Raw genomic sequence first — 133,993 nt, 5'->3', positions numbered from 1 at the left:
GAGTGACTGGGGGCCGGAGCCGAGGGCGGACGGAGCCTTTGACCATTTCATACCTTCTCAGTTTTGTGAGTGTGCGTGCGTCTGTCGAAATGGAACACGACCACTCTGTCAGCGTGGTGCTGTCTCGTTTCAGCCCCAAGGCTTCCCTGACCGCTGCCTCCTCTCTCCAGCCCCTGAGTGACCCCGCTGCTGGGACGTTGAGAGGTGCCTGCTCTGTAGGGGCCGAGGCGGGCTCCCGCTGACCCATCTCAGCCCTGGGTCCTGGCTCCCCTCCGTCAACCCCAGGTGGTCTCCCCGCCAGATCCCCAGGCCTGCCAGGGCCTCCTGTCCCCGCTCCAGCCTCTCCACCCTGCCCCTCGGGGCCTGGAGTCTGAAGTCCCTGGTCAGACCTGGGATCAGTTCCCTGACGGCACCTCCTTTGCCTGGTGTCCGACCATACCTGACCCTGCCTCGCAGCACGTGGCCCAGACTCCCTCCCCGCCGGTGGCCGGCCTGCAAGTTCATCCTGGCCTGGGCCTGGGCCCCCGCCGCCTCCACGGCCTCCTCAGGGAGGGGCCCCTCTCCACCTGCCGTCCCCCCGCGCCCCTCGGGCTGGCCGCTCCTCTGTCAGACGCCCCGTTTCAGTCCCCGACCGCGATTTCACCCCCAGCAGTGCCCTGTCTTCTGTCTGTCCTCCAGCTTTAGCTCCATGCTCTGGGGGTTTTGCCGCTTCACTTCACTGTGGAGTCGGCCTCGTGACCGGTTCCTGGTGTTGAGTAGCTGCAGGGGATGTTTACCGTTGTTTCACGTTTGTCCTCTCCCGCTGAGCGCCAGGAATCACACAGGCGGACGCAGCAGAAAGCCCGCTGGCCCAGTGCCCGGGGGCGCACGTGCGGCTCCTGGGGCATGTGAGATGGAGGTTTCCAGAACGGTCCCAAGCTTGGTCAGGAGCTGTGGGCGCCTTTGTGGGATGGCTCGGGGTAGGAGCCAGCCTTGGCCCCCTCCGGTGGCCCCGTGGGCGTCACCAGCTGTGCCCTATCTTCCCTGTGCAGGGGCATGTTCGCTGGGGGGCTGAAGGAGATGGAGCAGGAGGAGGTCCTGATCCATGGCGTGTCCTACAATGCCATGTGCCAGATCCTGCACTTCATCTACACGTCTGAGCTGGAGCTCAGCCTGAGCAACGTCCAGGAGACGCTGGTCGCCGCCTGCCAGCTTCAGGTGAGGCTCCGACCTAAGAGGAGGGAGCCCTCCCTTCCCCCGCCGCCTGGCTCTGTTTTAGGTGTAACGTGCTGGGCTTCTCTGCAACGTTGATTCTAAAGCGAGTCTTACTGGGTGTGATGCTGCCAAGTGCGCGGTCTGCCGGGTCCCGTTTGTTGGTGTTGCCAGTGACTGTCGGTGGCTTGTCCCCCATGTGCTGGCCCTCCGAGGTGCCCCAGGGATGGGGGTCCCAGGCCCGGACACCTGGCCTGGGCTTGATGGCCCGCTCTGTCCACAGATCCCAGAGATCATCCACTTCTGCTGTGACTTCCTCACGCCCTGGGTGGACGAGGACAACATCCTCGACGTCTACCGGCTGGCCGAGCTCTTCGATCTGAGCCGCCTGACTGAGCAGCTGGACGCCTACATCCTCAAGAACTTCGTGGCCTTCTCGCGGACTGACAAGTACCGTCAGCTGCCCCTGGAGAAGGTCTACGCCCTCCTGAGCAGCAACCGCCTGGAGGTATCCTGCGAGACGGAGGTGTACGAGGGCGCCTTGCTCTACCACTATCCGCCGGAGCAGGTGCAGGCCAACCGGCTCCCGCTGCACGAGCCGCCCAAGCTGCTGGAGACCGTGCGCTTCCCCCTCATGGAGGCCGAGGTCCTGCAGCAGCTGCACGACAAGCTGGAGCCCAGCCCGCTGAGGGACACCGTGGCCGAAGCCCTCATGTACCACCGGAATGAGAGCCTACAGCCCAGCCTGCAGGGCCCACAGACCGAGCTGCGCTCAGACTTCCAGTGCGTCGTGGGCTTCGGGGGCATCCACTCCACGCCGTCCACCGTCCTCAGCGACCAGGCCAAGTACCTGAACCCGCTGCTGGGGGAGTGGAAGCACTTCACCGCATCCCTGGCGCCCCGCATGTCCAACCAGGGCATCGCGGTGCTCAACAACTTCGTGTACCTGATCGGAGGGGACAACAATGTGCAGGGCTTCCGCGCCGAGTCCCGCTGCTGGAGGTAGGGCCCCAGGTGGGGCTGCCCGCGGCATGGGCGCCTCCTACTTCTGTTTCCTCTCCCGGGAAACCCACGCCCCCTGAGGCACCCCCGCCATCTGGCAGGCACGGGGCTGCAGGGAGCACCGTGGCAGGAAGGGGGGTCCGGGCCTGGGAGCATGGCCACCCTGGCACCCTCTGCCCTTGCAGCCTGGCCCAGCTTCCCTCTGCTATGCACTTAGCTCCGCTCTCCTAGCAGCACAACCTCCTTGGAAGGTGGCTGCCTGTCACCCCGCTCCCCCAGCACACAGTCCTCAGCCCGGGGGTAGGGCAGGCCTACAGGCCCCGCCGCGCCTCTGACCAAATCCCTGCACCCCCAGCTCTGCTGTCAGCCGTGTGACAGGTGCGAGGTCCTGGAGCAGGCCGTGCTTTCTGCCTGTGAGGCTGGAATCTTCTGGGCCTGTTCCTTTGGGCCAGAGCAGGGGAAGTGGGGCAGGCCCCCCGGCCTCCGCTCCTGGAGGCCTCCAGGCTGGTTTCCACCTCTGGGGCCTCTGGGAAGCTTCCGCCTCCACCAGGCGGACAGTCGGCACGGCAGACGCAGGTTGCTGGCTGCCTCGCGCAGCTGTGAGCTGGTGCCGACCTTGCTCAGGGGCGGGTCTGGCTGGCCACACCCCGCGCACGGACCTGCCCCAGGACGCAGCGGAGACCCAGAGCATGGCACGCTTTGTGGTCAGATGGGAAGTGGGTGCTCAGTTCAAAAGGGAGGAAACCATGCCTTCATGCCCTCGCCCCCGGCCACCCGTCCCGGCTGGGCCTCCATTTGCAGAGCCAGTTCCCCGTGGCAGCCACCAGGGGCCCTCCGCGGCCCCGCCCTCCTCCTCCCGGCCCCGCCCCGCCCTGTAACCCCGCCCTCCTCCCGGCCCCGCCCCGCCCTCCTCCTCCCCGGCCCCGCCCTTCTCCCAGGACGGACTGCTCGGTTCCCTTTGGCCTGTCTCCTGACTTGCAGTGGAAGGGGCCCTGGGTGCCAGCACCAAGGGCCGTGATGTCCCCCAGTGAGTGACTGGCCCCGCCACTGACAGCCTCGCTCGGCCTCATCTTTCCTGAGCGGACCGAGCGTGATCTGCGCCCAGCCAGGCGCCCTGGGGCACAGGAGCACAGAGGTGGGCCACGGTGCTTTAAGGGCCTCGTCACACGTGTCGGCCCTGGGGTCCCTCGTGGTAGCTTCCCTCGGCAGGCAGCGTCGTCCCATCAGGAGCGGAGCCGAGCGAACAAAGCTGACGCCCAGATTCTCTCACACCCGGCTCTATATGGTCTGCCTGGCTGGCAGGGAGGGGCCGCGGCTAGAAGAAGCGGCTGCCGAGTGCATTTCACTTGTGTCTGGGGCAAAGACTAACAAAAGGGTGTCTAATGGAGGCCTGGAGGCCGTTGTGCCCAGGTGTCCAGGCGAGAGACCATAATTGGGGGCCTCCCTGAGTGAGCACAGAGCCGCGGGGACCTTGGAGTGAGACGGTGAGATGGAGGTGCTGTCGGAGCCTTCGGGCAGCTTGCGGTGGACAGCCGAGGTTCTGGGAGCCGCCGGGAGTCACACCTGGAGGGCCTGGTGCCTCCTCCCACCTGGAGGCTCCCGGCCCCGCCCTCCAGGCTGTGGGGGCGTGCTGGGGGGGCCTGCTAACACGCTGCCTCCTGTTCCACGAGGTACGACCCGAGGCACAACCGCTGGTTCCAGATCCAGCCGCTGCAGCAGGAGCACGCAGACCTGTGCGTGTGCGTCGTGGGCGGCTACATCTACGCGGTGGCGGGCCGCGACTACCACAACGACCTGACCGCCGTGGAGCGCTACGACCCTGCCACCAACTCCTGGGCTTACGTGGCCCCACTGAAGAGGGAGGTAAGGCAGCCCCAGAGGAGTCCCGCCCAGGCTCACAGAGGGGGCGGGGGCCGCCCAGGGGCCAGGACCAGGACCAGAGCCCTCTTGCCTCCACGAGCTGTGCCCTGAGTTTGGGCGGGGACCCCCTGAGGCTGCGCCAGCGCCTCGGCAGAGACCCTTTCCCGAGTCCCAGCCCCTTCTGGGCCTCTTCGCCTCGGCCCCGGCAGCTGCTGTAACCCTGCAGTACAGGGTGGATGGAAGCCTTCCCCTGGCCTGTCCCTTGGCTCCGCTGAGGTGACCCGGGCCATGTCCAGAGGGGCAGGGGAGGGACGGGAGAGGCAGGACCCCACAGCCTCAGACCCCGAGAGGGCAGGCCCTTCACGAAGCCAGAAACATTTCAGAAGTGCTGTTTTTCCTGTTTGTGTAAGTCGTGTGTCCTGCACAGTACCTTGTTTTGTTCCAGCTTGAGGATGTTAACCTGTTCATCTTACAGAGGTGCTTTAAGGGGGTGGCTCTCTGAGCTTATGGACTTGGGGTGCTGAGACTCTGGCCCCCAATCCAGACACAAGACCTCAGGGCAAGAGGGGCCCTTGCTGGTCTGTGCTGCACGCTGGGGCACAGCATCTGTGAGCGCCTCTGGGCGCCGCGCAGAGCAGAGGAAGGATGGCTGTGTCCCGCCCGAGGCCTTGGCCAGATGGGCACTCTGCCTCCCTGACGCTTCCCGCTCCCCTCCTCTCCCCTCCCTGACCCTGTCCTTCCCCTCGCCTCCTCTCCCTGACCCTTCCCCTCTCCTCCCCCCAACCTTTACCGCTCCCCCTTCCCCAGCCCCCCGCTCCTCTCCACAGCCTGTGTGGCCCCACGGAAGGCCAGGACTTCCCACCAGGGCACCTCCCAGGCCAGGGAAGCCTGCGGCGCGGCCCCCCGCCCCCGGCCACTTTTGAGAGGAAGCCCTTCTGGAGAGCGTTCTCTGCTCGTTCAGGAGGCGGCATATTGTGCTGGGGAGAGACCGGCCCCTGAGCGCAGGCCCCTGAGCGCGGGCGGGCAGACGGACGGAGGGGAGAGGGGGAGGGGCTCCAGGGGCTTTGTCTGGACGGGAGGCTGCGCTTCTCAGCCTGGCCACGGAGGGGCAGCCTGGGCCTTCAGCCGGCGCTTCTGCCCGGCAGCCTGGCTCCTCACTTTTGGTCTGTTTGTTCAGCAGCCCTTGATTGAGCACCTTCTGGATACCAAGCCCTGGGGATCCAGTGGTGGCAGTGACTGAGCCTAGCGGGAGAGAGCGCTCTCGGTCACTGCACAGATCCGGAAGGGGACTCGGGTCCGAGCCCAGCGGTGCTCGAGGAGGGGCTCCCGGGCCGGCCTCACTGGACTGTTTGTGGGGGTGGGGAGGTGTCAGTGAGACCACATCCAGGAAAGATGGCAGCCGTTGAGAGAAGCAGAAAGAAGCTTCCAGGCTGGGAGGAGGAGGCGAAGCAAGGGGAGTGCGTGTGGAGAGACTGGGGTTGAGGGAATGGGCCCGGCCCGTGGGTGGTTCAGGCGTGGGCTGGGGGTGGGGGGGTGGACATGACAAACCTGAGCTGCTCGGCACAGCCGGTTGGCAGCCAGGCTTTGGGAGGCCACACAGGAGATGGAGACGTGTGAGTGCAGGGCCGTGCGTAGTTCTGATCAGCTTGGGGGCAGTGCCAGGCCAGGGGGCCTGCGGGTCTGCAGACATGGGCGTACAGCCCCTACAGGGGCCTTCAGGATTTCTGCAGGGCCCGTGGCAGGGCGGGCCCACACTGCCACCTGTCTCAGGGTCCTTCCCACTTCCTCCTGCTCAGTACTACCTGGAACTCGGGATGTGTGTGTAAACTCGGAAAACTCAAAAGGTTGAGATGACAACGCAGCAAGGGATCTGGGGACCTTGATCCGAGTGAAGATGAAAAGACAACGTGTCGTTTTGTGGCATGCCAACTGAAGCTGTGCTGAGAGGGAAATTTGTAGCACTGAAAGCATTCTTAGGGAAGAAAAAAAAAATCTCAAATGAGTAAACTCATCCCTCAAGAGTCTAGAAAAGTAAGAGCAGAGTGAATCCAAAGCAAGCAGAAGAAGAGAAAGAATAAACATCAGAGCAGAAATCAACAAAGTTGAAGGAAAAACAGCAGAGAAAAATCAGTGAAACAACCAGGTCTTCACAAGATCAATGAAATTCACAAACCTCTAGGAAGCCTGAGGAAGAAAGCGAAAACAATTGAGTTATCAAGATCGGTCGGGGGAAGGGGGGTGCATTACTAAAACCCTATCAGAAGGAGGTGAAACACACCAGTTCCTCAAAGTGCTGGAACACCCACAAAACTAAGCAGATCATTTGCATGTACCTGTTAAGAAAATGACGTCCAGGCCCAGATAGTTTAACTGGAGAATTTTACCGGACTTTTAAAGAAAATACCGATTCTTTTTTTCCAGAAAATGGAAGAGGGAGAATAATTCTCAGTTCACCTTAGGAAATTATTAAATTGATAACAAAACCATACAAGACAGCAGCCTCTCCCCCCAAAAGAAGAGCAAGTGTGTCATACATACATATGAATATTAATAACTAAATATTAGCTAATTCCCCTCTCCCTCCAAAAGAAATTCAGGACCAAATAGAGTCAATTACAAAGACTGGTTCCATACTCGAAATTTAACCAGTGTGATTGACCGTATTTAAAATCGCAGGATCATATTGGAGCAGAAAAGGAGCTGATAACAGGCCTGGAGAGTTGGCGGGCGTGGGGGTCGGGAGGCCGCGGGACAGAGGCCTCTGTAAAGACGCGCTGTGATGGTCTCTTCTGGGTCCCCCGCAGATGTCTGCCCGGGGGGAGGGGGCGGAAAGAGGGGTTGTGTCTCCCCTCGGGAAAGCGTAGCATCGTCTCGGGGCCCTGGAATCATCTTCCGTGGGGACGGTGGGGGACGGGACGCGGCGTCCAGGGGGGATCCGGGCAGACGGCGCGGAGGAGGAGTCGGGGTCCCCTGGCGCACGCGCACACGCGGGTGTCTCCGGCCGCAGGTGTACGCCCACGCGGGCGCCGCGCTGGACGGGAAGATGTACGTCACCTGCGGCCGCCGCGGGGAGGACTACCTGAAGGAGACCCACTGCTACGAGCCGGGCAGCGACACCTGGCACACGCTGGCGGACGGCCCGGTGCGGCGGGCCTGGCACGGCATGGCCACCCTCCTGGACAAGCTGTACGTGATCGGGGGCAGCAACAACGACGCGGGCTACCGGAGGGACGTGCACCAGGTCAGCGGGGCCGCCTCCCTCGGGTGTCAGCGAGGAGCCGGCCGCGGCGGGGTGCGGGGGAGACACGGGACACCTTCCCGTTTGCTAGACTGCATTTCCTAGAGCGGCTTCAGCTTCACCGCCAAGCCGGACAGAGTACAGCGAGGTTTCCCGTGGGCCCCGCGCCCACTGCCTCCCCGCACTCGGCGCCACGGGGTGGCGTCCTTACAGCTGATAACTCGGCTGGCCTGGGGTCACTCCTGGGGGTACACACGGGGTTGAGACAAATGGCACGTGTCCACCACCAGGGTATCACAGATAAGAGTATCACCTGTCTTCACTATTATTAAAAGCTTTAATTATAAAGTTAGTATAACCACATTGCAGAATTCTGGGAAAATGGAGAAGGGGGACAAGAATTCCTGAAACTTGGCCCCCGGCCCTGAGTGTTAGCCCTCCTGCCTGTGTGAGGGCTCCACCTGCTTCAGGTCGGAGAGCTTCCACCCACCTGTCCTGGCTTCTGGCGCTGTGGGCGTGTTGTCTCATTTGAGGGCCACCCAGCCCCACCCAGTAGCTGTGCAGAGTTCCATCAGACTGGTGATGTTGGGGTTGGTCAGGTTGTGGCCGTTTCAAGTAATATTTGAAGCAACGTGTGCTCCATGGAGCTCTTTGGGTATCGGATGGTCTGCTGAGGTGAGAGCCGTGGTCCCCTAACTGCAGCTCCCGGGACAGCAGCACCATCAGGAGAGAACTCCAGGAATGCAGATTTCCTGGCCCTCAGCCCCACCTACCTGGATGTTCCCGGCTGGGACCCTCCAGCGCTGAGAACCACCGGGCTCCAGCGTCTCACTTCCTGTCGCAGCTGGGACAGACCACCACAAGCGTGGCAACAGAAAGCCACATGAGCATGTGGTGACAGTCTGTGACTCTCGCTTGAGGACGGTCCAGGGGTGTTCCCTCGGCAGAGCCCAGGGAGGGTCGGCGTCCGTCACCCAGGGCGTCAGCAGAGCTCAGCCCCTGCAGTAGGGCCAGGTCCTGCTCCTCAGCGCTGTGGGCTGAAGCCTTCCTTCGCTTCTGGAAGCCTCCGGGCTGGCCACTCAGGCCCCTTCCTCTTCCAAGCCGGCGGCTCCCCTCCCATCTCAGGCCTTCACACGTCCCCTGCTGCTTCCAAGGGCTGTGCGATCAGGGGGTCCCCCGAAGATCCAGGGTAGCCCGTGTCCACGTTTCTGCGCTCACCCACCTGCAGAGGCCGGCTCGGGCCCCTGGCGGCCAGGCCTCCTCCCAGCTGGAGGAGCAGAGCCAGTGTCCACGTGGCTCTGCAGAGTTGTACCTGTCGCCGCCCTGACTAACCCTAACCCAGCCCGGCTTCCCCAGCTTCAGCCAGTGCCTTTTCGTCCCCATTGCCCGCTTGTTAACAGCTGATGATTTGTCTCTGAGGTTCTGTTTTGCAATTCTTGCATTACTAGTAGGTTGAACATTTCCTCCAGTTTCCACATTCACTATTTAGGGTAACTTTGAAGACAAGATGATTTTTTTCCCTCTTTTTTGGCCGCACCACGTGTCTTGTGGGCTCTTAGTTCCTGACCAGGGACTGAACCTGGGCCCCTAGCAGGGAAAGCGCGAGTCTTCACCACTGGACTGCCTGGGCCTTCCTGAGAGCATGGTGATGGTCATCACGACTCGGCAAGCCCATCTCCTCATTTTATCTGCGTCTTCCCCAGTGCTGTGTGCGCTTGGCTTCTGAGTTTCAGCTTTAGCGGTGAAGGGGAGTGAGCCAGCACCCCCAGCCCAAAGGGGAGACACCCGCGGGCCTGGGGCCACTGGCCGACTGAGGGGCCGGGGAGGGGCACAGAGTGGCAGCTGGTCCGAGCTCTTCCTCTGGGGTCCCCCAGTCCCCTAAGAGCCCGCCTTACCTTGCAGGTGGCCTGCTACAGCTGCAGATCCGGGCAGTGGTCCTCCGTCTGCCCGCTCCCGGCCGGGCACGGGGAGCCAGGCATCGCAGTGCTAGACAGCAGGATCTACGTGCTGGGTGGCCGCTCACACAACCAAGGCAGCCGCACGGGCTACGTGCACATCTACGACGCGGGGAAGGACAGCTGGGAGGAGGGTCCGCAGCTGGACAACTCCATCTCGGGCCTGGCGGCCTGCGTGCTCACCCTGCCGCGGTCCCTGCTGCTCGAGCCCCCCCGGGGGACCCCTGACCGCAGCCAGGCCGACCCGGACTTCGCCTCTGAGGTGATGAGTGTGTCTGACTGGGAGGAGTTCGACAACTCCAGCGAGGACTAGGGTCCTGGGGGTGGGGCGGCGGGAGATCCCGGGTGTCCCCCACCCCACCCATCAGCAGGTAGGCAAGTGTTTTGGGGGCTTGCAGACCTGTGGCAGCAACCCTTTGGGAAGGGCTTGCTCCCCTGAAGGTCCCCAGGCCCCCCTCCTCGGCAGGCATGGCCGGGGACTGGTGCACCACCCCGCCCGTCCCCGCTGGGCTGAGAGGGCGCCTTCTCCCAGGGACCTGGGGCCGGGCCCCCTTGCGGGGGCCAGGGCACATCCCCCCCCCTCCGTGGGCAGGAATGGTGCAGGCTGGGCCCATCGCCAGCCAGGGGCCCAGGGTCTTGCAGCTGGGCCTTCCCGCCCCCGTGTTGTCGATAAATGAAATAAAGCACCTTCCACGAGGCGCGTTGCTCTCTGGCTCTCAGCTCCAGGGGTGTGGCTTCTGGGTGGATCCCACCCCCGCCTGGTCGGTGTCACCAGTTCTGCTGACCCTGGCTGGAGCGTCTCTCCCGCTGAGGACCTCTCCTGTGAACCAAGGTTCCGGTGGCCGTCTTGGCGCTAAGGAAAGCCCAGCACTTGGGGAGGGAGGGCGGGAGAGCCTCGGGGGGGGGGGGGGTGCCTGTCTCCTGCATCTGAGCCCGTCTTGCGGAGGGGCCTCTGCATTTCCTCCAGGTAAGCCTCAAGGACCCTCCTGAGTGGGTGGGACCTGCAGGCGGGGGTTCCAAGGTCATTTTCCGCACTGCCCAGCCTCTGCCAGGATGCCGTCCGCTCCTCCGGGGTCCTCTTACCCACCCCTGCAGACCCCCACTGCTCTGGGTCTTGGTCTTTGTCCCCACGCCTTGCCCAGGGCCCACGTGCCGGCCCTGTCATGGAGGGTGGCAGAGGGGTGGTGTGCCCTCCTTGGGTGGAGGGCATGGGGGTGCAGGGAGTTGGGCGCTGAACTTCTTTGGGGGTGCCCTAAGGACAGGTGTGAGCATGAGGCAGTTGCTGTGTGTGACTGCTGTCCTGGGGCCCAGGTACCCTTGAGGAAACGGGCCGGTTCCCTCACCCCACTTGACGTCATGCGCTCCACACTTCAGGTAGCGAGCCGGGCGCGGACCCTAGTGGTCCCTTCCCGTGGGACAGGACAGCCACTCCTCAGAGGCACCCTCCAGCTCCCAAGGGTGAGGTGCGGGACTGTGAGCCTGGAGTGGGGACCCCGTTTCTGTCTCTGCCACCACCCTGCAGGCCAGGGTCGCAGCCTCAGCAGACCTCGGAGGTTCCCACAAAGCAGAAGGGCTGAGACGTCCGCCCCGCCCCAGAGTGTGCGGGCTGGCGCAGCTGTCTCCCCAGCCAGGCACCAAGGCCTGGCTTTGCGAGAGGTCTCTGGTCCACGGGGGACGGAGGGGAGTCTGTGAGGCTCCCAGGGCGTGGGGCGGGGTATACATGAGCCCCCAAAGGGTTCCTACGACCTGGGCCACAGCCTGGCCCTGCTGCGGGCCAGCGCAGCGTTGGCCCACAGCCAGCAGCCTGCTCCCTCCTCCCTGAGCCCAGGCAGCCCGCTTGCCAGCTTGGCAGGCTCTCCGGCCTGCACTCGAGCCTTCATGCCACCCTCTCCCTTCAAAGTCGGCCTCCGGGAGCCGCGCCACCAGGCCCAGGCTCGGGGCCTCCACCATTGGCCTATGTGCTGGTCAGTCGTATGGGCACGCCCTTGTTCTGGTATTCACCTGCCAGAGGGCAGGCAGACGGACGGTGCCCCACCCCGCCGACGGGGGCGTGGGTGGGGGCCGGGAAACTGCCCATCAGGCGCGAGGTGGGCCTGAGGCAGGGCTGGGGACGGTCCTGTCCTGCGGGCAGCAGACAGTGGTGTACAGCCGGGGCGGGCGGCATGTTGGGGCATTCAGACAGACCTGGGGTGCCCGTCAGAGCTGTAGCCCAAAGGAGCTCTGGGGCTGGAGGGGGTGGGGAGGTGATGGAGTCTGAGGTTCCCGTCCATGAACCCAGTCCAGCTGGGCGACACCTCTAAAGCCAGGAGCAGGGTGGACAGCGGCCGCACAGACGTCTGCTGGTCGCCCTTAAGGGGCAGCCAACAGGGGTCCCGTGAGAGGGGCGAGGGCCCGGGAGATCAGGGCGTGGCCTGCAGGGCTGCCCGGAAGTGGTTGGCCTGTTGACTTGCCCCAGAGAAGTGTTTGCGTTTGTGACCACATGAGTGCGACTTCCCCACCACCCTGCCCGTGGCCACCCCCATCCTGCACCAGCGGGGCTGACAGAGGGGGCCCCAAACCCCCAGGGCTCCCGCCCACCCCGCCTGCCACCAGCGTGGCGGTACCCACAGCCTCGGGCCTGTCAGGGCCTTTGACCAGGCCCCCTCCTCCCTGGTGGGGCCCCACATGACTGAGGCAGGAGCCCCCCTCGGGGAGCCCGCGCACAGCCCGCCCCCCTCCCTGGCCCTGCCTCCGGCTCTGAGGTCCCCAGAAGCCCAGCTCTGGGGGAACTGGTCATCCCCCTGCCGTCCCCTCCCCAAGCCTGCCGCACTCCCCGCTTCTCGGGCCTGGAGCAGGGTCTGACCTCTCTGCTCCCCCTCCTCCAGGTCCCCAGGTCCCACGAAGCCCCTTTCTCTGTGGCCTCTGCTGTGCTCTGTCCTCACCCCACTGCTCTGGATTTAGGAGTCTTGGGCCTCCAGGCCTGGCTCCACCTGGAGGATTTTTTCCTCGGGGACCAAAATCCCTGAGAATTTCCTTGGGGATTCTCTCAAGCAGAATCCCCCCCTCCCAGGCCCCTGGTGCTCCTTCTCCCCTTGACAAGGGCTTGCTGGCCGGGGCTCCGTCCCTGGCCGGCCCCACCGCAGCCCGCGCAGCCTCTGCCACCTGCCTTACCTCCAGGATCTCTTGGAGCCGGTGCCGGCCGTGCTACTGCAGGCAGCGCTCCCGTCTGTCCCTACGGGGCCCCCTTCGCCCAGGCCTCTGGTCCAGACCCAGCCTACCCAAGGCCTCAAGACTCGGGAGCCGCCGTCGCCGCAGGCTTTGACTGCGCCCGGCTCGGAAGACGCTGACCGCACTGCCGGGCGCGGGAGGGAGTCCCCGCGGGAGCAGAGGCCGGACTGAGGCCTTGACCTGCGGTTCCGAGGCACCGCTGGCCAGGGGGCTTTGGTGCGCCGCGCCTGGCACCCACCCGCCTCCCGCCGCCCCGGGGCCTGGCCTCGTCGGGGGCGCGCAGGGCCCGCTTCTCCGGTGGGTGTCTGGGGAGGGAGGGAAAAACGCGGCGGCCGGGGATTCCTCCGGCGGGCCCCTTCCAAGTTTGCCCCAAGTTTGCGCGCGGCCGCCTGGGGGCGGGGGCCGTGCGGAGGGGCGGCGGCGCGGCCGGAGGGTGGGGTCTGGCGCGCGGGGCGGGCGCTGCCGCCTGGCCGGCCGCGGCTGGCCCGGGATCAGGGAGCCGATGTGGAATTTCCTGCCCGGCCCGGCGCCCCTCCTGCCGCCCCCCGCCCGGCCGTGCACTCCGCTTCCGGCCGCTCTCGCAGCGGCCGCACCCGCGCCCGCGCCCGCCCCGCGCCTGCCCCGCGCCGCATGGAGGGCGCAGGGCCCCGGGGGGCCGGGCCGGCGCGGCGCCGGGGAGCCGGGGGGCCGTCGCTGCTGCTGCTGCTGCTCTGGCTGCTGCCCGGCCCCGCGGCGCCCCAGGAGCTGAGCCCGCGCGGCCGCAACGTGTGCCGCGCACCCGGGTAGGAGCCGGCCGGGCTGGGGGAGGGGGCCGGAGGGGACGCCCGGGGCCGGGACAGGGGAGGGGGCGCTGGGGACCACCCTGCGCCGCACGCGCGGGCCCCTCGGGCCGCCCTCCCCGACGCCGGCTCCGCTCCAGGCCGAGCCCGGGCGCCGGGCCACGACGGTGCGTCCGAGGATACCCCGGGCTGGAGAGGAGCAGAGGGCAGCGGGCGCCGGGAGGGCAGACACACGGGGTCCGAGATTTCAGACCCTTGGGCCGGGTTGGGAGGGCCGTAAGAAGACGGGAAGCGCCTTACAAGTCCGTGGCAGGGCATGTGCCAGGGCCCGGGCAGACGAGTGTGGCCGAAGCCGGCAGGGAGGAAGGCTGAGAGGCCAGCGGCGGCCTCCTTCCTGCGACGGGGGAGCCGGGGAGGTCTCGAGGCGAGTGGGAAGCACAGATTGGCGTCTTAGGAAGAGCCGACGTGGGTGGGAAGAGGGTGGTTGCTGAGCGGGGCGTCGAGGAGCCTGCGCTCCGAGTGGGCCAGGAGCGGGAACAGGACAAGGGCGGGCGCCGGCCTCTGGAGGATGCGGACCCTCCCGGGTGGGATGTGGGTGCCCCGAGGAGCCGGCTGGGGAAGCCAATGTGGGTCGGGGTTGGGGGAGGGGGGGTACAGGCCTTGCGCGGGAGGCGGGGAACCGGGGCCCAGGACCGTGCACGGAGGACCGAGAGCGCGGGCCAGAAGCCGGAGGTGGCGCCGGGGTCGGAGGGCCCGGCCGGCCTGTCAGGGGCCACTGCGAGGTCAAGGGCATCTCCGCGCGGGGGCGGGGATCCGGCGTGTGCGGGTGCTCTGGCGCGGGCGGGAGGCGCCAGGCAGGCGGGCGGGCGGGCAGCTGGAGGGGCTGCCACCGGCCACCGGCAGGCAGTCGGGGCGCCCGGGGCCGCAGGGCCCAGGGGGGCCGCGTCCGGGGGCAGGGCGGTCGCCGCAGACAAGGGGCTGTGAGGGGCCGCGCGGGGTTTCCGAGCTCCCATCCCGAGGCGCGCAGACCCCTCCCCGCTGCCAGCCCCGCCTCCTGGGCGGGGGCCGGCCTGGCCCGCCATCTGCTTCACATCGACGCCGCCGCCGCCTCCCGGGCCTCCCGGGCCTCCCCGGCCCCAGGAATGCGGCGGCGGCGGCGGGCGGGGCTGCCTGGAAGGGGGAGGGCGCAATCGTGGCCGGCCTGTGCCTCGCCTCAGCCCTCCTTCCCTATGGGGGTCCCTGCCGGGGACCCGATGGCCGGCTGGCCATGCTCCTCCGCCGCGGACCTCCCCATCGGACGCCTGTTCCAGTAGCTGGGAGCCTGGGCTGGGTTTCAGATCCTGGGGCCTCCGCATCCGAGTGGCCTCGGGCACATCACTTAAGCTCTCCGGGCTGGGCCCTGCTCCTGACAAATGGTGTTGGGGGTGGCACCCACCTCGTGGAGGGGAGGGAGGGGGCATGATCCTGGTTCTGTATGGAGCTGGTTAACAGGAACCACTGCCACTGGGGGCCCCGCCTCCCTCCCCAGGGTCTGGACCATCTCTTCTGTGCGTGACCTTCCCAAGGCAGGGCCTTTCGAAGCTCCGCTAGCTGTTCCCTCTGCCTGGAGGCAGGAGGACCACGGAGGGTAGCAGCTCTGTCAGTAAAACCCCAGAGGCTTTCTGTGTGCGGGCCTGGCAGTGCCGGGTACAGCTGTCGTGTGTGTGTGTGTGTGTGTGTGTGTGTGTGTGTGTGTAGGGGGGAGACTTTCCACAACTCATCTGACATCTGGTAAGGGCTAGGGAGGAGGTATTCAGCGTGGAGACCCAACTGGAGGTGATGAGTGAGAGAGGCTGGGGAGAGAGTCCGGAGCAGAGCCTGGCGGTGTTGGGGGCAGACCCTGCGTGTTGAGGGCCTGTTGGAAGCGCGGAAGGGGCCCAGGTGGCTGGGACGGGGCTGGTGGAGGAGAGACCACCCGAGCTCTGCCCGCTCCCGAGAAGATTGAGGCCCCAGAAACCCCGGGGCAGGAGGGCAGAAGGTGCGAGAGAAGCAGGCAGGATGAGGTGGCCGGAGTGGGGGGGGCAGGGGGCACGTGGCCTGTCCATCCTGGGTCCACTTGGGAAGGTTGAGCTGGGTGTTTCTCTGTGCATCATCTCTGGGAGGGCGTGGAGTCCCAGCCTCTCAGCCTGGAAAGACAGGCCTTACCCTGAGATAGAGTCCACTTGCGATGGGGGCTCGCGGGGAGGAGGCCCCCAAAGCATTGCCATTGTCTCGCCGGGACTCGGGAAGCCTCATGAGGGAGCCAGAGTCGACAGAGCAGGGGGCGCAGTGGGGGGAGTACCCATGGGGGGGGTGGGAGGAGAGCCCGGCTGCCATGGAGTCCCGGGGTGTGGGGGCAGAGGAGAGGGCAGTGCACTTGGGCTGGTTCAAGATCAGGGTCCAGTTGCAGTGACCGTGCTCCGTGGGGGGGCACCGCTTGCTTGCTGGGGGGCCTGGACTGACACGCAGGGTCCTGCCTGAGTGTCGGAGCTGCCCCGTCCCCGGCCCTCTTTCTCCAACTCTCACTTTCATTAGATCTGGGACGACCGGGCTGCCAGCCCATCCCAGCCTTTCCTGCCGCTTATCTCAGGGGGAGAGGCCCCACAGGCTCATCCTCTACATGGGCTCTGTCCCGCCAGCGGGCGGGGTTTTTAGCTCTGCTGGGTGGGGCCTGGGTGCCAGCCGTGCTGGGGGAGCTTCCGGGGGCCTGTTCAACATGGGCTGAAGCGCACACAGCAGCCTTGGGTGAGTTCTTGAGCTGTGCTTAGTCATTCAGTCGTGTCTCCGACTCTTTGCGAGCCCACGGGCTGCAGCCCGCCAGGCTCCTCTGTCCATGGGATTCTCTGGGCAAGAATACTAGAGTGGGTTGCTATGCCCTCCTTCAGGGGATCTTCCGGACTCAGGAATTGAGCTGGTGTCTCCTGCATGGCAGGCAAATTCTTTACCGGCTGAGCTACCAGGAAATTTCCTGGGTGACTTCTTTTTTTTTGGGGGGGGGTGGTAACTATTTTTTTAGTGCCAAAAGCTAGACACATCTCACTCTCTTAATCCTCCTGTCAAGCCTGTGCGGACTCCTTGAACAGACACAGCGGCTGGCGGTCAGATTAAGTTCTGTGCCCAAGGTCACACAGTAGGTGGCAGACCCAGACGTCCAGCGCACCTTCCTGTGCCCCTAAGGCGAGGCTCCCAAGCTGGTCACAGAGCCAGGCAGCCAGGCCATCTGGGACAGAAGGCAGGCAGTATTCCCAGGCCATCCCAGCAGGCCATTCTGGTGGGGTCGCCTGCAGAAGGACCGGCTCCAGAGGCTCTCCATTCAGAGTCCTGGGCTCAGGCTGGCAGAAGAGGCAGGGGGTGACCCAGGGGTTAGTGATCCTTGCAAGCTGGGGACACGGAGGGCATCTTCTGAGGGGCCTGCTAAGGGGGGCTAAGCCTTTCCTTTCCCTGACACCCTACCCACCAGGGCCATCAGGCCCCTCCCACATCCTCCACCAACACATGCCAGTTCTCGGTTCCCATCCTCCCTCCTGTGCTCTGAGGTTGGATGGAGGCCGTGTGCCTTTAGGATCTGAAACTGCAAAGACCTGTAGTCTGAGTGTCTGTTCCTTCTCGACCTCCTTTGCCTGCAGCATGGGCACACCCTCCCTCAACCCTCATGACCCCCGCCAGGGGCCATGGCTTCACTTGGGCAGGGCCGCGGAACCTCTGTGTCTGCCCACCCCATCAGCCCAGGGCTCGGGAGGCTGCACCACCTCAACATGGACACTTAGGAAGTTCTTACCTCCTACTGTACCTTGGAAAAGCCAAATAAAATTGAGGTTTCATCAAACTGCACAGAGAGGACATTCCAGCGTGGCCTTCCTGAAGCCCGAATCTCGCCCTGGTGCTCTGCAGCCCTCTCTTGCACTTTCCTCACCTGGACAGACTCCCTGGGTGTCCCCTGCCCGTCCCCGAGCAAACCCCTTGCCAAGGCCACCTTGCTCAGAGGCTGCCTGTTTTAGCCCCAACAGGGCATCCTGATGTGCTGCCCAGCCGAGCCAGTCCTGGCACTGTCTGGGTCTGAACCCTTGACACCCATCGACTCTGCCCCATCCTGGGGTGCCCTAGCCTGCCTCACTGGAGCTGGTCCTGGAGGCTCAGAGACCTTTGCTCCACCCTTACCTCACCACTGCCCCTCCTCCGATGCTTGGGGTCTCTTCTCAGGCCTAGGGGATGGGGGAAGAGGGCACAGATCAGGAGAGGCAAGACCCCCAGGTAGAGAGAACTGTGAATTTCTTGGAAGTGGTCTGTGCTCTGCCACCTGCCAGGGTTTGCTCTGGATGGCTGAAACTTGTGACTTACTCGAGTCCCCCGAACCTGTAGCAGCGCCTCCGATAACCACCTCCCGAGGGCAGGGTGGGGATTGCTGGTGGGGGGTGGGCCGTTCCCTGCGCGAGGGGCTCAGACTCAGGCGCCAGTCTCTCTGCCTGCAGCTCCCAGGAGCTCACGTGCTGCGCCGGCTGGAGACAGCAGGGGGACGAGTGTGGGATCGGTGAGTGGGTCATCTGGGATCGCGCGCGGGGTGGGGGTGGGCACGGAGAGCAGGAGACAAGTGCGGCGGCTGGACTCGGGACACCCCGGCCCGTCTCGTCCGCAGCTGTGTGCGAAGGCAACTCCACGTGCTCGGAGAACGAGGTGTGCGTGCGACCCGGCGAGTGCCGCTGCCGCCACGGCTACTTCGGGGCCAACTGCGACACCAGTGAGCGCGGATCCCAGCGGGCGCGGGGCGGTGGGGGCAGGGCCCCAGAGGGGGCGGGGGCGGGGCGGGAGGCGGGGCTGCGAGTGGGCGGGGCCAGGTTCGGGGGCGGGGCGCCGAGTGGGAAGCTAGCAGGCTCTCTCGCCAGCGCCTGGGCAGCGCCCCGTCTCCACTCCTCCTGCAGAGTGCCCGCGCCAGTTCTGGGGTCCCGACTGCAAGGAGCTGTGCGTCTGCCACCCGCACGGGCAGTGCGAGGACGTGACGGGCCAGTGTACTTGTCACGCGCGGCGCTGGGGCGCACGCTGCGAGCATGCGTGCCAGTGCCAGCACGGCGCGTGCCACCCGCGGAGCGGCGTGTGTCGCTGCGAGCCCGGCTGGTGGGGCCCGCAGTGCGCCAGCGCGTGCTACTGCAGCGCCACGTCGCGCTGCGACCCGCAGACGGGCGCGTGCCTGTGCCACGCGGGCTGGTGGGGCCGCAGCTGCAACAACCAGTGCGCCTGCAACACGTCGCCGTGCGAGCAGCAGAGCGGCCGCTGCCAGTGCCGGGAGCGCACGTTCGGCGCGCGCTGCGAGCGCTATTGCCAGTGCTTCCGCGGCCGCTGCCACCCGGTGGACGGCACGTGCGCGTGCGAGCCCGGCTACAGGGGCAAGTACTGCCGGGAGCCGTGCCCCGCCGGCTTCTACGGCCTGGGCTGCCGCCGCCGGTAAGCGCGGGCCCCGCCCGGGGAGGGGAGGGAGGGACAGGCCGCCGAGGGGGCGGGGGTGAGGGGCCCGGGCCCCGCCTAGCCTCCCGCCCCTTCCCCAGATGCGGCCAGTGCAAGGGCCAGCAGCCGTGCACCGTGGCCGAGGGCCGCTGCCTGACGTGCGAGCCCGGCTGGAACGGCACCAAGTGTGACCAGCCATGCGCCGCCGGCTTCTACGGCGAGGGCTGCGGCCGCCGGTGCCCGCCGTGTCGCGACGGGCACGCCTGCAACCACGTGACCGGCAAGTGCACGCGCTGCAACGCGGGCTGGATTGGCGACCGGTGAGCGACGCGCGTGCGCCCCAGACACGCAGCCCCCCGCCGCCCTCCGCACTGGCCTCTGTGGGCTTCTGTGTGCCGTTGGCCCAGACACCCCCTCCCCCCTGTTCCGAGGTGTGAGACCAGGTGCAGCAACGGCACGTACGGCGAGGACTGCGCGTTCGTGTGCGCCGACTGCGGGAGCGGCCACTGCGACTTCCAGTCCGGACGATGCCTCTGCAGCCCGGGCGTCCACGGGCCCCAGTGAGTGCTCGGGGGCGAGAGGTCTGGGTCAGCATCCGGCACAGGGCTCCAGCCAGACCCCAGAGGCTGCTCTATTGGTGACCAGGCGGGACCCAGGCTTGGCCCTCAGCCAGCTAGGGAGCGACCAGGGGCTCTTGGGGGGCAGTTTCCTGCCCTGGCGTGGAGCTGGCGTTCGAGCCGCATCTGGCGGCCAGGTCAGCCTGTGGTCAGTGGGCTCCCCTGAGCTGATGATATGAAGCGCGCAGGGACCTCCACGTAGACCCACGGGTCTGGTCCGGCAGCCTATTCCCTGCACATCAAGAGTCAGCCCCGAAGTGGGCACCGAGGCCAGTGATGTTGGCCGGCCCCCCAGACTCCCCGGAGCTGGAGTGCACCCATTCGTTTCCAAAACACTGATCGCCCAGGACGTGCTGGAGGTGGGGGTGGCCGCAGTCCCTAGAGAGTGGAGCCAGGGAGCGCGGGGCCGGCCGGCCGCGGGGTCGAGCGCGGGAGACGTCTCGGAGGGCAGCTCGGCGGCGCCCCCAGACCCCGCCCGCCTCCTTGACCTCGCGCCCCCTCAGCTGTAACCTGACGTGCCCGCCCGGGCTCCACGGCGTGGACTGTGCCCAGGCCTGCAGCTGCCACGAGGACTCGTGCGACCCGGTCACCGGTGCCTGCCGCCTGGGTGAGTGGGTAGGGGCCGCCGGGTGCGGGCGCGGGGGTCGCTGGCCCCCGCTCTGATCGGGCGCTCCCCACAGAGACCAACCAGCGCAAGGGCGTGATGGGCGCGGGGGCGCTGCTCGCCCTGCTCCTCGGCCTGCTACTCTCGCTGCTCGGCTGCTGCTGCGCCTGCCGCGGCAAGGACCCAGCGCGCGGGTGAGGCTTCGCCGCCCGGCCCCAGCCCGGCGCACGGCGCGCGGTCGTCCTTCCCGGTCCCGCCCCGCCCCCGGGTGGCACCGCCCCCGTTAGTTCAGGCCCCGCCCCGAGGGGCCCAGTACACTGTAGGCCCCGGCCCCTGTTAGCTCAGGCCTCGCTCGCCGCCCCGCCCCGCCCCGCCCGGTGGCCCCGCCCCTTTGCTCAGGCCCCGCCCCGAGGGGCCCAGTACACTGTAGGCCCCGGCCACTGTTAGCTCAGGCCCCGCTCGCCATCCCGCCCCGCCCGGTGGCCCCGCCCCGCCCGGTGGCCCCGCCCCTTTGCTCAGGCCCCGCCCCGAGGGGCCCCGTACACGGTAGGCCCCGGCCACTGTTAGCTCAGGCCCCGCTCGCCATCCCGCCCCGCCCGGTGGCCCCGCCCCTTTGCTCAGGCCCCGCCCCGAGGGGCCGCGTCCCCTGTAGGCACCGCCCGGCCGCCCGTGGGTGCGCGCCGGCTGACTCGCCCCGCCCCTCCGGCCAAGGCAAGGCCCAGTCCCCTTCGCTCAGGCCCCGACCCCGCAGGGAGCTCTCACTGGGGAGGAAGAAGGCGCCACAGCGCTTGTGCGGACGCTTCAGTCGTATCAGCATGAAGCTTCCCCGGATCCCGCTCCGCAGGCAGAAGCTGCCCAAGGTCGTAGGTAAGGATGACCGGGGAACACCTCGGACGCAGGCGGCTGCCGGGAAGTGGCCGTGACCGGGTCAGTATAGGGTCGGCGGGGCCTTGATTGTCCATGGGAGGGTCGAGGAGGGGTGCGCCCAGGGCGAGGAAAGAGGGCTCGCGGATACGGGGAGCCCGGGAGGAAGGCGGGGGGGTGGCCTGGACGTCCCGTCGCCCCGCAGTCTGCAGGAGTGAACGCACCGTCTGTCCTGGTGCGGAGCCGCAGGGGGACGCGGGACCTGTGCGTGGGAATGCGCTGCCGCAAGAAGCCCCCGGCCCCGGCCCAGATGTGTGGCAGTACCCAGGGTCTTCCCTGGAAAGGGGGCAGGCTGACCCCTGGGCCCCACCGCGATGTCAGGACGGGTCAGCTGCGGGTTGCAGGGCGTGCCGTTTTCTCTCCTCTCTCTGCACTGGTTCACGCCGGGGTGCACACTGTGTCTTTCCCGCTCGTTTCCAAAGATGAAGGGCACCAGGTGATGAAGTCTCCTGGGAGGTAAAGGTGGAGACAGCTGAGAAAAGCCGCGCTGGGCCCACTCAGCTTGGTGGGGTCTGTGGACGCGGGTGTAGGGGCTGGAGCTCGCCTCCTGTTTGTGCGAGGGGGACAGGCGGGCAGGCTCTTCGATTCCCTGTTGGCAGGGCCTACATCTGTCGAGGCTGAGGCCGTGCCTGGGGATGGCAGCCTGCTGAAGTGGGCTGAGCCAAAAGGTGGCCTCCCCACTGCGCGTTTGCTCTCAGAAACTGCTCGGGGCAGGGTCTGAAGCATGGCCTGGAGGGCCTGATGCCGTCTCCCAGCTAGATGCTCCCTGTTTTCACAACTTTCGGCCTGACCTCGGTCAGCTCCCTGGCTGCTGGGAGAGGCCTGTCCTACTCAGAGTCTTGGGGTACAGCTCGTTGGGTCCCTACCTCACTGTGGCAGGAGGGCTGGTGAGGGTCCTGGCTGGGCAAGGCAGGGCCCCTGGCAGCTGTGCCCCCTCCTCCCCAGTGGCCCATCACGACCTGGATAACACACTCAACTGCAGTTTCCTGGAGCCGCCCTCGGGGCTCGAGCAGCCCTCACCATCGTGGTCCTCCCGGGCCTCCTTCTCCTCCTTCGATACCACGGATGAAGGGCCCGTGTACTGCGTACCCCACGAGGGTGAGTTGGCCTCCGCTTGGGGCGAGGACCCCTCTCGCTCTGACCCAGTGAAGGATTCTCGCTAAAAAGACCTCTGTGCTCAGAGGGACAGGCAGGAAGGGCTGGTGATGCTGTCAGCTGGCGGGGTGGGCACACAGCTGAGGTTGCAGGTCAGGCTTCTGTGCTGCCCAGCACCAGACTGGGCTGGGGGTCGGGGGAGGTAGCCACAGCCAGGTTCACATCTGGGGAGACCAGGCAGACAGAAGTTTCTGGGCTGGGGGAGGGGCTGGCAAGAGGAGACAGGAAAGGGAGTCTTTGAGGTCTGGAGGCACACTTTCGCGGGAAGCCTTGGCTCACAAACGTCAGGAAGCAACCTCACTCGCTGGACTTCTGGCCCCTCTCCTCCTGCTACCATCCCCGTGAATGATCCTGGGCAGGTGACCAGGTGACCCTGAGCCCTGGAAGGCCTTGCTCTTAAAGAAGGATAAGGAATCGAGGGTCAGATATGGCGATGGTGGCGGTGGGGGAGGGGTGTGGGGGGCCGAGGTGGGGCTGTGGCCCAGGAAGGAGCCCCTCGTCCTGCCTGGGGGCTCCAAGTCAGCGGTCAGCGCGGGGAGCGAGCCAGGCCCGTTTGGATGCCAGGACACTTGAGCACCAGTCAGGGTGGGAAGAGGACAGGAAGGGGTGCCAGCAGGGCTTGTGCCTGTAGGCTGGAGGGCCGAGCTCTTCCCGCGGGCGGTGACCGTCCCGCTCTTCCCTGGTCAGAGGCGGCCGCCGAGAGCCGGGATTCGGAGGTCCCCGCCGCAGCGCCAGTGACCACGCCCGCGGAGGAGGCGGCACCCCTCCCCGCGTCCTCCGACAGCGAGCGGTCGGCATGCAGCGGTGACGGGCCCGGAGGGGCGCTGTATGCGCTCGTGGCCCGGCGCGAGGCCCGGCCGGCCCGGGTCCAAGACGAGGCCCGAGGTCTGTCGCTTTCGCCATCGCCCGAGCGCAGGAAGCCGCCACCACCCGACCCCGCCACCAAACCCAAGGTGTCCTGGATCCATGGCAAGCACGGTGCCGGGGCCGCCGCGGCAGCCCGTGCGCCCTCGCCTCCACCCGCGGGCCCCGGGGCCGCTCCCAGCCCCAGCAAGAGGAAACGGACGCCCAGCGACTCGTCGGCGCGGCCCCCCGGGCTGGCGGAGGAGGGGCCGGCCGTCGCGGCACCCTCCCCGCCTCGGGCTCGGGCTCGGGGCCGCGGCCCGGGCCTCCCAGAGCCTACAGACGCTGGCGGGCCCCCGCGCAGCGCTCCCGAGGCCGCCTCCATGCTGGCCGCCGAGCTGCGCGACAAGACTCGCAGCCTGGGCCGTGCCGAGGGGCCCCCGGGCATGCAGAGCCCCCGAGAGAAGCCGGCGCCTCCGCAGAAGGCCAAGCGCTCCATGCCTCCCTCCTCGCCAGCCCGTTCGCCCCCCGCGCCCGAGGCCCCGGGGCCCGAAAAGGCGGCAGCCGGCACGCCCGGATCCGACACCCCTCGAAAGAAAACCCCCATTCAGAAGCCGCCCCGCAAGAAGAGCCGGGAGCTGGCGGGCGAGCCGGGCCGGGCAGGCGCGCCCACGCTGTAGTAAGGGCGGCCCGCGGGCCTGCAACTTCCCCGCTTAGCAGCACTGCTTGGCGCCCCGCGCCCTGCGCACCCTCCTCTGCCACAGGAGCTGCCGGGCAGGACGCTGCGTCTCGCTGGTTCGGGCCCCGCGGCCCTCCTGGACGGGCCATGCTTGCTGCGGCAGGAAGCCCCATACCGGTGGCTGAGGCCTGACAGGCGCTTCGCTGACCCCTCCCTTCCCACAGCCTCCCTGGGGAGGGCTCCCGTCTGCCTGCTGGGCTCTCCAAGGCCAGGGGCAGGAGGGCTCTGTCTAGAGAACACCTCCCACTGGCCCAGAGTGCCTCGTCTGGGCCACCTTCTCACTGGCTGGGGCCAGAAGCACTTCCACCGGGATGCCTCTCCGGTCAGGGCCTGGCGCCTCTGGCTGGAGGCTCCCTCCACGCGACCCTGGCCAGAGGCTCTTTCCACTGGCCGAGCCCCAGGGCCTCTGGTTGACAGGAGCCTGGGGAGGAGGGCTGGTCTCTGCTCCTCAGGGGGCTTGGCTGTCCCCCAACCAGTCCTCCCCAGCCTCCCCAGCCCCCTCTGCTGTCGAGCTGGTTTTGATGGCCTCCCAGCACCCCACATGCCTGGGAATCCGAGGGGCAACTCCAGTGGCCTGAGGAGATGTATTTATAGGCCCCCGGCAGGGCTGCTCCCACCCCCCCACCCCTGGGGGGCCCCAGGATGGGCTCCTCTCGGCAGGGGCTTGGCCAAAGCTTTCTGAATAAAGTGCCTCCCCCCCCACCACCATGGTCTGCCCGCTTCCTCTCTGCTGGGCCTCTGACAAGGACGTCACCCCAAGAAACCTGGCACCCCTTGACCCAAGTGGCGTCTGGGAGCCCAGGTGTGGTCCCCCAAGACCACGTGGGAAGTGGGTCCTGTCTGTCTGCCCAGCCTTCAGCTTTTTATCCAATGTGTTGGGCATCCATTCAATCCACCCCCCCCCCCCTCCACTGGCAGCTGGTGACGCTGGGCGGGCGGGCAGGAACAGATAGGGTGGTTACGAGGAAGGAGCCCATGCGCGGCGACTCCTGCCCTGCGCCTTCCCCACCGGCCACCGCTGTGACACTCGGGGCCCCAAGCTCTTTGGTGTGTCTGGGGAGGGCCAGAGGCTGGGGTCAGGGGGCAGCAGGCCAGGGGCACAGCCTCTAGCTGGGCCACGTCTGGCACAAACAAGACCGTCTGGCCGTTCACAGAGCCCTGCTGTCCGTCTCAATGGGCTCCCTGTCCTCAGCCGGAAACGCTCAGCCACCCACCCTGCTGGCTGGGGAGCTGGGGGAGGGGGGAGCATGCCTGGCCCCGAGCCCCTGCTGGCCCCTCTCTGGCCTGGCCTTCTTTCTGCATCCCTTATTCTGTGTCTTCAGGGCTTGTGGCCCTCAGGAGGGCCTCACAAGTGACCTTCCCGAGCTCCATAACCTCACCTCTCTATGGTGTGCACTGTCCCCGCCCACGTGGGCTCCTCCATCGCCCGCCTCTGCCTGGCGGGCCTCTTCCTCACCCCCCCAAAGCCCGCTGCCAGCTCTTTCCATCAGGAGATTCAGCCAAGATGCTCCCATCACCTCCCCACGCCCTCCCTGTGGACCCTGGAACGACTGGAGTGTGACCAGTGCTGGCGGCTCAGGGGTCTCACCTCGTGAGTTTCCGGTCCCCTGGCCAGATGCCACCTGGAGGTCCATGTCGGTGACCCATGTAGGGGCCGAGCCAGCTGAGCGGAGACGCCTCATGGCACGGGTGGACATCTGGCGTGGCTCCCGTGGCCGTGGTCCCGGCCTCTGGCCTGGTCGGGCTGCACGTGGAAGGCGGGCTCCCGCTCCCTGGGCACGCGGCTTCCCTAGAGCCAGCCGGGCACCCTCCCAGCCGTGGCCCTGCGCCTGGCCACAGCCTCATCCCTTCCTTCCAGCCAGGCCGTGCTGGCTGCTGGGCGGAGAACACAGCCTTAACGTCGGCCAGGAGGGGCAGAGGCCTGGCGAGGGCAGGGCACGGACCGAGGGCGTGGAGGGCGGGCAGTGGCTGGGCACCCCCACTCGCCGTGCCCACGCTGTTGCTCCCCGACCCCCCACCCCTGCTCCAGTGGGCAAACCACTCCCCGGCCTGGATCAGCACGGTTTGGGGCAACCGGAGGGCTCGGGCCCCATATCTCACGTCCAGCAGGCCTCCCCCGGGGCCCCTCCGTCCCCTGCCCTGGAGCCTCCGCACATCGGAGACCCTGAACTTCAGGAGCCCCTCTGTGTCAGCGCCCCACGGAGCAGGGGCCCCTCTGGCACTTCCTGCAGCAGCCCTGCCACCGGCACCCTGGAGGCCAGACGCTGTGGCCTGGGGCACCCAGCCCAGGAAGCCCCCCCCGCCGGACGGTCTAGGTAGCAGCCTGGTGAGGGAGCTGCCGAACCCCACCCCGGCCCGACACCCATCCCCCCCCACGGCCCTGCAGCAGCGCCAGCTCCCAGGGCAGGCGCCACAAAAGGGAACCGCGGCTGCTGGAACCTCCGTTGCCATGGGGACGGGGACCACAGGACTCACATCTGGTAGCGATTGAGGAGGAAAAATTATGAGTCGTGGAAAATGCAAATATTTTTTGTAGCACAGAGCACAAAGGAGCGGGAGGAATGTGGGACTGGCGGAGGCCTGAGCCGGAGCACACGCCACACAGAGGCCGAGCTGCATGCACAGACGCTGCACACACACGTGCACAGAGACACGCGCTGAAACGACCTGAAACTACAGCCGGGCCAGCCGAGCGACCGGGAGATGCCACCGGTGCCCCCACCCCCGCCCCGGGGCGGGGACAGGCAGCCCTGCCAACACAGACACAGAGACTGAGGCCGAAGCCCTGTCACACCGCACACGCACACCAGGAGAACCGGGGGAAACACGGGGGAGACGCACACACTGAAGCGAACACGCGTGTACGAGGAAGCACGCGCTCTCAGCAAAACTCACCTGGAACAGAGAAGGCTCAGCAACACACACGGTACCAGCAGTGGGACACGGAGACGGTACGGACGTGCGGCCCAGCACAGCCCCCAGCTCAGAGACCTGGGAGAGACACAGACCCTGCAACACGCGCGTGCACACACACACACACACACACCCTGCAGGCTCCCAGGATGACCCACAGCGCTCAGGCCACTACACACCAGGAGGCGGACACCGGACGCTGCTGCTGACTTTATCTGTGCTGGAGGTCACACCCCACTGTGAGCCCAGAGCCCGATCCTGAAAGGCCAATTTGTCCTGGCCCGTGCCAGACTCCCTCATCCGTTCTCACAACTCCCTCGATCACCCGGCTCTAGAAGACCCTAGCTGCTACCTTTCCTGGTCAACATCTCTTGTTAGCAAATGTTGCTGCTGCCGCCATCGCAGGAATAAAACCATCCGCTGACTGTCTGGTACATCTCTCCGTGCGGTCCTGCAGCCCCGACTCTTGTCTTTGGGTCCTGGTCACCCCTCCAGGTAGCGCCCGGGAGCTAACCCTAGCCCCAGGGAGCCCCCGGGGCCTGCGCGCCAGGGCCTCGTCTGTTGGGAGCACAGGAAGAATTTGCTCTTTTTTGAGGACTCGATTTCCGGTGTCTGCTTCTTTTGGTTTCAGGGTCTGACGATTTTGTCTATTTGTCTGTGTGTCTGTTTTGAGCTTAAATCAATCAAGTTAGTAGCTGCTGGGAAAATGGTTTGCGGTGGCCACAGATGGAAAGAGCCATGTGGAGGCCAAGGTTTCCGTAAGGTTGCAGAGAGGCTGTGACAAGGCCAGGGGCACCCTCGGCACACCCAGCAGTCAGTCCCTTTGGGGAGGCTCACGGTATGCAGGGCCCCCCAAGAGGGCAGTGAAGCTGGGGGTGGCGTTAGGAGAGCGGAGGTCTGAGAGCAAACAGCCAGAGTCCAGAGACAGACGAGGGTGTCTGCAGAGGTTGGGGCCCCCTCGGAGGACAAGCAGGAGGGCGCGTGGGTGCGTGAAAGGGAGTCTGGGTGGAGAAGCCATCGATGGGTCCAGTGGGGCCAGTACCCTGGGTGCTCATGGGGACAGTCGTGGTGAGTGAGGGCATCATCGAGTGAGTCCAGCTACAGGGCCGAGTCACCTGGGTTAGTCAAGAGGTTAGTTAGTTTCACATTAGCGAAGATGGGGAAATGACCCAAGTGTCTGTCGACAGATGAATGGATAGCAAAGGGAGGTCCATTCATGCAATGGGATATTACTCAGCCTTAAAAAGGGAAGAAATTCTGACACATGATACAAGGGTGAACTCTGAGGGCATCACGCTAAATGCAATGGAATCAGCTTATCACAAAAGAACACATACTATGTACTTCCGCTTACGTGAGGTATTTACAATAGATTCCCAGGGAGACAGAAAGTGGGGGGCCAGGGGCTGGGGTGGGGGGTGGGCAGTTAGCGTTTCGCGGGGACAGAGTTTCAGTTTTACAAGATGCAAAGGGTTATCAGGATGGCTGGTGGTGACGGCTACACAACAGTGTCAGTGTACTTATTACTGAGCTATGCACTTAAAAAAGGTTAAGATGGTAAAGCTAATGCTGTGTGTCTTTTACCACACCAAAAAAAAGAAAAGAAAAAGTCAGGAGGTCAGCGCCTCACGGGTGAGCTGTGACATTGGGCTGAATGCCGGACCTGAGGCAGCTGGTGGTCTGGGAGCCTTGGACACACATGACTATGGTTGGGTAATGACTTTGGGGGTGCAATGGGCAACAGAGTGGCCCCCACTGGGTTAAACCCCAGAGTCCTGTTGCATGTGTTGCAAAGTCAAAGCTACTTGGTAGAAGCTGGTTTAACAGAAGGACAAAGCTTGGCCTTCACCCTACAGTTCTCATTAAGCCAGAACCCACTTTATATTCCCTTGACCCGTTTTTTACAGTTTTTTTCCCTCCTCACCTTGAATTACTTTTCTAAAAAAAAAAAATAGTTTTTATTTTTTTAGAGCAGTTTCAGGTTCACAGCAAAATTAAGCAGAAGGGACAGAGAGTTCCCATATACCTCCTCTCCCTTGACCCTCCTATCAAAATCTTCCTCCCAAGCGGGATATTTGTTCCAATCTGTGGGCCTGCAGTGACAGGCCTGCATCCCGCAGAGCCCTGGTTCCCATCGGGGTCACTGATGTTCGCGCTACCGGCAAACGCGCGACGACCCGTCTCCACCGCTGTGGCAGGGCCCAGAGCAGTTTCTCGGTCCTAAAACCCTTCCTTCTCCCGCTCTATAGCCCTCCCTGTCTCCCCAGGAGACCTCCGCTCATTTTCCGCCCCCACAGTCGCGCCGCTTCCGGAAGGTCGCCGAGCTAGACCGGCTCCGGGCCCCCGGCGCTCGCTGCGCCCCTGCCCGCGCGTTCGTGCCGGGCGCGCGCTGTGGGTGCTTGCGTGTCCCTCGCGCACCTCCCGGAGGAGGGCGCGGCGTCTCCTCGTCCGACGCGCCTTCCCGGGGGCGGGGTGCTGGGGGCAGGGGCCGGGTAAGGGACTCTCCGAGGAGGCGTCCTGCTGCCGGCGGAGCGGTGGGCCCGCGCGCTAGTGCGGGGTCCGCGCCGGAACGCGCGCCGCGAGGCCGTGGCTCCATCTAGCGGGGGCCCTCGGCAGCACCCGGGGCGGGGCCTGAGGCAGGGGCGGAGCCCGAGGCGGGAGCTGGGGCGGGGCCTGAGGGCGGGGCCCGAGGTCGGGACGAGTGGGCGGGGCCTGAGGTCGGGGCGAGGGGGCGGAGCCCGAGGTCGGGGCCGGGGGGCGGGGCCGGAGGTCGGGACCGGGGGGGCGGGGCCCGAGGTCGGGCCGGGGGAGCTTGCTCAAACCTCATGTCCATCCAGTCGGTGATGCTATCCAACCATCTCATCCTCTGTCGTCCTCTTCTCCTCCTGCCCTCAATCTTTCCCAGCCTCAGGGTCTTTTCCAATGAGCTGGCTCTTTGCATCAGATGGTCAAAATATTGGATCTTCAGCTTTAGCATTAGTCCTTCCAATTAATGTTCAGGTTTGATTTTCTTTAGGATGGACTGGTTTGATCTCCTTGCTGTCCAAGGGACTCTCAAGAGTCTTCTCCAATGCCACAGTTCAAAAGCATCAATTCTTCAGTGCTCAGCCTTCTTTGTGGCCCAACTCTCAGAGCTGTCCATGACTACTAGGAAAACCATAACTTTGACTATACAGAACTTTGTCGCCAAAGTGATGTTTCAGCTTTTTGTATTTTATAATTACTGTATGAAACAAATATGAATGTGAGTGGAGGATGGCAGCTGGAGGCCTCTGTGGAATATGAGTGCAATAGCAACAACAGAATTCTGGCCAGTGGATCACTACCTGCTGGACACTGGTTCAGGTCACAGCAGTTCATAGCAAGGTGCCATTCATCCTTCCTTGGTTGAAAACTAGGCCACATTGGACTGTTCACTAGAGAAAGAAGGGGGATCATCACCCCACCTCTTCACATCTGGTGTAATGGATCTCTGCCTTCAAGTCCCTGTTTGCGTGAATTTGGTGCCATAGTAACAATTTGCATGACTCAGGCAACTCTGCAGGGTCTTAGGCCAGAACTAAGGAGCAAAGCTTTATTTTGTTCCAATCAGAGCGCCCGTCTTGATAGTGGGTAATCTCAGAGGAGAGGGAGCCAGACCCTGGAAGAGTCTTTTTCCTTCCAAGGTCTGAGCACTGGGGAAGCCCAGGTCTCAGTGTGCCCACACCAGGTGGGGGCAGCCAGGGACATTCTGACCTGGTGGCTTTCCTTGGTGGGAGGCTTTGGTGCTCTGGGCCGAGGGAACCAGGTCGTAGGTGTTCCCCAGTAATTCCCGGTCGCCTAAGGCCTCCATGTCTGCAAGAGCCATGGGCCCGGTCCCCATCCTATTCACCCGCCACACTTTTCCTTCTCTACGATCCACAGGAGGGATTGGCCAGCTGCAGCCGTTTTCGCAAACAAAGGCTGACCAGCCCACCCCTGCCGCCCGCTGCCAGGTGTTCTTGCACGGTGCAGAGCCCTTGGACCCTGCCAGCTGTTCCGTAATCCGTACCATCCCCGAAGCCGCCGCTGAGGGCAGGCCACTTTCCACGCCACGGTGCCGGAGCGAGGGGACACACCTGGTGCCCGCTGCCCACTCCTCGACGCCAGCGCCCCGGCCCCAGCGCCCCACTGCCAGCCTGAGCTCAGGCTTCGCGTCGCCTTGCTCCGACCCTGACTAGCACCCAGATGCCACGACTCATCTCAGGCTCAAGGAGGGCCCTCCACTCCCCAGGACAGGCCCGCTGCCTGCCTGTCGCCTTCCGGCTCTGCCTGTGGCTCCCGCCACCAAACCGTCAAGGAGCGAGTGGAGGTGGCCTGGCTGCTGCCCTCCCCCGCCCCCACTGTCCGCCACTGGCAAGCAGCGCCATGGGAAAACCTGTGGCCCCTACACTTTATCATTCAAGGCGGAAATTGCTTTTTGTGCCGATTACAGAAGTAACGTGTCTTTACATGTTATTTTAATAATTCATTTTAATGAATTATTAATTCATTAAATTAACTTTAATAATTCAGAACGGGACTCATCGCCTAGAAACCCAGTGCATATATTAGGGGTCCTCATGAGTCCTGTCCTGGCCCCCACCCCACTTCATTCCTCATTTCTTGTTCTGTTTCCGAGTGAGCAGACCGGCCCCCCAGGCGGAGCTGAGCTCAGGTCCCTTCCCACTCTGGAGCAGGACCAAGGCCCCATCTCAGTGGTTGTTTCCTGGCAACACCAGAGTGACGTCTGGGGCTCACCGCGGGGCAGCCTGGCTGGCGGCACCCCCAGTTCGCACACCCCGAACGTTAGCGCACCGCTGCCGAATGGGGCTTATCCCAGAAACACAAAGACGGTTGGGTGACTGGAAACCTATTCACAGTCCAGCTGCATCTCCGCCCGGAAGCAAGCCCGCAGCCATTTCTGGGGCTGCAGAGCGGTTTGCCCCGTTCAGCATCCAGCAGCGATTTTCCAGTGAGTTAGCAGACTGGGCTCATAGAGGTAGTTTATTGACCTATTTAACTTTTAAATTTTATTCAGGCAGTTGTAGGTTCTCCTGCGTTTTTAGAAACGTTTTTCCTTGTTTGTGGCAGTGGCGGGCTGCCTCTCAGGCTTTGCTCTCGCTGCCTCATCCCTGCAGCGGCGTCTGGCTGAGAAGCGCAGGCTCAGTACTTCCATGGCACGTGGGATCTTCCTGGATCAGGGATCGAACCTGTGATCCCTGCATTGGCGTCTCTGCATTGGCAGGTGGATTCTTTACCGACAAACCCCCAGGGAAGCCCAAAGATGGTTTATTAACAGGGTAAAAGTCAGTCTTGGCCAGTGGTCGGCATTTCACCTGATACTGAAATACCAGCTCTGTCAGCCTTAAGTCGGGATGGAGACCTGAGCCCATGGGTAATCAGCCAAGTTCGTTCCACCGGCCAATGCAGAGCCACGTGGGCTTAAGACGGGCGAGTCCTCCAGGTGGCATGGAGCCTGAATAAGGAGTTTGCCTGAGTTGTTTTCTAGGCGTCTGGAGTCAGCTGCATCTAGTTTGAGCTGAGCTGGTTAGGCCCGGCTGGGACCCCGAACCCCGCGCTCCGGCTGCGCCTGCCCGTCCCCCACGGCCTGCCCCACGTGCCCCACGCCAAGGCCGTGCTGCTCCTTCATCCCGCGGGCACCCTGGCCCCGGCCTTCAGGGAGGCAGCTCTGTGGCTGCTTCTCCTCGCTGCGGCAAAACTCGGCAGCTCAGCTTCCAGGGAACTAACAGCGGCCAGCGGAGAGGTGAGTCCAGATGGACCTTCTGCTGAGGCTCGTTTGAGGCCGGTACTGAGAGGCCGTGGCTGAGTCTGGGCACCGGCCAGGCCCCTTTGCTCCAGGACCACCCCCGGACTTTCTCAGCGGTGCTGAGACCTTGCTTGCTTAGTTTTGTTTTGTAGCAAAGAGATGGTTTGGTTTGGGGGGATTTGGGTTTGGAAGACGCTTTTGGGTGAATATGGGCTTCCCTAGTGGCTCAGCGGTAAAGAATGTGCCTCAGTGCCGGAGACACAGGTTTGATCCCTGGGTCGGGACGATCCCCTGGAGGAGGACACGGCAACCACTCCAGTATTCTTGCTTGGGAAATCCCGTGGACAGAGGAGCCTGGTGGGCCGCCATCCATGGGGTTGCAAAGAGTCAGACACGACTTAGTGACTGAAACAGCAAGAACGAACAATCCCTGAGTCGGGCGCTCTACTTGCTACTGTATTGGATCTGAAGGAGGTCTTTTTTTTTTTTGCATAACATGAGTGTTGAATCCCAAGTGTTGTCTGCTTTCAAGTGGGGAGATCCAGATACAAGAGTTAAGCCACGCAAGGTGGACTTCCCTGGTGGTGCAGCGGTAAAGAATGCGCCTGCCAACGCAGGGGACACGGTGGGAAGATTCCACAAGCTTCGGGACAGCTAAGTCCGGCCGCCACAGCCACCGGGCCTGCACACTCTAAAACCCACGCTCCACAGCAAGAGAAGCCAACTGCCCCAAGGAGCCCACGCACAGCCACTGGAGAGCAGCCCCTCTCTCAAGCGGAGAAAGCCCGAGACCCGGCGCAGGCAGAAAAGAGTTAAGCTGCACAAGGACTGCTGGGCTGCACTTCCTGGGGATTTAGCAAGTCCTGCCCCGCCCCGGGATTGGGAGCAATCCTGGCAGCACATTTGGCAGCCCCTGTTACACATGTGGGCCTTGAACACACAGGACAGAGCTGCTCCGGGGGCAGGGACGCCCTCGCCAGGGTGGCCGTTCCCACCCGGACACGACCTGGGGGTGACCGTGTCCCGCTGCACGCGATTCCCAACTTCCCATTGTGGCCAAAGCCCTTTAGGGAGATTGGTTCCTTTATGTCATATTTTAGATTTCCCATATAAATGGCATCATATGCTATTTGTCTTTCTTTCCTTTTGATTAATGAGTGTTTACTTTTGGCTGCTCTGGGTCTTCGTCGCTGCGCGACTGCTCACTGCCGTGACTTCTCTTGCTGTGGGGCAGAGGCTCCAGGCGCCTGGGCTTCAGTGGCTCTGACTCGTGGGCTCTGGACCACTGGCTCAGTGGTTGTGGCAGACAGGCTGAGTTGCTCCATGCACAGGGGATCGTCCTGGACCAGGGATCGAACCTGCGTCTCCTGCATTGGCAGGCAGATTCTCACCCAGACATTTGTTTTTTTCTTTCTGACTCACTTCACTTAGTGTGATAATCTCTAGTTGCACATATGTTGCTGCACATACCATTCTTTCTTTCTTTTTTTCCTTTGGCTGTGCCACACAGCATGCAGGGCCTTGGTTCCCCGACCAAGGATCAAACCCGTGCCCCGTGCCGTGGAACCGTCAAGTCCTAACCACTGGACAGCTGGAGAATTCCTATCATTTCATTCTTTCTCATGGGCTTTCCTTGTGGCTCAGCTGGTAAAGAATCCGCCTGCAATGCGGGAGACCTGGTTTTGGGAAGATCCCCTGGAGAAGGGAAAGGCTACCCACTCCAGTATTCTGGCCTGGAGAATCCCACGGACGCTACAGTCCATGCGGTCACAAAGAGCTGGACACGACCGAGCAGCTCTCAGTTTCACAGGCTCAGGATATTCCGCCGTAGGTCTGTGCCGCATCCTCTTTCCCCTCCCTCTGCTGCTCAGCGCTGCGGTTGTTCCCGTGTCTTCGCTGTTGTAGTGGCGCTGCCGTGTACCCTGGGCTGCAGGTGTATTTTTGAGTTATGCTTTTGTCTGGGTATATGCCGGGAATGGGATTGCTAGATCATATGGCAACTTTTTTTTTTTTCTTTTGAGAAACCTCCATACTCTTTTCCATGGTGGCTGCGCCGATGTCCTTCCCGCCAACTGTGTGGGAGGATTCCCTTTTCTCTACACCCTCCCCAGCATCTGTTCTTTGTAGACTATTTAACGATGGCCATTCTGACTGGTGGGAGGTGATGCTTCATTGTAGTTTTGATTTTGCATTTCTCTGATAGTTCATCTGCCTGTTGGCCATCTGTAGCTCTTCTCTGTCTATTTAGGTCTTCTGCCCGTTTCCCATTGGGTCGTCTGGTTTTTGTTGCTGCCGAGTTGTATGAGTCGCTTATGTAGTTTGGAGGTTAAGCCCTTCTCAGTGACATCTCGCAGTTCGCATGCTGTCTTTTCACCTTGTTTATGATTTCCTTTGCTGTGCAAAAGCTTGTGTGTTTGATTAGGTCCCATTTATTTATTTTTACTTTTGTTATTATCTCTGTTGCCTTGGGAGACCCCGACCTAGGAAAACATTGGTGTGATTCGTGTCCGAGAATGTTTTGCCCGTGCTCCATTCTCGGAGTTTAATAGCGTCATATCTTACGGTTGAGTCTTTAAGTTATCTGAGTTCATTTTTGTGCTTGGTGTAAGGGTGTGTTTGATTTCCATGCAGCTGCCAATTTTCCCAGCATCACTTGCTGAACGGACAGTCATTTTCCCATTTTATATTCTGGCGTCCTTTGTTGAAAATTAATTGATCATAGATGTGTGGGTTTATTTTTGTACTCTCTGTTCTGTTGATATGTATGTCTGTTTTTATACCAGCACCACACCATTTTGATTAGTTTTGGACTATTATCTGAGGTTTTGGAGGCTTATGACTCCTGCTTTATTTTTTTTCCCCCTGAGGCTTGCTTAGGCAATCCTTGGTCTTTGATGGTTTCATATACAGTTTTGGTTATTCTTGTTCCATGAAATTTTTATGGGAAATTTGATAGGGATCAAACTAAATCTGTAGATTTCCTCGGGTTGTTCAGTCGTTAAGTCGTGTCTGACTCTTTGTGACCCCATGGACCGCAGCACTCCAGGCTTCCCTGTCCTTCACTATCTCCCTGAGTTTTCCCAAACTCATGTCTATTGACTCAGTGATGCCATCCAATCATCTCATCCTCTGTCACCCTCTTCTCCTCCTGCCTTCAGCCTTTCCCAGCATCAGGGTCTTTTCCAATGAGTCAGTTCTTTGCATCAGGTGACCAAAGTATTGGAGTTTCAGCTTCAGCATCAGTCCTTTCAATGAATACTCAACAGTGATTTCCTTTAAGATGGACTGGTTTGATCTCCTTGCAGTCCATGGGACTCTCAAGAATCTTCTCCAATACCACAGTTAAAAGCATCAGTTCTTTGACACAGAGCCTTCTTAATGATCCAGCTCTCACATCCATACATGACTAATGGAAAAACCATAGCTTTGACTAAACAGACCTTTGTTGACAAGTTGATGTCTCTACTTTTTCATATTCTGTCAAGTTTCTCATAACCTTTCTTCCAAGGAGCAAGCTTCTTTAATTTCACGGTTGCAGTCACTGTCCACATTGATTTTGGAGCCCATAAAAATAAAATCAGTCATTGTTCCCACTTTTTCCCCATATATTTGCCATGATGTGATGGGACCAGATACCATGATATTCATTTTTTGAATATTGAGTTTTAAGCCAGTTTTTTCACTCTCCTCTTTCACCTTCATCAAGAGGCTCTTTAGTTCCTCTTGGCTTTCTTCCAATAGAGTATTATCATCTGCAAAACACATCATCAACCTCTGTCATCTGAGGTTATCGATATTTTTCCTGGCAATTTTAATTCCACCTTGGGCTTCACCTGCACACTTTTCGCATGATGTACTCTGCATATAAGTTAAATTAACAGGGTCACGGTATACAGCCTTGTCATACTGTTTTCCCAATTTTGAAAAAGTCTGTTGTTCCAGGTCCAGTTCCAACTTTTGCTTCTTGTCTTGCATACAGATTTCTCAGGAGGAAGGTCAGGTGGTCTGGTATTCCCATCTCTTTAAGAGTATTCCAAAGTTTGTTGTGATGCACACAGTCAAAGGCTTTAGCTATGTCAATGAAGCATAAGTAGATGTTTTTCTGGAACTCTCTTGCTTTTTCTGTGATCCAGCAGATGTTGGCAATTTAATCTCTGGTTTCTCTGCCTTTTCTAAATCCAATTTATCCATCTGAAAGTTCTTGGTTCATTTACTACTGAAGCTTGGCTTGAAGGATTTTCAGCATAATCTTGCTAGCATGGGAAATGATTGCAGTTGTAGGGTAATTTGAACATTCTTTGGCATTGCCCTTCTTTGGAATTGGAATGAAAACTGACCTTTTCCAGTCCTGTGGCCATTGCTGAGTTCTCCAAATTTGCTGGTATATTGAGTGCAGCACTTTCACAGCATCATCTTTTAGGATTTGAAATAGCTCAGCTGGAATTCCATCACCTCCACCAGCTTTGTTTATAGTAATGCTTCCTAGGGACTCTTGACTTCACACTCCAGGATGTCTGGCTCTAGGTGAGTTACCACACCATTGTGATCATCTGGGTCATTAAGAGCTTTTCTGTACAGTTCTGTGTATTCTTGCCACCTCTTCTTAATCTCTTCTGCTTCTGTTAGGTCCTTGCCATTTATGTGCTTTTTGTTCCTATCGTTGCATGAAATGTCCCCTTGGCATCTCCAGTTTTCTTAAAGAGATCTCCAGTCTTTCCCTTCTTTTGCTTCCCTCTGTTTCTTTCCATTGTTCGCTTAAGAAGCCTTTCTTATCTCTCCTTGCTATTCTTTGGAACTCTGCATTCAGATGAGTATTTCTTCCCGCTTCTCCTTTGCCTTTTGCCTCTCTTCTTTTCTCCGCTATTTGTGATGCCTCCTCAGACGCCACTTTGCCTTCTTGCATTTCTTTTTCTTGGGCATGGTTTTGGTCACTGCCTCCTGTACAATGTCACGAACCTCTGTCCATAGTTCTTCAGACACTCTGTCTACCAGATCTAGTCCCTTGAATCTATTTGTCACTTCCACTGTATAATCATGAGGGATCTGATTTAGGTCATACCTGAATGGTCTAGTGGTTTTCCCTACTTTCTTCAAGTTGAGCCTGAACTTTGCAGTAAGAGCTGCTGATCTGAGCCACAGTCAGCTCCTGGCCTTGTTTTTGCTGACTCTATAGAGCTTCTCCATCTTAGGCTGCAAAGAATATAATCAGTCTGATTTTAGTACTGACGATTTGGTGACATCCATGTGCAGAGTCATCTCTTGTGTTGCTGAGGGTGTTTGCTGTGACCAGTGCGTTCTCTTGGCAAAACTCTGATAGTCTTTGCCCTGCTTCATTTTGTACTCCAAGGTCAAACTCACCTGTTAACCCAGGTATCTTCTGACTTCCTACTTTTGCATTCCAGTCCTGTGATGAAAAGGACATCTTTTTGTTTGTTTTTGGTGTTAGTTCTAGGAGGTCTTGTATGTCTTCATAGAATTGTTCCGCTTCATGTTCTTCGCTAATGGTGGTTGAGGCATAGGCTTGGATTACTGTGATGTCGAATGGTTTATCTCAGAAATGAACTGAGATCCTTCTGTCAAGTTTAAGATTGCACCCAAGTACTGCATTTCAGATTTTTTGTTAACTATGAGGGCTATTCCATTTCTTCTAAGAGATTCTTGCCCACAGTAGTAGAGACAATGGTCATCTGAATTCAGTTCACCCATCCCCAAACATTTTGCTTCACTGATGCCTAAAAGGTCGATGTTCACTCTTGCCACCTGCTGCTTGACCACGTGCAGTTGACCTTGTTTCACTGACCTAACCTTCCACGTTCCCACGCAATACTGTTCTTTACAGCGTCAAACGTTACTTTCACCACCAGATACAACCACAGCTGGGGGTCGTTTCTGCTTTGGCTCAGCCTCTTCATTCTTCCTGGGGTTTTTCCTCCCCTCTGCCCCAGGAGAATGGGGGCTCATCTTTCAGGGTCCTATCTTTTTGCCTTTTCGTTCTCTTTGTGGGGTTCTCAGGCAAGAATGCTGAAGTTGCTGCCACCCCCTTCCCTGATGGAGCACGGTTTGTGAGGCTCTAAGCAGCAGGCATGTGCCCGCAGCTGCCCGTCTTAGCTGGAGGGCACGCCTGGGGCCCTGCTGGCCCACTGCTGGTCTTCTTCCGAGTGTGTAAACCTTCGCTGGCCGCCGGGGGTCGGTCAGTGTGCAGCTGGAGGTCTAGGCAAAGGCCCTGCTGGAGTATCTGGGAGGTGGGTCTGGGGAAGGCTGGGGCGATGTTGGAGGACGCCCAGGAGCGGAGGGCCCCCGCCTTCTCCGCTGCTCTGGCCGCCTTGCTTAATAGCAACAATCTGATTGGTGTTCTCGTCTCTGGTCTTGTAAGCTGTGCAAACTAGAGAGAAAAGCAGGAATGAAGTTAAATTTGTGAGAGATGTTTGATTTCTGTTTGCCTGTTCACTTGTTTAGGCTTCCTGGTGGCTCAGCAGCAATGCGGGACACCCCGGCTCAATTCCTGGGTCAGGAATTGAGGGAGGAGGGAGAGGCTACCCTCTGCAGGATTTTTGCGCTTCCACGGTGGCTCAGACAGTAAGGAATCCACCTGCAATGTGGGAGACCTGGGTTTGATCCCTGGGTGATGGCACGGCACCCCACTCCAGTATTCTTATCTGGAGAATTCCGTGGACAGAGGAGCCTGGCGGCTACAGTCCGTGGGGTCACGAAGAGGTGGACACCATGTGTCATTTTTCCACCACCCCTAACCTCCTCAGATATAACATATAAGATTAGATGAATCGCCTGTCCCCTTTTTCCTTGACGAAGCTAAAATTTGGTTCTCTCCTCCTGTCCTCTGATAAAATTAAGTAACCCTGGTGTCTGTACCCCTGTCAAGGTCCTACTTGATCAGGTTATTGTGAAAAAACGTTCTTATTTCCCCAGTCTGTCTCCTTCCCATATTAGAAAAAAAAGCCATTTTATTGTTTATTTAGCTGTGCTGGGGTCTTAGTTCTGGCATGCGAGGTCTCCTGCCTTCTTTGGGCATGCAGGACCTGGCTCCCTGGCCAGGGATGGAACCCAGGCCCCCTGCATGGCGAACAGGAGTCAGCTGCTGGACCACCGGGGAATTCCGTCCACTCCGTATTTAACACCTCAGTGTTCCAGCCAGGCAGGCAATGATACAGACACTCCAACATGTGACATGTAAGATGCTGACCCCACATGACACATCCTAGACAAAATCCCTACATATAAGAGCCAAACTAAACGTCAATAAAAATTAATTAAAAAAAAGAAAAAATTTAAAATGTAACCATATGTCTGGCGTTTGCCCACTCTGTCTCCGGTTTGGGGCCTGTGGCCTTAACAGCTGGCCTGAGGGTGGTATGTTTATTGGGATCAAACGTTAACCTGAAACCAGGCAAGAGAATACCCTCAGGCGAGTGCTCAGCCTGCCGCTCTCAGCCCCTGCTGGGTCTACGCCTCCAGCAGAGGAAGCAGATAGAGCTGCCCTCGCGCGTCATCCTCAGCACTGAGAAACAGAGAAGATGGGGCGGGGAGAGGCCAAACCTGGGGGTGATAGAACAAATTCATTCCCCCTGCCGTCACTGGACAGAGTCGTTTCTCTTTTTGTTTCTTTGTTAATTGAGAAAAGAAATTCTTTTTGGTCAGGCCTCATGGCATGCAGGGCCTTAGTTCCTTGACCAGGGATCGGCCCCTGCCCCTGTGGTGGAAGCGTGGAGTCCTGACCACTGGACAGTCTGGGAAGCCCCTCGAGGGCCTTTCAGAATGTGCTTGTCCTCCAGGAGGCAGACTCTGAGGTATTTGTCCACGTTGTTTTCTAGGACCTTGGAGTAGCTGTGTCCCCTTTGAGCCGAGCTGGGGGACGCACGTCTGAGACTAGCTCTCTGTTCTTGGCTACAAGACTGGGCATCTCAGGATTTTGGTTTGCTGTGCATGGGGCAAGACCAAACCTGCTTTGGTTGCAGACCCAGATGCTGTGCTGGTGAGAAGGACCAATGTGAGGAAAACAGCTAAAAGCTCGTAATAAGAACTCAGGAAGTTGAATGTTGGTGGTGAAAATAGCTGCTCAAATTCCATCCAAGGCCCAAGATTCTTTCATTTGTCATTCCACCACGTGTGGCTTTTGTCCTCAGTTGTGTCTCGGTTGCAAAATGGGTGCTATACCTCCAAGCATTCCCTCTGAGTTCCGGGGAGAGAAAGGAGCAGTGTCTCATATTAAGAAAGCCAAGACTTCCCCCAAACCTCTAGCAGACTTGGTCGTCAGAACCGGGCCACGTGGCTACCACAGCTGCACCCATTTTAGAGGCCAAAGTGTTGAGGAGGACACATACTGAGTCACCCTGCCCCAAACAGAGCCTGCCACAGGTGACCACTGCTACCAGCTCGGCGTTGCCCCGAAGTGCTGGCCAGTGTGGGTTTTAAGAAGAAATGAAATAAAAGTCTACCTATACAAAAAGGAGAGGCAAGCTTTTTATTTCCAAGTAATGACTTTACCTAGAAAAAGAAACAGGATAAACCAATAAACCGTTAGAGACTTTCTGGAATGACCCAGCAAATCTGCTCGGTGTGAAATAGACAAAAGGATAATCGCAGGCAAGAGTGGCCCTCTGTATCTTATCACGTGACTGATTTACAAACCCCGCAAAATTAAACTGAACTCAACAATTCATATATGAACACATCTGAAGGCAATGATAAATGCTTTCTCCTTGTACATTTTTATTTACATTTATTTTTGGCTGCGCTGGGTCTTGGTTACTATGCTCAGGCTTCCTCTAGTTGCTGCAGTTGCGGCGTGCGGGCTTCTCACTGCCATGGCTAGAGATGTAACAGAGCAGAATGTAGGTGCACCAGCTGCAGGAGCTGCCGCTCACGGACCCCACTGCCCCGCAGTAAGTGGGGTCCCCCCGGGCCAGGGACCGAGCCTGCGCCCCCCGCGTTGGCAGGTGCATTCTTCAACACTGGACCACCAGGGAAGCCCTATAAGCCTTTTCTTGCCGGGAGCTAGCTCACGAGATCCCACCCATGACAAGGCCATAGAGAGAAAACCTGACGGGCAAGGCAGATCAGGTTTTCAGGGGTTTCGGAAAGGTCAGCTCACGAGACCCTACCCCTAACAAGGCCATGAGGGAGAAAACCTGACTGGCAAAGCGGATCAGGTTTTCAGGGATTTCGAAAAGCTGTCCCCGGCTCTCACCTTAAAGATGATATCTGTCTTTCTGATGCCTGCCTCAATGGTCTACTCCCTAATTTCTGTGACACAGGCAGGAAGGCCTTCCCAAATAAGAATCAATTTAGAACTTTAATCAATAAGTTTCCCAGGTTGTGGTATTTTATGAGATTATTCAGGGTGAAAGGAGTGTTTTAATTTAAACTCCTTTGCTGGTAGTTTGTTAGCCAAATGCATTTATGCCCTTGGTACTAATATGCATGATTGCTTATAATATCCTAATCATAAAATAACATAAAGAACCTGATCATATAAAAGCCCTAACAGACATAGAGCCTTTTTAAGGGGTAAAGGAGTCCTATTAGAAAACATAAGAAAAATTCCTCTATAGGTGGTTATTGGGTTGAGATTTGCTTGCTGTGTTTTGCTTTTAATGTGCTAAGGCTGTGTTATACAAACCATTGTTAATATAGTTAAAGATCTAGAGAAATAAGAACTTAGCCCTAGTGTGCTAACAATGAGATGGTTGTTAATCTCTCTCTCTCTCACCGACGCCGTTCATCCTGAGCGTACCCCCTGGATCCTGCCGAGGCTGGACCCCAGCATTTTCTGATGGTTAGAGGCAGACTTGAATGAACAGTCATCTTCCATGTTCTTTGATGTGAAGACCTAATCTCACATAGAACTATGTTAATTCTTCCAAACTGGCCAGTTATAATCAAAACCCCAAGGAGATCTGTAGGGGCATGAAGAACCCAAGTTCTGAGAAAATGATTCCTGCCTGGCTCACTTATAAAAATAAAAAAAAAATTTTTTTAAACCTCCTAAAAATGTGACCCCAGTCCTACTGTGTGTGTGTGTGTGTGTGTGTGTGTGTGTGTGTACCAGGGATTGAACCAGCGTCCCCTGCATTGCAAGGCGATTCTTCACCACTGGACACCGTGTGTGTGTGTGTGTGTGTATTACATGTTTATTGCATGTATTTGTGTACATCTAAAAATGGAATAGTGGACAAAAGAGAAAACTGTCAAAAAGCAGGAACAAATGACCACTCTATTTATTTGGCTGCCTTGGGTCTTTTTTATCTCCAGTGGTGGTGCATGGGCTCCAGAGTTCACGGGCTCAGTAGCTGTGGTCCTTGGGCAACTAATTTCTCTGCAGCGTGTGGGCTCTCAGTTCCCAGACTGGGGAGCGAACCCGTGTCCCCTGCACCGAAAGGTGGATTCCTGACCACTGGACCACCAGGGAGGTCCCACAAGTAGCATTCTTAATGTAACAAAATGCAAATATAAAGTGAGTGGCTGGGATTTTCCTGGCGGTCCAGTGGTTAGGACTTGACGCTTTCACTGCCGTGGCCCAGGTTCAATCTCTGGCACAGGAACTAAGATTCTTCAAGCCATGCGGAATGTCCAAAAAAACCCCAAACAAACAAAAACCTGAGTGATGATGCCAGTGTTGGTGACGTGCAGAGGAACAGACTCTTGGGGCCTGTGTGTGTGAGCAGGAGTGCTGTGGGTTCAACCAGAAACAGCTTTGAACCTTCACGGCCTTTCGTCTGTTCACGTCCCAGAAGTACTGATGGTCCAGGTAACCGTGCTGGCCGACACTAAGGGAGAGGAAAGGCACGGTCCAGCTGCAAGACAGAGAACCGACGAGGCCACCAACACGGTCTGTGAAAAATCTCTTGTAACGCGGAAAATGCTCATCATAAAATGTTAAGTGGAAAAGGATAAAGATAACACGCAGAGTATAGAGGCAGTTTTGAGAAAAAGCACGTGGGAACCTCCCTGGTGAGCCAGGGGTTAGGACTCTGAGCTCTCCATGCAGAGGGCGAGGGCTCGATCCCTGATTGGGGAGCTGAGAGCCCATGTGCTGCGTGGCAGGGCCAGGAGAGGGAGAACACGTGTGTAGTTGACTGTATCCTGACGGAGCTTTTTCTGTAGACGGACATGGCTGTGGTCACCTCACAGAGTAACCACGTGGTTCCGTTTATTCAGAGGCTGTGTTAGATCTAGGGGGAGAAAATAGCAAACAGAGTTGCTAATAAACTATGAAAACCTAACAGACTTTTCTTTTGGCTGCACTTGTGACCTGTGGGATCTTAGTTCCCTGACCAGGGGCCGGTCCCGTGCCCCCGGCAGTGGAAGTCCGCAGCGTCAACCCTGGACCCCCAGGGGCGTCCCCAAACTGCTTTTGACCTCACGTATTAGCATATACTAGCGGTTCTCGGCTATGACAGCTTAGGAGTGACCATGGTTTGCACTTAATGTACGTTTGTGGCTAAATCATGTCAGACTCTTCGTGACTCCATGGACTGTAGCCCACCAGGCTCCTCTGTCCGTGGGATTTCCCAGGCAAGGATACTGGAGTGGATAGCCATTGCCTTTAGCATGGGCTCTTCCTGACCCAGGGATCAAACCCTTGTCTCCTGCATTGGTAGGCAGATTCTTTATCACCGAGCCACCAGAGAAGCCCTAAAACATGTTTAAAGGATGTCTGAAACTCAGAGCCAGGCAGAGCTGTCTCAGCTGACCCAAGTACAGTCTGACAGTAAACTGCTTGAGGACAGTGGATCCCAGTGATTATAGGCGGGGATTTTTGAAGTGTGTCCATATTCCACTGGAGATCAAAGAAGTCCAACTAAAGAATCGTGGACTGACTCTGACAACTGTGGACTGAGCCGAAATTCTTTCCGGAAAGGCTATTTTGAAGATTATGACTCAAACGCTGGGGAAGGTAAGGTGATTGGCAGTAGAATGAGTCAGAACATGTATAATTTCTTAAAAATTTATTGACTTAAATAATTTTGCTTATAATAAAGTCCTTTACACTTAAAAAAGTGTATACACGTAGAGAAAAAACAGGAGTAAATGCATCTCAAGGAAATGACTGTGAATTGAGGATTGTTTTAATTCTTGTACACCTGATCTCCCCCCCAATTTCTTCAATATACACGTATTATGTGTATGATGAGAACACAAAGTTTGTATGTAAATAAAAGAGCATTGAGACATCAATGGAAGGGGGGGTCAAAGGGTATTTCCAATGGTTTTCTTGAAGAAAAAACAGTAATAAGAACATGTTCCGTTTCAAAATTTTTAAAGAGCTTGGAATACCAGACACCTTACCTGCCTCCTGAGACACCTGTATGCAGGTCAAGAAGCAACAGTTAGAACCAGACACGAAACAACAGACTGGTTCCAAATTGGGAAAGGAGTATGTCAAGGCTGTATATTATCACCTTGCTTCTTTAACTTCTAGGCAGAGTACATCATGCAAAATGCCAGGCTTGATGAACACAAGTTGGAATCAAGATTGCCGGGAGAAATATCAGTCATCTCAGATATGCAGATGACACCACCCTTATGGCAGAAAGTGAAGAACTAAAGAGCCTCTTGATGAAGGTGAACAAGGAGAGTGAAAAAGCTGGCTCAAAACAACATTTAAAAAACAAAGATCATATCATCTGGTCCCATCACTTCAAGGCTAATAGATGGAGAAAAAACTGAAACAGTGACAGACTTTATTCTCTTGGGCTCCAAAATCACTGCAGATGGTGACAGCAGCCATGAAATTAAGACACTTGCTTCTTGGAAGAAAAGCTGACAAACATCAACAGTATATTAAGAAACAAAGATGTTACTTTGCCGGCAAAGGTCCATATAGTCCAAGTTATGGGTTTTTCCAGTAGTCATGTATGGATGTGAGAGTTGGACCTTAAGGCTGAATGCCAAAGAATTGATGTTTTCAAACTGTAGCATTGGAGAAGACTCTTGAGTCCCTTGGACTGCAAGATCACCAATCAATCCCAAAAGAAATCAATACTGAATATTCATTGGAAGGACTGATAGTGAAGCTCCAATACTTTGGCCACATGATGCAAAGAGCTGACTCATTGGAAAAGACCCTGATGATGGCAAAGATTGAGGGTGGGAGGAGAAGGGGATGACAGAGGATGAGATGATTGGATGGCATCACCAACTCAATGGACACGAGTTTGAGCAAACTCTGGGAGATGATGGACAGGGAAGCCTGGCGTGCTGCAGTCCATGGGGTCGCAAAGTCAGACACCACTGAGCAACTGAACATTATCAAAAGGTGTCGCTCCAAGGGGTAAGGTGCTGATGTCAGCTGATGGTGCTAGCAGCCCCGCCGGGCAGGCAGCAGCAGTGTGTGTATATGGCGGGGAGGGGGAACAGGGGCAATTTGTATGTAAATTTCTTTTAAACTAAGAGAAATAAGTATGGTAACAATCAAAGTTAGATTCTATTTGTTTTTTGCCAATGAAGTTGTCAGAGCTTCCCTGTTTCCTGCAGGGAAGGGCTTGCAGCCAGTTCCAGGGACACTGGAGGAGCAGTGGGTCAGCGCCAAGGGCCCAGAGGCCAGGCCCGCGGGACCAGCCCGAGCCTCCAGGCCTGGGTGCTGCCCGACCGCTGTCACCAGCTCTCCTCACACTGAGACAGTGTCACTGTGTTCTCACATAACCAAAACCATACTGGAATGATGCAGTACATAGTTCATTTCCTTTATCTCCAAATTACTTCTAGTAATCTACCATAGGACAATGTTAAAGAAGAATGCAAAAAGATGGTGTATGAAGGATGGTTTATAATAGTGACAGCTTGGAAATAACTTCGCATCCAACGGAAAAGCAGCTAACAGAACAGCCCGCCCTACCCAGAACCTCAGCTCCAAAGACAGCAGGGCTCTGCTGGAAAAAGGCTGGTCATGCGGTGAGGACGCTGGGGGACCAAAACGACAGACAGTGCACCCGTGTCTACAGAAACATGAAGACGCACCATCAGAAAGCAGAAGGTGACGTTACCAAAGTGCGAAATGCAGTTTTAGTAAGAATTGTGGGTGTCTCTTCTCTTAATTCCCTGTTTCCTGAAATGTGGTTATTCAGCCTCCAAACATACTTTAATAAATGTGTGTCATAGACTCCAGCGCTCCATACAGATGTGAGCAGGCAGCTGGTCTCTGCTCTAAAATGTGAGTGGGATGACCGAGTCATAACCAAGCCCCAGAGGGACACCATCCTTCTCCTTCTCCGGTACCACCAGGCATATCGCCTCTCAGAGGTTGAGCACCATGGGGTCTGGGGTAGCCCCGCAGGTGGCCTTGCCACCCCGGGGTATGAGGCCTGCTTCTGCCATGGACAGGGTGGCCAGACAGGACGCTGGGCTGCACAGTCACTAACACGTGAGTGTGGAGAGTCCGGGGAATTTGCTTCTTCCCAAATGCCCACCATCTGAGCCTATTCTCCCCTCCCGGAGCAGAGTTCACTTAGAAGTAATACTGTTTTAAAAGAAAAAAAAAAAAAAAAGAATACTGTTTGTGATTCTCCTGTTTTCTCTCCCCTTTAATTATCATGTTAAACATCAAAGAGTTTACAGAAGAAACTCGGGGTGGAAAGCAAGGAAGCGAGGACAGGGCCCCCCTTCACCTGAGGAGAGCGCTCCCTCCCCACCTTCCAAATGTCAGGGGAGAGGACAGGACGCCCTCAGCATTCTCCTACAGGCTCCCTCTCCAGCAGCCCACAACCTCTAGGTGTGTTTCAGGTGGCAGGAGAGTGTGTTACACACACACAGGAGTTAATTTCCGGGGTTGCTCCCAAGGGGGAAACTCCTGCTGGCCGAGGGTGGGGCCACACCCAGGAACTCCGCCACATCCAGGGCACCGACCCGGCCCACGCTGCTCCCGCCCGAGGCCCCTGGGCCCAGCAGGCCGCCGGGCACGTAGTAGGTGCTCAGCAAACGCTGGTCCAACTGGACGGCGAAGGGCTTCTCGCCATGGAGCCTGCGGTGCTCCGCCAGAGGCCCGCTCCAGCCGAACACCTCGCCGCACTCGTGACACTTGAAGGGCTTCTCCGCCGAGTGGGTCTTCTGATGCTTAATGAGACAGTGGTTCTGGCTGAAGGCCCGGCCACACTGGCCGCACTTGTAGGGCTTCTCGCCGGTGTGCACGCGCTGGTGCACAATGAGCGACGAGTGGCAGCTGAAGGCCTTCCAGCAGCGGCTGCAGTCGAAGGGCTTCTCGCCCGTGTGCACGCGCTGGTGCACGATCAGGTAGGAGTGGGAGCTGAAGGCTTTGCCGCACTCGTCGCAGCGGAAGGGCTTCTCGCCGCTGTGCACGCGCTGGTGCACCACCAGGTACGAGTGGCAGCTGAAGGCCTTGGCGCACTGGCCGCACTGGAAGGGCTTCTCGCCGGTGTGCGCGCGCCGGTGCAGCGTCAGACGCGAGCGGCTGCTGAAGGCCTTCTGGCAGTCGCCGCAGCGGAAGGGCTTGTCCCCGGTGTGCAGCTTCTCGTGCGCTGCCAGCGACGAGTGGCAGGCGAAGGCGCGGCCGCACGCGCCGCAGCGGTAGGGCTTCTCGCCCGTGTGCACGCGGCGGTGGCGCGTGAGGTGCGTCCGCTGGTTGAAGGCCTTGCCACACTCGCCGCAGCGGTAGGGCCGCTCCCCCGTGTGCACGCGCAGGTGCATGGCCAGCAGCGAGCTGCAGCTGAAGGCCTTGGCGCAGTGGCCGCACTTGTAGGGCCGCTCGCCGGTGTGCGCGCGCCGGTGCACGTTGAGGGACGAGTGGCAGCTGAAGGCCTTGCCGCACTGGCCGCACAGGAAGGGCTTCTCGCCGGTGTGCACGCGCCGGTGCTCCAGCAGGTTGGTGCTCCAGCTGAAGGCCTTGCCGCACTCGCTGCACTTGTAGGCCTTCTCCCGCGCGTGCCAGCGCCGGTGCAGCGCCAGCGCCGCGCTCCGCTGGAAGGCCTTGCCGCACTCGCCGCACGCGAACGGGCCGCTCCCCGCACCCTGGCTCCGGCGCCGGCTCCCGGCCCCGGTAGACCGCACCCTCCCAGGCTGGCTTTCTGCAGAGGCTCCTTCCGCGGGAAGGCTGGGTTGGGCCGGCATGGCGCTCTGCAGGCCAAGTGCCTCCTTGGACTCATAGCGGCGCTGCCGGCGCTCCTCGGCGGACCCAGCACCGGCGTAGGAGGCTTCGCCTCGGGTCAGAGCAGTCGCCAGGCACCCCCAGGTACACTCACTGCTGAACCCGGGGTTGTGCACATTGGACCTCGCAAGCCCGTCTGCGATCGGCTCCCAGGGCGGCTCTTCCTTGTAAACAAGCGTCTCCTCCGCTGCAGGCCGGGGTTCCCATCCTGGTTCTGGAAGGGAGAGGCCACCCTCTGAGAGCAGGCGGAGAGGCGGCGCCAGGGCTCAGGGCGGGGAGTGCCCAGAGCTTAGGTGAGCGAGTTAGCGCAGGTGCAGGGGCGGGGCGGTGGGCGGGGCAGCCGGGGGGCGGCGGGGGGGTGGGCGGGGCGGCGGGGGGTGGGCGGGGCGGCGGGGTGCACGGAGGTGGGGCGGAGGGGAGTGGGTGGGGCGGAGGGGAGTGGGTGGGGCGGAGGGGAGTGGGTGGGGCGGAGGGGAGTGGGTGGGGCGGAGGGGAGTGGGTGGGGCGGAGGGGAGTGGGTGGGGCGGAGGGGAGTGGGTGGGGCGGAGGGGAGTGGGTGGGGCGGAGGGGAGTGGGTGGGGCGTGAGGAGGCCGGGCAACGGGCTGGGCGCATGGTGGAGGACGCGACAGGCAGGCCGGAGTCTCGCAAAAGCCAGGCCGCTCTGTAAGGAGCATGGCGGCGGGTGGAGGAGCCCACACTGACAGCCCTACGTGTGAACATTCCACGTGCAGATGCTCCTGTCTCCCTCCAGCTCAAGGCAACCGGCTGTGTCCATTCTGTTCATTGTGCCCCCAGCGCGGGTCCTGGCACACAGTCGGTGCTCAATGTGTGCTCGGGGAAGGGAGGCAGGAGGGGCCGAGCAGGTGCAGAGGGAGCCGGCAGCGGACCACAGGGGCAGTGGGGGGGGCGGGCTCTGCCTCCACGCCCTGCTCACCTGGACCAGGCCCCGCAGGCCCGTCTCTGGCAGCCTGCCATGGCTCCTCGCCTCGCTCCAGGTGGGAGATGACGTCTGGCTTGCAGACCGGAGGCCCTGCGTGGGGAGGAAGCGACGGGGCTCTGGGCGCCCTGCACGCCAGCCCCGAGGAAGGGGGCTCAGACGGGGAACCCACGCTGACCTCGGGTCTGAGGACCCCACAGGGACTGATGCCCGCTCCGGGGCAGGCTGGGCTCCCAGGGCCTGTCCACCTCCCTCCCTCTCTTCCAGGCCCCACCTGCAGGCAAAGATGCCAATGGCACCACAAGGGCCGAGGGCAGAGACAGGAGCCCACGTCCTGCCAGGCCCAGCCCCTAGGAGAGACGGGACCTGGCCTCCTCACCTTGGGCACCATCTTACCCAGGGAGAGAAGGTTCTGGTAGTTTTCCAGCATCACATCCCGGTACAGGGCCCTCTGGGGGGAGTCCAGTTGGCCCCACTCCTCCTGGGTAAAGTCCACGGCCACATCCTTGAAAGTCACGGGCCCCTGGAAGGACACACACGTTCTCTCTCTCTCACCCAGGACGGCGGAGTCCACCTGTGCTCCTGGGTGACGGAGGGGCTCAGCAGCGGAGACCTCGGGAGCCGTCCTGAGTGTGGCCGGAAGGCTGTGCTGCAGACACAAACGGCTCCAGCCCCAGACAGGCGCCGCACTGCGCCCTGAGGGCGGGCCCTGGACGCCTCCGTGTCCTTCCTGCTTGCCCCCCACTTCTTCCGGCCAGGCCCCCTGCTCTCCCTGGGCCACGTCCCTGGCTTAACCTCCCCCACCCTCCCCCAACACCGGCCCCTGGTCTGCGGTGCCCTCCTTGGTCACCCCAGCTCCAAGCGTCCTGAAAGCCCGTGACTCCCCGTGTGACTCTGCTCCGGAACCCCGGTGTTCTGGGCAAGATTAGCCGGAGATTAAAGGCTTCTCTGGGGTCACACTGAAACCTAAAAGCCTCAGAAAGATCCAGCTACATACTAAGTAATTTCACCACATCCCAGAACATGTAAGGAATTAAACCCAACACTCAAGAAAGTAAAATTCACTCTGTCCAAGAACAAACATGGACACCAAAGGGGAAAAGGGAGGGACAAAGTGGGGCTGACATGCACACAGGGCTACGGATAAAGCCTAACTAAGGAGAGCCTGCTCTACAGCACAGGACTCCACTCAGTGCTCTGAGGCGACCTAAACGGGAAGGAAATCCAAGAAAGAGGCTACGTGTATACACAAGGCTGATTCACTTTGTAAAGTAACTATACTGCAATAAAAGCTTTAAAAAGTTCACTCTGTCCAGAATCCAACCAAGTTAACTAAAAGGAAAAGCTAATAAAATCAGAAGATTTAAGCATTTCATAAAACAGTATTTGTTTACCTCAAAAGAAGGTGTTAAGGGTGAAACAGAATCAAAGATACAAGATGGAGAAAAGAAACAGCAAAAGGGCGGCTACAAATTCAACCACACCAATAATCATATGAAATGTGAATAAATACCCCAAGTAAAACTGGGAGACTGTCAAAATGAAGTTAAACAGCAAAACCCAACCACATGCCAGCTACACAATCCAATTTAAATACAAAGACTAAGACAGATTAAAAGTGAAAAAAGACAGAAAAAGATACACTTTGCCAATGTGAATCAAAAGAAAACCGAGGTAGCTATGTCAACATCAGACAAAGATTTCAGAGCCAGGGATACCAGAGATAAATCATAATTACTTGATTACGTAGTGACCATTACTATAGGATCAATTCATGACGAGCTCACAAGAACTGCAAACAAAGATGAACCTGTCAGCAGGGCCTCAAAGTGCACAAAACAAGACCTGACAGGGCTGCAAACAGGCTGCCTGGTGGCTCCGTGCTAATGACTGCTGCAGGAGACACCGGTTCGGTCCGTGATCTAGGAAGACCCCACGTGCCGCGGAGCAGCTGAGCTCGTGGGCCACAGCCACGAAAGCCCGCGCACCTAGGGCTCTGCTGCTGCTGCTGAGCCACCTCAGTCGTGTCCGACTCCGTGCGACCCCACAGACGGCAGCCCGCCAGGCTCCCCCGTCCCTGGGATTCTCCAGGCAAGGACACTGGAGTGGGTGGCCACTCCTTCTCCGCTAGGGCCCGTACTCCACAACACAAAGCCCACGCAGCACAACTCGAGAGGAACCCTCGCCCTTCACAGCCAGAGACAAGCCCGTGCAGCAGCGGCACCCAAAAGTGCGTTTAAAGAACGAGATGGAAAGCCACAGTCACACTAGATGACCCTGACGACAGTCTCTCCCAGTAACTGACGCGACACACAAGCAGAAATCGTCAGAACACGGAACACCTGAAGAACACCACGGTTCAATGTTGACTTGGTATTTACAAAACACTCTAGCCCACAAAAGCAGGATACACATTCTTTTCAAGTGCACACAGAACATTTACCAAGATAAACCACATGCTGGGTAATAAAGTAAGTCTCAGTAAATTTGAAAGATTTCAAATCATACACAGTTCCTTCTCTGATTATAGCATAATTAGAAACAATAGCAGACACCTGGAAAATCCTCCACCTATTTGGAATTAACAGACTCCTAAATAATATGAAGCTGAAGGAGAAATCACCAAAAAAATTGTAGAAACTTCTTTGAACTGAAAAAGGAAAATAAGACATACCAAAATTTTCAGCATATACCTAAAGAGGACTTAGAATGAACTTTATAGCAGTGAATGTAGCAGTGAATGCTACGTGAGAACAGGTATCAAATCAATACTTAAGTTTCAACTTGAAGAAACCAAAGTGAAAGAAAGAAATAAGAATCAGAAACCAGTGAAAAGAGAAAAGAAAAGCGACAGAGAAAAATCAATGAAACCAAAAGAAGGTTCTTTGCAAAGATGAATAATTAAACATATATTTACTATATGACTCAGCCATCCCACTCTTGAGTATTTATGCAAGAGAAGAAACACACCTGTAACGTGTATGCCAATATTTATAGTAGGCTTATTTGTAATAGCCTAAACCTGGAATCAACCCCTAAACGTTCATCAGCTGGTGAGGAGATAAATAAATAGTGGGGTACATATACAATGGTGTTATGTGCGGAACCATGTCCCCTCCACATTAGTTTGTTGAAGCCCTAAGTTCCAATATGTTAGAATGTGACTTGACTTGAAGATGGGGTCTTTAAAGAGGTAATTAAGGTAAACGAGGTCATTAGAATGGGCCCTGACATAAGACTACTGTCCTGATAAGAAAATGAAACTTGGACACAGATACGTACAGAGGGAAGGACATGTGAGCACACAGAGAAGCGCCCTCTACAAACCAAGGAGAGCTGCTCAGGAGAAACCTACCAACACCCTGACCTCAGACTTCGAGCCTCCAGAACTAGGGGACAACACACGTCTGCTGCCTGAGCCACCGAAATCTGTGGCATTTCGTTAAGGCAGCCCAGCAACCTAAACCAGAGTGCAGTCTCATTCAGCAGTCAAAAGGAACAAGGTGCTGACTCAAATCAGGACATGGATGCAAAAGCATCATGCTAAGTGAGATAAGTCAAAAACAAAGTCACACATATAATTCCATGCGAAATTCTCCAAAAGGCAAAATTATTTTGGTTGCCAAGGGGACAGGTGGAGACGATGGACTATAAAGGGGCATGAAGGGACTTTCTGGGTGATGGAAAAGGTCTGTCCTGACTGTGGGGCTTACACAACCCTATGCATGTGCCAAACTCACCAAACCCTACACGTATAAAACTGGAGAACACTTCCTGTGCATAATCATACCTCAGTAAGTCTGACCATAAAAGAAGGCTGAGCAGCAAAGAATCAGTGCTTTCGACTGTGGTGTTGGAGAAGGCTCGAGAGTTCCGTGGACTGCAAGGAGATCCAACCAGTCACTCCTGAAGGAAATCAACCCTGAATATTCATTATAAGGACTGATACTGAAGCTCCAATACTTCGGAAAGACTAGAGATCTCTTCAAGAATATTAGAGATACCAAGGGAACATTTCATGCAATGTTCCAACCAGTCCATCCTAAAGGAAATCAGTCCTGAATATTCATTGGAAAGACTGATGCTGAAGCTGAAACTCCAATAATTTGGCCACCTGATGCGAAGAACTGACTCCTTGGAAAAGACCCTGATGCTAGGAAAGATTTAAGATGGGAGGAGAAAGGGACAACAGAGGATGAGATGGCTGGATGGCATCATCGACTCAACAGAGTTTGAGTAAACTCCGGGAATTGGTGATGGACAGGGAGGCCTGGCATGCTGCAGTCCATGGGGTCGCAAAGAGTTGGACACGAACTGAACTGATTTCATGCAAAAACAGGCACAATAAAGGACAGAAACAGTAAGGACGTAACAGAAGCAAAAGAGATTAAGAAAAGGTGGCAATAATGCACAGAACTGTACAAAAAAGCTCTTAATGACCCGGTTATCCACGTGTGGTGTGGTCACTTACCTAGAGCCAGATATCCTGGAGTGTGAAGTCAAGTGAGCCTTAGGAAGCATCACTACAAACTGCAGGAGGTGGTGGAATTCCAGCTGAGCTATTTCAGATCCTAAAAGATGCGGCTGCTGAAGTGCTGCACTCAATATGCCAACAAATTTGGAAAACTCAGCCGTGGCCATAGGACTGGAAAAGGTCAGTTTTCATTCTAATCCTAAAGAAGGCAATGTCCAAGAATGTTCAAACTACACAATTGCACTCATTTCACAAGCTAGCAAGGTAATGCTCAAAATCCTTCAGCTAGGTTTCAACAGTATGTGAACCAAGAACCTCCAGATGTACAAGATGAGTTTAGAAAAAGCAGAGGAAAGAAAAAAAAAAAAAAAGAAAGAAAAGTCAGAGAAATCAGAGATCAAATTGCCAACTTCACTGGATCACAGAAAAAGCAAGAGAATTCCAAAAAACATCTATTCCTGCTTCATTGACTACACCTTTGACTGTGTGGATCACAACAAACTATGGAAAAATCTTAAACAGATGAAAATACCAGACCACCTCACCTGTCTCCTGAGAAACCTGTATGCAGGTCAAGAAGTAACAGTTAGAACCTTACATGGAGCAATGGACTGGTTCAAAATTGGGAAAGGAGAGCATCAAGGGTATATATTTTCACCCTGCTTATTTAACTTACATGCAGAGCACATCATGCAAAATGCTGGGCTAGATGAATCTCAAACTGGTATCCAGATTGCCGGGAGAAATATCAACAATCTCAGATACGTAGATGATAATACTCTATTGGCAGAAAACAAAGAGGAACTAAAGAGCCTCTTGATGAAGTTGAAAGAGGAGAGTGAAAAAGCTGGTTTAAAACTCAAGATTCAAAAAACTAAGATCACGGCATCCAGTTCCATCACTTCATAGCAAATAGATCACTTCATGGCAAATAGATCACTTCATGGCAAATAGATGGGGAAAAAATGGAAACAGTGACACATTCTATTTTCCTGGGTTCCAAAATCACTGCAGACAGTGACTGAAGCCATGAAATTAAAAGACAGTTGCTCCTTGGAAGAAAAGCTATAACCAACCTAGACAGTGTATTAAAAAGCAGAGACATTACTGACAAAGGTCCGCATAGGCCAAGTCATGTTTTTTCTAGCAGTCGTGTATGCATGTGAGAGTTGAACATTAAGAAGGCTGAGCACAGAAGAACTGATGGTTTCGAACTGTGGTGTTGGAGAAGACTCTTGAGAGTCCCTTGGACAGCAAGAAGATCAAACCAGTCACTCCTAAAGGAAATCAACCCTGAATATTCGTTGGAAGGACTGATGCTAAAGCTGAAGCTCCACTACTGTGCCAACCTGATGCGAAGAACTGACTCAATGGAAAAGACCCTGAGGCTGGGAAAGCTTGAGGGCAGGAGGAGAAGGGGACAACAGGAGATGAGATGGTTGGAGGGCATCACTGACTGAATGGACATAAATCTAAGCAAACTCCAGGACACAGTGAGGTACAGGAGAGGCTGGCATGCTGCAGTCCATGGGGTTGCAGAGTTGGATACGTCTTAGCGACTGAACAGCAACAACAGGCCTGATACAAAAACCCCACTGGACTTCAGGGAGACAAGAAGGTGGGAATGAGGACACGCTGAGACTGTGTCCACAGCTGAGGCGCTCAGGGATGAAGCAAGAAGGTGAAAGCAGAGAGAAGGTGGGAAGGGGCAGAAACAAGATCTCAGAACGTGATGCTGGTAACAGAGCTCTCAGCAGCTACATGGCTTCAGTGTGGGGGTGTCAACAGGTAAGAGCAGCATCTGAGCCACATTGAGGACTTTCTAGGGGCACTCCCAACCTACCCGGAGAAGCCCACGTCCGGTGTGACTTCATTTTGCAGGGCAGGGAGCAAAAGGGTGTGGAATCAAAGGCAGACTTGGTAATGCAACTTGCAAAGGAGTCAGAACAGACCACGGGGATGTCCCGGCCGGGAAGCACCCGGGCCACAGTACGAGACTGTTGCGGGAGGAGAGAGCACTTCACACAGAGGACCAGCTATCCAAAGCCCTGGGAAGCTGGTGCTTCAGGATTAACGTTTGTGCACAAGAAGGGGAGTGCCTCCGAGGTGGCGCTCTCAACGCACACCCCGCTTTTTCCTCCATTTCAAGGTTAGCTGCAGACATCAGAACATCTCAGCCTACATTCTTCAGCCTGTACTTCCCACAGATGTTCTCTACACAATCACAGTGCCATCATCAAACCCATTAAGTTAAATACTGATACAAAGCTATATGAAATACATTTCCAAATGCCTTTGACAGAATTTTGGATCTATGACCCACCAAGGACCATGTATCTATCACATGTGCTCATCATGTCTCCTGAGTGTTTTACAGAACATTCTAACATTACAGAAGCTGGGCCCATCTCACCATACAAGTTTTACAGTCATTTCTTCCTTTCAAGTGACAGGCGAACAGAATTATCAGATCCTGAAAATGACAAAGGACTCTCAATTCTCCAAGCTTTTCACCCATACTGTCTCTATCAACTGCACCTTTCTGAACACTGGGAAGGATAGACAGGGGTAGGTGGTGGAGCAAAATGATGAGCAAAAACCCAAAGTCTACAAAGGAGTGATATGTGCTTCACTCAGCTGCAGAAGCGGCCCCAAGGCCAACTCCCTTCAGAGTCCCGAAAGCCCACGAAGGCCTTGTGTCAGGAACCGGGTACAGAGAAAACGCATATCTGGACGCTCGCTCTTACCGTCACTGTGACCCCCAGCGCTGCAACCCAGCCCTCCCATCAGCTGTTCCACGCCCTCTTACAGAACTTACTCCCAGAAAACGCCCCCAAACAAGGATCAACCACAGCAAACACCCCGTGGGTCTGCGTGTGCAGATGAGCCAAGTGATCTCATGGGAGCGGTCACCTACTAGGTGTGGGTGGCACTAAACCACCACCGAGAGCTCCCGGCACAGTGCTGGGCACACGGCAGTCCTGAGCGACCGCCGACGGCTGGGCTGTACCAGGTTGGAAGCGACACTCACCTGGAGGGCGCACCCGGGCTTCACCGGACCTGCCCCCCCACCACGCATATCCAGAGCTTCCTGAGGACCGCAGCACAGGCACCCAGATCGGGGGTCCCTGGATGACTGTATGGCCTGGGTGATGGAAGGAAGAAGCCAACCCTCCTCATAAAGAACGAGATGTTCAAAAAAAAGACAGTCACTCACCTCCGACCTGGCTTCCCGGAGACCCTGAGGCAATGCATCTTCTGGAATCTCGTTGAGGAGACAAGCAGGATCTGGAAAAGACAAACGAGTTAACGGGGCTGTTCTGTCCACAGCCACCAGGCACCCCCGGCCCAGGGAGAATCAAGGGAAGTCAGAGGCGAGCCCCAGCTTCGGCACAACCAGAGAACTGGGGCTAATTCTGCTAGTCGGCGCCTCGGACACGCCACTGACAGAGGAAACGCGGCGCCGTTCCCGTCCCCGTGCCCACCGGGAGGAGGCGGCGGCCGCCTGACTCTGGGGCGCTTCCAGGGACCCCGCCTGCCCTCCCCGTGCAAACCCAGGCCCGCGGCCGATAGGCCAACCGTACCTGTCCCCCGCGTCTCCGGGGCATCCATGGCGCCCTCCCTCGACGGCCGCCGCGGCTGGGGCGGGCCGGGCCGGGCTCCCGGGGCTGGGGACGCTCGCGCAGCCCCGCGCCCCTGGTCGGGGTCAGGCGGGCTCCGCAGGCGCCGGGCGCGTCGGGCTGCGCTCCCGCCCCATGGCCCCGAGCTGAGGGCCGCGAGGGCGGCACAAAGGTGAGGGGCGGACCGGCGGACCGACGAAGGGCCAGGAGCTCGCGCTGCCGAGCCTACCCGCCTCCCACGGGAAGACCGCTGCTGCCACAAAGGAGCGCCTGTGGGGCGCCGCGGGACGGGCGCCTGCGCGGAACGGACGCGCACAACTCCCAGGAGCCTTTGCGCCGCGCAGGGGCGTCAGGGCCGGAGCCGCTCTGGTCGTGCGTGCAGCACGGTCTTCTGGGAAGTGTAGTTCTGGGGCCAGAAACCCTGCGCTCCGGCCCCGCCCCCTCTCCCGCCCCGCCCCCCGCCCCCCGAGGCTGCGGAAATCACTTGCACCTGGCTGTGTGTGGCGTGTGTATGTGTGATATGTGTGGTGTGTGTATGTAGTGTGTGTGTATTGTCTGTGTGGTGTGTGTGTGGTTTGTGTGTGGTATGTATGTGTGTGGTGTATATGAGTGGTGTGGTGTTTGTGGTATGTGTGGTGTGTGTGGTTTGTGTGTGGTGTGTGTGTGGTATTTAGTGTGTATGGTTTGTGTGTGATGTAACAGGATATTTGTGTGATATGTCTATGTGTGGTATATATGTGTGGTGTGCCTGTGATGTGTGTGTGGTGTTTGTGTCGTGTGTATGTAGAGGGTGTGTGTGTGTGGTGTGTGTGTGTGGTGTATGGCGTGTATGCGTGTGTGGTGTGTGTGTGGTGCATGTGTGGTGCGTGGTATATGGTGTGTATGGTGTGTGTGTGTGGTGCATGTGTGGTGTGTGTGGGGTGTATAGTGTGTATGCGTGTATGGTGTGTGTGTGTGGTGCATGTGTGGTGCGTGTGTGGTGTATAGTGTGTATGCGTGTATGGTGTGTGTGTGTGGTGCATGTGTGGTGTGTGTGGTATATGGTGTGTATGCGTGTATGGTGTGTGTGTGGTGCATGTGTGGTGCGTGTGGGGTGTATGGTGTGTATGCATGTGGTATACGGTGTGTATGCGTGTATGGTGTGTGTGTGGTGCATGTGTGGTGTGTGTGGGGTGTACGGTGTGTATGCGTGTATGGTGTGTGTGTGTGGTGCATGTGTGGTGTGTGGGGGGTGTATGGTGCGTGTGGGGTGTATAGTGTGTATGCGTGTATGGTGTGTGTGTGTGGTGCGTGTGTGGTGTATGTGTATGCGTGTATGGTGTGTGTGTGTGGTGCATGTGTGGTGCGTGTGGGGTGTATGGTGTGTATGCGTGTATGGTGTGTGTGTGTGGTATACGGTGTGTATGCGTGTATGGTGTGTGTGTGTGGTGCGTGTGTGGTGTATGTGTATGCGTGTATGGTGTGTGTGTGTGGTGCATGTGTGGTGCGTGTGGGGTGTATGGTGTGTATGCGTGTATGGTGTGTGTGTGTGGTGCATGTGTGGTGCGTGTGGGGTGTATGTGTATGCGTGTATGGTGTGTGTGTGGTGCATGTGTGGTGGGTGTGGGGTGTATGGTGTGTATGCATGTGGTATACGGTGTGTATGCGTGTATGGTGTGTGTGTGGGGTGTATGTGTGGTGTGTGTGTGGTATATGGTGTGTATGCGTGTATGGTGTGTGTGTGTGGTGCATGTGTGGTGGGTGTGGGGTGTATGGTGTGTATGCATGTGGTATACGGTGTGTATGCGTGTATGGTGTGTGTGTGGTGCATGTGTGGTGCGTGTGGGGTGTATGTGTATGCGTGTATGGTGTGTGTGTGTGGTGCATGTGTGGTGCGTGTGGGGTGTATGGTGTGTATGCATGTGGTATACGGTGTGTATGCGTGTATGGTGTGTGTGTGGTGCATGTGTGGTGCGTGTGGGGTGTATGGTGTGTATGCATGTGGTATACGGTGTGTATGCGTGTATGGTGTGTGTGTGTGGTGCATGTGTGGTGCGTGTCTGCGTGCGCACCTGGTGGGCGAGTGGAGAGTTTCGGCTGGACGACCTCTGAGTGGAGTGGACACGGCTCCAGGGCACCTTTCCCGGGACCCCCGGGAACTGGAGGGCGGGCCGGCCTTGCTTCTGCCGGTGGGGTGGGCAGGGGTCTGCAGACGGCCGCGTCTCCATCCGCGTAGAGACCCCGCGCGCTGAGGGGCCGGGAGTTCCGGGCTCAGACACGGCCGGGCTCTGGCTGGGAGCCTCCCCGCGAGGGCTGGGTGCTGTGGGCGCGGGTCCGCCCCAGGAGGGCGCGAGCGCCCTGGGCTGGCCGGGCGGAGGGCCGGCGCCCCCAGGAGCGCACGCTCAGCCCGCGCTCTTCAACCGCGGGATGGAGGAGCCTGAGGGCGTCTGAGGAGGGTCGGGCGGTCGTGTGGGTCTGAGCCCTCACCCTGTGGGGTGTGACGCCACCTCAGGGCGGACAGTGCCGACGGCGGTCGAGTCCTCGGACGCAGCGCCTGGGCTGGAATCGACTCCCCGGGAGGAGGCTCGGCGCGGGTGGTGACCAGGAGCTGCAGGAGAGGCGCTGTCTGTGAAAGGAAAGGCAGACAGGAGCGAAGACCCGCGGGCGCGAGCGGGCTTTGCTCCTCAGACGCGAACAGGCGGAGACCGCTCTGCACACCGTCCTGGGGAGCGGCCGTGGCCTGAGGCTCGGAGCCGCACACACACCGGCCCGGGCGGACCAGCCGGAGCCGGGGCTTTGTGCGGGGGGCGGGGGGCCCCTGGGTTGGAGGGTGTGGGCAGCAGGTCGGTGTGAGAGTCCCACCCAAGGGGTCGGGGCCGAAGCCGAGGCCTGGAGAAGGGCACCCGGTGGAGGCTGTGCAGGGCGCCCGTGCGGCACCGAGGCGCAGAGGTCTGGGGCGGCCCACAGGGCGTGAGCGGAAGGGCACGGCCGCCTGTCAGTGCGGAGAGATCCGATGGGGACAGACGGTGACCCCTGGCCACGGGGCGAGGTCAGAGCACGCCAGGGCAGACAGCGAAGGCTACGGACGCCAGGGCCAGGCAGCAAGGCCATCGCCAGGTACTGAGGCCAGCCAAGGTCAACTCTGGGTGGAGAGTTGCTCCCTGCAGAGCCCCCTGACCCGGGGCGGCTCCCAGGGAACGCAGGGGCGGCAGGGCCTCCAGGAGGCCAGGGCCCAGTCCCAGGGCCCGGTGGGCAGGGGGCGTTCCGAGGCACGGTGCGCCCGGGTCCAGCCCCCACTGGAAGCCCCGTTCCTGCCCTGGGACCCTGGGCGAGTCACTCCCCCTCTGATCCTGTCTTTCAAGGAGGCGCTGGTCTTGGAGGGAGTGCCCCTCGGGCCTCGGGCGTCCTGGGCTCCGACGTGGGTGGGGGGTGGGAGAGACAGGCCAGGCCCCAGGGACCACCCATGGCCCGAGAGGCAGGACGAAGCGGCCTACTGTGTGCGGTGGGTCGAGCCAGACCTGCAGCTGCGCCCACCGAGGCCCAGCCATGCACCCTGCATGCTGGGCACCGCGGGGCACCACAGCCTCGCCTTCTCTCCCCGAGGGCCCACGGTCCAGACCCCGCCCAGCCGGCCTCCCTTGCGCACCCTCCAGAGGCTCAGACCCAGAGCGCCACCCCCGCCTAGAGCCCGGCCCACACCGCGCCCTCCGAGCAGCTCCGAGACCACCCCCCGCCCCGTGGGTGCCCCGCTCAGAGGTCCCGTCCCCCTCAGGCCCCTGTGCCGGGTCCCCGCCGTCTTCAGGACCGCCTGCCTCACCGCCTACACCGCTCTGCTGAGAAGCCGACCGGCCTGAGCCTGGTGGGCGTTCAGCCACCCCCGCTCTGCCTCCTAGAGGTGGAACCTGGGCACCTGCACTTCAGACACAGCCCCGAGGTTCCCCCCGCCCCCCGGCCACAAGAACCCCATCAGCAGGCGATGGCCCCTGGCTCCTCACCGCCCTCAGACCCCGGGAAAGAAAACCTCCAGGCTGGGCGGCCGCTCTGAAAACAGCTCAGGGGTGACCCCAGGGAAGCCCCACGGCCTGACGGCCCCCCCTTCTCTGCGTGGAGAAGCCCAGGGCCCTCTCTCCTACCCGAGCTAAAGGGCACCTGCTCGCCCGGCGGGCCGGGTGGGAGGGCCAGTGTAAGGGTGCAGAGCCGGGCTGGGGCCGCCCGAGCGGTGGCTGGCCTGGCCCTGGCACTCGGCTGGGGGTGCAGCGGGGCCCAAGCTGGGCCTGTCAGCACTTCCGTGCTGGGAGCCCTCCCTCCCCGCCGGGACCCCCTCCAGGAGCTCCTGGGAAGAACTGGAGAGCAGGCCTGGGTGTGCCCCCCCAGAGGTCCCTCCACCACAGGGACGACAGCCGTGGTCACAGCCTCGGCTCGGCGCCCCAACCCGCCCCTCACCCCAGGCCTCGTTCTCCCTGGCCCTGCACCGATGAAGCCTGGGCTGGGGTCTCCACAACTGGCTTCCTGACTCTGAATGCGGCCTCTGGGGATCAGAGCTGTGCTGACGGCCCTGCCTGCTCACCCTGGCCAGCACCTCTGCGCCCCACCAGGACCCATGGGGCCCTCAGGCCTCGTCTGTCTTTGCCCCCGTCACACCTGATCTGTTGGCCTCTGCCCGGGTCCCAGGCCGCCCACCCTCACCCCTCGCAGCTCTCACACTCCCTCCTGCCGGTCAGCAATCCTGGAGTCTCCCCCACGTCTGCTCCCACCCTCAGGGCCTCCCTGCGGCCCCTTCCTGGGGATCTGAGGGCCTCTTGGGTGCCACGGGCAAGACTCAGAGAGGGCAGAGGCCTGGGTCACATAGCCGGGCTCGGCAGGCCTGGGGACGCAATCCACGGCTCCTGTGTGAGCCATATTTTAATTACGGAGGGGAGGGTGGGGGCGGTATGGTTAACGAGGCTCCAGGGAACAGCAGGGTCAGATGCTGGGGGTCCCCCGGGGCCGGGTGACTCAGCAGGAGTGAGGGGCCGGGGGCTTGACGGAGGCTGGATTCTCCCCTCCCTCTGTGCCTTCCAGGGTGACAGGCTCCAAGGACTGAATGAGTCAATGAGCAAACCAGAGGGGGCCTTCACAGTGACCTAGGGCCACGGCTGCCCATGGACAGGGTCGACTGCACCCCCAATCACATGCATATGTGTGCACCGCGCGCACACACACACACACACACACACACACACACACACACACACGAGCACAGAGCTACAGAGTCTCCCCGGGGGCCCCGGGGACACAGGCCTCATTAGCTGGCTTGCCATCTCCCTTCCCAGTCCAGCCTGCATCCTCGCCAGGCCCTCCCCGCCCACAGTTTGCCAGGGCGGTCCCAGGGCGCCCACAGCCCTAACTAGTCCCTTGGCTCCGTAAGCACAACATGCCCTGGGTGGGGGGGGATCCTGCCCTCCAGAGGGGCCCACAGCGCCCTGTCCGTGGCCCTGGGGTGGGCAGGGGCAATAATGCAGGTGCCATGGCAGCAGGGTGAGAATAAATGGGGTGCAGTTGTGAGGGCGTGAGGGGCGGGAGAGCCAGCAGGGATCCGTGAGGGCCTCGAACGCCAGGCCAAGCGGGAGGTGCACGGTTCGCGGGAGTAGCCCCACCTGGGACCCTCAGCCCCAGATGCATTCAGCCAAGGACCCCATCCGACGACATTCAGTCCGCTCAGCACCTCGGGGCCGCGCTGGGGACCCTGCTGTGGATGCAGGCGGACAGAGAACAGAGCCATTTAACTGGCTGCCAGGGTGCTGTGGAGGAGGGGCCCGAGTTACCAGGTGTGGGGCCCTGGTCCCGGAAGGTTGCCCTGCCCCAAAGGGATGCGTGGGGGCAGCCAGGAGAGGGGGTCCAGGGGTTCCCCCCAGGCAGGCAACGCAAAGGCCTAGGGGGTGGAGAGGGGTCGCTGGGAGGAGGAGGACGGGACCAGCACACAGACAGGGAGAGATGGCGGGGCCTCTGGCAGCCTCCGGAGGCCGGGGCCCAGAAGAGCGCACCAGGACCCTGCGGAGCTCGAAGGCTGGGGCGGCAGTGCACTGGAGTGCGGGGGATCCAGGCAGAGCCTGGACCTAGTGTGGGAGGAGGGGCTTCGGCCAGTGGGCGGGGCTGGGGCTCGGACCGCACTTGTTTTCCTGCCCTGAGTGGGCCGGGACAGTGGCTTTGAGCAGAGGATGAACTCGGTTCCCCGTTTGGGTTTGGGTGTCTCCACGTCCCCATCGCCTCTGTTTGAAGCCTGTCCAAGCCCCCTGTGGGGACCCACTGACAACGTGGTCTCTCGTTGTCACTTATACCCGCGGCGCTGTTCCCTTGGCTCCTTGGGTCTCAGGCCTGCCGGGGTTCCCCGAGCCCCAGGCCGGATCCCGCGAGGCTTCGGTCGTTCCCACAGCCGTCCCCCCGGGGCCCTTTCCACGGAGCGTCGTCCGGGCCCCATTGGTCGCTAGGCTGCAGGCCGGGGCTCAGGCCCGGCCGGGCTCTGGAAGCGGTGGTGGAGGCGGCGGCCAAGCGGATGGCGGCAGAGTCCCGGCGCTCGTGGATCCAGGCGCGCAGCGCTTACGGCGCCAGCGAGGCGCTGCGGCGCGTGGTGGGCCGCCGGCGGGACCCCGGGCCGCAGCCCAATGGGCCGGTCCCCGACGAAGCCCGCGGCCCGGGCCGCCTGGCTCGCTTGCGGGGCCAGCTCCGGGCTGAGGCGGCGGCGCGGGCCGACGCGCCCCGACTGCTACGGCTGGTGGAGCGCGCGGGGGCCGCGGCGGGGGCGGCGGAGACCGGGGAGCAGGCGGAGGAGCGCAGCCGCGGCTCCGTGTGCTCCGTGTGCGGCGAGCCGCGCGGCGGGGCCACCTACCCGGCGGGCGTCCTGGAGGTGAGCGAGCGGCGGCTGCAGGAGGGCCTGGCGGCCGTGCGCGCGGAGCTTGGCGCGGGGCTGGAGGCGCTGCGCGCGGAGCTGCGGGCCGAGCTGGACGCCCTGCGCGCGCTGCTGCCGCCTCCACCGGCCGCCCGCCGCGAGCCCCGCGTCCCCCGAGGCCCGGCCCTGCTGCGGGCACTGGGCACTGTGAACGCCCTGGCCGCGGGCGCCAGGCCCACCGACGACGCCTCAGACGGCCCGGCCAACGGCGGCGCGAACAGGGCCCCGTCCAGGAAGAACCTCAAGAAGACCCCAGTACCGCCCGGGGCCCCGCAGGGTGGCGGGGATTAAGCCTGGGGCGAGGGCCGGGGGCGGCGCCGCTGGTCACCCGGCTTTGCTACTCCGAAATGGACTGGGGCTCGTGGGGCGTGGCTCGGAGCTAGAAGGGTCTTCCGACGCTGCTCGCTAGCGCTCGGGCACCGAAAGCCACTGGGGAGCGCGGCTGGTCCGGGCAGCGCTGGGGAGGGGCCGGGTCGGAGGTCTGTCCGCTTCCGCAGACCTCGAGGAGCAAGAGCCCGCCCCCCACCTCCCGCCCTCCCGCCTGGGGGAGGGGTTGTACGTGTGTTTCCTTGAAGGGTCTCAGGAAGGAGACCGGCTGTCAGGTGCTGGGGTGGCGAGCCTGACCCACACACCGAGTCCAACAGGCACCAGGGACACGTGGGCTGCAGGGACAGTCACTGGACACCGGCTCACCCAGGACAGTGTCGCTCCGATGCGCAGCGCATTCTACTGACGGCCCTGGACTGCAGCCTGACCCTAGCCAGCTTCACTCCCCCGACCAGCCCCACCTGCTCCTGGACGCGGTGCAACTGGTCAGCGCCTCCCGGACCGCCAGCTTCACTTTGACAGCAAGGCCACTCACGGACCCACACCGCGGGCCATCACGTGACGGCAGTGTCCACCCACAGCAGACTCCACGGCACGGTTTACCCAGGTGCCGCCTGGGTCGGGTCTCACTTGATACAGAAGGCCCGTCACTCACTGTCTGTGTCCCCAGGGGCCGCCTGCCCAGCGAGGCCTCTGGCACAGAGCCAGGAACCGGCAGCGTCTCATCTCCCAGCCTCAGCAAAGTGGCAGCCAGAGGCATCACCAAACCACACGGTGTCTGGGCTGGGCAGCCCGCTCCTTTGTAGAATAAATCATGTGCTTGCAGGCACTGACTGGCAGGCGACCTTGCTTTCTCCTATCTCATCGGGGGACTCAGACATAAAGTGTAGGATGGCAGGGTGGGCGCATTCTCCCCCTGAGAGGGACTGGGGCAGTCTGGGCTTCTGGGTGAGGTTGGGGAGATCGGGGGTGCACCCAGGCCATCCCTGCCCCCAGCCACAGGAGGCCAAGGTCACTGTGTGTCTCCTATACCATGGGAAGGGGGTCCTGCCTGCATCCCAGGGGCCCTGCCAGAGCCACAGGCCCAGCAGAGCCCTGCACCCGCCGACTGGGGTGGGGGCTGCCCCACAGACTGAGGCGCTGGGGGAATGAAGACCCTGCCTCTGCCAAGAGGCTGCCGTGGCCAGGGGAGGGTTGAGGGAGGGGGACCGTGTCTTCGAAGACTGTCCAGCGCACCATGGGCGCGCAGTCCGCTGTGGTCAGCGGCCCTGCCCTAGCCATAGAAGCGCGAGAGGCCAGAGGCACTGGGTAGCAGTAAGACCAGCGGGAAGGTTCACGGAGGCCCCCGGGTTGGGGGTGGTGGTGAGTTGGCGGCCTTCCGCGCCAGCCACCCCATCCCCCACCACCGCAGACACGGTTTTCAGGACCTAAACGGCCCAGAAGTTGACCTTGTCAGAGTCCTGCTCCTGGGGGGGTGGCTCTCAACACGGGGACACTCAGAGAGGTTTAGGGGAGACCAAGTGGGAAGAGAGAACGGGGCCTTGCTGAGGACAGAGCCACTCCCGCTGACCCTGCAGGTCCACAGCTTCTCACGGGCCACCTGCCCCCAGACCCCGTTCATCCCAGAGGCCCTGATGGCCCAGCCAAGACCCCTTGCTTGGAAGCAGGCCATCACACAGCCGGCCCAGCACTCCCTCCCCGCCAGGAGGCACACCGGCCCACCTCACGGCCAACAGCATGGCCAGCCCCCCAACTCCCAGGCCCTCAGGGTGTCCCTGGGTGTTTACGTGAACTGCGTGCACCTGGGGAGACAGATCCTGGGAGGTCCCCAGGCGCCGCCACCCGGCTCCCCCAGCCCGGCCTCCGTGGGGCACTCCGGCCGCCTCCCCACCTCCATGGGGCAGTGCGGTTCGTGCAGGCTGTGCTTGGAGCCCGCTCGCCCAGTGCCCCCCCAGGGAAGCCCAGCTGCAGGGTGCAGTAGGCAGGTGGGGGCCCCCAGCACCCTGCATCTCCAGGGGGCTGTGCGGGTCTGCGTCCACTGGGAGGGGCACCCTCACCACGAGGGCACGAGGTGAGAGCAAGGTCCCCGGCCGGCCTGCTCCCTGGCTGGGCCTCTGTGGAACCACGACACACGGGTGTCCAGGGCCCCTGCTGGCCAGCTGTGTGGCGCTCCACGGATGGCAGGGGAAGCCCCCTCCCTGCGTGGAGGGGAGGAGTCTGGGTCCTGACCACCTAGGCTCTGTGGCTGCCAGCTTGGGGTGACTCCGAGGCACCCCGGGCATGCTGAGCTCCGGGTATGGCCTCACTTCTGCGCCTCGGGGGACAATGGCTGACTGCTACCCTGGGCGGGGTCCCTGACCTCTGCTGGGGACTCGACCACTGTGTGGTTTCTGTGCCGCTTATGGAGACTTTGGTTCCTGTGGGGGCGTCCCATCTCGAATGTAGAGGGTCTTCGTCCGTTCGGGGGGCTTCCTGACCCTTGTGGGGGGTCTTTGGTCCCGGATGGCGTCTTGTCTCCTGTGCGGGGGTCTGGATCCTTGTGCGGGGGATTGTGCTCCTGTCGGGGCGGGGGTGGGGTCCTGGCCTGGGTGCTGACCTGTATGACCATCATTCTGCAGGGTGGTCCACAGGCCTGGAGGTGCAGTCATAGCCTTGGAAGATGAAGGGCCCGAGAGCGGGGTCCCACTGGACCCGGTGAAGGTGGATATTGATGGGGATTGGGCTGGGCCCCAACGGCTGGGGCCGTCTCCTTCCAATGGATGGGGCCTGGAGGAACAGGTTCGGGTCTCTAGCGGGGCTCAGAGAAGTGACCACCCCACCCACACACACCCAGGCCCCACCGGACAGGTCAGCACTGCCCTCCCTGCTAACCTGGCTTGGCCAAAGCAGACAGCACTGTCTCAGGGGCGGCCCCTCCCCTCGGGCAGCTGCTCTCCAGGAAGGGGGCGGGGAGGATCTCCGGCCCCAGGGGCCTCCACCACTGCTCCCGCTTGGGCTGGTCATGCAGCAGGCTCACAGGGCCACCGGCTACAAGCAGCTTGGTGTCCTCGGCACCTTAGGGCCCGGGAGTCATAGCACCAGGCACCTGCGGACCCATCCCGGCCTGAGCACCGTCCCAGCGCCGTCCAAGGGTGGGAGCCCCGTCGTGGGACAGTGGATGCCAGGCAGACCCTGGTTTCCTCTTCCCCGACTCCACATTCCTTCTCAAACGACGCCCCTCGCCAGGGGCAGGGCGTCACGTGGAGGAGAGGAAGCATCCCGCGGGGTGAGGATCAGAGATGAGCAGGTTCAGTCAGAGCGCATACCGCCAGCTGCAAGGCGAGGCCCGCCCGCGTGGTGCGGCGGTGAGCGGCAGACGACGCGGGAGGAGAGCAAGGGCGGAGCGTTCATCGGGAGGGCGGGCCAGGGGCGTGGCTGAGGTCCAGGCCCGGGGAGGACCGCAGGGGCGGCTCCTCCAGCCGCGGAGACAGCAGGCGGGGCCTGCTGCCCGCAGCCACCCCAGTCGTGTCCACCTGAACGACTCGCTTTCATGGACGCCCCTAGCGTCCATGTGTCCTGGGTGGGGGGTGCTGTTGTCATGCATTACAGTCCGGGAAGTGGAGGCTGGGGGCCAGGAGTGACACAAAGGCCACCAGCAAGGACGACGCTCGACGGGGAGGGCACCTTGAGTCCCAGCGCCGTTGACTTTTGCGGGGCTAGCTGGAAAGGACGTCCCGAGACCACGGCCGCCAGACCAAAGGGTCTATGAGGCCGCTGCCCCCCCACCCCTCCGCGATCGGGCCCCGCTTCCACGGCAGCTTCGGAGGCCTTGGCGCCCAGCGGACCCCGGGCCGTGGGTCTGAGCCTCAGTCGCCCCGGAGGCTCGGCCAGCGCCCCGTCCCGCGCCCCGCCCCCCCTCGCCCGCCCCGCGCTGTCCGCGGTGCTGACGGGCCCGCCTGCCGCTCGCCAGCGCTCAGGCCGCCTCCCCAACCCCCAGGGCCTCTCCGGACCCCGCGCGCTGCCGGAGGCTGTGTTAGGACGGCAGCAGGACTGCCTGGACCGAGTCCGCTGGGGGCCCGCTGGTTCGCACACCAGCAACTGGCGAGTCACTAAAGAACACGGTCAGAGAACAGGACGGGGGGCTCTGAGCCCCACGCCTGTCCCGGTCTCCGGAGGCGGCCAGGGCCTCCCACCCCAGCTGGGGTCGCACCAAGGACCGCCCACACTTCTTCCAGAACACAGGTTTATTTGGCATTTGGATGAAATGGTTCTCACAGCATCTTAAGAAAAGAATTAGTGCCAACCCAACCAAAAATAAACCCAAACTAGAAACCCTTAGTGAAAGGAAAACATGGACAGGCCTTGAGACAGTGGAGTGTGGACACCCACCTACAGCAGGCAGCCAGGAGCCCCCCAGGCACACAGGACTCTCAAGCAGGACTGGCCAGGACTCGGCCCACTGCGGCCGCCCCGAACACCCTCACCCGCCTGACTGGCCCGGCACCCTTCGGTCCCCACACATCCTGTGCGCACGGGTCAGGTCTGGGCCAGGCCCCTCAGGGTGCCCACCCCAAAGCAAGAGTGCTCACGACCCTCACCCGCACCAGCTAGGCCTGTGGTGACCACCGTGCCCAGCACACAGCGGTGGCAGGAACTTCGGGCCCGCCGCGGGGGGTGCAGGCCTGTGCGGCACACGGCCCCCAGCACTGGCTCCTGTGGGCAACATGAGCATCTCCTGCCACCCAGGAAGAAGAAACCAGTCCGCACAAAGACTATGCCGGCACAGCCCGGCATCACCCTCTTTGTCACCCCCTCCTTGCTGCTGGCCCGCAGAGGCTGCAAGGGCCCCAGGCGAGTCCCCGCGGCTGGCCGCTGCCTGCAGACACATGGACACAGACACACATGCACACAGAAAAGGAAAGATCCAGACACTCAACGTAGAAAAGATATGGATGTGCTAAAAATCGCACAAAACCCGCTTAATCTCCAAACCTCAGAAATGCTAAAAGCCCCGTGTCAGGAGACAAGACCACTGCCCAGAAGCAGGCAACAGGGACCCTCAGTCAAACGCCCCGTGGGTCAGGGCACCCAGCACCCTGCTGCTGGGGACAGGGAGGTGGCATGCGGCCACGGGGCTCCGGTGGTGGCGGTGGTGGGCAGGAATCGGGCTTCCGGTGACAGCCCAGGACGTGTTTCAGCCCCTCCCCCCAGGGACACGACCCTCTATGGCACACACAGGTGGGGTGGAGGCGGGGCCAGCAGGCGCGGGGGCACCCAGGCTCCCGCCGCAGCGAGGCCCCGGGCGGGACACCCGGGCAGGCTGGAGGCCACCGCCTGGCTCCAGGGCTGCGGGGGCGCCATGCACGGCGCGCGGGGAGCCTCGGGGCGGGCACCTGGCTTCACGGAGCCCAGCGGGGAGCACAGCACAGAGCCGGCAGCCCCACTTCAGGGCCTCGGCAGAAGGGCCCCAGGCCAGGCCCACCGTGTGACAACGGGAGCTGGGGCGCCCCCAGAGCAGCCTCCAAGGCGCCCGCGCAGGCCGTGGACAGTCCTCAGACCAGGCGTGCCCGCGCCGGGGCAAGTCAAGCCCAGCAGAGCCGGGGTGACCCTCCCCACGGCAGCCCGCGGCGCCTCCTCTGTGAACTCTGCCAGCCCAGCCGTTGACAAAGAGACAGGGACCGGAAGTTGCCCGTGTCTGAGCCCCCAGGGAGCCCCGGGGAGCGGGTGGGGTGCGCTGGGTGCTCCCTGGGGCTGCGTGTGCGCGCGGGCCCCGGCCTGGGCCCAGGCTGCCTCCGGTCCTCACGCTGCCCACGGACACCAGTGTCTTTCTCAGGGCAGACAGGTGCCCCGCCCGTCGGGGCCGTGGGCCGTCCTCTACACCACGGTGTTGAGGGAACCTCGGCTGTGCCGGCTGCCCCCTGCCAGCGCTTCTGGGGCAGGGGCGCCCCCACCCGGGCAGGGCTCAGGCGGCGCCAGGAGGGCGCTGCAGCTGTCGGCCGAGTCTTCCAGGTCGGCCAGAGGGGCCCCGGGGGTGCGCTCCGGGCGCCGGGGCACCGTGCCCTCCCCGCTGCCGTCCCCAGCGGCGGGAGGGGTGGCTTCCGCAGGCTCAAAGGCGTCGTCATCTGCGGGAGGGAGGAGACGGGCGTCGGCGGGGTGGGGCGGCTCCCAGCAGCCGCACCATGTGGGGGCTTTGTGGGCAGGCGTGGGTCCCGCTGTGAGCAGACCCCGGTGGGTGTGCATGGGGGAAGGAACACGCTTTGACAGCAGAACAAAGGGGGTCCTCACTCACACGCACGAGGCACGGGCTGGAACACGGGGGCAGGAGAGGGCAACGGCCGGGGCAGGGGTCCCCAGAACAGCCTGCCTGAGGGGGCAGGGCAGCCCCGACTCCCATACGCGTGCTGGACGCTGGGGCCTGCTGTCTGGCCCTCGGAGGCGTCAGGGACCCGCCGTCCCAGGGCCACCCCTCGCTCTTCCACGTCCCGGCCAGCAGGCGGCGACAACCTCTCCCCAGGGCAGAAGTCAGGTCCAAAAGTTTCCTGCTTATGGCGGCCACACCAGAGGGCACGCTGACCTAACAAACCGGGTCATGGCAGCGCCGGCCTTGCAAAGCCCGCCTGCCACGTCGTGTCTGCGCGTGTCACCGCACGCACGTGTGTGACACGGGGACTCGGTAGGCACTCCAGCGTGCATCCGGGCCAGGCTGTGGACGGGCACCCAGTGTCCCTCTGTGCCACCCCTGACGACTGCTCTTCCACAGCGTCAGATGGACCAGACTCACTCATCGGCTCTTCCCCGGGACAGGAGGGCCCGCCGCGGGGCGTGGCATCAGCGCGCCACACGTGCACCCACCCGGGACCCCCTCACCACAGGGCCCAGCGGAGGGGTCCCGGGCGGGAGGCAGGAACAGGGTGACCCGCCCACCCCGGCAGCAGGGCCACCTTAACGGGAAGAATGGGCCTGTGCTGCGGGCTCCCACGCCCTGAGGCTCACCTGCGGGGTCGCAGAACACGCTGTCCGGGTTGATGGAGGCCTCGTAGGGAGGCGGCGGGTCATCAGGCTGGTCGATGTCCGGGTACTTGTACGCGGTGTAGGGCGGAGGGGGATCGTGGAAGTGGAAAGTCCCACCTTCCCCGTCGTCGGAAAGGTGCAGGGGTGTGAGGCCCGTGCCGAAGCCATCAGGGCCGTAATCAAAGCCGGGGATCCTGCGGCCGAGGTTGAAGTGGTGCACTGGGCGGGGAGAGGGGCGTGGGGCCGTCACTAGGGCTGGACCCCCCAGGTGCGGAGCCGCACACCCCGGCGGCCACCTGCCCCCGCGCCGCAGTCCGCGACAGCCTGGTTCCGACGCCCCGGCCTGACGCCCACCCCGCAGCTCCGGCCCCAGGAGGGTCGTGGAGAGCCTCGCTGCCCACGTGAGGCGGGCCCTTCACACCCGAGGCCCCGTGTCCTGGACCCGCAGCCCGGCCACTCGCTCACCTGGCGAGAGGGATCTCGGAAGCCAGGCGGCACGGGAGGACGCGCGACCACTTGCGCCAAGGGCGGGCCACGCCCCCAAGCGGCCACCAGTCGCGCACCCGGGTCTCCAGGGCAGGCGGTCCGACAGCCGCCCACACGGCCCGGGGGCCGATGGACGCCGAGGGCGGGGGCGGGCAGCGCCACCTCCCTCCTCCGACAGGGGCCAGGGCCGGCCGGGCGCTGGGCGGGCGGGACACTCACGGTTCGCCCCAATCAGGGACTCGATGCGCTCGCGGCGCCTCTGGCGCAGCCGGTGGACCATGAAGAGCAGCAGCGAGAGAATGAGGAAGGACGACACGCAGCTGACGATGAGGCGCATCCCGCTGGCCATGGAGTCCAGCAGGCTACCGCCATCTGCGGGAGAGAGGGCAGCGCTCAGGGGTTCTGCGCCCCCGAACCCCAGCGCCGCGGGACTGCAGCCTAGCCTCAGCTCCGCCCCACCTGTCCATCATCACCGGGCTGGGCAGGACCTTGCTGGCCGCAGGGCCCAGCAGGGAGGAGCGTCCTGGGCGGGGAGCTGAGGTCAGCCGTCCAAGTTTAGGCCTGGCCACAGAGCTCTGCCCGCCCCACACCACAGTGCTCACAGAGGCTGGGCTCACCTGGAGCCCCCAGGTGATCAGAGGGTCTAGGTGTGCCCCCGAACCCCAGAGTCCCAGTTCCCAGCCCCCACCTCCCCTTGCCCTGCCAGTGGCTCTTCTGATTCCTAACTTCCCTGCGCCCACCCACCTGCTGGCCCTCTCTGGGGGTGGGGAGCCAGGGCCTCCACAGGGGCTCGCTGTGCAGCGGGGTCCCCCAGGAGGGAGAGGTGGCCAGCCAGAAAGGACGTCCTCCCCTCGGGGCCCCTGCCCTTATCTCTCCCCTGGGTCATGGTCTGACCCGAGCAAGTCTGGCAGGGCCTGCTCTGGGGGGAGGGCCCAGGGCCCCCAGCAGCTCCCTGGGGCTGGAGCTGGCCCTACACCTGCACCGGACGCCTCAGGGCAGAGGCTCCAGCGGGCGCCGACCCACCCTGCCAGCCGGGCATCCTGAAGTCCTCCACCCTGGGAAGTGCTGCTGCTGCTCTGCTACGGGCGGGTGCCTCCACACCCTGGGGGGCCGTGGCAGCGTCTGGTGACACCTCTGGTGGGCGTGGCGGGGACGCAGGTCAGCACCCTGGCGGCACTGGCCCCGGGCCCGGCCACCTTGCCCGATGCACACCAGGCCTGCTGGGCGTGGCGGGGGCAGAGGGCAGGGTCGGCAGCCCCGGGCTCTCGCCCATGCAGCGGTCACGGGCATCACGTCACAGCATCTGAACGCCTGTCCCTGGACCCAGCGTGGAGACCAGGGGGCTTCCCAGGGCAGGGGTGGCCTGAGTGTGGAGCCTCCAGGTCCCCTCTTGATCCCCTGCCTCTGCCGCACAGGCAGGCACCCAACCACAGCCTGAGGACACGCTTCACGGCCAGGCCCACACAGACTCCCCCTGCAGGCTGTGTCCTGCTGAGACCCTGGGGAGCAGTGTGTGAAAGGGCACAGCCCCTCCAGAGCCTGCCCGTCGGTGGGGGCGGCCGGGGCATCTGCCGACCTATGGTCAGCTCAGAGGCCCCAGCATGGGGCGCGCTCTCTGCAATAACGGATTTCTACCCAGCCAGAGGTAGACCCCAGGACACGGTCAAGGTCCCTGATGGCTGGCCCGGGCGCTCGGTGGCAGGAGGCACCAGCAAGCAGATGCAGAGGAGAGCAGCATCCTCGGGACAGAGGCTGCCCAGGCCCTGCGGGTGCTCGGGCCCTGCCCAGCGGGGCTGCCCATGGTCGTCCGGGCAGAGGCAGCGGGCATCGGGGCCCAGTCTCTGAGGCAGCCCTGGGGAGGGCCGGCCCACACCCTCGAGGCAGGAGGCAGCCTGATCTTCCTCTGGGTGGCCACTTGCCTATTCTTCAGTTGAGTCTTTCCATACTCTGCACAAAAGTGCTCTGGGGTCTCATCTGTCTTTCTCTGTTGGTGCTTTATCTCTTCATTTCCTCAAGGGTCTTCCACAAACAGAAGTTTCTGATTTTGATGAAGTGTGATCTATTAATGTTTTCTTTTAATCTAAAAATGCTGTGTATCCCAAGGTCACAAAGATTTTTCTTGTTTTTTCTTTTAAAAGGCTTAATTTTAAAAGAATGTATGCTGGGGAGGCATCAACTGTGAGACTGGGACTGACATATAGACATCACTATGTATTATTATAAAACAGATAGAACCTACTGGACAGCACAGGGAACTCCACTCAGCACTCTATAATAACCTATAGGGGAAAAGAACCTTAAAAAAAGTGGATGAAATAAAAAAGCAACCCCCCCCCCAAAAAGTGGCTGTATGTGTAACTCATCCACTCTGCTGGACCCCTGAAGCTAAAACATAGCAAACCAACTAAACCTTGGTCAATATTTTAAAAATTAAAAATAAAAGAACGTGTGCGTGCTTCTGGAAGTTTTATGAAGGTTTAGACAGGTGTGTGAACATTTTGGCATCGACTCTAAACACAGCAGGGAGTGTAGTGTAAGGTTCATTTGTTGATTTTTGTCTGGCTTAGGGGTTTCCAATTGTTCCAGCACCATTTGTTCCAAGTCCAACCTTTCTTCACTGAACTGCTTTAGTACTTCTGTTAAGTATCAGTTGACTATTTCTAGACTCTCTTCTGTTCCACCGATCTACGTGTCAGCTGCTGAAATCGCCGTTTCAATTCCTACGACTACAGAGTACGTTTTAAACCAGGTACTGTGAACCCTCTAACTTTCTTCTTTTCAAAAACTAGTTTGGCTATTCTACTTCCTTTGCCGTTCCACATAAATTTTAGAATCAGCTTGTCAACATCTACAAAAAACTCTGCTGGAATTCTGGTTGAGACTGTGCAGAATCCATAGGTGATCTGAGGGAGAAATTCACCACCTACTGATAACTGTCTTCTGATCCATGAACATGGTATACTCATGCCTTTCTTTCATCAGCATCTTATGCTCGTAGCATACAGATGGTCTGCCTCCTCTACGAGATGTACAAGTCAGGGTAAGGGTGAATGTAAGGGGGTGGAAGGACAGGTCACCACATAACCACCCACCCCTGACGTCCACCCGGGGCCACCACCAGCGGGGAGCTCTGTGTCAGGACTGTGGACAGTGCCTCATCTCTTCCTTAAGCTCCCCCCAGCACCACAGGCAGACACAGAAGTGCTCCAGGGGAGGCCGAGGTGGAAGCCGGCTCCGGGTGGAGAGGAGCCTGGCCCCGGGCGCGGGCCTCACCTGGGTCCAGGCACATGAACTTGCAGCACTCCTTGGGGTCCTTGCGGTACTGTTGGCAACCTTGTGGCCGCTCGCAAAGCGCGGCCACGCACATCTCGGGCTCCCCGCCGTGGCAAGTGCAGCTCAGGCACGGGTCGTCCCCTTTGGGGGTGAAGTAGAAGCCTTCGTCCACCACGTTGTCCTTGATGTCCACACACGTCTGACCTGCGACAGGCACAGGGGACTTGCGCATCAGCCGCCCGGGAGAGCCCTGGCAGGACAGGCCGGGGGCGCTGGGGCTGCCGAGAGCAGGTGAGGTGAGGAGGGAGTCGGGGTTCTGGGCACACGAGGCGCGGCGGGGCCTCCATCTGCCCTGGGAGGGAGCGAGGGGCCGCAGGGGACACCACCGCCCAGGCCCCAGGCCCTCCAGGTCAGAGGCCCCCAGGGAGTCAGGAGTGCTGAGGGGTCCCTGCGGCCCCTGGGGGCGGTGGGCTGAGAGACCCCCGGGGCGGGCCCCGCTCACTCCTCTTGCACAGGAACGAGGACTTGTCCTGGCAGCTCTCGGCACGCCAGCTGTGCAGGTCGTGGTGGCGCAGCGTGGGGAAGTGGAAGCACTGCAGCTGCGCACAGAACACGCTGTCGCCCTCAGCCGTGGCCGCCGCCAAGACGGGGTCTGGGGGCAGCAGCACCTCCGAGGAGCCTGCGGGGCGGACGGACGGACAGACGGCATCACGGGGACCGCCTGCCTCCGTTCCTCTGTGCGCAGCTCTGCATGGGCCCGGGGCGGGGGAGGGGCAGGGACACGCTTCGGGGGTCGGCAGCGCCCATGGGACGGGGGAGGATGCCCCTTCCTCCGCGGGGAACACGCCGGCACTCTGCGGGCCAGGGGCTCACCCCAGCAGCTGGGAGGGGCGGGGCCCCGCGGGCTCTGCTGTGTCAGAGCCTGCCAGGACAGCTCAGGCAGCCGAGCTCAGCGCGTCTGCGCAAAGGCCAGGGAGCCTCACCTTTGGACGCCACCTCCCAGTGTCCTTCTAAGGAGCGGTTCCGGCCAGTGACGACGTACTGGTAGCCGACCCACAGCCTGCAGGAAGGCAGATGGCAGGAGGCGCCCGCTCTGAGTGTGTGCCTTTAATACTTTCGCTGACCTTTACAATGTGAGCCTCAAAAGCATGAATGGTCGCTTCAAAGGTTCATACTTAGTTTTAATAAAATGCATTAAAATTCTATACAAATTCACCTGTCAGAGGAAGTTTTCATCTTGGGTGACTCCTGCCAAGACTGCTCTTATCAGCGAATCTTACCAGACAGATCCCATCTAAGCAAAACCGCCCTAGGGCCTGCGTTGCGGGCCCTATGGACCCCCAGCCCCAGGGCAGCGTGCCACCAGGCCCCGCCTGGCGGGCACTCAGGGACGCCCGCGGCCCCTGCAGCCCCCCTTGCGTGCACCCACCTGAGGGCACGGCCTGCCCTCCCCCTTCTGTAAGCACTCACCACCACCCCGCGAGCTATGGGCTTCTAAGATCCCCGGGCAGACCCCTGGACCCCCACCAGGCACTGTGCCAGCCCCTGCCCTCATGGGCTCTGGCCACACTGCGGTCCACGCCCCGTGGGAGGGTGCCCTGGGGCCCGCCCCGGCAGCGTGGATGGGTCCTCAGCTCCCACCGGCCCCAGAACAAAGTCCCGAGCGCTGGGCTGGGGAGAGGCCGGTTGTTGACGTGTCCACACATTCCCTCCGACACTGCAGAGCCCTGAGGCGTAGAGCCAGGTTCAGAGCCAGCACACGTCCTGGTCACCCCCGGGTCCCCGTGGTGTCTCGGGAAGGGAGGAGCAGGCCCATGGCGGGCACTGGCCACAGGCCTGGCCCAACCCCGGCTCTCAGAAGGACCCATTCCACCAGCACGGCCCGCGAGCCAGGCCCCGGAGCCCCACACGGAGCAGCCCGTCCTGACTCGGGCCCAGGCCCCCCGCAGCTGCAGCAGAAGCATCGAGCAGGCCAGCGGGAGGGGCTGGCCCAAGGCGCCACCGCAGGCGCCATCCCTGCGTTCTGACAGCCGCTGCCCCGAGCCCCAGCCCTGACGCCCTCCACTCGCCCCACGAGCCCTGCGGCCCGGGCCCCCGCCCTGACGCCCTCCACTCGCCCCACGAGCCCTGCGGCCCGGGCCCGCCCGGCTCACTTGTGCTGGTCCTGCCAGGCGAAGCTCCGCTCCGGCTGCTCCCACTCCTGGGCCAGCACGAAGCGCAGCTCCTGGTCGGTGGAGAAGGTGGCCAGGGAGCCGTTCACGCGCTGGCAGGTCTGCGCCGCGTCCCAGTAGCTCTCGCCGCTCAGGTAGACGCGGTAGCAGCTGGCCGTGCCCTCATAATGGTGCCAGCCCGCGGGGCACTTCCCTAGGAAACATGCAGCACGGGCGGGCGGCCCCGTCAGGAGAGGGGGACCCTGGGGGGGAAACCCTGAGGGGTGCACTGAGGGGGGCACTGATGGGGGGACTGAGGGGGGGACACTGAGGGGGGCACTGAGGGGGGACACTGAGGGGGGCACTGAGGGGGGACACTGAGGGGGGCACTGAGGGGGGCACTGAGGGGGGGACCCTGAGGGGGGACACTGAGGGGGGCACTGAGGGGGACACGGAGGGGGGGACCCTGAGGGGGGCACTGAGGGGGACACGGAGGGGGGGACCCTGAGGGGGGCACTGAGGGGGGACACTGAGGGGGGCACTGAGGGGGACACAGAGGGGGGACCCTGAGGGGGGCACTGAGGGGGGACACTGAGGGGGACACTGAGGAGGGACACTGAGGGGGACACGGAGGGGGGGACCCTGAGGGGGGCACTGAGGGGGGACACTGAGGGGGGCACTGAGGGGGACACGGAGGGGGGGACCCTGAGGGGGGGCACTGAGGGGGACACGGAGGGGGGCACGGAGGGGGGACACTGACAGGTCACTGAGGGGGACACGGAGGGGGGCACGGAGGGGGGACACTGAGGGGGACACGGGGGGGGTACTGAGGGGGGACACTGAGGGGGGACTGAGGGGGGACCCTGAGGGGGGGACACTGAGGGGGGACACTGAGGGGGACACTGAGGGGGACACGGAGGGGGGCACTGAGGGGGGACTGAGGGGGGGACACGGAGGGGGGACACTGAGGGGGGACACTGAGGGGGACACGGGGGGGCACTGAGGGGGGGACTGAGGGGGACACTGAGGGGGGGACACTGAGGGGGGGACACTGAGGGGGACACGGAGGGGGGCACGGAGGGGGGACACTGACAGGTCACTGAGGGGGACACGGAGGGGGGCACGGAGGGGGGACACTGAGGGGGACACGGGGGGGGTACTGAGGGGGGACACTGAGGGGGGACTGAGGGGGGACCCTGAGGGGGGGACACTGAGGGGGACACGGAGGGGGGCACTGAGGGGGGACTGAGGGGGGGACACGGAGGGGGGACACTGAGGGGGGACACTGAGGGGGACACGGGGGGGCACTGAGGGGGGGACTGAGGGGGACACTGAGGGGGGGACACTGAGGGGGGCACTGAGGGGGACACGGGGGGGCACTGAGGGGGGACACTGAGGGGGACACGGGGGGGCACTGAGGGGGGACTGAGGGGGGGACACTGAGGGGGGACTGAGGGGGGACTGAGGGGGGACACTGAGGGGGGACACTGAGGGGGACACGGGGGGGCACTGAGGGGGGACACTGAGGGGGGACACTGAGGGGGACACGGGGGGGGGACTGAGGGGGGACTGAGGGGGGGACACTGAGGGGGGACACTGAGGGGGGGCACTGAGGGGGGACAATGAAGGGGGACTGAGGGGGGGACACTGAGGGGGACACTGAGGGGGGACACTGAGGGGGGCACTGAGGGGGGGACACTGAGGGGGACACTGGGGGGACACTGAAGGGGGACTGAGGGGGGGACACTGAGGGGGGACACTGAGGGGGACACGGGGGGGGCACTGAGGGGGGACACTGAAGGGGGACTGAGGGGGGGACACTGAGGGGGACACTGAGGGGGACACTGAGGGGGGACACTGAGGGGGGACACTGAGGGGGGCACTGAGGGGGGACACTGAGGGGGACACTGAGGGGGGGACACTGAGGGGGACACTGAGGGGGACACTGAGGGGGACACGGGGGGGCACTGAGGGGGACACTGAGGGGGGACACTGAGGGGGGACACTGAGGGGGGACTGAGGGGGACACTGAGGGGGACACTGAGGGGGGACACTGAGGGGGACACGGGGGGGCACTGAGGGGGACACTGAGGGGGACACGGGGGGGGCACTGAGGGGGGACACTGAGGGGGGACACTGAGGGGGACACGGGGGGGCACTGAGGGGGACACTGAGGGGGACACTGAGGGGGGACACTGAGGGGGACACGGGGGGGCACTGAGGGGGACACTGAGGGGGGACTGAGGGGGACACTGAGGGGGGACACTGAGGGGGACACTGAGGGGGACACTAAGGGGGACACTGAGGGGGGACACTGAGGGGGGGACACTGGGGGGGAACTGAGGGGGACACGGGGGGCACTGAGGGGGGGGCACTGAGGGGGGGACACTGAGGGGGACACTGAGGGGGACACTGAGGGGGGACACTGAGGGGACACTGAGGGGGACACGGGGGGGGCACTGAGGGGGGACACTGAGGGGGACACTGAGGGGGACACGGGGGGGGACACTGAGGGGGACACTGAGGGGGGGAGACTGAGGGGGGGAGACTGAGGGGGGGACACTGAGGGGGGCACTGAGGGGGGGACACTGAGGGGGACACTGAGGGGGGACACTGAGGGGGACACTGAGGGGGGGAGACTGAGGGGGGGAGACTGAGGGGGACACTGAGGGGGGGACACTGAGGGGGGCACTGAGGGGGGGACACTGAGGGGGACACTGAGGGGGGACACTGAGGGGGGACACTGAGGGGGGACACTGAGGGGGACACTGAGGGGGGGACACTGAGGGGGACACTGAGGGGGGACACTGAGGGGGACACTGAGGGGGGACACTGAGGGGGGACACTGAGGGGGACACGGGGGGGCACTGAGGGGGGACACTGAGGGGGACACTGAGGGGGGACACTGAGGGGGGACACTGAGGGGGACACGGGGGGGGACTGAGGGGGGACTGAGGGGGGGACACTGAGGGGGGACACTGAGGGGGGGGCACTGAGGGGGGCACTGAGGGGGGACAATGAAGGGGGACTGAGGGGGGGACACTGAGGGGGACACTGGGGGGACACTGAAGGGGGACTGAGGGGGGGACACTGAGGGGGGACACTGAGGGGGACACGGGGGGGGCACTGAGGGGGGACACTGAAGGGGGACTGAGGGGGGGACACTGAGGGGGGACACTGAGGGGGGCACTAAGGGGGGGACACTGAGGGGGACACTGAGGGGGGACACTGAAGGGGGACTGAGGGGGGGACACTGAGGGGGGACACTGAGGGGGACACGGGGGGGGCACTGAGGGGGGACACTGAAGGGGGACTGAGGGGGGGACACTGAGGGGGACACTGAGGGGGACACGGGGGGGGCACTGAGGGGGGGACACTGAGGGGGACACTGAGGGGGACACTGAGGGGGGGACACTGAGGGGGGACACTGAGGGGGGACTGAGGGGGGACTGAGGGGGGACACTGAGGGGGGGACACGGAGGGGGGACACTGAGGGGGGCACTGAGGGGGGGACACGGAGGGGGGGCACTGAGGGGGGACACTGAGGGGGGGACACTGAGGGGGACACTGAGGGGGGACAGTGAGGGGGACACTGAGGGGGGCACTGAGGCTGGGGGTGCGGGCTTGCTCCTGGGGGCTGGGGCGGTCAGGATGGGTTGCTGGGCCCACTGGGTAAAGCGGCAGACAGGATGGCGGCCCCGGGCAGGCAGCGGGAGGGCCCCGCCCAGGCCCACGCCCATCTACTCCCAGCTGCTCAGGCGTCAGCTGTGCCTGGCCGCCCTTCGGCCTTCCTGCCCTCTTCTGAGCTGAGGCTGTAGGAAGGTCACTAAGGAACTAGTTACTAACAATTTTCTTAAGCAGAGGCAGGGCGGCCTCCTCCGTGGACCAAAGGGCGGTCCACCTGGGCCCCACGTGCACTGCGCGGGGAAAAGCTCCAGGGCCTGGTGCTGGCCTTGGCTTTCCCACCTGGCTGGGAGGCCCTGGGCAGGTCACCCTGCCGCCCCAGCTGCCGGAGGAGGCCTGCCGGGGTGTTCTGGGGTGCCCGTGGGGTGCGCCCCGGGTCAGCGCCAGGGCAGGCCTGCAACTTACTGCCAAAGCGCACGGGCTGCGCCACGCTCATGGCGTGCAGGTGTGAGGGGTCGCCGCCGCGCGCCCGGCCTGGCCTGGGGTCCGCAGCCTCCTTCCCATGGTGGGGACGTGCCTGCCCGCTCACTTCTGAAAACAGAGAGCGCTGGTTGCAAGCACATCGGAGGGCGAGGTGCCAGACGGAACGCCGGCAGGCAGAGGGCTGCGCCGCTCAGCGAGCCCGTCTATTCAGGCTTCCTCAGAACCCTTCAAACGTGCAGGTCACGCCTCACGGGCCACCCGCGTCTCACTGAGTGCGCCCAGGAAGTCTTCATTCTTCACGAAATGGGGCCTCCTCGCTGTGCTTCCTAACAGGCCCCTGCGGGCCCAGCGCCGTCAGCCTTCCTGCTGAACCCCCGCAGCTCCGGCCCAGGGGCTCCCTGCGGAGCCCAGGCGGGGACCCCACTCTGCCCACCCGCCCCTCCCTCCCTCTCAAGGCCAGGCCCCGGGCCCCCACGCAACAGGCCCGCAGCACGGCCCAAGCGTGAACACACACGAAGGCGCAGGGGGGAGGCAGAAGCCAGCTCCATGTGTGTGGTCCAAGGGTGACTTGCAGGCCCGAGTGAGGAAGCCCAGGAGGGTGAGATTCGCCCGGGGCAGCAGCAGGCCCACTGGAGGCCACATCCCCACGGCTCTGCGCCCCACCCACGGGCCCCGCAGAGGACACGGCTGGAAAGTCAGCACAGCGGCCACCGCGGTCTGTAGACATACCACGCTGCAGACACCCGCACACACAGACAGACAGACAGACAGACACACACACACACACACACACACACACACACACACTGTGGGCTTGTGCAGGGGTGAGTCCAGTGGGCAGGACAAGGGGGCGGTGGGAGGTGCCGTAAACCCTTCTGATTGTGGCAGCAAGACCCTAATTCTCCTAGCAGCAGCAGAGTTTGCCGTGCAAATCGCTGGAGTCCTGGCCACTGGACCCCCAGGGCATTCCCCGATGTTTCTATTTAGTCACTGTTACTTTTTCTCATTATAAGATAACACACATCCAATATAAAATACTTCAGAATCACGAAAGTCTGAAAAGGGGAAAACAGACCGACTGTTACTATTCTAGAGGTGGCTGCCCTTCCAGCCTCCCTTTTGTATACAGATCCTTAAAAGTATTGGGTTCGTGTCAAACACAAGTTCATGGTTTGCAGTGTGAGCTTAACACTACGATAGCTTTGATCATTTTACATGCAGGAAGGCCACTTCTGCCGGCCTTGCAGGCCCTGTGAGGGGCTCTCTAATGCGACAGCTGTGGGGCTCCCGTCGGCCCCCGGTTGGTGGAGCGGCCGTGTCTGCACCCAAGGCCCTGGAGCTCTGTGCAGCCTGCACCAACGGCTGGGCGGAGCTTCCTCGGAGTTCCCACAGCCCGTCTCAGAAACAGAGGGATCAGCTTGCCGAGCACCCCCACCCATCAACTGTGCCCCCAGGCCTGAGAGAGGCTCCACTGCTCTCTTTCCCACCTGGGGAGGGGTCTCCCTCCATGTTTGGGGGCCCCAGGCACACTCCTTCAGGGGGAGGCTGCAGCCTTCGGCTCTGACGCAGGGCGAGCTTGCAGAGCCGGGGCCCAGGGCAGCCGGCAGAGGGGCTGGTAGGTCCCTGTGGGGCTCAGGGGTACGCAGGGCAGAGCGTGGGCACGCCTGGGACACGCCTGGGAGCCGGCTCGGGCGTGGGGAGGCTCGCCCCACGTGGCTGCACTGCACACTCCCTCCTGGCCACTCCAACGAGCAAGACCTGTGCTTCCACTGGGTTCCACCACGCAGAGCCCTGGGCACTCGGTCAGGACCGGTCAGACTGCTCAGAGGAGGAATCTGGGGCACAGGGGAAGGGGAGGCCCAGCCCTGCTGGGGGTGCTGGGCGCCAGGTGGCCAGGAGGCAGCCTGTGGGGAAGCCATCTGCAGCCTGCAGAGGGTGGGGCAGGCGACCAGCACGTGGAGCATCTGCACCACTCCTCTGCACATCCACGCGCCTGCGTCTGCCTTCCCGGCTCCCCGCTCAGCGCCCCCAACCCAGCACACATGGCCTGAGTGTCCCGGGAGCCGGGGGCCCCGAGTCCTGAGCGGGGACCTCAGCCTCACTCCTGAGCTGGGGCCGGGGCTGCTCCAAGCCTGGAATCCAGCCCAAGCGCGGCCCTAACGGCTCCGAAAGGGCGCTCCTCTCGAGACAGCCACCCAGGGCGGTGGCGGAGCCCACGGAGCACTCGGCTGTTGGAAGTGGAGAGTACTTGCGGATAAAAGACAGAATGTGAGCCCACGCTGTGTCCAGACGCGCCTGTGCAGGCTGCAGGCAACCCGCCGCTTTCTCGTCTCACACCAAACAGGTCGAGAACCACAGTCCAATGTCCAATGCCTCCGTTAGCCAGCGCAGGCTTTCTAAAGCTGGAGAGCCCACAGGCACATGGTTACCAACAGCTTTCTATTACGCTGCCCGTGTTCCTTCAACTGATTCTCTCTGCCCTCAGTGGGGGCCAGGCACTGCGCTTGGGGGGGGTTCTCACGGTCTGGGGGAGCCCAGGGCCGCCACCTCTGTCTCATTCCCTCGGGGACACCGGCATGACGTGGACAATGTGTGCAGCGCAGAGAGAAAAATGTAAACGCACAGCTAGTTCCACGTCCAAAAGCGGCCTCCTTCCACGATCCCGGCCCATGAACGTCTCAGGTCTGAGTCCACAGAAGGGGCTGTACCCTCCTGTGACGGCACAGGAGCACTGCGGGAGGAGGGGGAGGTACGGAGCCTGAGCACACGGGGAGCACTGAGGGAGGAGGGGGAGGTAAGGAGCTGTGAGCTCACGGGGAGCACTGCGGGAGGAGGGGGAGGTACGGAGCCTGAGCACACGGGGAGCACTGAGGGAGGACGGGGAGGTACGGAGCCGTGAACTCACGGGGAGCACCGGGGGACCTATGATCCATGTCTGGTCTGCTTATAACTGGTCAGAGCTGCATTTTTTTCTGGACAGATTTCCTTTCAGTTTGTAAAAAGATATGGCCTTTAGGACTGCAATCAACGCAGCAAAGAATGAGTATCATTTAAAAAACACTCAATCTGCACTTCCATCATTAGTTATGTAACCTCCCTGCATTATCCTTTGCACTTAGTTTTCAGCGACCCTGTAGCTGGAAAACGCGTCTGTCCCTCCCGTCCTGGGGCTGCAGGGTGCTAAGGACGAGGGCGAGCTGGGCATCTCTGCGAGGAGCCCGGCAGCCCTTTCCGGGATGACATGGGCTTGTCTTCTCTGCAGTGAGTCTTGAGAAGGTTAACAGACACAACCACAAAGACAGTTTACCAGCCAAACCAGTTAAAAAACTACTCAACTGAGTGACGGTGAAGCTCCTGCTGACATTATGAAGTGATTCCTGAATCGGGCGCGTCCCACCCAGCAACTGTTAACAGCAGGGAGCTCCTGAGACGCGTAACCCAGACAGGACCAGGACGTTAAGTCACGGTCCTGAAGCTGAGATCCACCTGCGTGCAGGACTTCAAGAAGCTCAGCTTCCAGAGACAAAGTGCTATTTAGAGAGGAACGCTCCACAGAGTGTGGGCCATCTCCGAAGGCGAGAGCGGCCAGCAGTGAGACTTTAAAGAAGGCAGAGTCACAGAGACAAACACAGCGGCAGAGAGGACGACAGAGGTCTAAAGACGGGAGGACAGGTGATGACGCAGAGAAGGCGACCGCACGCCAAAAGGCACCTGGTCACCCTCGTTGTTCCAGCATCTGTCAGCCTCAAGCGTCTCTTACCGTCACAGGAACTCACTGTTGACTTACTTGAACCTCGAAAGCTAAACTCTAGGCCCACAGTGGCAGAGTGATGAATCTGCAAAGCTACATACCCGACACAACAATCTGACATGTGAGAATTCACATTAAAGATACCTCTCCAATCCGAAAAAAGAAAAGTCTCCCCCAACCCCACATATGCACAAGGTTACTCATTGTGCCATGATCTGTAACAGCAAACTAACAAGAACGACCTAAAGGCCCACACGCAGAGCCTGGCTAAACAAAGCATCACATCCTCACCACTGACATCACAGCGACCCAAGTCTACGCCCCAGCTACTGCTGCCGACGACGCTGAAGTGGGTGGTTCTCTGAAGACCTACAAGACCTTCTAGAACTAACACCAAAAAAGATGTCCTTTTCATTATAGGGGACTGGAATGCAAAAGTAGGAAGTCAGGAAACACCTGGAGTAACAGGCAACTTTGGCCTTGGAGTGCAGAATGAAGCAGGGAAAAGGCTAACAGAGTTTGGCCAAGAGAACACACTGCTCATAGCAAACACCCTCTCCCAACAACACAAGAGAAGACTCTACACACGGACATCACCAGATGGTCAACACTGAAGTCAGACTGATTATATCATTTGCAGCCAAAGATGAAGAAACTCTATAGAGTCAGCAAAACCAAGACCTGGAGCTGACTGTGGCTCAGATCATGAAGTCCTTACTACAAAATTCAGTCTTAAACTGAAGTAGGGAAAACCACTAGACCATTCACGTATGACCTAAACCAAATCCCTTATGACGATACAGTACAGGTGACAAATAGATTCAAAGGATTAGATCTGCTAGACAGACTATCTGGAAAACTATGGATGGAGATTTCTAACACTGTACAGGAGACAATGACCAAAACCGGCCGTAAGAAAAAGAAATGCAAGAAGGCAAAGTGGTTGTCTGAGGAGGTTTTACAAGTAGCTGAGAAAAGAAGAGAAGCAAAAGGCAGAGGAGAAAAGGAAAGATACACCCAACTGAATGCAGAGTTTTCAGAGAATAGCAAGAAGGGATGAATCCGAAAGTCTTCTTCAACAATGCAAAGAAGCAAAGGAAAAGAACATAGTGGGAAAGACCATAGATCGCTTCAAAAAAACCTCGATCTGTAAAGGGAACATTTCATGCAATGATGGGCACAATAAAGGACAGAGACAGTAAGGATCTAACTGAAGAAGATGAGAGGTAGAAGAGGTGGCAAGAATACATAGAACAACTGTACCAAATAAATCTTTATGACCCGGATAACCACGAGGGTGTGATCACTCACCTAGAGCCAGACATCCTGGAATGTGAAGTCAAGTGGGCCTAAGGAAGCATCACTACAAACAAAGCTAGTGGAGATGACGGAATTCCAGTTGAGCTATTTAAAATCTTAAAAGATGATGTTGTTAAAGTGCCGCACTCAATATGCCACCAAATTTGGAAAACTCAGCAGTGGCCACAGGACTGGAAAAAGTAATTCTTCATTCCAATCCCAAGGAAGGGCAATGCCAAAGAATGTTCAAACTACCATACAATTGCACTCATCTCACATGCTAGCAAGTTTATGCTGAAAATTCTCTAAGCGAAGCTTCAGTAGTACGTGAACTGAGAACTTCCAGATGTATAAACTGGATTCAGAAAAGCCAGAAGAACCAGAGATCAAATTGCCAACAATCACTGGATCACAGAAAAAGCAAAGCAATTCCAAAAGCCATCTACTTCTGCTTCACTGACTACACTAAAGCCTTCGTGTGGATCACAAGAAACTGCGGAAACCTCCTGACAAGACAGGAATGCCAGACACCTTCCCTGCCTCCCGAGAAACCTGAGGGCAGCTCAGGAAGCTGTCTGCCGCGGCGGCTGCCCTGGCACCTCCTCTCAGCAGCACCCAGACTCCCAGGCCGCCCACAGGCTCTCCGGCTCCAGGCGGTCAGCGTCCTGAGGTCCACCAACCTGAGCAGCTGCCGAGCGGGGCTCGCTGTCGCCTGACCACACCGGTGCAGAGCGTCTCTCTACCTGTCTCTGCACCATCTGTGTTCACTGCTCTGTGACACGCCTGACCAGCTCTTGTCCCCTCGCAGGCCTTCTCTACGTTTGCTAGACCACAATCCTTCCTAGGCTACACCATCTCGTTCAAAGGCGTGCCTGCTCACATTCTTTATCAGCACTTTCTGATAAAAGGGAGACTTAACTTTAATCTGGTAAAACTGGTCGTCTCCATCGCATTTATTTTCAGCTGTGCTGGGTCTGTGTGGCCGCCTGGCCTTCCCTCTGGCTGCGGTGCATGGGCGTCTCCCTGGGGCGGCCTCTCTCGTGGTGGAACCAGGCTCAGTAGTTGTGGTGCGTGGGCTAAGCTAATCTGAGGGATGTGGGATCTTCCCAGATCAGGAATTGAACCTGTGTCTCCTGCATCGCAGGCAGATTCTTTACCCCTGAGCCACCAGGGACGCCCTGCTTTATCTTGAAGTTGACCTTTTCTGTGACTTGAAAATGACCGTTCCCTACACCGAGGTCACACAGGTCTGCTCCCCTCCTGTCTTCCAGGAGCTTCTCTCCAAGCAGCCTGCGGCTGATCTCTGGACAGGGGCATCGGGGACCCCAGCGCCCCAGCTGCAGGGTCGAGGGCGCCTCCTGCCATGTATCGAGTCTCTCCACTCTGTTTCAGGCAGCTCTTCCGTCTCACGGCCAGCCTGGTTTCGCTGAGCCAGCCATAAAGGAAGCCTCGTGCTCTAACTCTTCTCCAAGTCCCCACCTCGGGACCTGATCCTTCCAGATGTCTCAAGTGACTCACTGCATTTTCCCAAAAACCCTTCAGGGATGCACTGAACCCACAGACTAACGGACCAACGGGTAGCTTCACCACGCCAAGCCTTCCTTGCCAAGAACACCCTCTTTATTCAAGTCTTTTCTCATGCTTCTTAATAAGGCTGTAACTTCTTCTCCATTAAAACTCTGTCACGCTGTTTACAGCCCCATCTGCATCAGAGATTGGTCACTCAGGAGAACAGGGCCCAGGCAGCTATTTCCAGCAAAAAGGGGTTTACCGCAGGGAGCCTGTGCTTTCCAACAGCCGACAAGGCTGGAGGGAGCACACAAAACGCATGCCACCTCCAGCCGCCAACCACCCTCCGGGGCTGCGGCAGAGAGCGGGCAGGCGGCCTGCCACCCAGCGGGGAGGGAGGTGCAGAAAAGCCCTGCCGGGACCACCGCCCCCTGACCGGAGCCCCTGCACCCACATCCCCCACACCTTCCCAGCGCCACGGAGACGCACCCCAGGCTCAACGGCAGCAGGAGCCGCTGGCAGGGGCTGTGGGCACGGCGGCTGCAGCCCCCTTCCAGCCCCTGGCGGGCAGGCTGTCAGGAACGCCATCTGCTCTTCATCTTCCAAAGACACCGCGGCACGACCGAGCCCTGGGTCATCTTTCCCTGTTTTCTTGGTCCCTGTGGTTTTACGTCTTTAGTTGTACTTCCAGTAGGCTTTCAGCGGGACAATGAAATAATCTCCTGTGGTCACTCCAGGAGGCCTTCAGTCCAAGCTCAAAAGCCACCGGGCCGAACATGGCTAGGTTCTCCCACAGATCCACTGAAACTCCCGCACGGGAGGCTCAGGCAGAGCCCGGCCTGCAGCCCGCCTCACACACGCACACTCACCCGGACAGGCGGTCTCGTCACTCCCGTCCTCGCAGGTCACCAGCCCGTCGCAATGCCAGGGCAGGGGGATGCACTGGATGGCACCGCTGCGGCAGGCAAACTGGCCGGGGTTGCACCGCAGTTCTGTGGGGCAAAGGCAGGAGGCCCTGAGCACACGGCCCGCCTGGCACGCGGCCTGGGCGCACCCGGGGCTCAGGAGGCGTGTGGGGCAGAAGCGGGAGGGGCCACCAGGGCCCAGAGCACAGGCGGGAACGTGCTCCCACCTCCACGCAGGTGGGAGCGTGACAGGGCGTGACCTGCGCTTACAGAAGGAACAGAGGCGGGGCTTCCGGAAGCGCCTGGAGCGGAACCCAACAGGACAGATGGGCCTGGCTGGGCCGGCGCCTGCCTCCCACCCACCCGGGTTCCACGCAGGGGCTCCCAGGAGCGGGGAGGCTGCTGCGGAGTGACCCGAAGCTGGAGATCTAACTCTCGAGGCCTCGGGAGGCAGCCTGCAGACTCCTGAGCCGAGGGGCCACCCCAGGAGCCCAGGCAGATGGCAGTGAGGGCGGATCCAGTCGGCCAACCTGCAGGAGAAGCAAAGCACCTCGGCCCAGGGGAGAGGGGGCAGCGGAGGGCTGGACCCCCGGCCGCTGAGCTCACCAGACAGAGAGGTGAGCGGCAGGAAGGCAGGGCCCAGGCCAGGAGAGCCCACCCTGAGCCGGAGTGCCACAGGCGCGAAGCGTGGCTCTCAGCGTCCAGACCAGAGATGCCCAGCTCACAGGCGCGGGGTCAAGACGCGCAAGAGCCTTGCCTGACTATCGGGAAAACCTGACTCCAGGTCAGGGTGCCCTAGCCCTGCCTAAGCGAGCCCAAAGCAGAGCTGACGAGACCGCACTGTTCCCCAGTCACATCCCAGAGACGTGAGCACTTATAGGAACGTGCAGAAACACGCAGAACTCAGAAAGTCAAAACCCACAGTCTGTCTTTCAATAAAACATTATCAGACATGCAAACGAGCACGGCTGATAAACTGAACTTCAGAGTTAGTAAAACTTCTTGATCAACAGCTCAGGAAAGGTACCTGGGCCAACGGAAGAGAAGACAGAGCCCAGAGCACACTCACATTGGCGTGGCCAACTGACTTTTGATGGAGGTACGAAACCAATTCTGTGGAGAGATAACGTCTCAGCAGGTGGCGGGGAAACGACTGGAAACCCACACACACATCAAAAGAGAAAGCTCACAGACTAGAAGGCAAACTCAGGCTGCCCACGGGGGCGGGGAGGGGTGCTGGGTGACAGGGCAGATGGCCCAGCACAGGATCCTGCCACCTCCGCGCGCACCCTGCTTCATGCGCTGCGCTCCGGGGCGCGGCATGCTCTCAGCAAACAGGAGTGTGGGGGTCACAGATGTAGGGTCCTGGGGGTGCAGACGCGATCTCTGGTGCACACACACGCGCGCAGAGCACGCAGATGTGGGGTGAGGCAGGTGTCACCACTGGTGAACCACAGTGAGCTGAGCACAGGTGGAGTGCACAGTACCAGTCCTGCAACTTTTCCAGAGGCACGAAATGCTCCCAAAGTTATAAGTTTTGGAAAAATAATGAGGTGATAATCCTCTGCCTCTCTCTGAAGAAAGGTATTTTGAAATCTTAGTTCTTTTTGGAATAAAAAGCTTCCCAGGTGATGCAGTGGTAAAGAATCTGCCTTCAACATGGGAGATGCGGGTTCGATCCCTGGGTAAGGAAGATCTCCCGGAGGAGGGAATGGCTACCTGCTCCAGCGTTCTTGCCTAGAGACAAGGAGCCTCTGAAGAGACGTTATCTCTCCACAGAATTGTCTTTGTACCTCCGTCAAAAGTCAGTTGGCCGTGCCAGCGTGAGTGTGCTCCCACAGACAGAGGAGCCTGGTGGGCTACAATCCCTGGGGCTGCAAAGATGTGGACATGACTGCAACCGCAGAGTCACCACCCGACAATAAACACGCAGACCACTGCGTCTCAGGCTCTGAGTCTGCCCTTAAGGCACCTCCCAACTGAGCGATTCTGTTCATGTCAGAGCTCCTCTGCGTGGTCACTCTGAGTCTCAGTCCCCCTGAGGTAAGCAGGCACACAAACCCGAGTGACAGCCTCACACAGGTCAACCACGAGCCGACCCGGGGAGCAGCAGGTTGCTTTGGATCGTCAGCACCCACCACGCCTCCCCCCACAGGGCCGCCCTCTAAACGGCAGCTTCCGGTGGAGGGAAAGTTTTGATAAGAAGTCTGGAAGGTGCCCACAGGGCAAAAGAAGAGTGAGCAAAGTTCTCATAAAGGCTCGTTTAAGGTAAGAAGAATACCGCAAAGCTACGCTGACTGACCTACAGACCTCTAAACACTGCCAAGTGAAAAGGCAAAACCCGTGTACACAACATCTAATTCCACTCGTGTTAACAATGGAATTGGATATGCGTGAGCTTCTCTAAGTGTGGGAGGCAGTGCTGGGCTTTCCCACGGCTCACCCCAGCCTGGACCCCTTCCCGTGAAGGGCTGGGTGGAGGAGGGCCCCGTAGATGCCTTCCAGGCCCCCGTCCCTGTCCCGTGCAACCGCAGGGTGTGGCGGGTCCCCAACAACCCAGGGGCCCCACAGAGGAGCCAGCGGCGCGCAGAGGCCGGGTGCACCAGCGGCCTGGCACCTTGCGTCTCCCGCTGACCCGCCAGCGGGCCCCTGCCCAGCGCCCTGGGAGTCCCGGGCACTCCCCACAGCACCCAGCTCCTGAGCAGCATGCCCAGGGAGGAAAGCGGCCTGCAGCAGGGTGGGGCTCAGGGTGGACGCGGAGACCCTCATCATCCAGCATTCACACAGGACTCTGCTCTCAGACCCACCCTCTCCGGCACGGAGCTGTCCACAGCTGAGGACGGACAGCCAGCGAGCTGCTAGGCACCCAGCAGCCAGCCTACAGAGAAGGATGGGAAAGGGGCTGGGGGGATGGCCACGCCAGACAGAGACGCGAAGGGCAGGAGACGGGGCCAGCAGAGGGGCCGCCCGCCCCCTGCGCAGCCGGGTACCCTGGTGAGACCTCAGAGGTGAGCAGCCTTGCCTGCCCTCGCCTCTCAGGGCAGCTCTCGCCCCCGGGAGTGACCCCCCGGCCTGAGCCCCAGGCCAGCTGGCTGGGTTCCTGCCACCCCCACCGGGCAGCTGCGAGGCCCATGGGAGCCGCCACTCTTTACGTCAAACAGAAGGAGCCATTTGTGTGTCGGCTCCATCACCGATTTCTGAGGGCCCACTCCGGGCCAGACCAGGCCGAAGCCCCAGTTCAAACGTGCCTGAGTGCGAAGCGCGCCCGCAGGAACAATCCTGGCCCTGTCCACAGTGCGGGGTGGCTGGGGCACCCGGCCAGCACCCCCCCCACCTCCAGCCGCAGCTGGACTTACCGAGCATGCACCAGGCGTCCGCGAGGCCCAAGCCACGGAGCTCGCCGCCTGGATTGGGGGGCTCTCCTGAGAAACGTGCCCTTGTGCACCCACCTCCCAGTGTGCGGGTGACGCTCACGGCCCTTAGGGAGCGTCTGTCCCACGTCAGACAGTTCTCAGAACCAGAGACCAAGTCATACCAAGCCTGTGTCCCCAAGAACCACATCTGCGTTGCAGGAGAGAGCCGAGGACAGTGAGCGGGCAGCTCCACGCAGGGCTCCACACTCTCCAGCCACTGGCCTGCACTCACCTGGACCCGGCAAGCAGGCCCTGATCTCAGGGCCCCTCTCCCGTCGAGGACCCGCTTCCACAGAACAGCCCAAGCTGGCCGCAAGCCACGCAGGAAACCAAGACGCGGTCTCGGGTGACAACCGCCTGCAAGGCTGCCCATTGCCCTGCAAACACCCAACTGGTTCGAAGTTGGCTCGGCAGCCTGGTGGGGGGCCGCCTCCGAACCGACTCCCCGCGCAGCATGGGGGGGGGAGGGGGGGACAGCCCAGCAGCAGCCGGAGGAAACGCTGGGCACCAGCAAAGGGCATCCTGTTGGCACGGCTGCTCCCGGGGCCAGGGGTGGGAGGACCAGGGAGGCGGGCTCTGCCCACAGCACCCTGGGCGAGAGGAGCCGCAGAGCGGCGCACACATGTGCCCAGGAGCAGCAGCCACGCGGGCTCCACCCCAGAGCCCAGAGTCACCAGCGGCACCCTGCCCTGATCCCGGCCCATGGCCCACAGCCAACCGCGCCCTCACAGGCTGCCCCCTCGGAGAGCAGGCCACGACGCCCGTCCCTCGTCCCCCAAGAACCGTGCGTGCCTGCATCAACACTCACGCACACACAGACACACGTGCGCACACACACGGGTGCACAAGGGGGCTGGGGGGGAGGGTAGGCAGACGAGGTCAAGCGACAGCAGGGAGGTCTGGGCAGACGGTGTCCCCGGCTCTGTGAGTTCACTTTGTCCCTGCAACTCATCAGTAAGTTTGAAATTATCCCCAAACGAAAGTTTCTTCACTAAAATAAAAAAGCTAGTGAGGTGGGAAAGAGCACTACACTACTGTCCGAGTTAGAGAGAAACCAAGTGGCCAGCCCAGGGCTCCAGAGGCCCGCAGGACCAGCTCCACGTGGTGTGGGTCAGGACTGAGCGCAGGCTCCTACTGGGGCGGGGGCATCTGGCCAGCCCCAGGGCAGACCCCACGGCGTCCAGCCGCGTCTGTGAGCCGCGGGCTCAGGCCACATCCGCCCACTCCCTGGTCCCCATCACAGGTCTGCGGCTCGCTGACGACATGTCAGGTCCCCAGCAGCACGCGGAAAAGGATCTGAACCAGCAGGCAGCCTCTTCCTGGGCCCAAATCCAGCCCCGCGGCTCCCCACTGCGGCCTCAGGCCCATCGCTGGCCTCTCCCAGCAGGACAGCGCCCGTGCACCTCAGCTCACCCAGCAGGGCGAGTGGGGGTGGCAGAGGGGTCGCCCGGACGCAACAGGGGCTAAGGCTACGCAGGGTCTCCTTCCACAGCTGAGGTGAGAAACAGTTTTCCCAGCGCGCCTGAAGCCCCACTCCTGGAGAACCGCCTGCAGGCGGAGCCGAGTCACTGGGGTGTCCAAGCCAGAGGCCCCCAAAGGTCCCCCCAGCTCCGTCGCCCCCAGGCAGAGGTCCCGGCCTTCCTGCCTTACCAGCTGTCACTTGTGATGCCCCGTCACAGTGGGGTCCCAAGGGGAGGGCACCTCTGGCCCTCAGATCAGGACGCTTGGATGGGCGACGGGCCGCAGACCCACCGGGAGAGCCTCGGGTAACTCTGGGATCAGGGGGCCCAAGGGGAGGGGCAGCGGGGCTGCTGGGGAGAGAGGCCGGACCTTGGGACGAAATCCTCCCCAGAGCTGCTGGGGTCTCCAGCTCTATTCTGTGGACCCCTCTGTAAGAGGGGGCTAGCAGCAGGACTTCCTCCACAGGGACCCCCGAGCCCCTGCACCCAGCATGTCCTCAGCCACCAAGACCACACACGCTGCCCAAAGGCCTGGCTGGGCGCTCTCCTGGAGCCCACTCTGGCAAAGGCCAGCCTGTGTCATGAGGGGCCACGGGCCCTCCACCTGGCAGGGGCCCTCCAGGGAAGCGGGCGTGCCCATTTTTCCCCTCCTCACTCCCCAGTGAGGGGTCTGAGCCAGGACTCCAAGAAAAATCGGGCAAGTTAAGACTGGCAAAGTCCCTCCCAGGTGCCAGCCCGCAGACCCCGGCCTGGCAGGACAGAGCGCACACAGGCCCTGGGGGAGACACCACGCGCTGCTGAGCCAGAGTCAGGGAGTCAGCTGGAGCCCCAGGTTTCTCAGGGCAACCCCAGACACCCGCAGGGGTTACTGTGAAGGTCTGACCTGGGCAGCCACGGGCGCAAAGGGCAGCTTTGCACCCCACCCAGTCGCCTTCCTGCCCCAACTCAGGCCTGCTGCGGGCCACCGCTTCAGCCGGGGGGACCGATTTCCACGCCCCTGCTTTCAGCTAAAGAGCACGCCCACGAGGAGGGCACCTTGTCTTCATGTGAGCATCCCTAACGACAGGCAGGCCAAGATGCTTTTTGAACTGCTGCTGGCCGGCTGGCAGGATGTATGGACAGAAGGCAAAAGAAAGGGAGTTAGGGACCCCAGTCACATCCCTCGGTGGACCCAGAGGCCCCCCGAGGACACAAGCGTGGTGTGGCTCCGCCCCTCAGAGTCCAGCGACATAACAGAGGACCCAGGATGGACGGGATGACTCGCGCCTCACCACAGGTGTAGACATGTTTTCTGAAGAACGTAATAACAAGCAGGCACAAACCCGTCAGTTCTGGTCCCTCACAGCCCATATAGCACCCTCCTGAACGGATGCTGGCTTCAGTTTCTACTGAAACCACCCCGCGACCAGTCACCCTGCCACCCCAGAAGCATCACTGGCCCCTCCAGCTGAGTGTGGGTCAGGGCCCTGGCTGCCGAGGGGACCCCGGGGAGGAGGTGGGGCGCTCAACGGCAGATAGTGAAGGGCAGCGAGGTGCTGTGTGCCTGGAGCCGGGAGCCCACCTGGGGCTTGCACACCGCCGTGCTCCCCGACCTGCTGGAGACACGCAGGCCTGACGGCACCCACGCAAGGGGCCCTGGCCACCTCTGCCTGCACGGGCCCCTTCCTCCACTAAACAGGGTCAAGAACCTCACTCTGCCACCGCATCGATATAAAAATGAACGCATTTATACGTGCATGTTACAGCGTCTCCTTCAACCTGAACACTCAGGGGCTCCTTCCCGCTGATTTTAGAACATCTCTGCAAGCCACCAGGGCGCCGCGGCCCCGGCCTTCTGCGCGTGACGAGCGAATCGGCGCTGCGTTCGGGCTCTTGATTTCTCGCGGACGGTGGGGAGGGGGGTGCGCACGTTCAAAACAAGAGGCAAGGCTCGTATGGGACCTTCTGCGGCCCGGATCCCAGCTCCCCACCCGGGCTCCCCTCAGAGAACGCCCGCCTCGGCGGCTCCTCACGCGTCTGAGGGTCCCCCGCCGGGCGGCCGGGGCTTCCAGGCGCCCGGCCCGAGCCCGCCGGCCGCGGAGAGCGCGTCAGAGTGTGGTCCCCGGGGCGCCCGCGGCCCGGCCGCCCCCCGGCGCGCACCTGGCCGCAGCGGCTCGGTGACCGTGAGCACCAGCAGGAAGAGCAGCAGGAACGCGCCGCTGTCCGCCTTGGGCACCATTTATCCTCCGTTCATCGTCCCCGGGGCGGCCGCGCGGGCCGGGCCGAGGGGTCGGGCCGGGCCGGGGCCGGGCCGGGCGAGGGCGCCGCGGGGAGGGGGCTCCGGGGGGCCGCAAGCAGGCGCGCGCTCTCGGCCGCCACCTCGGGCTCCGACTCCGGCTCAGCGCAAGATGGCGGCCGTCCTGCTCGGCCCGCACCGCCCCGCCCCCGCCCGCGCCGCCGCCAGCCAATCAGCGCCGGGCGGAGGCGGGGCCTGCGCCCTCCGCCTGCGCAGTGACCAAGAGGGGCGCGGCACAAGGGCGGGGGCGGGGGCGGGCCCTAGGGGGCGGGACTACGAGGGGCCGAGGGCTCCATTGGCTGATCAGAGAAGGGCGGGGCTCGGGGGCGGGGCCTGAGTTGCGGGGCCTCCCGAGGGCCGGGCGGAGCAGGAGCTGCGGGGCCAGGGCGCTGAGGGGCCGGAGCAGAGCGGGGGGCGCGGCGCCGAGGGAGCCGGGGATGGGGGGCGGAGTTGGGAATCCCTGAGAAAGGCCCTTGGAAGAGTGTGTCCCAAAGTGGCGCTTTAAAGGCCGAACCGCTGCGGAGAGGGGAGAGGAGACCTGGAGAACCTCCGAGGAGGTTCCGGGAGGTGCTTCCGCAGGTGCGGCTTCAGCGGCGCGTGCAACTGGAGTGCTGCAGGCGGACGAGCAAGCAGGCTCAAGGAGGGTCCCGCGCGGAGAGCCGACTGGGAAGCCCGATCCCCTGGAGAGGGGCTTCCCCCACTGCATAGTGGGGGCGGAGCGGGGCCGGGGGGGCGGGGAGACGCTGGCGCAGCTGCCGCCACAGCAGGCTCTTCCGCACGGAGGGAAGCGTTGGCCGCGCACCTGTCACCGCGGGAGGGGACCCAGCAGATGGGGAGTACCAGCGAGGGAGGAGCACGCCCTCCAAAGGACGGACCACCAGCCACGCACACGAGGCCCAGCCCGGGGCGTCAGGGTGGGAAGAGGGAGAAGATGGGAGTGGAGAAAATGAGGGCAGAGGCGGCGGTGGGCGGTGCACCCAGACCATCAGCAGCTCGCTCCCCAGGAGCAGTCACCCCAATCCCCTCGGGGTGATCCTCCTGAGCACCCCAGGATCCCAGCCTAGGACATTCAGGGTCATCTGAATGTGCACCCACTCCAGATGCACGGATGTAACCAAAACCGACCCCAAGGCTCTGCCGGGCCTGCCTGCTCCTGCCCTCCCGCGCCACCCCACCCTTCCCTACAGCAAGGCCCAGAGCAGAGAGGACCCACTGCTGGCGGGAAGGGTGGTTCCCATTCAACACCGCCCTGTTTGCCTGTCCTCAGGGGGCATTTCTGGGAGCAGCTGCTGCTCTCAGAGGAGTCCAGGCCCACCTTCTCCCCCACCCCCAGACCTGCCCTGGTAGCCCAGCCAGGGCTACTGCAGGGCAGGCCCCCAGGAGGGGGCTCACAACCAAGGGCAGAGACCCTGTCAGCTGTCCCCAGCAGAGCTGGCCAGAGAAGGTTCAGATGAGAGAGGCATGGGGGAATGAAAAGTCTAGCCAGACCTTCCTGCCCCACCCACCTTTTCAGCCGCCTGCCGGTGCAGACCTTGCAGAGGGTTTCCAGGGCTGCATGGAGCAAGAAGAGGTCAGGGAGGGTTTCCCAGCACCTTCCCTGGGGGAGATCACCTAGGTCACTGCCTTGGTCAAGGTGGCCCTCCCCACCACTGTCGCCGGGTTCCAGAAACAACCGTCCGTTCATCCGAGGGCCCATCACCCACTTGGGGTTCTTGACACGGTTCCATGTGGGGAGATCATCCTCTTGTCAAACCCTCGCAGGCAGTCCTCACTTGAGCATCTCCTATTTGCTGCTGAGACCTAGATGGTTGGGACCGTTGCCCTGGGTTTCCAGGGATGCCCTGGGGTGCAGGAAATCAGCCTATCGCCCACTCCCCCCCCCCCCCGCCCGCCCCCAGCAGTCCTGGCTCAGGTGTGGAGGCTTGGGAGAGCTGATGCAGTCCCCGCGGCCCCCTCCTACCTCGGCCCTCCATCTGCTGCAGGGTTGTGAGTTCGAGTGGCTCAGGCCGGAGACCCATTCCGCAGAGCACTCTTCCTCTATGACTTCACGCACTGAAGTCGCCCGGGAGACAGTGCCGAACGTTCCAGCCCAGAGTCTTGGCCTCTAGGAGGCAGGGACGGGAGGCCCGGGCAGCCCAGAGGACTCTGTCCACAGTGTAGATGAGGACGCGCTGGCCCATGTCCCGCAGGGATGTAGAGGGCAGCCTCAGGGGCACTGGGCGCTCCCGGCACCATGGATGACGCTGCCGTCCTCAAGCGACGAGGCTACATCATGGGGATCAATTTGGGAGAGGGCTCTTACGCCAAAGTCAAATCCGCTTACTCTGAGCGCCTCAAGTTCAACGTGGCGGTCAAGATCATCGACCGCAAGAAAGCCCCCACTGACTTCCTGGAGAAATTCCTTCCCCGGGAAATTGAGATTCTGGCCATGCTAAACCACCGCTCCATCATCAAGACCTACGAGATCTTCGAGACGTCCGATGGCAAGGTCTACATCGTCATGGAGCTCGGGGTCCAGGGCGACCTCCTCGAGTTCATCAAGACCCGGGGGGCCCTGCACGAGGACGATGCTCGCAAGAAGTTCCACCAGCTGTCCTCGGCCATCAAGTACTGCCACGACCTGGACGTCGTCCACCGAGACCTCAAGTGCGAGAACCTCCTCCTCGACAAGGACTTCAACATCAAGCTGTCAGACTTCGGCTTCTCCAAGCGCTGCCTGCGGGACGACAGCGGCCGGCTGACGCTGAGCAAGACCTTCTGCGGGTCGGCGGCGTACGCGGCCCCCGAGGTGCTGCAGGGCATCCCCTACCAGCCCAAGGTGTACGACATCTGGAGCCTGGGCGTCATCCTCTACATCATGGTCTGCGGCTCCATGCCGTACGACGACTCCAACATCAAGAAGATGCTGCGCATCCAGAAGGAGCACCGCGTCAACTTCCCGCGCTCCAAGCACCTGACGGGCGAGTGCAAGGACCTCATCTACCGGATGCTGCAGCCGGACGTCACCCGGCGCCTGCACATCGACGAGATCCTCAGCCACTGCTGGGTGCAGCCCAAGGCCCGGGGCCTGTCCTCTGCAGCCATCAACAAGGAGGGCGAGAGCTCCCGGGCCACCGAGCCCCCGTGGTCCCCCGAGCCCAGCTCCGACAAGAAGTCCGCCACCAAGCTGGAGCCCCAGGAAGACGCGCGGCCCGAACCCCGGGCCGAGCCAAGCCCTGAGGAGGAGGCGGCAATGGTGCAGGTGACCCGGCAGTCAGAGGCCGTGGGTCTGCCCGGCGAGCAGCCCAGCAAGACCGAGGAGGGGGTGCCCCCGCAGCCTTCAGAGACGCACGCCTAGCTCGCCTCTCGTGGCCCGGGCGGCCAGCAGGAAATAAGGCTGAGGTCGGGGCCCCGAGCCCGAGCTCCAGAGAGGCCGCGGGACCAGACAAGAAGGAAGATGGTCCCGGACGCGCCGCTATTTTCGTCAGTTTCTTCCCCTCCCTTTGAACTCAGTAACTCACGTGGCTAAAGAAGCAATAAATCACTATATTACTGCAGCCCCCGAGGTCGTCGTTGTGTGCCCTGCCAGCTTCGGTCACCCAGGGAAGGACCCTGCACCCCCGTGGCCCCCTCCGCGGGTCACGCCGTGCTTCACCTCCCACTGGGGAAAGAGCTCCATGTGTCCAGCCCTGACGATGGCATCGGGCCCTGGACCAGAGAGAGCTGAGTGAGGAAGATGCTGCTGCAAGCGCGGGGCCCACAAGCGCCGAGCTGGGTGGGGAGGTGGAGTGGGGGCTGCAGGCCGGGGCAGGCGTTCTGGGCCCTCAACGGCCCCCGAGGCTGCCTGCCTGTGTGGGGGCCTGCAAAGGCTGGCCTCCCCCCCGGGGTCCCCCCCTCCTCCTGCCCTGGTTCCGGGGTCTCCCCCACACCCAGCCAGCACCCCGTTCCCTGCAGCACCCAGAGCACCCCTGCCTGGCCCGCCCCCGCCTGCATGTCCCCCCATCACTGTGGTCTGCTCCTCTCTGGTCCCAGCTGTCCCTGGGGTGACACTCCCGCTAGCGTGGGTAAGCGGACGCTGGCAAGCAGGGGGCACAGGCCTCCTCTCACACGTGGCCGGGGCGTCCGCGGGGGGAACAGGCCTATGGGCTCACTGCTGGCCGTGGGGGTGCCACCCACCGTGAGGGCCTCACCTGGCCGTGCGCAGCCACCGCCTCCTCTTCCGATCCGCCTGTGCTCTGGACACGCGCGCACCTGTGGGTCTGACACCAAGGGAACGGGGCCTTCAGACAGGCCCCTCCTCCCGCCGCGGCCGGCATCCAGCAAGGGCCCCGCCCCGGCCCCAGCCCCTTCACGGCCACAGCCACGGACCCTGGCCCCACCCCTGTCTCCCCATCACCTCCCGCGGCAGCCGAGGCCCCCCGTCCTGCACCCAGTCCGGGTCCCCTGCCTGCGGGAAGGATTTCCACACCTGGCACCTGAGGTCCTCCTGGGTCTGGTCTCCTGGCTGCCCGGCCACTCGCCGTGGGCCCCAGTCCTGCTGGCGGACAGGCCCCTGAGCCCCTGCCCACCTCTCCAGGCTTCGTCAGGGGCCACAACCTCCACATACGAAGCCTCTGGGAGTTACTGCCTGGGCAGGCAGGCGAGGGCCCAAGATGCAGCAGTCCTGGCGGTGGAGCCACACGCCTGCCCGGTGGCGGAGCAGGATTCCAGGGTGCTTGGGGCCAGCGGGGGTGCAGATGCCCCAGGAAGCTTGTGAACTTCTCCCTGGGTCAGCAGTGGTCAATTGGGGCCTGGGGGCAAGGTTGGGCGTAGGGGCCTTGGGAAGGAGCACCTGCTGTGTGCTTCCCAGGCGAGGGCACCACTCAGAGAGGGCGGGTGGCCACCCCAACCCACCCAGCGTGGATGCAGGCCGCGCTGCGAGGCCCTCCTGAGGTGGCCGGAGGCACCGGCTGCTCCTGCGAGCTGCCCCACTGCCCCAGCTGGGCTCAACCCCACAGCGACCCCCGGGACCCTCAGCGCGGCCTCCGGGCCAGCCGTGCACCTCCCGCCTGGCACGCTCTCGCCACCTGGCCGTTCAGACCCTCAGCAGCACCTCTGTCCCCATCCTCTGCGGGGCCTGACCTCAGCCCTCAGCCTCCCCGAGTCCAGTCCCAGCTCCGATCACTGCACATGCCTGTCACGGCCCAGCTGCAGAGCACTCTCGCCCTGGGTGACGCTGAGCCACCTTGGGCCCCGGGAAGGCAGGGCCCGCTCCTGTCACCTGGGACCTGACGCCAACCCTCAAAGCTCCGAGGGCAGCATCCCTGGGCCTGCGGTCTGGCACTCACAGGCCTGCAGCTGGGAGCACCCTGAAGCCCGTCCAGCTTGACCCTGCCTTGAGGGCCCCGGCAGTCTGACACACACATTCTGGGCAGGGCTCCTGCTGCTCTCCCGAGTCTGCAGGCCTGATATCCCTGGAGAACCAGAGGCCACGGTGTCCTGGGAGAGGTAGGGCGTGAGGAGCAGGAGCCACAGCAAAGGGCACCCCGGACAGAGTCCTGGGGGCAAGGGAGACAGGCCAGGAGGGCGCCTAGCTGGCGCCTCTGAAGTTCCGCTGGTTCCTACTGAAGCCCCCAGAAGAATGCAGGCGTCGGGTACGTCCCTGCCGCTGGCCTCTGGGCCTGGCTGCCCTGCCCGGGGACCTTCCGCGTGGGCCTCCTGCCGGGAGCTCTGTGCGGCCCAGGCGTGTGCACACGCTCCCCTCCCAGCAGCAGGCGAGCCCCGCTGAACCCCCACACGGGGCTTCTGGGTCACACCCACCCAGACACAGGACGCCCCCTCCCCGAGCACCCATCCTGGGCAGCGAGGACAACAGGACCATGGGGCTCGCCAAGTACCTGAGCTTACGGGGGTGGCGGTTCCCGAGGCGGGAACAAAGCAGGTTGACACTGCTTCCAGGTGCAGAGGCGGTCTACGATGCAAAGGCGATGTGCCTGCCCAGGCTCCCAGGGCTCACAAAGGCCCAAGTGACCTAATTCAGGACGCTCTCCCCAGCCCCAGCCCCGGGCCCCACCCATTGTGTGCCCTCCCCACAGGCCGGCGCCCGCCAGCCGCCCCTTGCCCGGTCACAGGCTCTGGCCGCCCTTCGCTACGGCTCTCGCAGGACCTGTCTTAAAGCCGGGCTTGGATCCCGGCAGCTCCTGCAGCCTGCACCCCCCAGCCCTCTACTCCACGTCCCCCGACCCCGACCCCGGGACCCACCCGTTCTCACAACGTCCACCTCCCCCAGGCCCTCCCCTGCCTGGACCTCAACTCTTACCTTCCCTCGGAACGCCAGCCCACCAGGGCTCCACGCCACCAGGCTGGGGACTCAAGAGTCCAGCCGCCCCCGCCCCCCTCCCATCAGGGCGGCCCCTCCCAGGCCCAGCCCACCTCAAGGCGGCCCCTCCCAGGCCCGGCCCACCTCAAGGGACAGGATCTGCTGCAGGGTCAGTCCCCACACCGAGGGGTAAGAGGCAGGGGGCCGGCACGCTGGCTGGACCTGGGCGGCCCTGGGCGGCACAGCAAGATCACCACAGTCTTGGGTGCCAGCTGCTGGCAGGCCGCGGGGCGCCATCAGCCCAGTCAGCCTTCCAGGGCTCCAGGGCCTGTCCTCCCCCAGTTCCCACCCCGGGCAGCCTGGCTTTATGACTTCACAGGCTGAAGTCACGCGGGGACAATGCTGGGCGTTCCACACCTCCACGTGCAGGCCCAGCCTGGCCAGACAGCTCCCGCAGTGCTAACAGGGACGATGCCCGCTGGCCCGCGAGGCGAGGGGATGTAGAGGGCGGTGGCGCAGGCCGCTCCGGGCACCATGGACGATGCCGCGGTCCTGAGGAAGAAGGGCTACGTCGTGGGCATCAACCTGGGCAAGGGCTCCTACGCCAAAGTCAAGTCCGCCTACTCTGAGCGCCTCAAGTTCAACGTGGCGGTCAAGATCATCGACCGCAAGAAGACGCCCACTGACTTTGTGGAGAGATTCCTGCCCCGGGAGATGGACATCCTGGCAACCGTCAACCACCGCTCCATCATCAAGACCTACGAGATCTTCGAGACGTCCGACGGCCGCATCTACATCGTCATGGAGCTCGGGGTCCAGGGCGACCTCCTCGAGTTCATCAAGTGCCGGGGGGCCCTGCAGGAAGACGATGCTCGCAAGATGTTCCGGCAGCTGTCCTCGGCCGTCAAGTACTGCCACGACCTGGACGTCGTCCACCGAGACCTCAAGTGCGAGAACCTCCTCCTCGACAAGGACTTCAACATCAAGCTGTCCGACTTCGGCTTCTCCAAGCGCTGCCTGCGGGACGGCAGCGGCCGGCTGACGCTGAGCAAGACCTTCTGCGGGTCGGCGGCGTACGCGGCCCCCGAGGTGCTGCAGGGCATCCCCTACCAGCCCAAGGTGTACGACATCTGGAGCCTGGGCGTCATCCTCTACATCATGGTCTGCGGCTCCATGCCGTACGACGACTCCGACATCAAGAAGATGCTGCGCATCCAGAAGGAGCACCGCGTGGACTTCCCGCGCTCCAAGCACCTGACGGGCGAGTGCAAGGACCTCATCTACCGGATGCTGCAGCCGGACGTCACCCGGCGCCTGCACATCGACGAGATCCTCAGCCACGCGTGGCTGCAGCCCCCCAAGCCCAAGGCCATGGCCTCCGCCTCCTTCAAGCGGGAGGGCGAGGGCAAGTACCGGGCTGACTGCAAGCTGGACCCCCGGCCCGGCCCGCGGCCCGAACACCGGCCTGAGCACAAATTGGGGGCCAAGACCCAGCACCGGCTGCTCGTGGTGCCTGAGACCGAGGACCGGGTGGAGGAGCGGCTGGCCGAAACCTCCAGGGCCAAGGACCACGTCTCCGGAGCTGAGGTGGGGAAGGCGAGCACCTAGAGGTGTGGAGGGCCCGGGGGGCGCGGCTCCATGAACTCCCCGTGGGCTAAGTAGGCGGTAGGAGCTGAAGAAGCCACAGGTGCAAGAACAAGTAAAGTCCGTCAATTAAACCGCTATTTTGATTACGTTCTATTAGCTTTTTTCCACTTAGTAGCAGAGCCCTTAAACCCTGACCAGCAAATAAACCACAGTGTACAGCAGAGAGGCGCGCGGAGTATATTTCTCTGGGACTCAGCACCTACTCCCTGCGGCCCGGGGGCTCCGGGGCGCCGGCCTCGTGTGCACAGAGTCCACGGCCTCCCACCAGGCCCCCGCTGCCCCCCCACCTGCCCGCGCCCTTCAGGCAGCCCATCCTCAACTCCCGCTCACCCTTTGGCCCTTTAGAACTTCTGGCGGGGTCCCCCTGCCCCCTCCAGGCACAGCCTTGCCTGGAGGGCGCCCTCTGCATCTCACTCGCGGCCCCCCAGACCTCCGACCCCACTTCCTGGGGCTCCCTCAGGCCCACACCCACCCTTCCCCACTGGGACAAAGAATCAAAAGCAGCCCTTTCCTGACCCCATGGCGCCAGCCCCGCCCCCGTGGTGCCCAGGCAGGGCTCTGCCCAGGAACTTGCAGGAGCTCCGTGTGGAGTGCAGACCAGTCGGACCCCAGGCAGCCTCCAGGGAGCCTGAGGACGGCCAGCTGGGGCGTGCCTGCTCCAAGTACGAGAGGCTTGTCTAAGCAGACCCCACACTCACGACCTGACCCCACCTGAGGCTTAAAGAGCCCGCTGGGACTCCCTGGGGAGCTGGCCCCGAGCAGAGGAGCAAGGGGGTGGGGTCAGCCCTGCCCTGGCTGGAAGTCAGACGTTCAGGAGGGATGGCTGAGGCCACTGGGAAGGGCCTCCCATGGGGAGCAGCCGCGTATGCAGCAGGTCAGGCCTGGTTGGGGAGCCTGTGGACTTGCGGGCACAATGGCTGAGAGCTCTGTCCCCCGAGAGGAACAGAAGTGGGGGGCACGGGGGAATGGGGGGCCAACTCAGGGGAGAATGCAGGCCCCCCGCCTCGGCGGTGCCACTAGAAGCCACGCAGGAAAGGCTGGACACCCTGGCCCCTGAGGTCACCGGCCAGTGGCCCTGGGCAGGTGACGCAGGTATGAGGGTGGCCTTGGGGCAGAGAGGCAGCCCTCGTCAAGCCGGAGGCTCTCTTTAGTAACAAGTAAATAGAACGGGCGGGTTCCTACAGAACCCCGGGTATCAGCCGGGTGGGCCTGGGGACTTAGAAAGCTGGAGTCCCGTGCTGGGTGGAGAGCCACCCCGCAGGCTCCATGGAACACCTAGGGCCCAGCCCTAGAAGAAGTCTGAGGCCTTGCGCCGGGTGGGGAGCTGCAGCAAGTTGTCCGTGATGCAGGCCGGGTCCTGGTTGAGCGGGGTGCGTGTCGCCGAGCCGGGGGCCGGGGTGCTCGTCGGGGTCTGGGGCCCACTGGCTGGGGTCTTGAGGTGGCTGGCGCGGGCGGGGGATGGGGTGTAGCTGGCCCGCAGGGCTCGATCCGTGTACTTGCTGGCCGTCCTGCTCACCAGGCGCTGCAGGGCCGGAGACATGGCGGGACTCAGGCCCTTGGGGGTGAGGCTGCAATGGGGAAGGCGTGGCGAGAGGCAGGGTCAGGCCTGCCCAGCAGCAGGGCCTTCATTCCCCAGGAAGATGCCTGGGGGACACGTGCTTGTTCCCGGCTGGGATCCTGAACGGCAGCGCCCTGGGCCGTGGGGCTGGAGGGGATCCCGACCCTCTCCAAGGGGGGCGACGACCCTGACTCCACGGGCGGATGGGAGCTTACGGGGACGAGGCTTAAAGGTGCCCCCTAGAAACGCATGAGAACGGGGGCTAGGGACGTGCGAGGGGCACTGCAGACACGGGGAGACGGCCCGGCCCAGAGCCGCAGCCACGGGCCCAGACCCCGGTGCCGAGCGCGAGGCCCGCCCCTCACCTGGCCAGGTTCTCCGTCACCCTCCGCAGGGCCTCCTGCTTCTTGGCCCGGTTCTTGGCGGCGGCCTCATTGGCCATCTTCAGGCCCAGCCGCTCCCTGCGGCCCGGCTCCAGGATCTAGAGGACGGCAGGCGGGCTCGTCGCGGGTCGTCAGCCTCCTGACCCCCACCCTGAGCGGCCCGCCCCCTGCGCCGGGTTCTTGTGAAGCTGGCACCACCCAGCCAGGCACTGGGACCACCGTCTGGGAAAGGCCCTGTTCAGCCTGCTTCCCGCTGGCTACCAGGTGCGATGGCTTCTGTGTTTCTTTAAAGAGCTTCCAGACACGCGTCCTGGCCCATCTCCTCACCGGCTTTGTGCTCCCTCCTGCTCACACTGCGTGCTGGCTGTGTTACCACATCACACAGACACCCTCTCGCTGTCTAGCCATCAGCTTGCAGTCAGACCCTGGAGGCGCCCACCGCGCTGAGAGGCGCCCAGGGCCCAGCGCCCACTCCCTTCCCGGCTTCTCCCTCTGCGGCCGCGTGGACACCCGTTCCTGCCTCCCTGGCGCGTGGGCCTGAGGCTCACGCTCGCTGTCTTAACGCTCAGCGTTCCCGTCTCCCTTGAACCTGTCCTGCCGTGCACCAAGGAACCGGCTGTTCCTGTCTCCACACGCCCGCGAGAAGAGGGCTCTGCCGCCCCCTTGCCCTGGTCCTGACCCGCCGGCCACGGCGGCGGGCTTTAATGCCTCCGGTGCACATAGCAGTCCCCAGGTTTTTCCCAACTGTTCTGGCATCCCAGGCTGAGGGCCCCGCGGGCAATCTGGGTTCTGGAGGGATCCCCGCTGTAGGGGGGAGCGCCCACCCCTCAGCCCCTGCTGCAGCTCTCTGCTCCCGGAGCTGCTGCTGTAACGGCTGTCGCTACGGTGACTGACGCTGTATCTCCACACCTCACCGGGTACTGCCATCCCCTGAGAGGACCCCGCCTTGCTCCACAGACAATGTGGACTCCAGACCCTGCACTGGTTCTTTAGGTTCTCAAAGCAGGTGAAGTGATCCTGGACCCTTCGGTCTCGGGGCGCTCTCCCCAACCCGCGCTCCACAGTACGCCCGAGGCTCCGGGCGCCTCCCTCACAAGCCATGCCCAGTGCTGGCTTTCCCCACAAATCCCGCGGACCTGCCTTCCCAGAGCCACTGAGGCCCTACCAGCCGCTCGCTCGCACCTTCCTGGGCCTCCCCGTCCCCACACACCACCTGCCACCCAAATCCCCTGCCCGCCTGGCCCACAAAGGGCCTCCCTTGTAGGGGCCTGGCATTGGGAACCCCCACACTGACTGCTCCTGGGACCCTGGCCGGGGCTACCCAGTCTGGATCCCCCATAACCAGAGAGAGGCCTCCCTCTGCAAGGACTCAGCTGTCCCGAGGGCACAGTTGCGTCTGACGGATGCTGGGGTTTCGGGGTTCCTCCTGGCTGCAGGCTGCAGCATGCAGGGGAGCTCCTGGCGCAAGACCCCCGTCTCTGAACAGCCCCGTCCTCCGGACCTGCAGGCTCACAGGGGCCACCCCACTCCCGTCTCCCCGCCAGGCCCAAGCCCCGTCCACACCGGTCCTCAGCGGAGGCCCAGACCTCACAAGGAGCCATGGTGCCTGCCCCAGCATCAGCCCCGTCCGCTGTGCACAGCCATGGGAGTGCGGCAGATCCCCGTACACCCATGCGGCCCCCCACCCACCACGCCGACCCACCTTGAAGGCTGGCCCCGGCGTCCTGTCCACGTAGGGCGTGTCCGACCCTTCCACTCTCAAGGGCGTGTTCTCGACCTCCCCCCAGGTCATCAGCGGGGACTCATTCACACCTGCATAGGGACCACCCATAGCCACCTCAGCCAGGGGCCACCAACTCGGGCCACTGGCCCCTCCTTCCCAGGGCGGTGCCCCGCTGTGTCTTCCTGTGCGAGGGTCCCGGTGGCCGGCCCAGGGGAGGGGCCTCCAGAGGAGCCGGGCTGGGCAACTGGACCCTCAGGCTACCACAGGGCGGGGGAGACCCAGAGGACACCCACGGAGATCTGGAGTCTTCCAGGTGAAGCCCCACCCCGAGTCTGGTCAAACTGCAGAGCCTTCCCAGGCCCGGAGGCCAGCACATGCCCAGGAGGCCGCCCCGAACCTCGTGAGCTCACTTAGGTATGTCAGCACCGCACACCTGCTGGCCTGAGACCCACGACCTGGAAACGTCACCCCAGGACTGACAGGGACCCCCGGCGGGAGCACGAGTGGGCAGCCTGAGAGGCGTACATGGCCCCAGGATCCCTCAGGCCCGGCCTGCCCACCTGCAGGGCCCTCATGCAGCCCCTGGGGGCCCAGGTGCACCCCACTTCCTGCAGATTAAGCCTGGTTTCCACACACGCATCCACACAGGACGGCGCCAGGCGTCTGAGGTCAGGCCCATCTGAGAGGCCGGTGCTGCGCAGATGCGACCCTGGACCCCAGGGTGTGGGCGTAGTCCCACAGAGGGCACGTCTCTCACCAGGAGCAGGAGAAGGCGTGGCGACGAATCCAAAGCCGCCGACTCGGGGGGACTCGTGGGGGATGAGCTCCTTGCCGTCGGGGCCCACCTTGCCCTGTTTGTGCTGAAGCCAGAGGGGAGGTGGGGTCAGGGCCAGGCTGCGGCGCAGACACTGCTCAAGGCCAGGGCAAGCTAGGGGGACCCCAGCACTGCCAAGGCCTGCCGGAGCAGCGGCCAAGGGAGGCGCCCTGGCCGTCGACAAGGGCCGCTCCTGACACCTGCTAGCTTTGGGGGCCCCTGACTTCAGGCCCGGGGTGGGGGGTGGGGCAAGGCATCTGTGAAAACCTCCAAAACAGTGCCCCCCGCTCCGGCCTCCCTTCCAACCCCCCCATCAGTGGAGTCACTGCCCTGCACGACTCCCGGGGTCAGCTCTGTGGTCTGCCACCCCGAGCCTGGGCCAGCCCGCAAGTCCGGCTGCACGCTGCCTCCCTTCTCTCTTACCCCTGCCCCACAGGCTAGCACACACCTGACCCACCTGTCTGACCAAAACAGGACCTGACCTCAAACCCCCGAACGGAGAACAGACCCAGCCTCGACTGTGCCGCCAAGCCCTGCCAAGCCCAAGGACGCCTGAGCAGAGAGCTACTGGCCCAGCCCTCACCTGTGCGTTGAGGGCGGCCGCCTGCTGCAGCTGCGACCTGCTGAGGGCCTGGCTGAAGGGGTCCCTGAGGAAGCGCGTGTTCTTATGCACCACCTGCCGTGGCTTCTTGAACAGCTGCTCTTCATCGGGGACGCCTGGCAGAGGGAATAAAGCCCGTGGCATCAGGGGGGCAGGCCCGAGGGAGATGAGCTGGTCCCCACGGAGCACAGCCTGGGCGCCACGCCTGTGCTGACTCCGCTATAGATCCCACCCCCCACCCCACCCCCGCTGGCTGCCATGAGAATCTGGACCCCTGAAGGCCCAGGGGGTAACACACCCTGGAGACCAGTCCACCCGCAGGCCCTGCCCTACGCTCACCCTCTGGGTAGTACATGAGGGAGTTCTTGGCCTTGTACTTCCAGGTCTCCACTCCAGCCTGGCCGCTCGCAACCGCCTGGTGCTCGGCCGCCGGGAGCGCGAGACTGTCCTTCTGCCTCTGTGCCGTGGGGAGCAAGGGTCAGGGAGGCCCCGGGCCCTGGCCCAGGAGGCCCGCCCTGAGGGGGCACCATTACCCCGCCCCAGGCACCTTCTCAAACTCCTCCTCGGCCTGGTAGAGCCACGCGTGGCGCACCCGGCCCCTCTCCTTGGCCACCTCCATGATCTCCCGGAAGGAGGCGTTGTCCTCGCTGGTGTAACGGCTCAGGAAAACGTCGAGGCTGGGCAGTGGCTCTGCCGCCTCCTCCTCCGCGGCCTCTCCTGTCCAGGGCGCCACGGCGTGAACACCACTGTGCATCCGCTCAGCCCCGGGCACCCTCTGCCTGGCCGTGGGCCTGTCTGTGAGACCCCACACCGCCAGACAACACCCAGGGGTGGGATCAACACCCCCAAGCCGCCCAACCCCCTATCCACTGAACGCCGGTGAAGTGTGGGCTCTGACTCGGGCCCAGACGAGGTGTCGGGTGTTAAGATTCACAACATTACAGTGGGTCCCCTGCGGCACAGTGAGCGGCCGGGAGACCAGACGCAAGATTCCCAGGGCACAGGCATCTGGAACACCCCAGGTAAGCCCGACAGCTCGAGGGCAGCGGGATGCTCACTCACCGTCACCGTCCTCCAGGCCACGGCCCCGGGCCCTGGCCTTGCTGCCCACCACGCTGGGGCCCGTGTGTAGCTCAGGGGTTTCAAACGTGGCTGGCGTGACATCTGGGGGACAGGAGGGGTGGGTCAGGGGGCCTGAAGCATCGGTTCAGCGAGCAGCCATGCCCAGCCCCTCGGGACTACTCTCACAGGGTGGTGGGGGCTCTCGGGACATCTTGCCCAGGGCGGAGCCGAACTTGATGGCGATCTGGCGCATCCGCTCCAGGTCTCCATTCTCCTCGGCCTCCAGGTACTCCTTTTGTGCCTGCAGCTTCTCCACGTCAGGAAAGAAGTCCCTCTGGATGACTGTCTGGAGACCCTGAAGGACAGGTCAGATCACAAGTCAGAGCCTCTGTCTGCCTCCCCTGGCTGCTTACCCCACAGAGTGTGTGCTGAGACCCCAACCTCCATTCAGCCCAAAGATCCCCAGAGCTTGAGAACACTTCCTTTTTTCCTTTTTTTTTTTTTCTTTTGGCCCTGCTGTGCGCTTGTACCACATGGGATCTTGGTTCCCAACCAGGGATTGAACCCGGACCTGCGGCAGTGAGGCCATGGAGTCCTGACCAGAGCACCTTCAAAGCTTTCTCTCTCTCTGCCTGAGTTTCACCCTCCTTTGCCGCCTTCACCTCCACATCAGCTGAACCAAACCGGCTGTTGCCACCTTCACCCCGCCCACGGCCTCCTATTTCCAATCTGACCCTTTCACCCCACCACCAGCACGGGTGGAGATTCCCAGCTTCACACCTCCAGCCGGACTCGCCGCTGAGCTGCGCGTCTGCCCGCCCAGCTGTCCACTAAGACCACCGCCTGCCCACCCCACTTGTCTCCCAAACCTGAGTGACTTCCTCGCTCCTCCTGCGTGGCTGCGGTGGGGCGGTGTCAGGAGACGAACCCGCTCATCGATGCGGCCACCCTGGGAGCCGGCTTGCGGGGCCCCCAGTCCTAGCTCCCACCACCACCGCTGCCCGAGAAGGCCTCTCCGCCGCTGTCCAGACCCCAGCTGACTCCCTGACAGATCCCTCTTTCCGGCTCCTCACCGCGTGCACACACCCACCCCCGCGGCCCCCCTACAGGGCGGACAGCTCGCCCCACACTCCAACGGCTTGGCCCCCCGCCTGTCCACACGCCGGGGGCGAGGACTCAGGCTGCCCCACCGCCTCAGGGGGGAGCGCGGAGCGTCGGGAGCCGGCGGGGAGCGCGGGGCGAGGAGCGCGGGGCCCGGAAGTCGCGGGCGTCCGCGCCGAACGCTACCTCAATGTACTCCTCTTCGTCCAGGACCCGCTGCCGGCCTGTCGCAGCCCCAGCCTCGCCGGCTGCGCGCTTCCTCCGAGGCCCGGACGCCACGGGAACCACCTGGGCGCGAGCTGGCTCGCCCGGCGACGCCATCGCTATCCCAGCAGCGCCCGGGCGGCGCAGGCGCGGCGGGACGGGGGCGGGGCGCGCCAGGTGCGCAGGCGCCTGAAACAGCCGCCCAATGGGAGAGCCGCGTTCGCCGACGTACTGACGTCACCGCGAGCCCTGCGCCTCATGGGAGCTGTGGTCTTCGTCCCGCCCCGCTCTGGTCACGGCTCCCTTGGGCTGTGGACGCCAGAGGGCGCTGTGGTACGGGCTAGGCGCTAACCCCGAAAAACTTCAGTTTTGCGGAATCCGAAGGACTTGAAATTCTAGTTTCTCGCAAAAATCACTATATGGGCTTCCCTGGTGGCTCAGCTGGTAAAGTGTTTGCCTGCAATGCGGGAGAGCCGGGTTCTATCCCTGGATCGGGAAGATGCCCTGGAGAAGGGAATGGCAATCCACTCCAGCATTCTTGCCTGGAGAATTCCATGGACAGAGGAGCCTGGTGGGCTACAGTCCATGGGGTCGCAAACAGTTGGACATGACTGCGCGACTTCACCCTACCCTAATCACTGTATACACTTCTATGCTATTAACAAAGACACACGCTTCAGAAATGTTGGCTATATTTGGCTTCAAATTTTTTATTCAAAGTTTAGGCAAGAAAAGATATGTCTGGTCCCTAAGTGCCCGAGCTGGCTTCCCAGAAAGCTGATCCTTAATGAAATGGACAAGAAAATTGTCTGAGCATTTTCCAGGAACGATCATTTCTTTCCGAAAGGAGGTTGTACATTATGTCAAGCAAGTTCTGCCCCAGAAGGATTCAGTATAGTTCAGCAGGAAATCCACCATATGGTTCCTGCCCTTGTTGGAGCTGAGCATGAGATGCAAAAGACCACCCCACAAACAAACAGCGGGCAGGTGTGAGGAAAACGAATCCCACCCAGGGGGCATCTTACCCAGGGGGCATCTTACCCACGGGGCATCTACCTAAGGAGCATCTACCTAGGGGGCACTCGGGAGACGGTCCCCTGGAAGGGAGTGGTTGCAGACCCAAAGGTCAAACAGGCATTGAAGACCACATGGAAGGGGAGAGCGTGTGCAAAGGACCAACGGGAGGAGACACAGAGTGCAAGGAACAGTGAGGTGTGAGCCCACACCAGAGGGCCAGCCTGCACGGACCTTGTGGGTTACGGGTTGTGGGTCACAGCGTGGAGTTTTGTCTTTGTTCTGCGAGCCGTGGGAGCCCTGGGAGTGCTGTAGGCAGGGGAGAGGCAGGTTTGGACTTGCATCCCGGGTTTTATGAGAATGAGTCATAGAGGAATCAGAGTGGGTGCTTGTGGACCAACTGGAGGCAACTGCAATGGCCAAGCCGAGAGGGGACGGCAGTTCTCATCAGATTGGTGCAGTCAAGGCTAGGGAGAAGGCAGCTTCTGGGATTGTTTGGGGAGGTCATCGCCTTGGCCTGGACTTCGTGGGTGAGAGAGAGGAGGAGGCAGGGTGCATGCTGCTAGCTCTCTGGTTCACGTGCCTGGGATGCCTGGCAAGAGCTGCAGGGGACAGAGTGACTAGAAGCCCTGGGCTTCCAAATGGAGCTGTCAAAGGGACAGCTACCCAGCACAGGGGAGAGGCCTGGGGGCGGGTGTAACCGTGGGATGGAGCTGGGACTGGAGGCTGAGGGTGGAAGAGACAGACCAGGGCACGGATGGAGATGAGCGGGAGAGTGTGGGCTCAGCCTCAAGGACACCTGTGTTCCCGGCAGCTGTGGGTGGCCTGCCCGAGACAGCTGGAGAGAAAGGAAAAACCAGGAGGGCAGCATAGCGGCTGGTCCCGGGGCACAGAGCTCTGATCACGGGTGCCCCACACCTTGACAAAAAGCCAGTCAGCCGACAAGGGCTGGGACCAGGGGAGTGGGGTGTCCCAGCTTGGGTGGAAGCCCTGCAGGCAGGCTGTGCAATCTCCAGGGATAAGGCCAGGAGCCATGGAGATGAGCTCCGTGACAGTTGGAAGTGTGCATCCTGTGTGTGTGTTGGGGGGGGGCAAGGGCTGCTGTCCTGGCCGGGACCCCACGCGCCCTGTGCTCTCCCGGCTCACCTGCCCTGGAGGGTCCTGGGAGCCACAGCCCTGGCTTCTAGACCTTCCATGAGGGACTGTGTTTCCCGCCAGATGCTGCCCACCCCCATTCCGTCCAGGACGCATGAGGAGGCAGAACAAAGTCCCCACGCCAGATGGCGTGGGTGTCAGGTGCCAACTTGGGGACTGAAGCCTTGTCTTCACGCTGTCCTTCACCCTGGGGGAAGGATGGCAGAGGGCAGAGCAGACACTCTCCAAGGTGGGTGGGGGGCCCTCCCCAGTTGAACTGGCCGGGCCCCGCAGGGTGACAGAGGCTGGCCGCTGTGATGGAGGAAGACACACCTGCATGGAAACCTCCAGAGTGAGGAATCAAGGACCCCGCCCCCGAGAAGCAGCTCCCGGAGGCCAGTGCAGGGACCAGGGGCCATCCGCTCTGCTGGGGGCAGCCTGGCACAGGGACTGAGGGCGCACCAGTCCCCACTCCCTGGGAAGGAGAGGAGGGCCAGGTCCCCGCAGTGTGGCACGCAGCCGTAGAGGACTTCAGCCTGGACTGCTTTCCCCGTGGTTTCAGTAACTCGTTGGTCTCTCGGGATCCACACAAGACTCACAGGACTCAGGGGTGGGAAAGTGCCTCCTGGGGGTGACTTCACCAACCTTCTCATTCTAGGGGTTGGGGCACCCAGGCCCCGGATGCAGGGGAGGGCCGTGGCTGGGTCCTGGGGGTCGAGTCCCTGCTGAGTAGAACTCCGCCGCCTTCCCCCCTGCGCACGCGCGGGTGCTGGGTGCCCGTGTTGACAAGAGGCAGCTGGGGTCGCCGGGTGGCTTCTTTTGCCCCGCGGAGTGTGATGGGGGTGAGGAGGTTGGCCTACTCTGTACCCCGCTCCCCACCCCTCCCAGATCTCCCCAGCCCTCCTGCCCAGTCGCCTTTGGGACGGAGGGTGCACAGCGCATGGGGCAGCCCGGCGCTCTGGGACCCACCGCAGGGCGGGTGGCCGCAGTCGCTCGCAGAGGGGCTCCCGTGGTCAGCTCCGGGGCCCCGGGTTGGAGGCTGGCGTCCTCGCCCACCTTCCTATGAAGGTCGGGCTGTGCGCTCCCCAGGCCGGCCCCAGAGGACGCCTCCACGCCCGCGGTAACTCTGGCGCCCTCAGCAGCTCTCCTTCGGGGGCTTCTTGGGTCCGGATAGGAGCTGCGCGGACGACGACGCGCGCTTCTGGTGTCGCCACTTGGCCCGGCGGTTCTTGAACCAGACCTGGGAAGGAGACGCGCTCAGGCAGGCCCAGCGCAGACCCAGGTCCCGCGCGGGTCCCAAGTGTCTGGCCGGGTATTTGGGACGCGAATGCGGGCGGACAGGGGCCTCCGGGCGGCTGCTCCCGTCCGTCATCCGCTGCCGAGGGCCCAGGGCCGGAATCCCTTCCCCCCGCTTCCGCCGGCCAGTGCCCCTCCCGCAGCCCCGCGTTCTTCCGAGCCCCCCGAATTCCGGCGCGCGGACGCGGGCTTGATTCGTCAGGGGCGGGTGGGGTGTTTAAAAGTAAGGGAGCCTGACCTCCGCCGCGGCCCAGCCCCGCCGGCCGCCCCTCAGCTCCCGGGCCTCGGCGCTTCCGCCCGCCATGCGGAGCCGCTCTCCCGAGGCGGCGGGCACCCACCTCCACGCGCTCCTCGCGCAGGCGGATGCGGCCGGCCAGGCGCTCGCGCGTGCCCACGTCGGGGTACTGGTTTTGCACAAAGAGGGCCTCCAGCGCCCGCAGCTGCTCCTCACTAAAGATGGTGCGGTGACGCCGCGTGCGCCGCGGCGGCCCCGGGACACCCGCGCCTGGCTGCGCCCCGGGGCCCCCGGGAGGCGCGGCCCAGGGCAAGGGCGCCGCGGGTGTCAGCCTCAGCGGCCACGCCAGCCGCGCGCCTGCCGGGCGAGGGCGCGGTGAGGCGCGGGTCGACGGCCTGGCTCCCCTCGCCCCGCGCCCTCGCCACCAGGGCCTCGCGCCCACCCACCCAGCCTGCGCGCCCCGCGTCCACTCACCCAGCCGCGCGTCTGACTCCGGGGGCCCGCGGGGGCCGCAACAACAGCAGCAGGCGCAGCGCGCGGCCTCCGGCGCCCCGGGCTCCCCCAGCCCCGAGGGGCTCTGGCGGTCAGGGGCCGGCGGCGGGCGGGCGGCCCGGGCCGGGGGGCTACGCTCGGGCAGGCCGGAGAGGATGTGCTCGATGGAGAAGGGGCAGGGCCGCCCGGGTGCCCCGCGGCCCGGCGCGCCCCTCGCAGCCGCCATGCCGCCCGCCCGCCGCCGCCGCCGCGGGAATATATCCGTCGGGGGCCGAAGGGGGGGCGGTGTCCGTGCCGTAATCCCCGGGCTGGGCGCCGCGTCCACTCGGGCTAATCCCGCCTCGCGGCCAGGAGCGGGCTAATCCCTGGCGGCGGCGGCGGCGGGAGGGGCGGCCGGGAGCTCCCTGCCCCGAGCCCGTGCCCCCGACCCGCAAGGCTGGCAGGCGCACGCAGGGCCGCCCCCACTGCCCGCCGGCCCCGGCCCGGCAGACCTTGGGTGCCTGGTCCCGTAGCCGCCGCGCCCAGGGCTGGGTGTGTGTCCCCTTCCGCGCCCCACCGGGGCGGAGGACCGAGGCTGGAGAAACCCCCCAAACGGCAGTGTCCTGAGCTGCGACCTCAAACGGGGCCCGGCACCCGGGGCAACCCCGCCGTCCGCTGTACTCAGCCCGACTGCCCGCTCCCATACTCAGGACCTGGATCTCAACCTTCGGGAGGAGACGGGGCGCAGGCGGAAGCTGTCTCTGCCCATCCCTAAACCCGCAGCCCCATGCTTTCAATTCTCTGCCTTCTCTCCTGGGTGACGGAGCCCACCCGGCGCCATCCGGGGCTCCGCGGAAAGGGACTGTCTGCTTTCTTCTGTGTCCCAGAATCCACCCCCAAACCATTACCACCCCCACCTCCCACCCCGCAGAGCCAGGCTTCCTGGGAGCTGACTGGTGCCCACACCGCCAACTCTTCAACCTCCCTCAGGGTCATTCTGTCCACCATCGCCGGGGACCGACCCGCACTTTGCCAGCTTCCAGGAAGCCTGTCCACCTTCATCTATGCAGCCTTGGACAGCCGGCAGGACTTCTGCTTCAGGCTGTCTCCAGACCGCTGAAAAGTTAGTGTGCGGCTCGCAGGACCGGGCTGCAGACGGCCTGGCTTCTGCCCCAGCTGTCCCTTCCGGGCTCCAGGAGAGGCTCCTTCAGTCCACCCCACCCCATACCCTGGTTTCCCGACCTCTGAGTCCTAAACTGCCATCATTGCGACCTAACTTTCAGATGCTTCGTGGGCTAACCAGTCACGGTGTGAGGTTAGATCCCCGCAGGGCAGGGGCCTCCGTGAATGGAAGGCACCATGAACGGGAAAACACGCAGTCTCGTGCCTCTCCCGCCTCACACGCCTCTCCTCCCGCCTCACACGCCCCTCCTCAAACACCCTTGTTGACTCCACTCGTGTCAGTGAGGACTCTGGACTTCCAGCCACAGAACCCACTGACTTGCTGTCACAAAGAGTCCTGACACAGACTGCCCAGGACTCATTAATCCGGGAGCTCCAGGAAGGAGCCGCCACCTCTGTGAGTGGCCCACCTCATGGTTGCAAGATGGCTGACACCACCCCAGACCTCATCTCTTCCCATGTTTCCCTTTGGATCACCCTAGAAACCTCTCCCAGCCAACTTCCCTCACAGAACTGCAAGCTCACCAATAGATCACAGAAGTTCCTGAGAGTCAACAACCCATCAAAGTCACTTGCTCAAGGATGGGGGCTCCGGGACCAGTGGCCAGGAAGGCTGGGTCCTGGCTGTTCCTTCATCCCTCTCCATCCTCACCCTTGGTGACCTCTTACAACCTTGAACCTTCGGACGCCACTTGTGTGGCAAGGACTCCCCAGGTGATACCTCCGGCCTGACTGCTCCTTCTGCTCCAGGCTGGCATCTCCCTAAGCACCTGCTCCATGTCCCATTTCAGCACCAAGGAACATTCAGTCACTATGCTTGGGACAGACTCAAGATCTCCTGGAAACCTCCACCCCCTGCCTGGTACCCCACCTTGATAAATGGGTTACCTACACCCCTACCCACCTAGGTGGACGTGCTATCTCTCCACCGATGTGATGCTCTTCAAACCTGTCAGCAAATCCTTGCACACCTCCCTTCAAGAGGTGACATCTAATGTCCCTTTTTTTGTATGTGCACTGGTTTAGTGGCTCTCTTCTAACCGCTAGGAGGCAGAAATGACCCTGTGGTTTCTGAGGCCGGGTCCCACAGCTGGCTGACACAGCTCCTCTCCCATCTGGGGACGCTCGCTGCAGCAGCCACAGGAAGGACACGCAGAGCAGCCCCAGCTGAAGGACCGGCCCCAGACCTGCTCGGGGCCGCTCTGACGTTGACCCCTTTTAAATTTTGTCTATGATGTAGGTTAAGACCCAACTTTCATTCTTTGCATCTGGATATCCAGTTTCCAGCTGTCCCAGTCCCATTTGCTGAAAAGATTATTCTTTTCCCTGTTGAATTGTATCCCCCTCAACCCAGTTGCAAATCAATTGACCATAAACGTGAGGACTTATTTCTGGATTCTGAATCCTGCTCCATTGATCTACATGTCTACCTGTAGTTTTTTTTTTTAACTGCTTTATTATTTATTTATTATTGGCTGCCCTGGATCTTTGTTGTTTTGCATGGGCCTCTCTCTAGTTGCATCGAATGGGGCTTCTTCCTGCAGCGCCTTCTCTTGTTGCGGGGCAAAGGCTATAGGCACGCAGGCTTCAGTAGTTGGGGCATGCAGGCTTGGTTGCTCCCAGCATGTGGGATCTTCCTGGACCCAGGGTCAAACCCGTGTCCCTGTGTTGGCAGGTGGACTCTTATCCACTGTACCACCAGGGAAGTCCTTACCTATACTGTCTTGATTACTGGAGCTTTGCAGTTGAGATTGAGATTTGGAGGTTTGAGATTGACAAGTGTGAGTTCCGCAGCTTTTTTTCCCCCTCAACATTGATTTGACTATTATGGTTCTCGTAAACTTTCTTGTGAATTTTAGGACCAGCTCGTCAGTTTATCTGAAGAGACCAGCTGTAATTTTGATAGAGATGACATTGAATCTGAAGATCCGTTTGGGGAATCTTGCCATCTAAACAACATTAACAGTCCATGAACATAGAACCTCTTCCACTTACTTAGATCATCTGGAATTTCTTTCACTAGTGTTTGTAATTTTCAGAGTACACATTTTTTTTTTCACTTCTTTGATTAAAGTTATCCTTCAGCATTTTGTTCTTTTGGGGATTATTGTAAGTGGAATGATTTTATTTCATTGTTGAACTGCTCACTGCAAGTGTATAGAAATACAAGTGATTTTGTACATTGATCTTGTTACCTTGCAACCTGCAGAATTTGTTTATTCTAATAATTTTTTGTGGATTTAAAAGGTTTCTGTATACAAGATAACGGCGCTTGTGAACAGAGACTGTGCTTCTCGCTTCACAGCACTGCCGCCTTCTGCTCCATCTTCCCGCCTGAGCTCCCTGCCCGTGTGTGCGCGCTCAGTCGTGTCCGACTCTTGCGACCCCGTGGCCTGCAGCCCACCAGGCTCCTCCGTCCGTGGGATTCTCCAGGCAAGAGTCCTGGAGTGGGTGCCATTGCCTCCTCCAGGGGTTGTCCTGGTCCAGGGATTGAACCTCTGTCTGTTGCATTGGGAGGCCCCTGACTAGAACCTCCAGTAAAAGGCTGGACAACAACGGGGAGGAGGGCATTCTCATGTTGTTCCTGATCTTAGAGGGAAAGGATTCGGTCTTCATCACTGGCCAAAAAAGAAAGAAAAAAAAGTAGCAATTTACCAATTTAGCAAAGCCTCAAAAGATATTAAAATGAGTGAGCCGAGTTACACTTCTCCTAATGGTAGTCACTTGCTTTGGACTAATCCTCCAGTGGATAGCAATGATAAACTCTGAAAACCATATTTTGAAGAAAACCTGGGAACACTGGGTATGAACAGTAGAAACCAGAAGGGGATCAATGCCAAGGCTGAGGGCCTCAACATCTCTTTCTGGGGGACACAGAAGCACAGGTGACTATCAGTTTGCACACTGACAGCACTGCCTGCTGTCCAAAAGGGGGGACGTGGGTGGTCAACCTGGCGGCAGGACAGAGCCGGGGGAGGGCAGGGAGGCTCAGCAAGAAGGCACCGGGACAGACACGGTGGCTTCAGATCTCAAGTCTCGAGGATGCAGGCTCCAGCTTTGAGTCCCCAGGATGCACGTGGCCCCATCACCCAGGGCAACACTCCCAGGTGGACGCAGCTGGGCCGCCACTGGGCGCTAACCAGGGGTGCAGGATGGGCGAGCTGGGCACTCAAGTGGTTGGGACAGAGCCCCAGCCGCCTCCATGATACCACCTGCTGGTCCACACGGACCCACTGTCCCCCTTGGTAAATGGCCCACCTCACCACCTGGGTAAACCGCGCCTACACTGCCGTCCATCGTGCTAAATGCACACCTGCCCACCCAGGTAAGTGGTCCAACTAGCCTCCCTGACACCCCCTGCCCTCAGAGCTGCCTGAGCACCACGCTTCATGCGGGACGCTGCCCCGCCCACCCCATCACCTCACCGGTCCTAACACAGCCCTCAGCACTGGTGCCGATGCCCGGCCACCTGGGCCCCACACCGGCCTTCGGACCCAACCCCGGCCACTTTCCTGGCCTGACCCCCTCACTCTCTGCACACAGATCCAATCACGGCGCTCCCCTGCTCAGGATAAGAGGATCAGTCGCCTCTTCGCGGTGCTCCTCCGGCCCCTGGACCTCTCTCCGGCTGCCCTCTCCCTCCCATTGCCCAGGTGGCAGACCAGCTCAGCCAGCGGCCCAGCGCTCTCGGCCGGGTCCTGGGGTTCAGTGTGGCCTCCGCAGAGCGGCCTTCCCTGCTCACCCCACCTGCCCCTGCCCCTGCCCAACCCCCTCCACGGTCCCAGTGACTCCTGATTGCCCTCACGTCTGTCTCCCCGACTGAAGAGCAGACCAAGTTGCTTCCAGGACTGGTCAAAACTGGTCAGTGCCAAAGAGGGGGTGGATGGCGGGGGCGGGGCCTCTGGGGAGGGAGGAATGGGGCGGGAGGAGCACCAGGGGCCAAGGGCCGGGACCTCAGTGCCGAGAAACCACTGGCTTCGGACAGGCAGAGGCTAGGGCGCCAGGCGGGCCCGGTAAGGCCCAGGGCGAGTTTGGAAGTCAGGTCCCGGCACATGCCAACGTGCGGCCAGAGAGCAGACGGCGAGCACGGCTCTTCTGCCGCCAGGGAGGGTGGAGGCGGCGGAGGGCCCCGGGCGCCGCTCAGGGATGGTGAAGGCGGCCGGGACCCGGCGGGGTGGGGGGGGCACCGCCTCCCCTTTTCCCTGCAGCGCGCACCCCGCCCCCTCCCGGCCCGGCGGCCAGGCCATCAGGACTCCCTGATTGCTTTCTTTCACGCCGGTGCCTTTCTCTGCAGCGAACGCCCGCTAATGCCTCCTTTATCACGGAATTAGGGGATTTAGGGCCCACGGCACAAAGGGGCCCTCGATAGCGGCCATAATCAAGCGCCGATCGGCCGATCTCGAGCGGGCCCGGGAAGAAAGCGAGCGCGGGGATTAGCGCCGCGGGGCCGAGATAGCATCGCGCGGGCCGCATGCTGGGGCCGCCGGGGAGGGCCGGCCGCGCCGCGGAGAAAGGCCGGCTTAGCCGCCGGGCGCCGGGGATTCTGAAGCCATTAGCGGGGATTAGCACACGGGTTAATCTACTTTGGCCGTTCAATTGTCAGCGGGCCGCTCGCGTGGAGGACCCTCGGTGGCGTGGCCGCGGGACCTCTGCGGTCCAGCACGGGAGCCGGTCTCGATTTCCCCAGCGGTCACCGGGTCAAGCCTGGTCCCGAGTCCCAGAGGGCGGGATGAACCCCTCGGTCCCTCAGACCATCGGGCTCCGCGTGCAGTTGGCCCCGGTTGGAGTGGAGCCCGGCTGTTGGCTGCAGCCTGTGCTGGGGATCAGGGAGCACTGGCCCATGCCCATCCGCGAGGCCCCCGCCCTTCCGGCCAGCTCCTCCTCTGCACACCCGGCTGGCCCTCAGGTGTGGTTCCATAGCAAGGCACACCCTCCCCACCCCGCAAGGCCAGGGGGCCGATCCTGCAGACCAAAGGGAGGCTGCCCGAAGCCAGCAAGGAGCCCCTGTCTGCAGACCCTCCATCCCTCCCGCGGTCCCACCCCAGGATTCGGACCCCAGCCCCGGCGGACGTGATCTCACCGTCTGCCTCCCCAACCCCAACCTTCAGCTCCCTCACTGAGGGGGCCGGGGGTGAGGGCTGTGCAGACCTGGCTCTCATAGGTCCCAGGCAGGCTCTGTCTCTGCCTGGGTTTTCCCGTCTGAGGAAAGGGCCTGGCCGAAAGGAGTGGCGCTGGCAGGAGGCCCACTGTGCGGTGTGCTACTGCTGTTTGCTGGAGGGGCGCGCCCCCGGCCCCACCGACGACGGGTTCCGGGGGTGGGGGGCTCGGCGGGGTGCGCCTGCACCACGAGGCTGCCCCGGCCTCCTCCTCCATGGCGATGGGGTGGGGCATGGTCCCCGCCCCCTACTCGAGCCCGCGGGTGGGAGCAGGTGCCCGGACTGGAGCTGGCCAGCAGCGGGGAGGCTGGCGACCCTCGCGGCCCCATCCCGTGACCCTGTCCCCCGTCCCGTGGCTGACACCGGGGACTCGGTAGCCAAAGGTTGCACGGGAGGGAGACACGGGCGCGAGCTCCGGGCCAGCGCGTCAGGGGCGCCCGTGGCGGCATCCAGCGTGAGCAATGGGTCGTCGGGGTGGGGTGGGGTGGGGTGGGCGATGGCGGTGGCGCCGGACAAGCCCCGAGTGTTGGCGGCTGCCCGACGAGGACCTTGCGAGCGGCCGTCCAGCGACGGGCCGAGCGCATGCGCGGGCCTGCGTCGCACTGGCGCGGCGTGACACCATCAGCGCGCGCCGTCCGATTTCCCGGCGCCGGCGGCCCCGCCCCCAGCAGCCTCGGCCTCGCCCTGAGGGCGCCAGCGGCCGGCGACTGGGCCCCGGGGTGGGGCTCCTCCAGCTCGAGCGGGCCTGGAAGGCCATTTTGGTGTCTCCGGGTCTCTGGGCCGAACTTTAGCCGACGGCCCGCGGGCGCAGCCCTTCCCCGGGTCACACAGTTGTGGGGGGGGGGGGGCGGTCACCGGGCCGTCGGCTAAAGGTCGACCGACCGGAGGCGGGGCTCCTGGAGAGCGGCCGCGGGTCCGAGAGCTTGAGCCCGAGGCCAGTTTTCAGTTGGGGGTTGGGCGGCGGCCGCCGCAGGCGTCTGAGCACAGGAACTGGGATGGCCCGTGCCTGTAGGTCACCTCGGGAGACAGCCACTCCTCTGGCCGAGTGGGGTGTCAGGTCCAAGCCCGGCCAGAGGGGGAATAAGTGGGTGTGGCCGGCCCGGCCGAGGAAACAAAAACGACCACGGTTGTGGTGGGCGGGGTGGGATCAGGGCCTGGCGCAGTCCACGCAGCTGAGGTTGTTCTCGGGTGGTCTCAGGTGGGCGTGGAAGCAGGCGAACTGCCAGGCCGCGGCCCGCCGTTTCCTCCTTGGGTCACTCGCTTGCTCGTCCTAGGCCACGTCTGTCCGCGGTCCTAGCTGTTCTCTGTGGTCCTCCCGCGGTCCTTTTCGGCCATTTCTCTGCTGTGGCCGCCTCTCTCTCTCCTTGGCCCTGTTCCCAGATCCTGAGGAGGCAGGTCCTCAGACCTCGGGATTCTGTGCAGGGAATCTGAGAACACGTAGGAAGTAGAATGTCAGTGAGGAAAGTAGTCTGGCATTCTCAGCTCTGATTGTTTGCTGTGAAGGCTGAGGACAACCTGAAACAGAATTCTCTTTGTTGGCTGAAAGGGGAGAGACCCATTTGTCAGGAGCGATTCTGTGTGTGTACTAAGCTCTGATTGCCATTCATCACCTACACAAGGACATGGAAAAACCTAGGGGATGCCTGTAGGGTAGTGAGGGAGGGGAGGGGAGGGTTCAAAGAAGTAGGGCAGGGGGCCCTGCCTAGAGTGGGGGTAGGACGCCCCTCAGCCACACAGTGATGAGATGGGGCTGGAGGTTGGCCAAGGCCTGCCCCTGGAATGGCCACCATCTCACCCTTTGCTCCCTTGGCCTGTCTCTGAGGCCATTGTCCTGGGCACATTTCCTGATGACTCAAGGCTCAAGACGATGCCAGGTGGTGAAGGTTGCTTAATACTGAGTGGCTTCCAGCTGGGCTCAGACGTTTTTGGCTGTGGGCTGGATACCTTGACCCAGAGTCTGCACTCAGCTCACAACTCCTCTGATAATGCAGGCACAGCTGCACCCAGGTCCTGGCCTGTGTGTCCAGGTTGGCCGGGGTGGGGTAGGGGAGAACCACACTGGAAGTGGAGTTTTTCGCCTCTCAACTGCTCAAAGTTCTGTCCACGTCATTCTGCCCCTTGGCCCAGTGCTGCAAGGACAATGTCCCCTGCCATCAGCTTTCTAGATCTTGATTAAGTGCACTGGGCTTTCTGCAGACACCTGCCTGCCCCTCTAGCCACTCTCCACTGGCTCACTTCCCTCTGGCTTTGCTGACGTTGTCTCAGACAACACCCCACCCCCACTTCCCTCAGGACTTAACTGCAGGAACTGAGGCTTCCATGGATCCCACATTCTGTCAACAGGTGGAGTAGGTGGGGGGCAGGTGGCTTCTCCAGGCTCACAGCCCCAGGGGACTCGGGCTCAGCTCCATCACCTTTTCTGGCTGGGCTCCCTGCTGTGGCACAGGTCCCAATACTTTCCTTCAGGCTCAGTGCAGCCAGACTCCTTCCTCCTTATGAAAGGAGGTAGGGACAGGGCTGGGGGTGCTGGTAGGCAGTCAGTGAGCAGATGCCACTCCTAGAGGTATTTCGTGGCAGAGTTCCCTCAGGGCCCAGCTCTGGGGCTCCGCCACATCTAGGAACTAGCTGGGCCCCGAGCCCCTGCTAAATTTCCCTGAGGGCTCTCTCTGCAGAGAGAGAGTTTTAAGCACTGTACGGTGTTTTAAGCCCGTACAGACACTACAGCACTCCTCATAGCCCACAGGGCTTGGTTCATTCCACAGTTGGGAAATGGGAGTTTAGGTGGCTTGCCTCAGCCTGTGAGCAGTCAACTTTGTTGCCAGGCCCTTTCTCCTCCCTTTCCTGAGAGGGCACACTGTTGGTCCTTGCATCCCTCAAACCCACCCTTGGCCCCCAGATCTACCCCAGACTCCAGGGATCCAGGTGCTGTGGGGGCTCTCCCCTGAAGGGAACAGCTCTAGGAGTGGGACTTGCCTGCTAGTTGAACCAAATCCACTGTGTGGCTTTTGCTGCGGAGTCACTTGGACCGGAAGGCCCCTCTGCCCCGCACAGCCTGGGCCACCTCCTCCTCTTGGCTCACAGGTGGATTTCCAGCCAGATCTGGGCCAGGGGGACCCTCTGGTTCAAGGCTCTCTGGCCCCTGTGCTGGGCTGGGCTCCCAGCTGTGCCTGGGCCCCAGAGGAAGGTGGGCTCCAGCAAGGGGGACCCTTACTCAGGTTCAGTGCTGTGGGGTGAGGGCCCCAAGTACCCACTGCCTCCCAGCCTTGGTGAAGCATTAAGGGCCTCCTGCTCAGTCTCGGCACCAGAAAATGGTTACTCCAAAGCAGTTCCCCGTGAGCAGATCACTGGGAAACCATGGAGTGAGGTGGGCTGGGCCCTCAGCTGCAGGGTGGACAAGAGCCCAAGAGCCCCTTCTCCAGGCCCGACCACCTGCTGCCTGCCAAGTGACCCCAAGGACATGCCCTCCGGCTCTCCTGCAGGATCTTGCCTCCTGGTCATAGGCAAAGCCTGGTGCCAGGCCACAGCTTGCTTGCCCACCAGCCCGCTTGGCCCCCTGGCAGGTGGAGTGGGCCTGCCCTTGGCAGAGGCGTGGGCACCACTGCCCACCCACACGTGGGCTCACAACAGGGACAGGAGGCTGCAACAGGATCCGGTTTATTGCCTTGGAAGGGTGGTCCTGAGAGTGGCAGGTGCCACCCTGTCCCGGGCGGAGGGAGGGCCCGAGGGCCATTAAGGCCAGTGGCGGGAAAAGCGGGGGCCACGCAGCCCCTGGAATGCAGTGAGGCCAGGCTGAGGCCCGGAGGCAGCTGTGGTGGGCTGGGGCACTGCCCCTGCTGCCCAGGGTGGAAGGCACCGGGCTGGGACGTGACCCTGGCCACAGGGGCACCCCGGGAAGGGGGCAGAGGGTCACAGCACACGAAACATGACACGGGCACACAAGCACGTGGACAAGTGGGCACAGATTCACAGGCCAGAGGGACACCCAGTCTCAGCTGGACACACAGACACTGCGGTGGCAGTGTACAGGCCACAGAGGACGTGTGGACCTGACGGCCACAGGGGACACCCAGGCCATGGAGTACGCGGGACAGGGAACAGGCCTTTTGGCACGACTGCACTGGAATTGTAAGAAGGGGGCGCCGGGGGCAGCCCGTGCGCAGACCCCAGGGCTCAGTCCGTCTTCCACACTTTGTTGAGAAGCTTCACCACCTCGTCGTAGATGACGAACACAATGGCCACATCCAGGCAGACCCTGCCGAGGCGTGGGACGGTGCCCTTGTAGAACCTGGGGAGGGAGGCGGCGGAAGGGCAGGTGAAGGCGCGGCTCTGGACAGGGCGGGGTGGGGGTGGAGGAGTCAGAGCCTGAGGGAGCAAGAGCCGGCCCTTTGGGGAAGCCCAGAGAGGGGGCACCGGGGTGCTGGTGGCCCGGCGGAAGGTAGGGAGGGCCCGGGGTGCAGAAGGCAGCGCTGCCCCTCGCCCACTCACGCCTTGAGTCCCTCCTTCCTCAGGATCTGCAGGCCGCAGTCCCACGTGTTCCGGTACTTGTGTGCCTCCAGTCCCTGCAGGACACCAACAGCGCGGAGCCTCGGTAACCTGTGCTGCCCTAGGCCCCGCCCCGCCCCGCCCCGCCCCGCCCGCCCCGCCCCGCCCCCGCCCCGCCCCCACCTGCATCCGGGTCTTGATCACATCCAGTGGCGTGTTCCCGAAGACACTGGCTGCACCCGCGATGGCTCCGAACACCCCAGTGATCAGCGGGTTCATGGGCTTGTTGGGGTTGTCCCCTGGGTGGGGGTGAGGGCTGGGGTTAGACAGGGACAGCGAGCGAGGGCAGGGCTCCAGGCCTGGGGGGGTGGTGTCTTGGGGTGCAAACACACCTCGGTACCAGTTGCGCAGGGAGGTCATGACGAAGAAGCGGATGGCCTGGTTGGATCCCTGCTTCAGCACGGTGGCCGTGAGACCTTGGTACGTCCCCTTCAGCCCTGGGGCAAAAAGGCACGGCCGTCACACCTACGGCCTCCCGGACGGACGCAGGAGCGCCAAGGCAGGAAGCGCCGGTGGCGACTCTGGGCAGCCTGGCCCAGGTCCCTGACCCCACCAGAGGGCAAGGTCGAGCGGCTCACCTTGTTCCCGCACGATCTCCCTGACCCCGTGGAAGAATCCTCGGTATTTGGGGCTGGCAGAGGTCTGGTCATGGATGAATTTCACCTGAGGAAGAGGCGGCAAGGCGCTGGCTCCCAGGGGTCAGGGCACGGGCGCCCCTGGCCGCCTTACGGGGAAGCCTCTGCTGTTATGTTTACTAGTTTTTCAGACAACTTAGGCAGCAGACACGTGTTACCTTGTTTTGTGCGCCTAAGTTTTTTAAGGCAGTGTTATCTTCCCACTGCCTTGAGGATAGAGTCCAGCCCCCAGCAGGCTCTTCCGGCGGGCTTTCGGCGCAGGGCTCCCCAGGCAGACCCCTGCCCACCTCGACGGTCTCCGCGGGGCAACACCCCTGCCCACCTCGACAGTCTCCGCGGGGCACAATGCCGCCACCCCGCCGCCCAGTGCTGTCTCACGCCTTGTCTCCTACGGGGATCTGCCCACCTTGATGGTCTCCATGGGGCACACGACCACCACGGCCTCGGCCACTCCGGCGCCCAGGCCGCACAGCAGCCCGCGCGTGCTGTCCAGTCGTCCCTGGGCGTCCCGCATGTGGTTGCTGAGAAATTCGAACGTCCCGAACCTGGGGCGGGAGGCTGAGGCGTGAGACGGGCCGCCTAGGGGCCGGGGCTCGCTCCCTCCCTCCCGCGGCCCCCGGGGCCCGAGCCGCCTCACCTGACGGCCGCCTTGGGGATGGAGCCGTAGAGCAGGGAGCTGAGGCCGCGGTACAGGCCCAGGACGCCATGACTGCGGACTGTCTGCCGTACGCAGTCCCCTGGGGGAGGGGGCAGTCAGCGGCCCCGCCGGCGCCTGCCTGCCGGCCCGCCCACCCCCGCCAGCTGCCCCCACTCACCGATGCCCCGGTAGCGCGGCGGGTGCGAGCGCTCGTCCAGCTGCAGCTGCGTCTTCACGTACTCGGTGGGGAAGGTGATGCAGATTTCGATACCGCCCGCCAGGCCGCCTGCGGGTAATGACCGGGACCCGGACGGCGCTGAGACCCCTCCCCCGCCCGGACTATGCCCGCCGCCCGGGGACCGGGCCCGCGCCTCCCCCCCCTCCTTGGTCTCGGCGGGACGCCCGGGGGACCGGGCAGCGGTGGCCGCGCCCGCCCGGAAGCGCGGCGGAGCCGGTACGCCGGGCCCGCTAGGAAGCGCAGCGGGGTCAGGGTCCGAGTGCGCGGTGCGCGCGCCCCACCTGCCAGGATCGCCTTCCCCGGGTGAGTGAGTGCGGCCTTCCCGGGCGCGGGCGCGGCGGCCGCCAGAGCGCGGGGTGCGGCCATGGCGGGCGGGCGGGCGGGGCGGGGGCCCGGCGGCGGCGGTGGCCTAGGGTCCGAACTCTCGCGCTTGGTCGCGGCGGCGGCGGCACCGGTTATGGGCCGGGGCGGAGCCGCCGCTTCGGCCCAGGGCTCCGCCCCGCGTGGTCCGAGCCCGGCCCCGCCCCCCGGCCCGCCCCGAGCTCGCGGGAACAGGAGGCCGGGGGCCCCTGCGGCCCAGCCAATGGCCGCGCGGTCCTGCCCGGCCCCGCCCAGAGGCCCCGCCCTCGGCCGGACGGCCCCTCGGCCCAGCCAATGGCCGCGCGGTCCCGCCCCGAGGGCCCGCCCCCTCGTCAGGAGGGCGGGGCCTTCCCTCACCCCAAGCGCCGCGCGGTCGCCGAGCCTCCCAGGGCTCGGGGCTCCCGGCGGCGCGCACGGGGAGTTCAGGGCCTCGCCCGCGCGCGCCAGCCGCGACGGGAAGCGGGGACACGCCGACTTTCATTTTACATGCGGGGCTCACACACTGCCTAGTGGGTCCGCAACGTGACCCAGAGGAGCAGATCCCCCGGCGCGGAGTGGGCAGGGCGCCCTTCCCCTGCGCCCGGGAGTCCTCGCGCTTTTCTCCCCAGGAGGGAGGACTCCAGCCAGAAGCCTCGGGGGTCGGAGTTCACCTCCCGCGAACAGTCCGTGGCCGCCCCGGGCTTCGGCGGGGCCACCATTCACTGGGTCCCAGCAAAATGAATTATGTCCGGGCGGCCCCCACCCCCGGGTTCTCTGTGCTTCCTGGTGACGCGCTCCTTGGGGAGGTTAGGGATCCGCAGAGGGCGAAGCTGAGCCCGGGAGCCAGCGGGGGAGCCGGCAGGCAGGGCCCGCACCGGGCCTGCGGTCAGCGGAGGCGAGAGAGAGGCCCGGGTGGTGAGCAGAGCTCCTGCTGCCCCCGAGCGGCCAGGGGCCCAAGGAGCAGGGTGTCAGGCCAGACCTGAGCACACAGAAGCCGCAGGGACACGGGCCTTGTTGTGGAGCATCCCCGCCCCTCAGGCACAGACTGAGCTGAGCCCACTGGGTCCAGGCGTGCCCATCAAAATAGTACAAAAAAGGCTGACCTTCGTGCCAGGCAGGGAGGACACGCAGGGGAGGCCTGAGGCTCGCAGGCTGCTTGCCCACACTGCTGGCTGGGGTCCCTCCTGCAGCCTCTGTGCAGGGGACACAACCACCCTCTATGCTTGAGGGCACGTCGTCCAGGCAGCTGTCCAGAGCAAGGCCAGCGAAGCCTTGCTGCAAGAGGGGCCGGAACATGCACACTTGCAGCTGGGCAGCTGCCGGGCACAAGGGTCAGTGCCAGCGAAGGTGGTGCCAGCCCAGCAACCCTGGAGCACTGACCCTTCCACAGCGGGAGGCCTGCCCCACCTGGAACCCAGCTAGGGGAGCGCAGAGCCAACAACTTCCCCACTCTCCTCCTATTCCCACCCCCACCCCCTGGACAGGGGGCTAGGGGCTACCAGTTGCCACCTACCACGCAGGAGTGGGGTGGGGCCTCAGGCTCTCTGGGGCGCCCAGTCTGTCCATCTGCGAAGAGGGGGGGAATGCTGAGTGCCTGTATGACAGGCTGTGTGCGTGCCAGGGGCACGCAGGGGCATGCGGCTCACACGAGAGGGAGAGCGGAGGACGGGTGCCCGGGGTACCTACTGTGACGTCCGTAACCAGGCAGAGATGGGGTGGCAGCCTGATGAACCCCAGCCTCCGCTGCAGTCTTGGGCCTTCACGCGGACACTAGGCCACCAGTGCACCGGAGCAGTGGCCTTTGACCAGGGGTCACGAGTGCAGCACTGCCTGCCTTCAGCCAGCCAAGGCCGCCCACCCCTCCTGAGACCAGTCATCTGGGGCAGGGGGGAACGGGGTGAGGTGTGGCTGAGTGGACACACACCGTGTTCTCGGGCCAACAGCAACTGTGTGTCTGGGATCCCACACATGCACAGGGTGAGAAGACTCACGTGTCCGGCGTGTGCCCAGGTCTGGGAGGGAGCTGGCCAGCCAGAGCAGAGCCAGCCCTGCCCTTCCTCCACGGGAGCTGTGTCCACGGCCCCCCCAGGTGAGCTGGCACGGGGGGGGGTTTCTTCCCAGGGGATGTAGCTTCACCAGGCGGGAGGCCCGGGGCCTGGGTCGCCACTGGCGAAGGGGGGGGCCTGGCCTTCTTGTTGGGGCCCCTCAGCTCGTCCTAGACCAGCTCCTGTCCTGCTTCCCAGCTGGTTCCCCTTTAGTCTCCGCAGTCACTGGTGATAACCCTGTTCCTGACGTTCAAGCCCCAGAGCAAACAGTCCACCTGGGCTGCGGTCACCCCACCGCCCATCCACGTGCACATGGGGATGGCCGACCCCCCCCCCCCCCCCCGCCCTGCCACGATCAGCACCAGGCCCTCACCTCCGGCCCCGCACGAGCAGCGTCCTGCTGCAGTGACCCCTCTCGGAACACTGGGCAAGTCCTTCCCTCACACGTCCCCTGGTCCTGGCCCCTGCATTTCTCCAGGAGTTACCTTGACAGTCCTGCCCTGCGAAGCACTCTGGCCCCTACCCTGCACACGTCACCCCCTCCCAAACACTGCCCCCTGTCTGCCAACATCACCGAATGTGGATTTGACCCAAGAGGCTTTTCTGTTTTACCCACTGATAGCCACTGTCTGGAATAACGTCTGCCACACAGTAGGGGCTGGAACGTTTGCTGAACGGCAAGTGTTTCACATACCAGCCTCAGGGTGGCTTAAACACCCTCCCCGGTTGCTTTACGATTTGTTTCTAGGACTTCTGCACGGCAGGAAAGTGCCTCTCACCAGATCTCGGTGGTATCCACCTGCACAGGCCCCGAGCCCTGCGACTCTTTAAGGCCCCTCCAGACTTGTGCCTCCGTTGCTGGGGGGAGGCTGGGGCTCGTGGTCCATGGGGAACACTGCCCAACAACCCCCTCCCCAGGCTGCCTGGAGCAGGCCGCCCCTGTGACCACAGCCCCGTGCAGGCCCATCACGCCAGGCACGCACACCGCGGCGTCTCCCGGCCAACTGTCCAACGCTGAGTCCGAGCGCAGCACCTGTGGGGAGACCCCACCCTCCCCAAGGGCCCAGGTCCCCCTCCTGGACTTGGGCGCAGCCCCCGTCCCCAGGGCCCCGCGGGGGTGGCTGTGGCTGTCGTCACCAACCCAGTGGTCTCAGCACGTCGCCCAAAGGTGGTCCCCAGGGTGGCCCCCTGGGCACCGACCGGGCTCCTGAAGGTCCAAGGAGCCGAGAGAAGTGAGGGCACCTCAAAAGCCCAGGCCTGGCCGGCAACGGGGCGCAGGCTGGCTTGGCTACCTGTCGCCACACGACCCCCACGCCTGCAGCACCGAGGTGCTGGCTCCACACCCCGCAGCCTGGGCTCTAGCCAGAGGGGGACTGGACGCCTGCGTGGAGACATCCCGAGGGCAGAGCGCCGCCGGAGGTGGAGGGCCAGGCCTCGGAGCATCCCAGCCGGCCGGGCCCCGCCGGCTCCGGGCCGGGTCCGCGCACAGGGACCACCTGCTCCGGCACTGTCCCACGTGGCTCCTGGAGAAGCAGATGCTGGGGCCGCAAGAGGCTGGGGGTCGGAGCCCCCCGCTGACCCGCAGGTCCGGTTGGTGGGCAGGGCCGGGCGCAGGGTCTGCGCCGACGATGATCTGAACCTGCTTGTGCCCCGGCCCAGCCGCCCACAGACGCGCCGGCAGGAAGCCAAGAAAGAGCCCCTTGTCCTCTCTCTCTTTTTTTAGAGCTATGTTTTATTCTGCGGAAATGTTTAGGATTTCAAGTCCGGAGACGGCATCCCAAGAAACCCTGAGAGAGCTGCTGCGAGCAGGTGAGGACAGGGAGCCAGGTTAGAGTCTGTAATGAAGGGCAGGGAGGCTGAACGTCCAAAGATCATTGTGAAGTAAAGAAAACCAGATAACCAAGTTAGGGAATTTGGCTAGCACTTTTCCACACGTGGGAAGATGCAAGAGTCTGGAGCCCCTTGTCCCTGGGCAGGAGGAGGCTTCTGCTCCAAAGGCCCCCGTGGGGCCACTGGGGTGCCCGTCTCGGGGTGACCAGGAGAGCCCCCCACCAGCACAGCCTCCCCACTCCCTGCCCTAGAGGCAGGAAACATACGGAAAAGGCATGGTCTCTGCTCGTGTTTTCTGCATGAGGTGTCACCAGCACCCTGGGGACCCTTGTGGGCACGCATGTGTACACACACACGGGCACGCTCACACACACACAGAGATAGGGCCACGCTGTCGTCCTTCCTCTGTTCATTCTGGACAGCAGAGCAGGTGGACTCCGGACACCTACACTGTTTTAACTGAAGTCTTGCTATTGACCGGATGCTTGGTTTTCACGCTCTAGTACACAAGGCTTCAGACGTTCACTGATGCAAAGTCGCTGCACGTCTTCTCAAGCGTTTCCGACACGAGGATCCTGGGCAGGGCTCCACGACCCGCCTGCGTGCTCAGCACAGACGCCAGTGAGGTGACACCACCTCAGACACAGCTTCACGCGTGGGCATCACGTGTACACTGGTGCACACGTGTTCCATCCTGCCCGACTCTGTGCGACCCTGTGGACTGCAGCCCACCAGGCTCCTCTGTCCGTGGGATTCTCCAGGCAAGAGTCCTGGAGTGGATGCCATGCCCTCCTCCAGGGGAGCTTCCCAACCCAGAGATTGAACCCTTATCTCCGGCATCGGCGGGCGGATTCTTCACCACTGAGTCACCTGGGAAGCCTCTGCCTGCTGATAAGTTCCCTGCTATGAAGACAGCGCCTGGAGCCGCTTAACTGATATAGGAGTTCCCCGGCCAGCAGCCGTATCTGGTCTCATCACATCTACTCCTCAGTCGGCAACGACCTGGCTGAGGACCCGGCCTCCTGCCTCCTGAGGAACCGGTCGCAGTCCCAGCAGCCACATCTGGCGGGACCCAGAGGTCAAGTCTAAAAGTCTGAGCTCTTAGTGAACAGCCTTTATACAAACATAAAGTATCTTGAGTGCTTTATCAAGAACTCTGCCCTTTTAAAAGCTGGGGTGGCCCTCTCTGTGATTCTCTGCTCTGTGCCCTCTGACCCATCCCGCGGTCTGTCAGGGCATGTCTGGCTCTTACAAATGGGGATCTCGCTTCCTTACACGTTCTGTCATGTTTTCACGACGAGCTCATCACTTGCTGCAACGTTTTCCGTCAGATTCCCTCGAAGCCTCTCTGCGTAGGTTCTCCCGAAGAGGACGTGTGTTCACCTCTCACAGAAATCAGAGGGGAGAGGGCACTGCCTGTCAGCAACCATTTTAAATGGAAGTCCTCGGACGTCCCTGGGGGTCCAGTGGTTGAGGATCCACCGTGCAATGCCGGGGACGCCGACCTGATCCCTGCTGCCACGGGGGAGCTCAGCCCGTGCGCCCCAACTACTGAGCCTGTGTGTAGAGCCGGGGCCGTGAAGAGAAGCATCGCAAAGAGAAGGCCACGGGCCGCGACCAGAG

At 62.2% G+C, this 133,993-nt stretch overlaps 10 protein-coding genes and 1 long non-coding RNA gene across 18 annotated transcripts in view; 6 read left to right on the top strand and 5 right to left on the bottom strand.

The window, feature by feature from the left end:
- The window catches only part of KLHL22 (kelch like family member 22), a 16,647-nt gene extending 6,739 nt beyond the window's left edge, over positions 1–9,908 (top strand). For 2 of the 3 annotated variants that reach the window (XM_065904234.1, XM_065904235.1), the window contains exons 3-7: positions 1,032–1,197; positions 1,475–2,193; positions 3,864–4,056; positions 7,061–7,294; positions 9,194–9,906. In XM_065904234.1, coding sequence (XP_065760306.1) covers positions 1,032–1,197; positions 1,475–2,193; positions 3,864–4,056; positions 7,061–7,294; positions 9,194–9,559 — 1,678 coding nt within the window. In that variant the 3' untranslated portion in view covers positions 9,560–9,906. Of the gene's footprint in view, positions 1–1,031; positions 1,198–1,474; positions 2,194–3,863; positions 4,057–7,060; positions 7,295–9,193 lie in introns of all 3 variants that reach the window. The other variant, XM_065904236.1, reaches the window with a different exon arrangement.
- A 3,094-nt stretch (positions 9,909–13,002) lies between these two features.
- On the top strand, positions 13,003–27,074 carry SCARF2 (scavenger receptor class F member 2). The gene is made up of 11 exons (XM_065903950.1): positions 13,003–13,235; positions 17,720–17,778; positions 17,884–17,985; positions 18,167–18,686; positions 18,788–19,006; positions 19,118–19,246; positions 19,807–19,910; positions 19,984–20,101; positions 20,659–20,774; positions 21,777–21,929; positions 22,674–27,074. Exons 1-11 carry the CDS (start codon positions 13,084–13,086, stop codon positions 23,507–23,509), a joined length of 2,508 nt encoding a protein of 835 aa, XP_065760022.1. The 5' UTR covers positions 13,003–13,083; the 3' UTR covers positions 23,510–27,074.
- Positions 27,075–44,207: 17,133 nt separating this feature from the next.
- Positions 44,208–57,701, bottom strand: ZNF74 (zinc finger protein 74). The gene is made up of 5 exons (XM_065904515.1): positions 57,362–57,701; positions 56,995–57,065; positions 49,700–49,826; positions 49,301–49,396; positions 44,208–48,579 (listed from the first exon to the last, which is right to left on the bottom strand). The coding sequence occupies exons 1-5, from the start codon at positions 57,387–57,389 to the stop codon at positions 47,021–47,023; spliced, it is 1,881 nt and encodes a 626-aa protein (XP_065760587.1). The 5' UTR covers positions 57,390–57,701; the 3' UTR covers positions 44,208–47,020.
- A 5,648-nt stretch (positions 57,702–63,349) lies between these two features.
- LOC136146020 (protein FAM246C) lies at positions 63,350–64,592 on the top strand. The gene is made up of 2 exons (XM_065904839.1): positions 63,350–63,433; positions 63,729–64,592. Exons 1-2 carry the CDS (start codon positions 63,350–63,352, stop codon positions 64,590–64,592), a joined length of 948 nt encoding a protein of 315 aa, XP_065760911.1.
- Positions 64,593–68,833: 4,241 nt separating this feature from the next.
- DGCR2 (DiGeorge syndrome critical region gene 2) lies at positions 68,834–96,365 on the bottom strand. Of its 4 annotated transcripts, none has more exons than XM_065904185.1 (10): positions 96,111–96,364; positions 89,063–89,185; positions 81,617–81,742; positions 77,531–77,750; positions 76,361–76,437; positions 75,880–76,056; positions 75,378–75,581; positions 72,324–72,476; positions 71,601–71,837; positions 68,834–70,729 (listed from the first exon to the last, which is right to left on the bottom strand). In XM_065904185.1, exons 1-10 carry the CDS (start codon positions 96,187–96,189, stop codon positions 70,482–70,484), a joined length of 1,644 nt encoding a protein of 547 aa, XP_065760257.1. In that variant the 5' UTR covers positions 96,190–96,364; the 3' UTR covers positions 68,834–70,481. The 4 variants fall into 4 exon arrangements, with proteins under 4 accessions (XP_065760257.1, XP_065760258.1, XP_065760259.1 ...); XM_065904186.1 differs by having other exon boundaries at positions 77,531–77,741; XM_065904187.1 differs by lacking the exon at positions 89,063–89,185 and having other exon boundaries at positions 96,111–96,365.
- Positions 96,366–98,345: 1,980 nt separating this feature from the next.
- Positions 98,346–99,657, top strand: TSSK1B (testis specific serine kinase 1B). The gene has a single exon (XM_065904711.1). It carries the CDS (start codon positions 98,480–98,482, stop codon positions 99,581–99,583), a length of 1,104 nt encoding a protein of 367 aa, XP_065760783.1. The 5' UTR covers positions 98,346–98,479; the 3' UTR covers positions 99,584–99,657.
- A 3,400-nt stretch (positions 99,658–103,057) lies between these two features.
- TSSK2 (testis specific serine kinase 2) lies at positions 103,058–104,131 on the top strand. The gene has a single exon (XM_065904825.1). The coding sequence runs from the start codon at positions 103,058–103,060 to the stop codon at positions 104,129–104,131; it is 1,074 nt and encodes a 357-aa protein (XP_065760897.1).
- A 102-nt stretch (positions 104,132–104,233) lies between these two features.
- On the bottom strand, positions 104,234–111,739 carry ESS2 (ess-2 splicing factor homolog). Of its 2 annotated transcripts, none has more exons than XM_065904086.1 (10): positions 111,599–111,739; positions 110,498–110,666; positions 110,312–110,413; positions 109,797–109,966; positions 109,589–109,706; positions 109,232–109,365; positions 108,592–108,694; positions 107,814–107,923; positions 106,094–106,209; positions 104,234–105,738 (listed from the first exon to the last, which is right to left on the bottom strand). In XM_065904086.1, the coding sequence occupies exons 1-10, from the start codon at positions 111,731–111,733 to the stop codon at positions 105,459–105,461; spliced, it is 1,437 nt and encodes a 478-aa protein (XP_065760158.1). In that variant the 5' UTR covers positions 111,734–111,739; the 3' UTR covers positions 104,234–105,458. The 2 variants fall into 2 exon arrangements, with proteins under 2 accessions (XP_065760158.1, XP_065760159.1); XM_065904087.1 differs by having other exon boundaries at positions 105,550–105,692.
- Positions 111,740–114,803: 3,064 nt separating this feature from the next.
- Positions 114,804–116,013, bottom strand: GSC2 (goosecoid homeobox 2). The gene is made up of 3 exons (XM_065904838.1): positions 115,770–116,013; positions 115,399–115,652; positions 114,804–115,004 (listed from the first exon to the last, which is right to left on the bottom strand). The coding sequence occupies exons 1-3, from the start codon at positions 116,011–116,013 to the stop codon at positions 114,900–114,902; spliced, it is 603 nt and encodes a 200-aa protein (XP_065760910.1). The 3' UTR covers positions 114,804–114,899.
- A 9,729-nt stretch (positions 116,014–125,742) lies between these two features.
- Positions 125,743–128,988, bottom strand: SLC25A1 (solute carrier family 25 member 1). Its single transcript, XM_065903881.1, has 9 exons — positions 128,438–128,988; positions 128,097–128,204; positions 127,919–128,018; positions 127,688–127,826; positions 127,225–127,309; positions 126,979–127,083; positions 126,770–126,885; positions 126,590–126,663; positions 125,743–126,389 (listed from the first exon to the last, which is right to left on the bottom strand). The coding sequence occupies exons 1-9, from the start codon at positions 128,520–128,522 to the stop codon at positions 126,275–126,277; spliced, it is 927 nt and encodes a 308-aa protein (XP_065759953.1). The 5' UTR covers positions 128,523–128,988; the 3' UTR covers positions 125,743–126,274.
- Positions 128,989–130,469: 1,481 nt separating this feature from the next.
- Positions 130,470–132,999, top strand: LOC136145531 (uncharacterized). Of its 2 annotated transcripts, none has more exons than XR_010658803.1 (3): positions 130,470–130,584; positions 132,264–132,349; positions 132,874–132,999. It is a non-coding gene; the product is annotated as an uncharacterized lncRNA (long non-coding RNA). The 2 variants fall into 2 exon arrangements; XR_010658804.1 differs by lacking the exon at positions 130,470–130,584 and adding an exon at positions 131,735–132,125.
- The last annotated feature ends 994 nt before the right edge of the window (positions 133,000–133,993 follow it).

The sequence above is a fragment of the Muntiacus reevesi genome, chromosome 13, assembly GCF_963930625.1.
Source record: "Muntiacus reevesi chromosome 13, mMunRee1.1, whole genome shotgun sequence".
Taxonomy (NCBI): Eukaryota; Metazoa; Chordata; class Mammalia; order Artiodactyla; family Cervidae; genus Muntiacus; species Muntiacus reevesi.
The sequence above is the reverse complement of the archived record's forward strand: the minus strand, read 5'-3'. Positions and strand labels throughout refer to the sequence as shown.

Excerpts from the sequence above, each read along its gene's own strand:
- SLC25A1 (XM_065903881.1), bottom strand. The coding sequence starts at position 128,522 with ATGGCCGCACCCCGCGCTCTGGCGGCCGCCGCGCCCGCGCCCGGGAAG. Across the intron at positions 128,019-128,096 it reads GCCGCGCTACCGGGGCATCG|GGGACTGCGTACGGCAGACA; the intron begins GTGAGTGGGGGC and ends CCCCTCCCCCAG. Across the intron at positions 127,084-127,224 it reads GGAGATCGTGCGGGAACAAG|GGCTGAAGGGGACGTACCAA; the intron begins GTGAGCCGCTCG and ends TTTTTGCCCCAG.
- LOC136146020 (XM_065904839.1), top strand. The coding sequence starts at position 63,350 with ATGGCGGGGCCTCTGGCAGCCTCCGGAGGCCGGGGCCCAGAAGAGCGC. Across the intron at positions 63,434-63,728 it reads GCTCGAAGGCTGGGGCGGCA|GCCTGCCGGGGTTCCCCGAG; the intron begins GTGCACTGGAGT and ends CTTGGGTCTCAG.
- SCARF2 (XM_065903950.1), top strand. The coding sequence starts at position 13,084 with ATGGAGGGCGCAGGGCCCCGGGGGGCCGGGCCGGCGCGGCGCCGGGGA. Across the intron at positions 17,779-17,883 it reads GGGGGACGAGTGTGGGATCG|CTGTGTGCGAAGGCAACTCC; the intron begins GTGAGTGGGTCA and ends TCTCGTCCGCAG. Across the intron at positions 20,775-21,776 it reads GAAGCTGCCCAAGGTCGTAG|TGGCCCATCACGACCTGGAT; the intron begins GTAAGGATGACC and ends CCTCCTCCCCAG.
- TSSK1B (XM_065904711.1), top strand. The coding sequence starts at position 98,480 with ATGGATGACGCTGCCGTCCTCAAGCGACGAGGCTACATCATGGGGATC.
- DGCR2 (XM_065904185.1), bottom strand. The coding sequence starts at position 96,189 with ATGGTGCCCAAGGCGGACAGCGGCGCGTTCCTGCTGCTCTTCCTGCTG. Across the intron at positions 81,743-89,062 it reads TGACGAGACCGCCTGTCCGG|AAGTGAGCGGGCAGGCACGT; the intron begins GTGAGTGTGCGT and ends CTCTGTTTTCAG. Across the intron at positions 76,438-77,530 it reads GCCTGGCAGGACCAGCACAA|GCTGTGGGTCGGCTACCAGT; the intron begins GTGAGCCGGGCG and ends GCCTTCCTGCAG.
- TSSK2 (XM_065904825.1), top strand. The coding sequence starts at position 103,058 with ATGGACGATGCCGCGGTCCTGAGGAAGAAGGGCTACGTCGTGGGCATC.
- GSC2 (XM_065904838.1), bottom strand. The coding sequence starts at position 116,013 with ATGGCGGCTGCGAGGGGCGCGCCGGGCCGCGGGGCACCCGGGCGGCCC. Across the intron at positions 115,653-115,769 it reads GGAGTCAGACGCGCGGCTGG|GCGCGCGGCTGGCGTGGCCG; the intron begins GTGAGTGGACGC and ends CTCGCCCGGCAG. Across the intron at positions 115,005-115,398 it reads TGCGCGAGGAGCGCGTGGAG|GTCTGGTTCAAGAACCGCCG; the intron begins GTGGGTGCCCGC and ends TCTCCTTCCCAG.
- ZNF74 (XM_065904515.1), bottom strand. The coding sequence starts at position 57,389 with ATGGATGCCCCGGAGACGCGGGGGACAG. Across the intron at positions 49,827-56,994 it reads TCCGGGAAGCCAGGTCGGAG|GGGCCCGTGACTTTCAAGGA; the intron begins GTGAGTGACTGT and ends GTGTCCTTCCAG. Across the intron at positions 48,580-49,300 it reads GCCTGCGGGGCCTGGTCCAG|AACCAGGATGGGAACCCCGG; the intron begins GTGAGCAGGGCG and ends TCTCCCTTCCAG.
- ESS2 (XM_065904086.1), bottom strand. The coding sequence starts at position 111,733 with ATGGCGTCGCCGGGCGAGCCAGCTCGCGCCCAGGTGGTTCCCGTGGCG. Across the intron at positions 107,924-108,591 it reads CACGCCTTCTCCTGCTCCTG|GTGTGAATGAGTCCCCGCTG; the intron begins GTGAGAGACGTG and ends GTCCCTATGCAG. Across the intron at positions 106,210-107,813 it reads CGCCGGGGCCAGCCTTCAAG|ATCCTGGAGCCGGGCCGCAG; the intron begins GTGGGTCGGCGT and ends GCCGTCCTCTAG.